General features: G+C 43.2%; 4 protein-coding genes, 1 non-coding gene and 1 pseudogene across 13 annotated transcripts; 2 read left to right on the top strand and 4 right to left on the bottom strand.

Annotated features, from left to right (window-relative positions):
- Window positions 1-20,559: 20,559 nt before the first annotated feature.
- On the bottom strand, window positions 20,560-30,773 carry Mmp14 (matrix metallopeptidase 14). The gene is made up of 10 exons (XM_047537827.1): window positions 30,389-30,773; window positions 26,501-26,649; window positions 26,078-26,200; window positions 25,377-25,684; window positions 24,498-24,659; window positions 24,030-24,190; window positions 23,698-23,836; window positions 23,267-23,417; window positions 22,688-22,803; window positions 20,560-22,355 (listed from the first exon to the last, which is right to left on the bottom strand). The coding sequence occupies exons 1-10, from the start codon at window positions 30,494-30,496 to the stop codon at window positions 22,021-22,023; spliced, it is 1,752 nt and encodes a 583-aa protein (XP_047393783.1). The 5' UTR covers window positions 30,497-30,773; the 3' UTR covers window positions 20,560-22,020.
- Window positions 30,774-32,420: 1,647 nt separating this feature from the next.
- On the bottom strand, window positions 32,421-36,366 carry Mrpl52 (mitochondrial ribosomal protein L52). Of its 5 annotated transcripts, none has more exons than XM_047537891.1 (5): window positions 36,195-36,276; window positions 36,033-36,093; window positions 35,889-35,956; window positions 33,510-33,574; window positions 32,421-32,962 (listed from the first exon to the last, which is right to left on the bottom strand). In XM_047537891.1, the coding sequence occupies exons 1-5, from the start codon at window positions 36,220-36,222 to the stop codon at window positions 32,813-32,815; spliced, it is 372 nt and encodes a 123-aa protein (XP_047393847.1). In that variant the 5' UTR covers window positions 36,223-36,276; the 3' UTR covers window positions 32,421-32,812. The 5 variants fall into 5 exon arrangements, with proteins under 5 accessions (XP_047393847.1, XP_047393856.1, XP_047393838.1 ...); XM_047537900.1 differs by having other exon boundaries at window positions 36,033-36,090; window positions 36,195-36,264; XM_047537882.1 differs by having other exon boundaries at window positions 35,889-35,952; window positions 36,195-36,223.
- Window positions 36,367-41,695: 5,329 nt separating this feature from the next.
- Slc7a7 (solute carrier family 7 member 7) lies at window positions 41,696-92,135 on the top strand. Of its 5 annotated transcripts, none has more exons than XM_047537857.1 (10): window positions 41,696-41,715; window positions 48,824-49,366; window positions 83,525-83,650; window positions 84,470-84,614; window positions 88,855-88,978; window positions 89,220-89,323; window positions 89,604-89,700; window positions 90,444-90,593; window positions 91,262-91,445; window positions 91,664-92,135. In XM_047537857.1, exons 2-10 carry the CDS (start codon window positions 48,868-48,870, stop codon window positions 91,765-91,767), a joined length of 1,533 nt encoding a protein of 510 aa, XP_047393813.1. In that variant the 5' UTR covers window positions 41,696-41,715; window positions 48,824-48,867; the 3' UTR covers window positions 91,768-92,135. The 5 variants fall into 5 exon arrangements, with proteins under 5 accessions (XP_047393813.1, XP_047393811.1, XP_047393797.1 ...); XM_047537855.1 differs by lacking the exon at window positions 41,696-41,715 and adding an exon at window positions 42,513-42,528; XM_047537841.1 differs by lacking the exon at window positions 41,696-41,715 and adding an exon at window positions 44,646-44,871.
- On the top strand, window positions 86,522-86,598 carry Trnai-uau (transfer RNA isoleucine (anticodon UAU)). Its single transcript has one exon. It is a non-coding gene; the product is annotated as a tRNA-Ile (tRNA).
- On the bottom strand, window positions 87,443-88,234 carry LOC124974915 (40S ribosomal protein S2-like; annotated as a pseudogene).
- Window positions 92,136-92,374: 239 nt separating the features above from the next.
- On the bottom strand, window positions 92,375-97,903 carry Oxa1l (OXA1L mitochondrial inner membrane protein). Its single transcript, XM_047537861.1, has 10 exons — window positions 97,820-97,903; window positions 97,213-97,374; window positions 96,202-96,415; window positions 94,389-94,532; window positions 94,076-94,161; window positions 93,767-93,931; window positions 93,478-93,582; window positions 93,219-93,381; window positions 93,066-93,146; window positions 92,375-92,982 (listed from the first exon to the last, which is right to left on the bottom strand). The coding sequence occupies exons 1-10, from the start codon at window positions 97,880-97,882 to the stop codon at window positions 92,852-92,854; spliced, it is 1,314 nt and encodes a 437-aa protein (XP_047393817.1). The 5' UTR covers window positions 97,883-97,903; the 3' UTR covers window positions 92,375-92,851.
- Window positions 97,904-103,961: the final 6,058 nt, after the last annotated feature.

The raw sequence follows: 103,961 nt of genomic DNA, 5'->3' as shown, positions 1-103,961 counted from the left end.
GTTCTCAGTACTTTTTCTTGTCCCAGTGTCTGAGATCCAGTAGCACTTTTGGTAGTGAGCCTTTATTGTAGCAATTACCACACGGTATTGTTACCATTTGTTATGGTATTTGTTTATGCATCATTCCCGCCCCCACCCCGCCCCTTCTCTGGAAACTGACACTTCCCGTAGGCTGGGGCCTAGACTGTTTACCTTTGTACGCACAGAGAGTCTCCCTTGCACACGGTAAGAACTCAATAAATGATAGGTAAATACATGAATATGCTTTCACCACTTGCCTATGCGATCTTAAGAAAATTACTTAACCTCTCTGTGTGTCTCTATTATAAAATGAGGTTTATAACAGTATAACTCCCTCTTGAGGTTGTTGTGAACATTTAGGAAGAATGCAAGTTAAGTACTAAGCACACTGCCAGACTACAGATAGTGCTCCATATCTGATGGCAACTATTATTTAGCAGTCACGGGACATATTTCTTGTTTATGTGGGCTTGGGGTTACAGATTTCCTACGACAGGGATAGATAATATTAATAAACAATAACAACTAATTGCAAACACAAATGTGTGTGTACCATATTTTCTTTATCTATTCATCTGTTGATTCATAGGCTGATTCTATTCTTAGCTATGGTGAAAAGTGCCACTATAAAGCTTGGGTATGCATGTATCTCTTTTGTATGCTGACTTCACTTCCTTCAGATATTTACCCAGGAGGTGTACAGCCCGACCAAATGGTAGTTCTATTTTTAGTTTCTGGAGGAACTTCCGTGCTGTTTTTCATAGTTGCCGTACTAACTGACCTTCCCACCAGCTGTGTATAGGGTTTTTTATTTTTCCTCCATATCCTCACCAACATTTGTTGTTGTTTTGATTGGGGTTTTCCTTTTTTTTTTTAATTTTTAAAATTTGTTCTAATTATTTATACATGAGAGTAGAATGCATTTATACATTTTGAAAAATCACACATAAATGGAGTGTGATTTCTTATTTTTCTGATTGTACATATTGTAGGATCACATCAATCATGCAGTCATATATGTATATTAGGTAACAATGTCTGTTTTACTCCATTATCCTTCCTACTCCCATACCCCTTCCCCTCCCTTCACTCCCCTCTACCTAATATAAAGTAACTATTTTTCCCTAGCACTCCCTGCCCTTATTGTGAATTAGCATCCACATATCAGAGGAAACATTCAACTTTTGTTTTTTGGGTTTGGCTTATTTCACTTAGCATGATATTCTTCAACTCCATCCATTTACCAGCAAATGATATAATTTCATTCTTCTTTAAGGCTGAGTAATATTCCATCATATATATATATATATATATATATATATATATATATATATATACCATATTTTCTTTATCCATTCATCTGTTGAAGGGCACATAGGTTGGTTCCATAGTTTAGCTATTGTGAGTTGAACTTCTATAAGCAAACATGGATGTGACTACATCACCATAGTATGCTGATTTTAAGTCCTTTGGGTATAAACTGAGGAATGGGATAACTGGGTCAAATTATTTACATATTATTGGTTCCATTCCAAGTTTTCTGAGGAATCTCCACACTGCTTTCCATAATGGTTGCACCATTTTTCATTCCTACCAGCAATGTATGAATGTACCTTTTCCCCCACATCCTTGCCAACATTTATTTTTGCTTGTATTCTTGATAATTGTCATTCTGATTGGATTGAGATGAAATCTTAGCATAGTTTTGATTTTCAATTCTCTAATTGCTAGAGATGTTGAACATTTTTTCGTATATTTGTTGATCAGTTGTGTATCTTCTTCTGTGAAGTGTCTGTTCAGTTCCTTAGCCCATTTATTGATTGGGTTATTTGGTTTTTTGGTGTTAAGTTTTTTGAGTTCTTTAAATATCCTGGAAATTAATGCTTTATCTGAGGTGCATGTGGTAAGATTTTCTCCCAATCTGTAGGCTCTCTCTTCACATTATTGTTTCTTTTGCTGAGAAGAAGTTTTTTAGTTTGAATCCATCCCATTTATTGATTCTTGATTTAACTTTTTGCACGTTAGGGGTCTTGTTAAGGAAGTCAGATCCTAGGCTTACATGGTGAAGATTTAGGCCTACATTTTCTTCTAGTAGTTGCAGGGTCTCTGTTCTAGTGCCTAAGAATTTAATCTATTTTAAGTTGTGTTTTGTGCAGGGTGAGAAATAAAGGTTTAATTTCATTTTGTTATATGTGGCTTTGAATTTTTCCAAGCACCATTTGCTGAAGAGGTTATCTTTTCTCCAGTGAATGTTTTTGGCGCTTTTGTCTAGTATGAGATAACTGTATTTATGTGTGTTTGTCTCTGTGTCTTCTGTACCATTGGTCTACATGTCTGTTTTGGTGCCAATACCATGCTGTTTTTATTACTATAGATCTGTAGTATAGTTCGAGGTCTGGTATTGTGATGCCTCCTACTTCACTCTTCTTGCGTTGGCTATTGCAGGTCTCTTATTTTTCCAAATGAATTTCATGATTGCTTTTTCTATTTCTCTGAAGAATGTCATTGGGATTTTAATAGGAATTGCATTGAATCTGTACAACACTTTAGGTAATATGGCCATTTTGACAAAATTAATTCTGCTTATGCAGTAGCATGGGAGGTCTTTCCATCTCCTAAGGTTGTCTTCAATTTCTTTCTTTAGTGTTCTGTAGTTTTCATGGTAGAGGTCTTTTACCTCTTTTGTTAGATTGATTCTCAAGTATTTTATTTTATTTGAGGCTTCTGTGAATGAGGTAGTTTTATTTATTTCTCTTTCAGTGGATTCATTACTGATATATAGGAATGTGTTTGATTTATGGGTATTGATTTTATATCCTGCTACTTTGCTGAATTCATTTATTAGTTCTAGAAGTTTTTTGGTGGATTTTTTTGAATCTTCTAAATATAGAATCATGTCATCTGCAAATAGTGATAGTTTGAGTACTTCTTTATCTATTTTGTATACCTTTAATTTTTTTCTTCTATCTAATTGCTCTGGCTAGAATTTCAAGGACAATGTTGAATAAAAGGGTGAAAGAGGGCATCCTTGTCTTGTTCCAGTTTTTAGAGGGAATGCTTTCAATTTTTTTCTCCATTTAGTATTATGTTGACCTTGGGTATTGCATATTTGACTTTTATGTTGTTGAGGTATGCCCTACTATCCCTAGTTTTTCTAGTATTTTGAACATGAAGGTGCTGTATTTTGTCAAATGCTTTTTCTGCATCTATTGAGATGATCATATGATTCTTGTTTTTAAGTCTATTGATATGATGAATTACATTTATTGATTTCTGAATGTTGAACCAACCCTTCATCCCTGGGATGAACCCCACTTGATCATGGTGCACTATCTTTTTATGTTTTTGTGTGAGATTTGCCAGAATTTTATAGAGAGTTTTTGCATCTATATTCATCAGGGGTATTGGTCTGAAGTTTTCTTTCCTTGATGTGTCTTTGTCTGATTTTGGTATCAGGGTGATATTAGCCTCATAGAATGAGTTTGGAAGGGTTTCCTTCTTTTCTTTTTCATGGAATAATTTGAGAAGTATTGGTGTTAATTCTCCTTGAAGGTCTTAGTAGAACTCAGCTGAGGATCTGTTTGATCCTGGGCTTTTCTTCGTTGATAGACTTTTGATGGTGTTTTCTATTTCATTACTTGAAATTGTTATGTTTAAATCGTGTGTGACTTTCTGATTCAGTTTAGGTAGGTCATATGTCTCTAGAAACTTGTCAATGTCTTCAATATTTTCTATTTTATTGGAATATAAATTTTCAAAATAGTTTCTAATTATCTTCTGTATTTCAGTTGTGTCCATTGCGATATTTCCGTTTTGAATGATGAGAGTAAAGAAGAAATCAAGGATGAAATGAAAAAATACTTAGAGGTAAATGAGAATACCGATACAACATCTCCAAATCTCTGGGACACTATGAATGCAGTACTAAGAGGAAAGTTCATTGCATTGAGCTCATTTATTAAAAGAACAAAAAGTCAAAAAATAAATGACCTAACATTACATCTCAAAGCCCTAAAAAGAGAAGAACAAATCAACACTAAAAACAGTAGAAGATAGGAAATAATTAAAATCAGAGCTGAAATCAATGAAATTGAAATAAAAGAAACAATTGAAAAAATTGACAAAACAGAAAGTTGGTACTTTTTTTTCTGATAATAGCCATTCTAACTGGGGTTAATTGCTAACACTTTTTTGACCTTCTCTCCCATATTTCAGCCATAGATCTAAGTAAGCACTTAACTACATATATAGTAAATATATCACAAGTATTTGTTCATTTAATCCTGTCAACGACCCTGTGAAGTAGATACTATTGTGACTCCCATTTTACATATAAGGAAATGCAGTAAGTTAAGTATTTTGCCCAAGATCTAGTGCAGGTTGAGCATCCCTAATCTGAAAATCCAAAATCCAAAGTGTTTCCTAAATCCTAAATGTTTTGAGCATCAGAAGGACAATACAGTGGAAACTTTGGTTTATGCTCAAAATTATTAAAAATATTGTATAAACTGACTCTCAGTTTCTGGGTATAAATAGTTTATGAAACATGAATGAATTTCATGTTTAAATGTGGGTTCCATCCCCAGGATTTCCCTTTAGGTATATGCAAATATTAAAAAAAAAAAAAAAAAAGTCCCAAATCCTTTGGTCCCATGAGTTTCAAATAAGAGATACTCAGCCTGTTAAATGGCAAAGTTAAGGTTTGACCTGAGTGATCTGGCTCTGGATCGACACATTCTGACCCTTAGTACTCTTTCCCCTCTACAAATGGTATCAAACCCTTCCCTGTTAATGCCATTTGTTGCTTATGGACCTCAGCACGACCTGAAGCCACAGAGTTATCTGTATAAAGGCCCTTCCTCCCCTTTGGGCCTTGGTTCCATGCCTTAACTATCTTTGCTCCCTACTATATCCTTAAGGACTAATGATAGATGGATCTGAAAGGACCCTGAAGGTAGGAGGGTGCAAAGAGAAGCAGGGCTAAGAGGTTGCCAAATAGCAGACTTTTAAGTCCTAAAAGCGCTTGTGGAATTTTGGTGGGAGTATTGACTGTGCTCCCTGTGCTGGGTACCTGGCAGATGTCTAGAACTTCACTTTAGCTCCAAAGAGCTTATGATCTAGTTGGAAAGAGAAGTCAGAAACCTAGATTTAAAATGCCAAATAGTTGTGGGTGTACTCATGGGAGTGGACACGTTGGGGAGTAGGGAATTTGGAAAGGAATCAGGAGAGGTGGTGGTGAGATGGGAAGAGCTGTATGTTGGGGAATGGACAAAAAGAAGGGAAGTGAGCTCATAGTCTGGGATGCCACATAAATTGAAATTTGCAAAAAATAACATCAGAACCTAAGTTGTTGGGAGCAAGCATTATCATTTGGAAGAAATAGCACCAGAGAAAAACGAACTTATTCTCTAAATATGTGAATGCCTTCTAAGTGCAAGATATTGTGGGACACTGGGGATTAATTTTTTAAAATAAAAAATTGACCATATATTGGGCTGGGGTTGTGGCTCAGTGGTAGAGTGCTCGCCTAGCATGCGTGAGGCCCTGAGTTCCATCCTGAGAACCACATTAAAAAAAAAAAAAAAAAAAAAAAAAAAAAAGGTATTGTGTCCACCTACAACTAAAACAAAATATTTTTAAAAAATTGGCCATATAGCAAGGTGTAGTGGTGCACACCTGTAATCCCAGCAACATCTGGAGGCTGATGTAGGAGCATCTCAAGTTTGAGGCCTCCTCAGCAACTTAACAAGACTCTGTCTCAAAATAAAAAATAAAAGGACTGGGACTGGGGGCTGGGGTTGTGGTTCAGTGGTAGAGTGCTTGCCTAGCATGTGTGAGGCACTGAGTTCGATTCTCAACACCATATATAAATAAATGAATAAGATAAAGGCCCATCAACATCTAAAAAAAAAAAATACTTAAAAATATATGAAAAAAAAAAAAAAAAAAAAGGACTGGGGATGTAACTCAGTTATAAAGTGTCCCTGGGTTAAATCCCCAGTACCAAAAGTTGGCCATATCTCAAATTTGAGGGATTAATTTTTTTTTTCCAGTGTTGGAAATGTGTCCCAGCACCTCACATATGCTAGGCAAGTGCTCTACCACTGGGTTGCATCACTAGCCCTTGAGGGGTTAATATTTGAGAGTGAATTCAAGAACCAGAGAAAGAAGGAGAGTGGTAGGGAGAAGAAATAAAGAAAATATTAGGAGGAAATTGAAGAGTCTAGGTCCATATGAAGAGTCTAGGTTTGTGTTACTGGGGATTGAACTCAGGGACACTCTAACTGAGCTACATCTCCTGCCCTTATTATTTTATTTTGAGACAGGGTCTCTCGCTAAGTAGCCTGAGCTGGCCTTGAACTTGTGATCCCTGCTTCTGCCTTCCTAGTTGCTGAGCCTGCAGGTGTGGGCCACTGTGCCTGGCTTAGGTTCTTGTAAATCACATTTAGACCAACAAGTATCTCTGGGGAATGGGTCTGTAAAAACATTCTTGGAAATCTTTAAGGAATTATTTAAAATAGTGGAAGAAATGGAAATGGGCAGATAGGTTTTGTTTTGTTTTGTTTTTGTACTGACAATTGAACCAGGAGCCCTTTACCACTGAGCTGCATCCCCAGCTCCCCCAACCCGCCTTCTTAAAATAAAAAAAAAAAGAGAGAGAGAGAGAGAGAGAGACAGGGTTTTGCTTAAGTTGCTTAGGGCCTTGCTAAGTTGCTGAGTTTGGCCTCAAACTTGCAATCCACCTGCCTTAACCTCTGAAGTCACTGGGATTACAGAAATGTGTCATTGTGCCCAGCAGATATTTAGTTTTTAAAATGATGATATCTTTTTTTTGGTTGTACTTTTATATAGTACTCACCATATACTAGGGTATTGTTTAAAACACTTCACATACATTATCTCATTTAATTGCTCACCACACCTCAAGGAAGTAGGTGTTATTCTTGTCCTTGTTTTAAAGTTGAGGAAACTGAGTCATAGTTCAGATAACTTGCTCAGATCAAACTTCTAGCATGTGCATGAACCTAGACTTGAAGCTGGGCACGGTGGTGCACACGTAATCTCAGTGGCTCAGGAAGTTGAAGCAGGAGGATCACAAGTTCAACGCCAGCCTCAGTATAAGTGAGGCACTAAGCAACTCAGTGAGACCCTGTCTCTAAATAGAATACAAAAAAGATCTGGGGATGTGGCTCAGTGGCCAAGTGCCCCTGAGTTCAATCCTCAGTACCCCCTCACCCCGCCAAAAAAAATAACTAGATTCTAGAGTATTCACAGCGAGGATTTTCACACCTGGCTACTTTCTAAAATAGATTATAAAACAGATGGTTTGTGTATAAGCAAAGTGGGAAGAAGTAACCTGTCAATTATTCACCTGTCTACTTTCAGATTCATTCTTCTACCTCTTCCTGCAAACTACATTTCCCAATTTCCCACCCTTGCAGAGTGACTTTAGGTTCAGCTATCAGGAGGCATGGTGGAAGGCTGGAGGGAAGGGGAAAGAAGGATCCAGGATGTACCCTGTCCCACTGCTTCAGTTTTGTTTTCAGTAGGAGCTGTGCATTTTTTATGGTTCTAGCTCTCTCTGAGAAGCCTGGCCTCCTCTCTGTTCTTCCAGCTTCCTGCTGTTACTAACCTCTGGCCTATCTCACCATCTTCTTTTTGGGTTTTTAGCAATTTCACCATATTTATGACTATATTTATGTTAAATTTCTTCTACTGAACCGTCTGCCATGGGCTGTTTTCCTGACCAGATCCTAACCCATAAGGATAATCACCATAGTAATTGCCACAGTTTACCAAGAACTAGACACACTTTTCTAAAATAATTTTTTTGGGAGTATTACTTAGGCAGTACCATAAATGCAGACTATCTGAATTTAAACCAATAGGAAAATCTGGGCTGAACTAGCAGTCTCAGGCTGAAGTATGCTCATAGTAAATACATCAGAAGTGATGTCAATGGGCTGGGAGTATAGTTCAGTGGTAGAGCACTTGCTTAGCATGCACAAGCCCCTGGGTTCAATTCCCAGGACCCTAAACACACACAACCCCTAAAACTTGACATCATTCTGGAGAATCCTAGTCAACATATAAAAAATTAATTATCTGAATGAATGGAGATACAGAAAGTAAGTTAATCAGAGTTTTTCTTTTAAATTTTTTATTTGTTCTTTTTAGTTATACATGACAGTAGAATGTATACAAAGTTAATCAGATTTTAAGATGAACATGAATTGGAATTGAAAGGTTGAAAACAAACCAGGAGTGGTGGCACATGCTTGTAATCCTAGCTACTCAGGGCGGGGGCTGAAGCTGAAGGATTATAAGTTCAAGGTCAACTGGGCAAGTTTTAGTGAGACTTTCTCAAAATGAAAAACGGGTGGAGATGCAGCTCAGTGGGAGAGGACCTCTGGGTTCAATTCCCAGTGTCCCCTCCTGCTCCCCCACTCCCCTGCCACCACCACACATGTACACACAAAAGGGATTGGAATGTTGCCCTTATCAACCCTCGGTTCAATCCCTAGTATGCAAAAAAAAAAAAAAAATTAGAAGAAAACATAAGGACTAAAGATTTTGACCATCTAAAACAATGGATCTAAAGTATCTACAATGACAGAAGAGGTAAAACTCTAAAATTCTATGCTTAGGTTAAAACACCAACTTACAAAAAGGATAGCTGACTTAACTGTTGTTTGTATAAAGAGGAATGAAAGATTTCAGGTGGTCCTAAATGCATGTGAATAAACAGCATGGTGCAAATGCATGAAAACTAACATTAGAGAAGCAGTATGGAGTCAGTCTTGCTGGGTTCAAATCCCGTTTTTGCCATTTATTTAAGTTGAATGACATTAGCAAACATTTTAATTCTGTATGTCTACTTTGTCCATGCATAAAATGGGGATGATGATAATATTAATGTTTTAGCTACCTACTTCTGTATAAAATTACTCCAAATTCAGTGGCAGCTGGGTGATTTTGGCTTAGCTGCAGTCATCTAAAGGTTTGGGGATGGAAAATCCATCTCCAAAATGACTCACCTGCTTGGTAAGTAAGTTATTAGCTGTTGGCAGGAAGACCCAGTCCCTCTCCATGTGCCGATCTCTACAGTATTTGAGTGTCTTCATGACATGGCAGAAAGATCAATCTAAAAAAGAGAAAAATGGAAATCATGATGCTTTTAATACCACGTGTCAGAAATCATACTCCATCATTTCTGCAAAATCCCTTTAATTACACAGGTCAGTCTTCTTCAGGAGAACACATAAGAAAAGAGATATTAAGAGATAAGGATAAGGTTGGGGATATAGCTCATTTGGTAGAGTGCTTGCCTTGCAAGCACAATGCCCTGGGTTCAAATCCCTAGCACTGAAAAAAAAAAAAAAGAGAGAGAGAGATAAGGATCATTGGGATCCACCCTGAAGGAATCCTACCATAGTCTACTAGCCCCCAAAGATGTGTGTCTCTCACATATGCAAATTTACTTAATTCTTCTGAGGCGCCCAGAATTCTCATCCTTTTATTATATCAGTTCGAAGTCCAGAATCTTGTTATCTAAAATAGATCCAGGGCACTTGCCTAGTGTGTGTGAAGACCTGGATTCAATCCCAGTACCACAACAAAATAAAAAGAAACAACAGGTCCACATAGAGCTGAGGGTCCCCGGACTAGTTCCTTAAGTACAGCTTCTTGAGTACAGTTCCTGTTGATCTGAAGACCTAAAGTGAGAAGTTATATTCCCTACTCTTACCTATCACCAACATAATGGTGGGATGTGGGATAAGCATAGGATAACTTCTATAGGTGTTCTATTTGAAAAATGGGAAAATGGATATATAAAAGACTCACTTGTCTATAGAAATTCTAAAATCCAACAGAAGCTGGACACAACTGGTGCATGCCTGTAATCCCAGATGCTGGGGAGGCTGAGGCAGGAGGATCATGAGTTCAAAGCTAGCCTCAGCAACTTAACAAGGCCCTAAGCAACTTAGCAAGACCCTGTCTCAAAATGAAAAATAAAATGGGCTAGGAATGTGGCTCAGTGGTAAAGTGCCCCTGGGTTCTATCTCAGGTACAGTAAAACAAAACAACAACAAAAATCCAACAGAGTACAGATTAGTCTTTCCTTGATTAGAATTCACAGCCTGAGCATAATTTTCCATAACTCTTGGCTCCAAGTGTGGACTCTATTCTAGGCTTTCTAAGCTTTCCTTTTCCTTAAAAGATAGCCCATGCTTGCAACTATGTGGTTTTCTTAGCCTGCTTTTTGCTGTAGAAATTTGAAGGTCAAAAGCCCTCTTCAGGGCTGGGGAGATAGCTCAGCTGGTAGAGTGCTTACCTTGTAAGCACAAGGCCCTGAGTTCGATCCCCAGTACCAAAAAAAAAAAAAAAAAAAAAAAAGCCCTCTTCTCATTTTTTATTGTCTCTGTCTCTTTCAATCCAAGCTGGTAGTGCTTCTGCTAATACAATTCTCATAAAACTTTTGTGGATCTCCAGTGAATCATACTGGGAGTTTATTTCATTAGACAAAAATACCCACAAATCTCTTTGAGCTAAAATTTTCTGTACCTTGGGCTTCATGTGTGAGAGTGCTGAAGGAGAATGCTATTTATCTTTTCCTCCTTCTCCTTCTTCTTTTTTGTGGTGCTGGGGATCCAACTCAGGACCTTGTGTATGTAGAGAAAACAGGCTATCACTGAATCACATCCCCAGTCCTGTTCAGGTTTTTACAAGTCCTGTTGTTTAACCAAATTATTTTCTGAGTATCACTTTAGATCTGTCTTAGATCTTAATAAAGGATGTCATAGTCAGTCTTAACTTCATCTTTGTACTATCTATTTTCTGAAAGTACCCTGGATTTGATGTTTTCCTAGAAGCCATTTTTAAATTTCAGCAAAATTCACAATCTAGAAGAATTTAAAACTCCAGTCAGGCAGGGTGGCACACACCTGTAATCCCAGTGACTTGGGAGGTCTCAGCAACTCAGTGAGACTCTGTCTCTAAATAAAATACAAAAAAGGACTGGTTAAGTGCCTAAGTGCCCCTGAGTTCGTTCTTTCGTTCGTTCTTTCTTTCTTTCTTTCTTTCTTTCTTTCTTTCTTTCTTTCTTTCTTTCTTCTCCTTTTAAAGAGTATCTCCCCATCCCCAGCTTATCTGTCTGTTCTCTTACTTGAACCCAGAGCCTTGTGCATCCTAGGCAAGCACTCTACCAACTAAGCTATATCACCAGCCCTGTTCTTCTACTTTAAGCAGCAAAAAAGAAACCAGGTATCATCTTCAATGCTTCACCTGAAAATCTTATTTAGATTGCCCATTAAATAGCTACATTTTATACTTTCCACATTATGACAGGTTAATTAACCAAGCTTAACTTGCTACATAAAGATTGTCTTTTTTTTTTTTTTTTTTTTTTAGTTTCAAAAACACTTTCTCATTTGTCTTCAAACCTTCACTGGCTGCCTCTTAAAGGCCCTCATGGTTCTTTAAGGCATTTGAGACTTTCATTAACATTCTTCTTAAAGTCTTTCCTGCTTCTTTCCTTTGCTTGATTGCAAAGTCAATTTTACATTTTATGTTCATCATAGCAGCACTATACTTCTGGTGCCCAGATCTTTATGACAAATTGCCCTACAATATAAGCAGTTTTTAAATTCATTTTTACAGTCCTGGGGATAGAGCCCAGGAATGTGCTAGCCCTAAGCCACATCTCCACACTTTTTATTTTTTATTTTGAGACAGGGTTGCCCAGGCTGGCCTCAAACTTGCTATCCTTCTGCCTCAATCTCCCAAATCTCTGGGATTATAGGCATGCACCACTGTGCGTGATTGATTGTTCGTTACTCTTGTAAGTCACATAGTGTCACTTCTCCCAAATTCTATTAGAAACAGGTCATGGAGGCCAGACCACATTCTAGGAGATGAATTGGCTTCCTTCTTTTGAAGAGAGGAGTATCAAAGAATTAGTGACTTGGCACAGGGTGAGCATTATATAATAGTTAGTGGTGATTATTCCACTGATTAGACTATATTGAATGATTGTATTAATAATAATGAGTATTTACACTGTGCTAGAAGATCCTATCCTTCCTCTATTCCACTCCAAAGGCTTCCTATTTCAGTCAGAGTAAGAACCACTGTCTGCAATGACATACAAGGCACTACAGGATCTTGCCTTGGTATGTGTCCAATCTCCTGTCTTGCTATTTTCTTCCTCGGGCATTCTGTTCCAGCCATGCTACCTTATTCTGAGGTTTTAACCTGGCAGACATGCTCTCACTTCAGGGTCTTGGTATATGCTATTACTTTTGCTTGGAATATTCTTCTTCCTGAGAACCACCTGGTTTGTTTCCTTGTAACCCGTTAGTGGGACCTTCCCTGGCTACACTACCTGAAATTACATCTCCAATTCTTTATCTTCTTCAACTGTCTTTTCTCCTTAGCACTTACTACGCTCCAGTATTCTATATTTAACTCATTTGTCACATTTACTGCCTGCTCCTCTCACAAGAATGTAAGTTGTGGCTCAGTGGTAGAGTACTTGCCCAGCATGTGTGAGGCACTGGGTTCGATTCTCAGCACCACATTCAAATAAATAAAGTAAGGGTATTGTGTCCCTTTAAAAAACAAAAAAGAATGTAAGTTCCGTGAGGACAGGGATCTATTTGTTTATTGTTATGTCTGCAGTACCAAAAACAATGTCTGGCACCCATGGGTACTCAAGAAATGCTTGTGTGTGTGTGTGTGTGTGGGGGGGGTCATTGCTGGGGACCAAACCAGGGCCTAGCACATTAGGCAAACGCTCTGCCACTGGGCTACATCCCAAACTATTTAAAAAAAATTTTTTTTTCTTGAGACAGGGTCTCACTATGTTGCTAAGGATAGCTTTAAACTTGAATCCTTCTGCCTCAGCCTCCCGAGTAACTGGGATTACAGGTGTGTACCACCATGCCTAGCAAGAAATACTTGTTGAATGAATGGATGAATCAGTGACTCATCACAGATGTATTTTAATCCACTCAACTGTCCTTCATATTATTATTTGTGCTTTAAATGTGAGGAAACCGAAGCTCAGGGAGGATAATTTACAGAAGGTCACTGAGTAGGAAGTAATAAAGACTGGATTGAAATCCAGATTGTGTAATTCCAGAATCTTTACTCCTCATCAAATATGTGATACTGCTTCTCCATGCATTGGAAGAAGCCATTCTTTTTAGAAGATTAATAAAATGAAATACATAATCCAGAGGAAGGTGACAGGATGTTGAGGGGTCTCTAAACCTTGTCACATAAGAAGCTATTTATGGAACTAGAAAGGATTTTCAATAAAGAAAAGTTTAGTGAGCAATAGAATTCATGAAAACTATAGATTCAAATATTTGATGGGCTGTATGTGGTGTGAAATAAGAATTTGCATATTGTATATAATTTGAAGGACAGAAACTGGAATTAACAGAGCAAATGGATAAAGTCAGGGCTAGGGCTATATAGCCCAGTGGTAGGGTGTTCATACCCAAGGCCCTGGGTTCAATGAAAATGAAGAAAAAGAGGAAGAGGAGGAAGAAGGTCAGTTGACTCCCTGCTTGAGGTACAGAGGCTGAAGGCCTGGGTTGATATAATGGGACACCTGTCCGGCCCTTCAGTTTTCCTTGACAACTCTGTGATTAGGTTCACAAGAGTTGACAAGAGACAAGGGGAATGGGAGCTTCCTGAAGCAAATTGTGTTAGATGCTAAAATGAGACCAAAGAAAGTAAACAAAGTACAGGCTGAGAGAAGTCCAGGGGTGAGAAGAAAGGGGACATGAAGACCTCATAGGAAGCAGTTTCAGTAAATGCTTGTGGCTTGTTTTTGTTTTACTTCAGTGCTGGAGATTGAACCCCCAAGGGTGCTCTACTCCTGAGCTAAAAACCTAGTCTTTTTTTTTTTTTTTTTTTTTTTTTAATTTTGAGACAGGGTCTCATTATTGTCCACATTGGCTTTGAACTTGTGATCTTTCTACCTGGGATTACAAGGTGCACCACTATGCTCAGAAAATGCATGGGTTGCAGATGTAGAACTTGGGTTAGAAACAAATGACAAGTGAAGGAATGTAGACAGTGCTAAAAAATGTTGGCTTGAGAGAATAGGAAAAAAATGAGGGAAATTATGCAGTATCCAAGAAAGAGTTTTTCATGATGAGGAAACCTCTTTGTCTGAAAGGAGAGGTAGAGTTGAAGACACTACCATATGGTTATTGGAGCTAGTTTGTGGTCTGGAAGAGAATGAGAGAAACAGTTTAACTTTTTTATTTTTTTATTTTTTGGTGCCAGGGATTGAATTCAAGGGCACTTAACCACTGAGCCACATTTTATTTATTTATTTATTTATTTTCTTTATTTTTATTTAGAGACAGGGTCTCACCTTGTTGCTTAGGGTTAGGGCCTTGCTAAATTGCTGAGACCATCTTTGAACTTTCAATCCTCCTGTTTCAACCTCCCCAGCTGCTGGAATTATAGGCGTGTGCCACCTCCCCCACCAGTTTAATTTTTAATGGGCAGGGGCACACCTCCCTGGTTTGGGAGTGATGGCAATCAAATACATTTTTTGAGTTTCTGGCATATTACAAAAGTAAGAAATATTAAGATGGGTTTTAAAATATTTGGTATATATTTTAAATATTTATGAAAAAATTTAGCACAAACAATGCAATAATATAGTGCTGTTCATAAGCTATCTACAGGAATTTTTTAAACTACAAAATTAGAAATGTTAAGGACCTTTAATAAATGTGAGATTGGGACACCAGGGATTCTCCTGGCCCTAGGCTACGAGGAAGATAAGAGGATGCTGCAGGTTGGCAGCCTCCCATGGGGCATAGGTTTGATCTCCAAAGGACTCTGGTAGGCGAAAAAAAGAAGTCCCATTTTTAGATAAAGGGGACCCGAGACTTGCTTACCTTGCCCCACACCGCCACCGTCCCTCGCCCCCAGCCCCCACCGCCCCGGAGTTCCAGGATAGCACTCTGGTCTTGGAATCAGGTCTCAACCTGGATTCTGACCTGGGATTCAGCAGATAGACATCCTGGAATGATCTGTGTCTGAGGCAACCACAGGAGGGCAGTGTGGCAACTCGGAAGAGCTCTGAGAAGAGGTCGCAGAAGGGCCTCCTTTAGTCCCTCCGGTTGGCCCTCTGTCCGGTCGGTACCCGCTCCACTCACTCTCCCTTCCCAGAGTGTGTTAGGGCTACCCGCCTACCCCCGCACTGGGACACCAGACGGAAACTCTGACTTTGTACTGTGCAACTGGTAAAGCTAAGAACGACTTGTCGGCCACTCTCGCCCGGAGACCCACCCCTTTAAGTAACAGGTGTCCAGGGTGGAAACATAGAAAGTGGAAAGCGGGCAGAGATAGGTTGGTGGTTTCGGTAGTCCTGGGGGTGGTGGTGGGGTTGCCCAGCCTCTCTCAATTCTCCAGATCCAGCTTGCAGCTCCAACACTCAACACAAGGGTGCGCTACCACACTGCAAACCCTGCCTAGACGGCCTCTACTGTAGAGCCGGGTGGGCCCAGGCAGAATGGGATGGGTGTTCCTCTAGATCCCTTCCCTGGCTTTCCTCCACTGGGAACTTATGCAAGGGTAGAGATGTAGGGCAGTAGTAGAGGGCTTGTGTAGCAAGGCCCTGGGTTTGATCTCTGGACACAGGTGGACACACACACACACACACACACACACCTTATTACATACAGGGATGGTTTGGGGGCACCTCTGGAGCACAGGCCAGTGAGGTGGAGGAAAGAGTTTAGGGACATCTGGCCATGGGATGTTAGAAAATTGTAGGGAAGAGAGCCCTGCCTGCTGGGCACTCCAGGTAAGGATACAGGCTAGACTGGGCTCGGGGTGCAACCTGAAGTCTTGGTGTTTCCAGAAGAGTGTGTCAAGACAACTGGATACTGATCACTCCCAGGTTAAGGACAGGTTGGGAGTGGAAGGGGTAGGCTCTGTAGGGACAAAGAGGCTGACCTTGAACTCATGATCCTCTGATCTTCCTGCCTCAGCCTCCTGGCCGGCTGGGATTACCGGCATGCTCCACCAAGCCTGGCTACCCTTGAACTTTTGATCTGCTTGCCTCAGCCTCTGGAATAGCTGTGATTACAGGTGTGTGCCTCATGCCCAATCTTTTCTTTCTTTTTAAAAACATTTTAAAGATCAAGGTGTGATATACAGTGAAGTTCACAAAGTCCATGAAGCATAAATGCATATCTTTGTGATTTTTCAGCTTCCATATTCATTACTTGTGTAATCACAATACTTATGTAGGTATGTTATACAATACTTATGTAGTCACAACTACTGCTGGCAATTCAATTGAACAAACCTTTAACCAGTGCCTCCGGTGTGCCTAGCACTATCTTACCCTTTTGTAAGAAAAGTGAGGGCAGAACATGTTTGTCAGTGGCTGTGATGGGGTCAGTATTGTGAATAGTAGAAGTTCCTTGACAGAACTACACCATCAGTATCTGGTAAAGGAGAGCAACAGCTGGATGCTCTGATTCCAGTGGCCATGGTTTGGGGATCTAAAGCAGGAAGAATCGTCTGCCATGTCTGAGTATACGAACTCGCAGATGCTCAGATACATTATTGGATCCAGGCAATATTGTCAGGGCAACCATGCTCCTAGCCCAGCGTCAGGCACTGAACAGACAAGGAGGACATTCTGGGAATTGATCTTGTTCTCTCACCCAGTGCTCCATGTCTCTGGGAGCTGCCTGAAGGGTGACTCTGACCACAGAACAAACTGAAGTGAATGGAGCCTGTGGCAGATGTGAATCTGCTAGGTCTTCTAAGAGGCTGCCTTTCCCTTCCTCTGTGGATAACCTGGCCTTGCCTGACCCATATCCCATGCTGCCCCAAGTCAGGGAAGTGCCCCTAAAGTGGGAAATCAAGTGAGCAAGCAGGATGTGACCCACAGCAAGGTAGCTCCCAGGCCAGGCTGGCTCCTGAGTCAAGGAGCTACTTCAGGCATTCAAAGGAAGCCCTTCCGCCCATTCACTGCGGTGTCACCGCCTCTTCTGTCTGCTTTACTGTCCTTGCCTACACAGGTGTGGTCTTTGGGGGCAGGGAACTGGTCTCTTCCTCCTCTACAGCATGAGGGCTATATGGCTGAGGAATGAGGGACTTTGCGGGGAGCTGACTTCAGCATGGAGGCACAGGAATCTGTTTCCTGGGGATGTGATGACAGCCCTGACCTGGGGTGTCCAGTGATCCCATTGTGGAAACCTTGGGGCCAGGACTGGTGGCAGGGGAGGACACAGGGGGCTGGGCCTGGCTGGAGAAGTCTGGCCTGGAAGGAACTGAGCCAGCGGCGCTGGGCCAGGGTGGAAAGTATGTGTGTGAGCTCATTTGGAAGGTGGCTTTTGGCCAGTCAGGCCTTCCAGGCCCTGGCTGCCTAGTCCCCTCACAGGCTGCTTCTGGGTCTCCCCAGTCTCCCAAGCCTGTCTGAGGGGAAAAGGCAGAAACCCCTAGGGGTGGGCTAATGGTGCAGAATTGGTTTCCTAAAGGAGGGGAACTTGGATTTGGGGGTGGGTAGGAAAAGGGGTACAGGGGCTGCAGGACAACAGAGCAGCCTTAGCTGGGGCTTCCTTGGGGCCTTAGGGAATGAACCCAGCCCCTGATGGCCTCTGCCTTCCCCAGGCCCTTGGCACAGTCATCTACCTTCCCACCCTTCCCCTAGCTGCTGTCACGGTCTTCCTCTGAGTCTTGGTGGCCCCTTCTTTCCCTCAGAGTGCCTGCTCCTGCTCCTGAGAAAGGAGGCAGTGGAGTTCCTGGGGAAGAACCTTCTCCCCTGCATGCCTACCTGCTATAAGGAAGCTGCTACAAAACATAATAATCAGAACTGCACATGCTGTCAGAGCCCCAGAACGTACTGCCACGAAGACACCTATCTACCTAGGGTCCACATTGGAAGAGATACCAAAGAGACATTGTCAGAATTCGCTTGCACAGGGGAAAGAAGAAAAAAGTCAGATAAGGGTTTAAAATTTGGATGAGTAAGCTGTGACCTTGAGCAAGTGATTAATCTTTCTCAGTTTATTCATCTGTAAAATGAGCCTCAGTTTATTCATCTGTAAAATGGCATGTGAGTGCCTGCATCACTGCATGTTGTGAGGTTCTCAGCAGAGGCTGGCTTCCCCCTTGTTGGAATTAGGAGGCATATGCAGAGGGGATAGAGAGGACTGGCAGGCTTGTCAGATTGGAGGGGGGTTCTAGGGGAGGACAACAGAGGACCAGCTGGCTAGCCACATTGTATGTGGGTGGGGTCATCCCTTTGCCCAGTCCTCTCTTCTCCAGAGGGTGCGGCCCTCATAGATCTTTCCTTCCCAGCTCGCTGACCCAGCGCCTGGCTGGCAGCCTTGGAGGCATGGGCCCAGCTGGTGGGCAGGAGCCTTGGAGAAGGGGAGGCAATGGCAAGGGAGTTCATGGCCCCCTTTCAAATGTGTGGGGTACAGCGATGGGAAGAATACTGCCCTCTTTGACCCTCACCCGCTATCCAGGATCTCCTTTAGACCTGTTTCCCTGGGTTCTGCCCAAACCTCCTTGCAGATTTCCCTTGGCTCCCTCCTGGCTGCTCCAACTCACATGTGCTGCTTTCGAATAAAGGAACTTGGAACCACAGAAACTGGGTCAGGCCCAATGGACAGATCAGCCAGCAAAAGCAGAGTTTGCAGGTCCTTGGGAGCCACAGGGCCCTCTGCCTCCCCTCATTCCTGCCTGACCCAGTGGTTCACTCAAGTGGGAACTTGTGATCACTCAGACACCTCCCCGGGTCACTGGGCAGCCTCACAGGGGTGGGTCAGGCAGGCACAAGCACGTCAGAGGCACGGGACCCTGGAGCCTCCACCCGCTATCTGCTCCTGAAGTCTTCCTCTTTGTCTGTGGTCCTCCATTCCCGTCTTTCCCCCTTGGCTTCAGAGAGCATCTTGTGATTCCAGAATCACGGCCAAACAATTTCCTCGTGATGGGGAAACCGCACTCCAGCCACGGGAGCCCTAGGCTCCCCCTCTTCTTCCCTCTGGCAGTCTCCCCTCCCCCAGCTCCTTCACTGGCTCCAGCTGTTTTGCAGAACTCCCACTGGATAACATCTGTAATTACCTCCAGATGTGAACCACAAAAACACAAAGGGACCATGAGCTCATCTTTGAGTTCCTTGCCACATGCATGAACCCCACCACCCCGAGATGCCCCTGACTTGTCCATGCTGCCTTCCCATGGTCCCCATCCCCTCCAGTGAGGATGGCCGGGAGGAGGTGTCCCGTTCCACGCTCCACTGAGACAGAAGGCCCTGCCAAACAGCTGTTGGCAGGGAGGTGCAGGAGGCCAGGCACAGGGTCAGGGTTCCTGACAGGCAGGAAGATGGGGTACCCCTTCTGCCAAAGCAATCATACCAACCAGCCTTGAATAGCAGCTGGATGGAGAAGTAGGATAGGTGGGGCCAAGGTTCTTGGAGGCAGGGTGTGAGGGGGCCTGGGCTGGAGCCCGGTGGGCTGGGCTGAGGCAGGAAGGGAGGGCGGGTGAGGAAAGGGGGCTGCTCTCTTCCAGCTGAGCTGACTCAGCAACTGGGCTGATTCCTCCCTTCAGGCTGGATTTGGAGGAAGGGTGGATGGACAGCCTGGGAACCCTGTCTGGGGTAGAAGTTTCTAAGGAAAGAGGAAACAAAGCCTTGTTATTCTGCCCTTCCAACCTGACCATCCTGGCCCTCCTGGGCAATTGAGGGGAGGTCAGTTTTTCCAGAGACTGGCTGTTCCCTAATAGACTATGGGGCAACCTCTTTCCCTTTTTCCTTTTCCTTTCCTTCTGCTGTATCAGCGGAGGCCCAGGATCAGAAAAGCTTTGGGTCCTGAGGCCTTCACTGAGCCTGGAGCCGAATATGATCATGGGAATACCCCTGCTGCAGGCAGAGGCATGAGGAAACTGAGGGTCTGTGGCCAGATCACAGGACAGGGTAATGCAATTTAGGAAGATTTTCCAAGTGGCCTCAGTTGACCACTTCCTCTTATCTTTGGCAGCCTTTGGTCTCAAAGGTATCCTTTTAAGGCAGGTTGGGGGAAAGCAGCCCTGCCCACAGTGGGGTATGCCCTGCTCCCCAACTCTGGCCCTTGAATCCCATTAGTTTGCTAAGAACAAACACATTCTCATATGAAAAAATACCAAAACCCCATCTCATGGAAAACGCTGCTCAAGACGTCCGCTTTCCTCCTTTCCAGCCCGTCAACCACATCCCGTTCACCCCGATACAGAACTGCAGTCACACAAAGAATGTGAAACACAGTTTATTCTTTGTGGAAAGGTTGAACAAGGTCAAAAATGTCCTTAGAGGGCACTGACCCAGCCCCGCCCTGCAGGTTCCTGGGGTCAGATGCCTCTGCCCCCCGCCCCCACCCCACCCCATGCCCCTTGTTAACAAAAAGGAACAATTTGAATGAAGTTCATATATAATAATTATAATAAAAATATACATTAAACAAAACAAAAAAAAAAAACAAACAAGACAGAAATTTAGCCGAACTGCCAGCACCGTTCACCCCATTTCCCCTACCCCCATCCCCCACCTCCCTGACATCCCTCTCCTCTATCTCCACAGGGTGTTGCTCTCCCCAAGTCCCCAGTACCATGACTACCTTCAGTGACTGAAGGAGACTTAAAACGGGTGGGCTGGGTGGGAGAGGGAAGACAGGACACCGATAAGATGGGCTGAGGAGTGCAGGCGTCAGGGAGGTGAGGGGCTAACCCCACTGAGCAGCACACAGGCACCTGCCCCTCACTGGGGTGTGAGGCAGCCTGAGTGTTGCCAGGCCTCAGGGAAACTCCTCTGGTCCACAAGCAGGTGGCCTCTCTCCATAAGGCCTCTAAGTCCCCAGTGCCCTTTTTGCTCCTGTCCCTGGGCTTCCTGCCCATCCCCTCCATGCTGTCTGGCCAGTGAGGAAGGGGACAGAGAGGAGCCAGTGTGCCTTCCTCAGGACATTCCTGAGAGCTCCAATAAAATGTGCCTTCCCCTGGGTACCACTGCCCACCTTGTGGTGCCCCTATGGCCTGCCCAGCCCCCAACCATCTACTGCTTCTCTCTTCATTTCCTGTCCCCTCTGACTCTGGCCCTTGGGTCCCAGCCCCAGTTGCCTGCATTTGAACAAGGTTCTTCTGTGGCCTTCAGGCTCACCCAGCGCTCAGACCTGGGTGTCTCCCCTTGGCCCCACTCCAACCTGGGCTTTACCTCCTGGTTTCCGCTCTTCCAACCTTGAAATCCCCATCCAAGGCTAACATTCGAGAGGGGTTAGGGCTGCCAAGGGTTTTTTCAGCCCCAGTTTAGTCCTTAATGGCTCAGGCTCTTTCTTTGGAAATTCTCCAGGGTAGGTGGGGCAGAGGCAGATCTTTGTGGGGAGGAACTCAACTAACCAAGCCACTAAGACCCTCTCTGAGTTCTCCTCCTGAGGTCTTAGGTGGCAGAGCAATCCCCACCCTCTCACACTTTCTCAGGGTCTCTGCCCTACAATACACTTAGATTCCTTTTAGCCAAAGAGTGGTGGGAGGCTGCCAACTGGGTACACCTGGGGCTTCTGGGGCTGGAGTGCCCAGAGCCTCCTGAGGTCAGAGTTCAGAGGTTTAAGGTATGTCAGGGGATGGAAAAGGAGCAGATGACCTCATCTGACCTTTGCCAGTGAGGACTGAGGGTCCTGCCTTCAAGTGCAGAGCCCCCATGACATTCAGAAGGGGCCAAACATACACCAAGCTACAGGGTTCCCCTGAGGACCAGAGGCTGGAAGGGACCACCCTCCCGCTCAGGCTTCAGGGGACCCATCTGGGGAAGAAGCAATGCTGGGGTGAGGGTGGGAGAGGCCAGTCAGGGACAGAGAGAAGGGAGGCTGGAGGAAGGGGGCTCAGGACGGTGGGAGCAGCCCACCCACCACCACCTGCTGCCACTGGCCTTCAGAGGCAAAGTTCTTGTGGTAGGAGTGGGTGGGCTGGCGGTGGGGGTCAGACCTTGTCCAGCAGGGAACGCTGGCAGTAAAGCAGTCGCTTGGGGGTCCCATGGCGTCTGAAGAAGAAGACGGCGAGGCCCACTGCCAGTACCAGGAGCAGCAGCAGCACGGGCAGCACTACGGCGGCCGCGCTCACAGCCCCGCTGCCCTCCTCATCCACCTCGATGATGATCACCTCTGTCTCTTCCTCAGTCCCCTCATCCGGTCGGCCCCCTGATGATGGGCAGCCCATCCAGTCCCTTAGTGCCGACTTGGGATAGCCTGGCTCTACCTTCAGCTTCTGGTTGTTGAATTTCCAGTATTTGTTCCCTTTGTAGAAGTAAGTGAAGACTGGAGGGGTCAACGAGAAGGACAAGAGACAGGGCAGGGTGAAAGGTCCCAAAGGAGAAGAACAGAAGGAAGTTGTTAGTGTGACATCAGCTGAGCTCACCTCCACCTTTCCGAGCATCAGTTTCCTCAGCTATAAAATGGAGGCAGTGATAGTATCAGGTTGGGAGAGGGGCAGGGCCCATGGGATATGACCATGAATTCATCTGGCCAGTCCCTGGCACATGGTGAAGGACTGCACATACCGTCCTCATTGTTTTCCCTATGATACTGTGTCTTCCTTAACGCTCTATTCCCACCCTCCCCTCATGGACACCTTCCTTTGTCCCACTCACCTTCATCGCTGCCCATGAATGACCCTCTTGGAGACTCAGGGATTCCTTCCCAGACTTTGATGTTTTTGGGGTACTCGCTGTCCACTGCCCTGAACTCTTCATTGAAACGGTAGTACCTGGGGGAGGAGAGGGAAAGTGTTTGGATACGGCATGTCCTTGGAGTGTAGCAGGAACCAGGACAGAATGCAACAGTGGACAAAGGGTAGCTGTGGACAGGGTGGGGGACAGGGGTTTTGAGTAATGAGGGCCTGCAGCTGGAAGTGGCGGAAGGAGGAGGTGGATGGGAGGGCCCAGGCTGCAAGAAGCCACCAGCAGCCCTTAATGACAGTGCCTGGCTGCTGGGGCAGAGGCACAGTGCCGGGGGCAGGAGGCGTCAAATGACCAGGTTTGAAATGGTGACCCGGTCACATCCCACTCACAAGGTACCGAACAGAGGCTGCCCATTGCTAGGCAACAGTGGAGGCTCACTCAGCAACTTCATTAGGGAAACATCTTTGTGGAGATGGGCCCTTCCAGAATTTGGGGATGGGATTTGGGGGTGGCAGTTTGACCCCTGGGGTTAAGGGGTAGAGGTCTTACTTGTTTCCCCTGAAGAAGTAGGTTTTTCCATTGGGCATCCAGAATAGAGCAGCATCAATTCTGTCAGTAGGCAGTCCTCGGCCCAACTCCTTAATGTGTTTGGGGTAGCCAGGTTCCAGGGAAGCCTCATCAAAAACCCAATGCTTGTCTCCTGGGGAAGACCAAAAAAGGGCAAATCTGGGTTTAACTTGGGCTCTGGGGTATTTGGAGGAGTCAAGTGGAATCAGCGCCTCCAAAGATACTAAGGTAGAATCCTGGGGGTTTTTTGGTACTAGAGATTGAACCAGGATCACTCTACTACCAAACTTCTATTTTTGTGACAAGATCTTATTAAATTGCATAGGCTTCCCTTGAACTTGTAGTGCTCCTGCCTCAGCCTCCTGAGTAGCTGGGATTACAAGTGTGTTCCACTGCACCCAGCACCTGGTTACCTTTGAAGAAGACAAATTTGCCATCTTTCCTCTCATAGGCAGTATTAATCGATGCAGGCAGGCCTCTCCAAAATTGGCCAATGGGCATTGGGTATCCATCCATCACTTGGTTATTTCTCACCCGCCAGAACCAGCGTTCCTGGAAGCCAGACAAGGCACAAAGAGCACGTCATATTTTGTAGTTTAATCCTCTTCCTCAGTCCCCAAATTTCCAAGCTCCCCCTCTGCTCTTTGTCCCTTGATTTCAATTTCCATTCCTCCTGTTGCTGTTTCAACCCGGTCTCCTTGCCATACAGTTCTTTTGTCCCCCAAACCAGCCCATTTCTTCTCACCTTGAAGACAAACATCTCCCCTCGGAGCATGGCCACGGTGTCAAAGTTCCCATCACAGATGTTGGGCCCATAGGTGGGGTTTTTGGGTTTATCAGGGACAGAGGGCCGGGAGGTAGATCTAGGTTGAGGGGGCATCTTGGTGGGTGACCCTGACTCACTCCCTGGGGGAGAGAACAAGAGGGACACTTCAGACTTGGGGGTGGATGGGATGGAAGCACAGATAAACGGGTAGATGGACCCTTAGAAAGATGTGGAGGGGCTCACACCCTCTAGTGGAGGCTGAAGCAATCAGCTGGGAGGTGACAAGGAGGGTGTTCTCAAAAGTGGGAGCTGATGCAGGCAAGGTCAGGCAGGGTGTGTGTGTGTGTGTAGAGACCATTGGGCATAGGGAGGGAAATGCACAGATCAAAGACCAGGAGGGGACAAGAAGTTGAGAAGAAGGAGCAGTTATGGGTGTGGATTACTTGCCATAAAGTTGCTGGATGCCCCGGCGGTCATCATCAGGTAGCACAAAGTTCTCTGTGTCCATCCATTGGTAAAAGGGTGCCATGATGGCTGAGGGGTCATTGGAATGCTCGAGGCCCAGGGCATGGCCCAGTTCGTGCACAGCCACCAAGAAGACATCATTCCCTGGAGGGGCGGGCATGGTAAGACGACAGCCTAGGTTGCTTTCCTTAGGCTCTGTGCTTGCCCACCAGAGATTTCTCCTACAAGCCTGTCAATGATGTTTTCCACCCAAAGTGACCAAATCCTGAGGTCCAATTTCCTGTTTGGTATTTAAGGCACAAAGTCAGTCAGTAACCTCCTCTGGAGTGAGAGTGCTCTGGGGCAAGATTCCAGTTCTGGGAAGACCTGGGAAGCAAAGGCCTTCTGCAGGCCTCAGTTTCTCCTAAGAGCTAGACATGATGTTTGCCTGGAAAAGTGGGTGAGAAGGATGCTTTGAAGCCTTGGGAAAATCAGGAAGTGAGGAAGGACCAAAAATAAATAAATTAAATAAAACAGTATTTTTGCTTTTACTTTTTTGTGGTACTGGGGATTGAACCCAGAGATGCTTAACCACTGAGCCACATCCCCAGCCCTTTTTATTTTGACACACAGTCTTGCTAAGTTGCCTAGGTCTTAGTTAAATTGCTGAGGCTGGCCTCATACTTGTGATCCTCCTGCCTCAATCTTGCAGATTGCTGGGATTACCAGCGTGTGCCACCACAACTGGCAGATTCCTGCTTTAGTTAGAAGTCAGACCAAATCTTTGTGGTCCCTTTTAGCCATGAGATTTTGGTAGGAGGAAAACTGCCCCTTAAGTGACTGGTGACTCCACAGAGTAGGACCCAGGGCTCCCTCACTCACCATTTAGATCCTCATTCCGGACAGTCCAGGGCTCAGCAGAATCAAAGTGGGTGTCTCCTCCAATGTTGGGGCCTGGGAAGTAGGCATGGGCCAGGAAGCCGCCCTCACCATCAAAGGGTGTGCTGTCACCATGGAAGCCCTCGGCAAACAAGATCATGATGTCAGCCTGCTTCTCGTGGCCTTCCCGGATGTAAGCATAGGGTACTTCTCGAAAGCGCAGTGGTGTGGCACTCTCCCAAACACGGAATGCCTTGCGAATGGCTTCGAATGTGGCGTACTCACCCACCTTGGGGGTGTAATTCTGGATGCTGAAGTCCGGCCATGAAGGGAGAGAATGGGGATGTGTTAGGACAACGAGGGGCAAAATTCTCCTTTCCTGTACTCTGCCAGGTCTGACTGAACTGCCCAGACAGTTTTTTTTTGCCCAACCTCCTCTTCTTGCTGCTTCAGCATGATGCTTCAACCTGAAGAACTGAAGGCTTAGGGAATCCTCAGGCTTTGGCTGTCTGCTACTGGGGTGCATCCCTTGATGGCTGCACCTCTCTCCAAGATCATAACCATTTTCTTCCCTGCTCCCCAGGAACTTCCCAGGAACAAAAGGGAGAAGTCTGGGGTGGGCGAGGGACTCTGAGTCTCTGTAGAACACAACTGACAGGGAAGGGTGTCAGATGTGATAGAGGTTGCTGGCCTGCTGGACTCACCAGAAAGTGATCTCATTATGCTGCCATTTGAGGCCCTGGATGGCGTAGCGCTTCCTTCGAACATTGGCCTTGATCTCAGCACCAAACTTGTCTGGAACACCACAGCGGGGGCGCCTCATGGCCCTGGAGTGGGAGGATTGGGGTCAGTGCAGTGTATGAAAGAGAAAGGTCTCAGAGGGCAGGGTGGAGCTCTACAGCAGGTCCTGGATCCTCGCCTCTGGCCCCAGCACCAATGTTGGGTGAGGCTATGTGTCAGTGTGGGGAGAGGCCGATGTTATGAGGTCAGGGTAAATATAAGAAGGTCAGGATCCTAATGTGGGGATGAAGTATCGGGGACAGGAGCCAGCATTCAGGTAGCAACATCTCTGGCGCTCAGTGTGTCAGTAGGTGCGGGGCAGAACCCCTGCCAGGGTGAGCACTCACTTCATGGTATCTGCATCAGCTTTGCCTGTCACTCGCAACCCGTAGAACTTCTGCATGGCCGCGATGGCAGCTGAGAGTGACTGGGGTGAGCGCTGTGTGTGGGTACGTAGATCCCCAGGAGGCAGGTAGCCATACTGCTGCAGCCAGGCCTGTAGGGAGAGAGATGTGGCTTGGAGCATTCCTATCTGGCTCAGGGGACACATTTGCCTCTGCATCTGCCTCCCCACAGTATCTGGCATAGGTACTTGGCTTGGTGAGAAGAGGAGGATAGGCTCCTAGCTCTGGCAACACATCTGCAGGAACTCATAGGCTGATCTAAAATCTGGTCTATACCCCAGTATAGCTTGTCCTCTTGGGGCTATGAGTACAGAAATGGTTAGGGAGCCATAGCTCTAGATTGGCTGTAGCTCTCTTGAGAAGGAGAGCTCTAAGGTTTAACAGAGAGTTCTAGGGCGTCTTCTCAGAGCTGTGATTCCTTATGATACTATTCTCTTCTTTTTCAGTCATACCTGGGAGTGGCTTGTATCCATGATGGGTAGAGGGGTGGTGTATGGCTGAGGGGGCTTTACTGTTGTGCCCCACATAATGCTCTCTTGGGACAGTACCATGCCTCTAGGACCCTCACAGCTGAGATCTTTTTAGAAAGGAGGGCAGAAATGGAGCTAGAGCTCAGGATGGCTGCTGATAGGGGGAGCTGGGGACTTTGGAAGTGGTGATCCCTATCTAAAGATCACCTGGCTTGGAACTAAGTGCCCATTTAAGGTTCTCAGTGGAGGAAGTGGGAGATGGGGGGAGGGTAGCATGTAGTATTTTACAGTGGTGACTATTTTATTTTAGGTATGTTGTGAATTGTTCATAATATAAAGGCTGGCAAATTGCCTTAAATTAAAGTTAAGTTTTTGGTATTTGATTGAAAGGTATACACACTGCAAAGCCCTGCTGAGAAAAAAGTCAGCCTTTATTGTAAGAACAATGGAGCATTTTCCTAATGCCTGAAAAACAAAACAAGCCAAGTTACATATAGAATATGAAGATGCGTGGATTCTTTTATGGGAGACATGACCCAGACAGCTCTGGTCCCTGCTCTAGTTTTGCTTTTTTAATTAGTCAGAGGGGGCTGCAGGATGCCTAGGATAGGGACTTGGAGGGGTGAGGGTTGCTGTTGGGTGCTGCATCCCCTATCTATAGTCTTTAGGATGGATCTCCACAAGGCCCTTCAACTCTAGGCCCAGGTCCTAGTGGTAGATGAATGCTCTGGCAAAGGGGCTGGGGGTGATTCAGGAGCAGCTGACTGGGGACCTGAGCCCATAGGGGCAAGAATTGCAACATAGTTCCAGGAAGTGATCCCCAAGGCTGACAGGAGCTAGGGCCTGAGACAGAAAGAACCCAGCTTTTCCCTAGCCAACAGGCCTGGCCAGAACAACCCTAGTACCACGTGGCTCTGAGAGCCCCTCCTCAGGGGTGCAGGGAGGAATGAAGTTTAACCTCTGGTATACCAGAGAGGAGCCAGGCAGGGTGCTACAGTCTGGAGCAGTTCTCTGGGAGCTGTAGGCTTGCCCTGACCTGTGTGGGCTGATGCCACAGCTAGTGCCCTCCGGAGGCCTGCTGTGGCCTGTGCCCAAGTATGCAGGAAACTCCCTTTGCCCCTAATCTCACCTGTAGGATAGATACATCCAGGATTCTGACCCTTGCTGGGGAGCAGCTGCTTTCAGACTTGGGGAAGGATGGGATGTTCTACCCCTGGAGTTGGAAGTCAGGAGAAATGAGACCAGGTCCCCTCAAAGCTCACAGAGCCAAGCTGAGGGGGATGTTCCTATGAGAGGGAGGCAGAGAGGTGGGGAGAATCCACACCCAGTACTCTGGGATAGATCCCTCTCCTCCATCTTTAAAGAGGTGGGTAGATCTCACTATTCACACCCATAGCCTCTGCCTTATGTCCTATAGAGGAAAATGGAGGCTTACTCAAGAAAGGAACTTCCCTTGACTCAAGAGTCACAGGGCCCGGTCCCTTTCCTCCTTCCAGGCCTGAGCAATTTTTCTTCCTTCCATCCCACAGGGGCAGGCTCTGAGCAAAGCAAGAACCACAGAGACTATGAGGTCGGGAACCACAGAAGAGAGGACTCTTGTGTCTGCGGCTGGATAGGGGGAAGGGCGGAGCGCCAGACAGGCCAAGGGGAGGAGAGGGCTGTCCTGGAGCTGGTGCAGGGCTTTGGAGGCCTGGTGGGAGGAACCCAGTTGCCTGAGGCCTGGGCCACCCCAGCTCTTCCTCCTGACTGGCCTGAAGGAACAACCATGTTGGGTCACAGACCTCAACTTTGTCCTGATGAATGAGAGGAGCTAGATATTCCCCTAGGGGAAAGTCAAGGGAATACCTCCCACATAGGAGTTCTAGAGAGGGTGGGGGACCTCTGTCTCTACAGCAGGCCTGGGATCCCTGTGTCTGGGACTGCCCCTCCTTCCCTCAGCCTCCCATCCTTCCATGGCCCAGAAGCAAATGGTGGTTCTGGCACTGGGAGCCCCATGACCCACTTAAAACAGAGCCAGGGCCGCTGCCCCTCCCCTAGGGGGCCTAGCAGGGCAGGGGAGGGGAAAAAAGGCAGGGCGGTGAAGTTGGCAGTGGGCAGCCCCCAGATGCCCAAGCTCCTTTTGTTAGAAGCTACCCGTTTCAGGCTGAGATGAAGGCTCCATGACCGTAAGGCTTGGCCTCCAATCCAGTGCAGATTTTTACTTTCCGAGGTCTCCATTCCTAGCGCCATACTTTCCCCGTTCAGCCCCAGATCCCATCAGGGACAGAGGTAGTGTGTTCTTTCTGGAGAGGTTTTCTCTGGGGGTGGAACCAGGTCTGGGACCAGGGCACAGGAAACCAAATCCAGATCCCATCCCCCTTCTTGGGCCCTTCCCGGCCCCTCCCGACCGCACCCAGGCCCTCGCCAGGCCGAGTGGGTTGGGATGACCCAAAATAAGAAGCTGATTAAATCCGTCTCCCACCTTCACCCCAAAATAAAAGAGAGAGGAAAAACTTCCTCAGACAACTCCCACGCGGCTTCCTCCAGGGCCCGGTGGGCCACGGTCAGGGAAGGGGGTAAGGATGGGGGTGGGGGGCGCTGGAGTCAGTCGAGACGCCTGAGGGCGCCCTGGGCCAGGCCCTCTCCCCACTCCCTGTGCGACGCCCCCAGTCTCCCTACAATTAACGCAGAAACACAATTAACAACAAAAAGGATCTGAGGGCGCCGACGGGGGTGGGGACCGTGGCCGGGCTGAGCCCCCGGCTCACAAGCGAGCTTTGTGTGTACGAAAAGCGGTCAGCGCGCTAGTGCTGCGACCCTCGACGCCGGGGCTCCGGGCACGGACACAGAGGGGTCCACTTGGGGAGGATGATGGATGGGGGGGCAACTAGGACGTTCACCCGCGACCACATCTGGCCGCAGATGTATTGGTGGAGAGCGCGCTGGCCCCGGCTCCCGGCGAGCGCGGGCGCGACAGCGCTGGAAAGTTGAACAACAAACTCGCACATGACAAGGAACCGGGACAGCGCGGGGTTTGAGCGGAGTCCAAGTGTTTATCAGGCTCCCAACTGGTTCCAGAGCTGAGCGCAGAGCCCAGGGGAATTGGGGGAGGGGGTCTGCCCGCGCTGTAAAGTTCTTCCAAGGAAAGGAAGGAATGGGAAAGAGAGTCGGTGGCGGCTAAGGGGGGTTGGTTGGAGGCAGGCAAAAGTTGGATCGACTTGGAAGTTTGGAGATGGGGAAGGAAAAGAAATGGGGGGTGGGAATCCTGCAGCCCGGAGCAGTCGAGATCCCTCCTCTCCGAGTCCGGGCCGTCCCCTTGGAGACCCCCGACTCGACTCCCCGGCGGGCGCGACTCCGGGAAGAGCCGGAGGAGCTCACTTACTTCGGGGCTGAAGTTGCTGCTTTGGGCCAAGCCGAGGGAGGCAAGCGCGGTGCCGAGCGTGAGCAAGGGGAGCAGAAGGCTGCAGGAGGGTCGAGGGGCGGGAGACATGGTCCGAGACGTCGGGGCAGCCGGGCCGTGCGGGCTCCGCGGCGGGGCCCACGCCCTGGGGTAGCGCCGCCGCTCCCTCCGGGCGCCTTTGTCTTCGGTAAGCACTGAATTTGGATTCCCAGAGCTCTCTCAGCTTGGAGAAGAGGGGATTGTTCTTGAAAGTGACTGTTTGCTCTTCTCCCCTTTCCCGTTTTTTGATCTTTCTTCTGCTTAGTAGGCGAACTGGGTTGGGAGCCCTCTCCGCTCTCTCCTTTGGTCCCTCCCTTCTCTCGCAGCCTCTCCTCCGCCCCCGCCCCAATGCCCTCCTTTCCTGGTGGGGACGTGGTTGTTTCAGCTTGAGTCCAATTACAGCTAAGAACTGGAGGGGGGGTGGGGGGGAGAAAAAAAACCAACCCAAAGTTGCCTTTCTGTGGTGCAGACTGCCATCTGCAGGGGTTGAGGCCACAGACGACATCGTGTAAGGGTACCCAGGGGAAGGGATGTGGGAGACTTTCCCCCCTAAGCATATTTTGGGTGGCTTGATTTCTGTGGTATTCAGCATTTGTCTCACCTCCAAGTGGGATGTACTGGGAGGCTGGGTTGCTGGGGCCAACTAAGAGGTTAGGGTCTTTGATGGTTGGAGAGGTTTTCTTCCATGTCAGTGAAAAAGGTTGGGAGAAGGAGCGTTTAGTAAAAGGGGGACTTGTTTCTGGGAACTGATAACAGCTTCCCCTGCACCCCCAACTCAAACAAACCCACAAATACACAGGCTGGGAGAGGGGGTCCATCCTGCAGAAAACTGAATGGGTTCCCTGTTTAATTGTCCTTCTGACTGCTTCTTAAACTAGAGCTGAGTAGGAAACCAGTACAAGGCCAGGGAATAAGGGGAAAAGCAAACCAAGTTTGGGGAAAATTGTTGGAAAAAATTTGTTTGGACTTCGGGTTTAGTTCACCCCCTGCCCTGGAAAGGAAGGGAATTCCTTAAAGAATAAAATCTCCATCAGGAGTGGGGCACCAGTGGTGCACACCCATAATCCCAGCAAATCTAGAGTCTGAGGCAGGAGGATTCCAAGTTCAATTCCAGTCTCAAATATAAAACAAAAGGCACTGGGGATATAGTTCAGTGGTAGAGCACCCCAGTGTTCAATTCCCTAATATCTTCCCCCCCCAAAAATCTCCTTTAGGTACTGACTGGACTCAGAACAAAAGGTGAGGTGTGCAAGGAAGAGGGAGGGCAGGCTAAAGTCAAAGTTGAGAAAGGGAGACAAAAAGAGGCTGAGAACTAGAGCTGGAAAAGCAGCAGAGAGCAGCACAACAGAAGCAGGAAAAGTGTGGGAGACAGAAAACTGGACCATCAGCGAAATCTAAGATCTGAGAATTGCATCTGGTCAGCTAGAGGAAGGAGGTAATGGGGGGAGGGAGGGAGGAAATGAAAGCAAGGGAAGGAATAAAGGAGTGAGGACAGAAATTAGGTCAGGTAGGAAGCTTAGAAACCTAAGGGATGCAGCAACTATCATATTTATGGCAAAGATGGGAAGCCCAGTGCTCTGTACTAGGAGAACAAAGTTCCTTTGCCCCCAGATCCACGTGTGGGTCATGATCGCTAAAATGAAAGGATTCCCAGGTCCTAGGCAGCTTGCAGTTTGTGGGAGGTGTGTGAGAGATACTGGATACCTATCCCATCCATATAGGTACATAGGACTGGAGGTGAGTCATTGTATAGGGGTGGAGATGTGCAAGCCCCTCTTGGTCAGTCTCTGGAATTCATTCAGAACCATGGAGACCTCAGAACCCAACTTCTTTTGCAGAACACGAAAAGACCAACTTTGGTTCTTCCTTATGTTTGCCTTCCCCAGGGGGTGGGGATGGGGGATCCTCCTGGACCATGTATCTGAACCTTAGGAAAACTGACACCAGTTGCTTGCAAAGAAAGGGATCTCAGGTGGAAAGTCTTTCATCAAAACATTTATTAAATGCCAATTGCACATGGCCAAGCTATTCAAGACTTACATGCCTGGCTAAAAACAGAAAAACTGTTGTCCCCTGTTCACATTGACAGAACAGCTACTGCTAAAGAGTTGGAACAGTCTTATGGCCTGCAAAGGAAGGGATAAAAATTCCAGAACAAGATTCAGTTGAACTGGAATGCAAACAGGGATGAGGGCACTGAGCCAAGTCTCCCAGGCAGTGACCTTATAGACTATTCTTCTGGGTATCCAAGCTCTTTTGCTCTGAAGACAAATAGGACACAAAGGCTCTCTTCTGTCTGGGATGAGACATCCAGGTGATGGAAAAGAAAGCCAGAGAGAGGTTGAGGTAAGGAACAGGAATTGTTTTTTATTGACGTGGAAGTAGGCTCTGTAGTGAAGTCCCTTTGGGTTTAAGAGCATTTTTCTGCTTCCTTTTTTCTTCCTGCAACTTCTGCTGTCTGAGCTGCCATGCCTGTATTCCAGCATCCATTTCCTGTGACAGCAGTACAACTCGTCTCTGAAACAGACCGGAAAACAGTGTGGATAACATCTGGGGCTTGGGCACTGCACCTTATATCCTTTTTCTCACAAAGTTAGAGGTTTCAGCTGGAAATTGATACTGCTAACTAGGGAACAAGTGGCACTAAATCCTGGGTTGGGTAGCAGAAGGGAGGTAGCAACATGGGAGTCAGAATGCTCACTACTGGTTCCTGGCCTAGGAACTCGATTCCTCCCTTCTCACAGTGCTATTAAAATAGTTGGCTCAGTCGACCTGGTGGCACACACCTGTAAATCTTAGCTATGTGGGATGCTGAGGCCAGCCTCAGCAATTTAGTGAGGCCTTCAGCAACTAAATAAAATCCTGTTTCAAAAAAAAAAAAAGGGGCTGGGATGAGCTTAGTAGTAGATCATCCCTGGGTTTGATGCCCAGTATCTCCAAAAACAAAAACAAAAACAAAACACAAAACTGTTAAGACCTTTGTATACAGTGTACACGATAGCTCAGGTGCAAAACAATCACAAACAATGTAGCTTCAGCCCTAGCTGAAGCTCTAGTCACTCACTGCAAACTTTTCCCTTTGGGTTTTTCTTCGAAGTTGGCCTTTCATTGGGGGAGCAGGGCGGCCATCTACAAATAGGTGAGAGAAAAGGCAAGTGTTAGAGGTGGTCTACAGCACCTTAGTCAAAGACTATGACAGGAATGAGGAAGAGTTAATCCCTACCTCTTCTCTTCCATTTTACACCCAATGTAGTTTAATTTTCATAAAATAAGTCCCTCATCTTCAAGAGTGAGGTACCACAGACGTATCAAAAATAAGTTCCTAAACCATGTTCCTACTCCTATTTCACCTACCACTAATTATCCTGGAATTCAAGATAATTTGCAATGCTTCATCTACTGTTTTATCTTTAGAAACCTTTCAATCAATGTCTTTCCTAATTCTGTCCCACTCTATAATGAAATGCCCTATTTCCCTTTCCTTCTAGCTAAGTCCTTATCCTTAAGCCCCCTCAAGCCCTACCTCTCCCCACCCCAACCCCTCTGTAACCTCCATCAACTTCATCAGCTCTTTTTGTGATGCTAGGGATGGAACAGGGTCCCATGACCCTTCTTTCAGGGTCTCTTCTGAAAGAAGTACATGTCATTTAACATTCATCTATTTGCCTTGGGACATTTACTATATTATTGTTTTTAGCATTATTTAGTCATTTCAGATCCTTTTAGAATAGGACAGAATACTAAAATATTATTTAATTTTTAAAATGCCCATGCTTATTTTCCCAGCTTGACTTTAAGTTCCTTGAAATCAGGGACTGTATCACTAGTTTTTGCCATTCATAGCATAGTATAGGTACATAAGCACTCATAAAGATTCCATATATATATTCAGTCTGATCTCAAGTAGTTTATAATGGAGATGAGAGGAAAGGACACTTATTTTCTACAAAGAAAAAGTGAAAATTCTGCCCAGTAGTTTGAAGGTAACTAGATAAGAGGTATTATTAAGAAAGGGAATGAGGGGCTGGGAATGTAACTCAGCAGTAGAGTGCTTGACTAGCATGTGCAAGGCCCTGGGTTCAATTCACAGTACCCCACGTCCTCCCACAAAAATGCATGAATATTGTGCAGTATGTATGCCAAGTGCTTTACACTGGGTTTTATTTTTATCCTTACAAGAACCATGAATGTCTGTGTCTGTGTATATACATATACTTTTTTTTTTTTTTTTTTAGCAAGCAGGGAAGCTCAGGTTGATCAGTTACGGGGGTTTAGGGGTGTAGTACAGTGGCAAAGTGTGTGCTTAGCATGCCAGAGGCCCTGGGATCAATCCCCTGCAAGTGCAAACACATGCACGCACACATGCACACATACCAGGTACATATAATTCCACTCTCTTTAATATTCCATATTACAAAGAGCCTAGGCTTCCTATAGGAAATAACAAGTGGAAATAAATTTCATCTTCCTTCTCTGAATAAGTATGTGAATACTTATTCACATAATAGAGAATCCAAAGGGGAAGTGGAGATGAGCCCAATGAGAGTGCTTGTCTTGCATGCATGAAGCCTGGATTCAATTCCCAGCACTACAAAAACAAACAAAACTCCAGTAGGGTATTAATACTCAGGTCTTCAAGTTGGGAAGGAGGCCTGGTATTGATACTATACAGGCATTTCATTTCTGAAGGCCTCAATTTTCCTTCCTGTAAATTTAAGTCCCATAAAGGGAGTAGGGAGTGGCTTCAACTTCTCCTTTCTTCTGGTAATGGTGAGTGAACCCAGGGGTTCTACCACACAGCTACATCTCTAATCCTTTTCATTTTGAGACAGAGTCCTGCTAAATTGCTGAGTCTGGCCTGGAATTTGCAATCCTTCTGACTCAGCCTCCCAAGTCACTGGGATTGCAGGTTGCGCACTGGTCCTGGCTAAGGTCCCTCTCTTTTAGAGTTAATATCTTCTTTTTAAGTAAAGTGAAAAGATTTTTCTGAAAGGAGCCTGCCATCCTCAATCATCACCCTTCTACCCCTCTGGGATACTCCTTTCTACAATCTTTTAAGAGTTCTTTCTGCATTTGGTGCCAAATTCTCAATATGCACTCACCACACAGAAGGGTGGTTCTTCCTAACTACTTAAAATCATATTCGCTTTGAGAAAAGGGAAGGACTTATCACCGGCTTCAAACCCAGGGTGGTCCAAGTTAGAATTAACTTGTTTATCTTCACAAGCCAAGATCCTGTCCAGCTTTATCTTCTGTAGTAGTTTAATTGACAAAATAAACAAGAGAGCTTTTTCACTCCAATTCCATTTTCCAAATAAAAAGTTCGATTTTTTTTTTTTTCCACTCAGTCACGCCCCCGCCTGGACATCACTCTCCCACCCCTTCCAGGGGCGGTCCCTCTAAGTGAAAATTCTCTGAAGTAAACTGTTGGATTGACGCTCACCCGCATAAGACCAGTCTGGGAGCTCCGTGAGGGGCCCATAGCCGGAAGGGTTGGCAGCCAGGCCCTGTCTGGGTAAAAAGAAACAGTCCGGTGAGGTCTTGGACCTGCTTCTAGCCCCCTGGATCCCCCGACCACAGCACTCACTGGAGTCTCCACTGGCTGCCAGCCCGAGCCGACACGCTGCAGTGCAGCCTCCGCACACCTACTGGGAAAACAAGACAGAGTCAGAGGCGACGCTGAGTTAGTCCTAGGGGTCCAGCCCGCACTTCACCGGCTTCTGAGTCTACCTAGCATAGGCCGACTCACCGGAGAGCAGACTCCCTAAAGCAGCCATGGCGGTGACGGAGGAGCCGGAAGTGGGCGTGGCTTCGGAGCCTACGCGCGTTGCTGCGGGGGAAGCCGGAAGCCGCCATCTTGAATCTGGTTTTCAATCACGGGCTCCGCCATCTTGGGTCATCGTACGGAAGTGAACAGCAATTAGGGCCCGGGTCTTATGGGCGAAAAGGAGCTGTCATCTTGAGCATGTATATTAAGTGGAAGTGGTGATGTCCTCGACTGAACAGTTCTGAATCATTAACATGACCTTCCCCCAGCGGTCTCTAATCTTTTGAAATTTACAGTAACTTTTATCTCAGAGTAACATTCATGTTACCTCATTTTACAATCTTCCGCTTCACTGACGTTTTCCCCAGACTAAATGACTAAGTCTAGAATGAATGAGAAAAATTTGATTTCAGATCTCACGCATTTATCCAACAAAACAGGAAGTTCTATGTGACAAGCGCTGTAGTAGGTGCAGGAAATTCTATGGAGAGCAAAAGCAGATATTATCACTATCATACAGCTTTTGGTCTAGAGAGGAGAGAAGACAATCATATATGTGACTAATATTACAGCTGAGTCCTAGGAAGGGAGGTATGTGTTTTTTGCCAGCATATATAATGGGAATATGATCTAGAGTGCACCAACAAAGATTTATGGAAACTGTTGTGGCTAAGAACTGATGTCATTTTTATTTTTACTTATTTATTTTGCGGTGCAGGGAATTGAACCCAGGGCCTTGTGCTTGCGAGGCAAACACTCTACTAACTGAGCTCTATCCCCAGCCCTGATGACATTTTTATAAGAGCATTCCCTAATGTAACTCTTGCAAGAACCTCATGAGGTAAGTACAGGTTGAACATTCCTAACTGAAAACCTTAAATACAAAATGATCCAAAATCAGAAACTTTTTGATCACTGACATAGTGCTATAAGTGGACAAGTCAATACCTGTACTTATGTGAGGAGTTGCGCTCAAAATGCAGGCCAACTAAAAATATTGTAGGAAATTACCTTCAGGGAGGCTGGAGATGTAGCTCAGTAGTAGAGCACGTGCTTAGCCTGCTCAGGTCTTAGGTTCATCCACAGCAGCAGGAAAAAAAATTAATTTCAGGCTATGTGTTAAGGTGTATATGCAGTATAAAAGATTTTCATGTTTAGATTTGGGTTGCATTCTCAAGATATTATGTATGTGCAAGTGTTCCAGAATATGAAAAAATAAAAAATTTAGCTGGGCACGGTGGTGCGTGCCTGTAATCAAAGAACTCAGAAGGCTGAAGCAGGAGGATCACAAGTTTGATGCCAGCCCCAGCAATTTAGCAAGGCTCTAAGCAACTTAGCATGAAAAAAAAAAAAAAAGCACTGGGGATGTGACTCAGTGGGAAAGGACTCCTAGGTTCAATCCCTGGTATAATAATAACAATAATATAATAATTAAAAATTAAAAAAAAATTGAGACACTTCTTATATCACAAATTTCCAGTAAAGGAAAGTAAATGTAATATAGTAAAGCCAGATCTTTATTACTTGCTATTTAAAACAGTTGTGGAAAAAGTTATTTACCCTCAATTTTTTTTTTAATTCTTCCCTTTTGCAGTACTGGGGATTGAACTCAGGGGCACTTTGTCTCTTCCACTGAGCTACACTCCCAGTCCTTTTTTAAATTTTGAGACAGGGTCTTACCAAATTGCCAAAGCTGACCTCAAATGTGGGATCCTCTTACTTTAGCCTCCCCATTAGTTGGGATTACAGTAATGCATCACAACACCCAACTATTCTTAATTTTTCTTTTTTTCTGTTCGGAACTGGGGATTGAACCCAAGAATGTTTACTGAGTCACATCCCCAGCCCTTTTTTATTTTGAGACGAGGTCTTGTTAAGTTGTTCCGAGTATTACTAAGTTGCTGAGGCTGGCCTTGAACTTTTTTTTTTGTGGTAGCAGGGATTGAACTCAGGGGCACTTGGCCACTGAGCCACAACCCTGGCCCTAATTTTGTATTTTATTTAGAGACAAGATCTTACTGAGTTGCTTAGCACCTTGCTTTTGCTGAGGCTGGTTTTGAACTTGCAATCCTCTTGTACTCAGTCTCCAGTGCTGCTGGGATTATATGCATGTGCCACACACCTGGTTATCCTTCATTTCTTAATTAAAAGCATAACACATTTGTGAAAACATTTTAAGGGTGATAACGTAAGTGAAAGTGCTTTATGGTGAAGCTCCTACAAAAGTGCCCATTATTGTGTGCTGGGCTAGACACTTAAACACATGCTGACTAGAGGAATCTGAGGGAGTGGTATAATGGCCTATCTGGAAGTTTATCATTTCCTTCTGCAAGACTGGGAAGTTTTTCCACAGGAGGTGGCTCTGAGTTCTGTTTTGAAAAAGGGAAAGGGTGGATCCTGGTTTAAGAAGTAAAGCAACTATTTTCATAACAATAAGAATGGTATAGACTAGAGCTGAACAAAAAGAGGGGATGGGAACAAAAGAAACTTGGCTAGAAGCCAACAGATGGATTCCCCCCCCCCCCCAAATAAGTAAGGGGAGATAAACATAAGAGTACCATAACCATCTTACATTCATATATTTCTTTAACCTTTTTTTTTTCTTTTGCAATTCTGGGAATTAAACCTAGGACCTTGAACATGCTAGCTAAAAGCTCTACCACTGAGCTATGCTCTATACATTTCGGCCCCATATACTTCATTTGCACTTATCAAAACATTTCTATATAAGTGATTTCATAATAAAACTGTAAAGTAGTTAAGATAGTTCAGGAAGCAGTCATTGTACAGATTTTTTTTTACAGTGTTCAGGAATCAGTAAACTGAACCAAAATGTGACTGTTTTGCACTGGGGATGTAGCTCAATGGTAGAGTGAAAGCCAGTCCTACCAAAAGGAAAAAAAAAAAAAAAAAAAAAGGACTGGATGCATTATTTTACAATTAGTGACAGAATAAAGACCGGGTGGCACTGTTCCCATACTTGGCTCTCTGAGCCTTTGGCTGGTCCCGAGATAGCACTGGAATGCCACAGTTGGGGGCTTGAAGAATAACCTAAGAGTCAGTGTTTAGGATTGATAAGAAAGATGATGGACTCATACTGCCACCTATACTATATAAAGGAATTGAACCAACAGTATTATTTTTTAGTAGTGCACATATGAGGAGGACACCATTAATTTGCAAAATCATTGGAAAGGGCACAAATATGTTCAAGTGAACAATAATGTGGATGATATGAATTTCACATGGAAAAGCATACCTGTGCAGTCATTCAATAGCCGAGGAAGTCAAAAAGCAAGAGCTAGAGGGTAGGAATGGGGATAAGAATGGGAAGTTTGATCAGAACTGAAAAATCTGGGAAGGAGGATATTTGGAAGGAAGACATGATCAGCCTTTGATATGGTTAGTGTGATATGGCAGGGGGACAATCCACTGGTTGTAAATGGCAAGAAATATGGGTTAGGATTTTGGGAGGGAGAGAGAGAACATGGAGCGCTGACAGCTAACATCATCAGCATTCTCAGGACCTCATGGAATGCCGTTGAGGGAGGAGGTCTGGCACCTGGACAACACTCCTCTATGACTTCATCAGCCTCATAAACCACAGGAAAGCAGCTTTGTCATCCCAAACTGGATATCCTTTAACCTCTGTACTTCATCTGGCAAAGACTGAAGTTATGGGTGTTGTGAAGCACCAGGAGTCTGAGCTTTATGTCTTTCCTCTCTTACATTCCTTTGCTTTTCAAAGACATATTTGGTTTTAGGATTTTGTAACGACTCTTATTTTTGTCTAATATATTTATTCAAATATCCCTGTTCTGTAGAGTTGTATACAGTTACTTTCATGTTTTTTTTTTTTCATCACTAGCCCTTTTTATTTTTGAAATGGCTTCACTAGGTTGTTTAGGGCCTCACTAAGTTGCTAAGGCTGGCCTCAAACTTGCAATCCTGCTTCAGTCTCCTGAGTCGCTCGGATTACAGGTGTATGCCACTGCACCTGGCAAATTAGGTGCTTTTTAACAGTTGTGATGAATAATGATGATACTGAGAAGGAACATAAGTGAGGCTGACTTTGGTGGCCAATTCCACCTTGTTGTGCAACTTTTCCATTTTGCATTGTGTATGACAAAATTTTAAAGATTGAAGAAGTTGTGGAGAGAAGGGTAAACTGGGGATTCTCTCAGTATCTTCCTTTTTAGGACAGCTCAAAGATCAAATTACTCATCTCATGCAAAAAAAAGTGGGAACTGAAGGCTTTAAACAACTCACCCGTACAATACACTGCTTTGCATAATATTTCCTTATTACTTACATAATTTTTTGTAACATATTTCTCTTCTTTTCTGGAGCTGTCAAATCAGTACTGGCTAGCTAGATGTGGTTGTGCATGCCTGTAATCCCCCCTGCTCGGGAGGCTGAAACAGGAGGATTGTGAGTTCAAAGCCAGCCTCAGCAATTTAGTGAGGAGCTAAGCAATTTAGGGCCTCCAAAAAAAAAAAAAGGGGGGGGGGGTTGGGGATGTGGTTCAGTCCTCAGTACCATGAAAAAAAATCTCTTTATTAAAAGACCCAACTTCAAGAGGGGTAATTTGTGACCTTTAGCTACATTCTCCTCTTGCCTGAGGACTGGGAAGTCCCTCTTAAAAACGCCAAGGCAGGAGCAGGCCCCTGTTGCATGCCTGTAATCAGCTATTCGGGAAGCTGAGGCAGGAGGATAGCAAATTCCAGGCAAGCCGCAGCAACTTAGTGAGACCCTGTCTTACAATAAAAATAAATAATTAAAAAGGGATAGGGATGGTGGGCATGTTGGTGTACATCTGTAGTTCCAGCAACTGAGGAGGCTGAGGCAGGAGGATCCTGCATGTTCAAGATCAACCTCAGCAATATACAAGGCCCTAAGAATTTAGAGAGACCCTGTCTCAAAATAAAAATTAAAAAGGGCTGGGGAAGGTGGTTAAGTACCCCTGTGTTCAGTCCCCCAGTACTGCAAACAACAACAAAGAAGAAACGAAAAAATGCCAAAGCTGGATTGTATGAAAGCACTATTTTCAAATCACCTTTTAGCCTTAAACAGTGTGAAGCATTTTCAGATTCCCCCCACTTTTTAAAAAAAGTACTGGGGATTGAACCCAAGGGCACTTAACCACTGAACCACACCCCCATTCCTTTTTATTTTGACAGTGTCTCACTAAATTGCTTAGGGACTCACTAAATTGCTAAGGCTCGCTTTGAACTTGTGATGCTCCCAACTCAGCCTCCGGAGTCGCTGGGATTACTGGCGTGAGCCACCGCGCTTGGCTTCCCGTTTCTTGAACTAGCCCAGCAACCCCCGCTTTCCTTAGGTCCACGCTGCAGCTGAGGTTCTTCACATGGAAGGTGCTCTGGGAACTCCAGCCTCCCCGGCACTCTGGCCCTGGGGCATTTTTGGTTACGTGCTGCCTCCTGGCGGCAGCTCCACTGCCCCGCACTTTTCCGGCCCGGTGGAGACCACTTTCTTCAATTTGGTATCTGCAAGCTGATGCAACAGCTTCCCCCGAAGGGGCGGGGAGTTGGGAACCTCAGGTGGAAGAGACCACTTTCCGGGAGACCCCTCCCCCGGTTCCAAGCAGGCGCCGCCTCCTCTTCTCTACCCCCGCAATGGGGCTTTCCAGTCCGGGTCCCTTCCGAGATACATCCCAGTGTCTCCGGGCTGGAGGCGGGGGTTGCCAGGGTTTAGGGCTTTCGCCCAGATCCCCGTCGGGCCGCCGGCTCGAGCTGGATTGGGAGGGAGGGAAGAGGAAGCTGAGTGTGCCTGGGGCTGAGGACGCGTCTCTGAGGGTATCCGCGGTCATTTTCATTTCCCCTGGGCAGTGCAGTTCTGCCGGCGCGAGCAGAGGGCAGGGGAGCGGGTTGCGGGGCCTCTGGGTTTTCGGACCTTTGGTCCCTTCGCCTACATTTACCAGTCTCCTGCTTTAGCTCTTCCTAGAGCCGGAGGAAGGGCAGGGGTGCAGGAAACGGAAGGGACGCTTGATGGGGTCCTGGTTCCCCAAGAAATATCCTGGGTCGGCGCCCGCGGCCATTCCCGTTTGTTAGGGGCGACCCAGCTCTTCCGAGGGGCTTTGAGGGAGGGTGATGGCTGGGTCTGGTTTTGAGAAAGAGCTCTAGGACCGCAGCCTGGGAACCAGGGATCAAGAGAAAGGCAGCTAACGGGAAACGGGGGTTGGGGCGCGGGAAAGCTACGGTAGGGAGGGAATGTGAAGAAAAGGGCAAAGGTGAGCGCGGTGAGCCGGCCGAGCGGGGGCGGAGACGGAGGAGAGCTGGGAAGTGGCGAGGGACAGGTCGGCGAGGGTTGCCGGGGGAGGCAGAGCTGCTGGGGGTGCGGGGTTGAAGAGCTCACGCTTGGGATTAGCGGTTCCTCTCTTCTTGAACCCCTTCGAATTTTGCGTGAACCCGAGAGCTCACCTTCCTTTATCTTCTCTGCCCTTTCACCCTGTCGTGGCACCTCGCTTTCGCCACCTCCTAGCTGCAGACAGGTCACCTGAGCCTGGGTGTGGGATAGAGGAACCAAGAATTTCCTGAATCTGGGGAAAGAATATTAGATGAGGGCCTTTTTTTTTTTTTTTTTCCCCATTAGTGAAACAAAATGTCAATTTTAAAATATTCTAGGCCTTCCAGTAAAACTGAAACTCACACTTTTTCCTTCTACCCATTTCTACCAAACATAATAAGTACCTCTGAAGACTCCTTGCTCTAAGGAGCCAGAGGGGCAGCAACACAGTCTGCCCTGTCTGGAGGGCAGATTCAAGGGCCTGCCCAGGAGCCCAGCCAGATGCGAGATTAGAGGAACAAGAGTGTACATTCATTTCTTCACCCAGCGAATGACTGACTTGGAGCCCTGCATTCGAGGGTATAGTGGTGAACAAAGCTCTTGAGATGCTTACTTTCTAGTAGTGGAGGTGATGACAAACACCAGGAATAGAAAATGTCACAGGGAAGAATGTTCCAGGCAGGGAGGATAGGCAGAAGAAAAAGCATTGTTAAAACTCTGAAGTGGCAGAGTGACTGGAGTGCAATGAAGGAGAGAACAGGGGCTGTGCCAACAGGGACGGCTTTGTGTCTCTCTCCTCCTAGGACTTCCCTCAGAGCTTGGACCTCACGCCCTCGGGGGATGGTGGTTAAGTACCCCTGTGTTCAGGGTAAGATTAAGGGGCAGGCCATTTGGGAAGCAGCTCAGGTCTCAAAAGGCAGTAAATTTTCCTTGGAATAATTCAGATATTTGGTGCCAGTGAACTCTGATTTCTATGTCTCTTTGTGAAATGTAAGTTGGCTTCCATCCAATGGCCCAGACAGACTCCTGGAGGATCCTTACCTAGACCACCTGTCTGTGGAGAATTTTCAACAAGCAGGTGCATGTTGCAGGGTGTAGCCTGGAGATCTGGGAGCTATCTGTTGCTTAAGGCAACAGTCACAACTGGAATTCTGAAAATGCTTAGTGCGCTGTGCAGTGCCCATCCCCAGGACAGGAATTAATGCTATTGTCTACCTTTAAAGTGGTTTAATATGCCTACCAAGAAGTGGTCTGCCTCAGAAAATTGCATGTGATGAATTCATGTAATAACCTCTAATTTTGAATGTAAAGAAAGATGCTTACACAGTTTTTATTCTGAGCAAACTGGTATATCTTCTACCTCTGCTCAGTAAGCATTCAACAGATATTTATTTTTATTTTTGTTTTCGGTACTGGGGATTGAATTCAGTGGTGCTCTACCACTGGATTACATACCCAGTCCTTTTTCTTTCTTTTTTTCATTTTTTAAAATTTTGAGACAGAGTTTTGCTAATTGCTGAGAGTCTAGCTAAGGTGCTTTAGCTGGCCTTGAACTTGTGATACTCTTGTCTCAGTCTCTGGGATTACAGGTATGGGCCATCATGCCCAGCTTCCACATATTTAAATAACAGTAGTTTGCAGTAACTCAGGAATCTGCCCAGGGTGCCATAGCACTATTGGCTCTTACCTGGCAACTCAGATTCAAGCTTCTCCTGAACCAATTGGGGAACTGAGCAGTGAGTGGGCTTGTTTGATGTCTTGGTGTCTTCTTGGCTGCATCCACAGGGCCTTCTTTGGTGTGTATTATCTTCCTTGGCTTGCTTCCGGTGCTGAAATGGCATGGAAATTCTTGAGATGGGATGGCAGAGTCCCATTGCCCTAACCATAGGATCCTGTGTGTGGGAGAGGGAGTAAGAAAAGGAATGAGAGGAGAGGGGAGTTGGGGAATTGTAAGGACCCGCCGGAGGGCACTGTAAATTGCAAGGAAAACTAAAGTGCTTAATAAACTTAAGACAACAAGGAAGTTCAGGGGTTGGTGTGGAGAGGAGGAGGAGCTGAGACAGTGGAGAAGGTGCCTGGAGGCCAAGCGGCAAGATCCTCTGGGTCTGTCCGGGCAGTCCCAGATCCAGCCCGTCCCCTAGCCCCTCCCCACTGCCGGCCAGAGTCGCACATGTGTTTTCCTGTTTTCCATTTCAGTCCCCGTCACCCTCTGCCTTTTCTGCTCCTCAGAGTCAACAGCTGCTGCAGCACGAGCCATACCCCTGGTACCCCTAACTAGCACCTTCCCAGGCCCCCTTCCTGGGGCTTGCTGGTAGCCCCTCTTCCCTGCACTTTCCCAAAGGTCACGGGACAGGTAAGAGGCGGGAGAGGGACAATGGGCGAAAGGGGAAGAAAGGATGGAGTGCGCCCTGAAAATCAACGGAAGGGAGACTCAAGAGTCTCTTAGTTTCTGGACCTAGCCCTAGCCCTCACTAGGCAGAATCTCTGATCCAGAGACTTCAGCCCTTGTTAATGGGAACTATGGCCATAGAACTAAACAATTTCTTTCTTGTTTCACTCTCTCTTTTTTTGCCCCCAAAGGGACGATCTTAGCTTCAGTGGAATAAAGAAAAACAAATGGAGAACTGGAGGAGGGGCTGAGCTGGTAGCTTGGAGTGATGGGGAATCCGGCCGTACCAGCGTGTGTCTGTTTTGTTTCTGTTGTTAGGGGAGGCAACACAGACTAGTTGGAGCCAGAAAGGAGGCTGTGGGGTCTCTGGAGGAGAAAGCGTATTCTTACAGTAGGAGCCAAGACCCAGAACTATGTGCTGGTTCTCGGAGAACTGTGTTTTGGTCTTGGTTTTGGAGGGTGGGGTCAGGGCACAGGGCTCCACTGGCTGCTCTGCCAGGCACTGCATGCTGGGGGCCCAGCTTCCTGCTTCCCTGAACCCCTGAGTCTGAAACTTCTTCCATAGCTGTAATAAGTGTGTGGTTCTGTAATCTTCACAGGGTCCTCTGAGATAACGCACCTGAAACAGAGGAAGGTGATGAGGGGTGCTGTTAAAAGGCTTCGGCAAAGCCAGGGGTGGCAAAGCCAGGGGTGGCCGAGCCTCTTCAGGAGAGCCTGGAGGTGCCTGGCCCAGGCTGCCTGAATGTTGGGATCATTACTCTGAGACTGAGAACCTCAGGGAGGAGTGTGAGATGCAAAGAGGTGGTGCATTCTTGCCTATGGTGCTAGGCTGTAGATGAGCAAAGAAGGGGACATCTCCATGAATGACAGACAGCCTCCTTTGACCAACTGGTGAGGCTGAGATTCCACTCAGCACTTCCTGGTGAGACCACTAGGGCATGCTGTTTGCTAGAGTGTAGTTGGATTTGTCTCAGGTTCCTTGAGAGGACTTCACTTTTCTGATACCACCAGTCAGGAACTCAATCTTGTACATGTCTCTCCTCATGCTCCCTTACTGTTTTCCTTTCCTTTGTCTCTCCTTCATTTTTATTTTTGGCATCACATTGGGACATATGCCCACCCCTTGGTGCCAGTGAATGTGGTCTTAAAAGGGCAGGAGTGATTTATGTTTCTGTTTGCACTAGAAATGGGCAGTTTAGTAATTTCAGTGCTGCCAACAGGACTTATAATTATTTCTTATCCTCTCCCAGGATGAGAAAGGGAGTAGCAGCCAGGAAGGAGGTAGATAGGAGGCCAGAGGCTTTCTTTTTAATCTAATCATATCCTCCCCCAGGTAATTCATTAGGGAGCCACCTGAAGTGCTTTGCTGTCTGAAAGGAAGCCCTAGAGACTAGAGCAGGTCCGAGGGGTGGGAAGTTGTGGAGATAGTGTAGTTCTGTGATTAAAAGTGTGTGTGCTCTGGGTTTTAGCTGCCTGCCTCACTCTTTACTGGCACCCTGCTAGTGACAGCCCTTATGGGGCTGTAGGGAGGGTTCAGTGAGATAACATTCTTAAGGGCTTAGCAGTGTGTCTGGCCCAAGTAAATCTCAGTAAGTTCTGTAATTATTACAGGAGCATTTTGGGGGGTGCAAGCTTAAGGAACTAGAATGGGAGCATGAAGAGTAGAGATAAGTCTCCCAGGGATTTTTAGATCCTATTCTCTTGTTGTAGAATAAGAAAAAGGGGGTTAGGAAGAGTGTAAGAAGAGACAAACGATTGGATTTCAGAAAGGATAGGGTATATTTCTGTTGACAAAAGCCCAGAATGTCAGACTTAAAGTTGATGTAGAGATAGAATAAACTATGTGATTTCCAAAAACTGGCCAACTTCTGCTTGTTCTGGGCCTGTATGGCCAGGATAGCTCACAGAAATCTTATTTCCACTTTTTTTTTTTTTTTTTTTTTTTTGTGCTAGGCAAGCACTCTACCACTGAACTACACCTCTAGCTCTCTCCATATTTTTAAGAAATTGGAGCCAAGTTGTATTTGGAGAAGGTATTTGTAAACATTTATGGATACTCTAGAGATCTTGGTATATTTTCCTAAGGATGAAGGATACATGGTGGGATGGACTTGTAGCCAGAGATTTGATTTCATTTTTTGACTTTGTTTCCTTTGAAGTAGCTTGAGACTCAGACTTTGGATAACAACCCAAGCAGCCACCCATCTCTGCATGGGGAAGTGTGCAGAGTCCTCCTCTTAGGACACCCAATCATGGGGTGTAAGAATGGCTCTTACACTTCCTCTAATCTCAGCATATGAACTAGCCTTTGTGTCATACTCTGCAATCTTCCTGCCTTTCTTAATTGTTTAGGGTGAGAGAGAAGTGAGGCTAGGGTGGGGCATGGAGGGCACGAGGACACAGAGGGGTCTGTGCCACTGCCCTGTCTTCAGTTAACTTGTTGGGGCACAACTTCCCCATTGGTGCAGAAAAGGCACCCAACTGGCTGTCCTTTCTTCTGGCCCCTGAGTCCTGTAGCAGAGCTGACAAAGGAGATTCCTGAGAGAGCGCTTTCTTATCATGGAAAGTGCTGAGCCCAGAGCTCTTGGCTGCCCCTTTTGCAGATGCGAAGGGCCCATGAACTTTGGACCCAGACGATTGCTTAACTCTCCTCTCCCTTTCCCTCTCCTCTTCCTTTGCCTACTCCCTTGCCCCACCCCCCTTCTTGACTTCATTTAAATCCATAGGCATTTGCCTGGCCTTCCCTTTAACTGCTGGTTGAGCGGAGGAACAGTTGGATCACCCTTCTGGGAGTGCGCCCCTCCCAGTGACTGCTGCTGGCTACTGCTGTGGGGACCTGTTTATATCTGGGGCCAGGGAGTGAGTGTGTGTCTCACCTTGTCCTCTTGTCCCCACTCTCCTTGCTAACCCCTTTCTGCTGCTCGGGCTGCTGTGCAGTATCCCATCCCTGCCTTCCCTAGTGCCTCTTGCCTTAGTATCTCTTATTGCCCTGACTAGCCATTTCTAGTTTCCTCTCAGCTGTCTCCTGCTCTTTGTTTCCCTGCATCTGCTTGCTGCTTATAGGCTTTAGCTGTTTCCTTGCTTCGGTTTTGGGTGATCTTTCTCTTTCTCCAACAACAACTTCAGGGGTGGTGGGAAGAGGGGGCGCTTCCTTTTGTCATTTCTAGGTTCTGTTGTACATTTGGGTCACCATTCTCTAATTCATACATTTTTGGGCGATGCAACTATGCCAGTATAAGGGATTTGATGATGGGAGGCTTGGAATAATAGAGACTGGGAAAGGATCTAGGAAAGGAAAAGCAACAGAAAGAAGCATGACTTGGGGCTGCTTGGGCTTGGGCAGGGTGAAGACACCAGCTGAGGGTTGTTAATGAATGCTCCTGGAGCAGGGAGGTGGTTGTGAGTTTCTAGCAGGAAACCTCTGAAACCTTAGATTTGCCAGAGCGAGAATCCTTGGGGAAAAGAATAGCATTGTGAGGAGATCCCACAGAGTAACTGCTTGCAGGGTTGGTTGCCTCTCAGCACAGGTGACAGGTGAGATTGAAATTGGAGAGAAGGTAGACTTTTTGGATAAGTCTGAAAACTCAGGTGCAATCCTCTATAATTATACCTGGAAGCTGCCAAACTGCCTCCATACCAGTCTTGTTTTACAGCTGGCTCAGGCAGAACCAGGATTTAGTTTTCTATTTGGAAAATGAGGTGGACTGCATCATCCTAATGGCAGATGCTTTCTTTCTTAAAAATTCAAATTGGGGTCATTTTGATGAATCAGCCAGAAGAGGCTTTTCCTAAGGTGGGAAGCAAGAGAGAGCTCTCTGAGTGGTGGGTGGGCTGCCCATACTGGCCCCTGTGGTGTAAGGGGAGGGAGAACTACATATTTACCATCTACCCCATTTGTCTCATGTTTCTTCCTTAGAGGGCAATGCCAGGAAGCTGGTGAAGGCTCGCCTCTCCTCCGCCATGGTCGACAGCATCAAATATGAAGTGGCCTCTCAGCAGGAGGCTGATGCTTCCCCTCTGGGCCATGGGACCAGCTCAGGAGCCCAGCAGGTAAAGCTGAAGAAGGAGATCTCACTGCTTAATGGAGTGTGCCTGATTGTGGGGAACATGATTGGCTCGGGAATCTTTGTCTCCCCCAAGGGTGTGCTCATGTACAGTGCCTCCTTTGGCCTCTCCCTGGTCATCTGGGCTGTTGGGGGCCTCTTCTCCGTCTTTGGGGCCCTTTGTTATGCGGAACTGGGCACCACCATTAAGAAATCTGGGGCCAGCTACGCCTACATCCTGGAGGCCTTCGGGGGACTACTTGCCTTCATCCGCCTCTGGACCTCCCTGCTTATCATCGAGCCCACCAGCCAGGCCATCATTGCCATCACCTTTGCCAACTACATGGTGCAACCCTTCTTCCCGAGCTGCAGCGCTCCCTATGCTGCTGGCCGCCTGCTGGCAGCTGCCTGCATCTGTAAGTGGAGCTGGGGCTGGAGTGTGGTGTGGAGGACAGGCTAAGGTGGGGGTGTGGATCCTGGCAGGGAGCAAGGAGTTGGAAAGGAATGCCTTTGATAAGACCTATTTTGTTGTTCTTGTTTATTTATTTTACACCTTTATTTACTTATTTTTGTGTGGTGCTGAGGATTGGACCCAGTGTCTCACACGTGCTAGGTAAGCGCTCTACCACTGAGCTACAACCCCATCCCCTATCTTTTTGTTCTTAAATTAATGTATGCTGTGAGCTGGGGTTGTAGCCCAGTGATAAGGTGCGTGCTCAGCATGCTGGAGGCCCTAAGTTCATACCCAGCAAACCAACAGGATAAAAGAAAGTCTGCTTTGTGTTTCAAACAGTACCACAGCGTAAAAGAAAGAAAGCAACTCACCTTTCCCTATTTCCCATGCTAAGCGTATTAGCATTTAGTGTGCTTTTCCTGACTTTTTTTCCTTGCTCTTTCAAGAGAGGTAGTTTTGACTGGGGGTGGAGATTGGAGCCTGTATCCCAGCTGTTAGAGAGGCTGAGGCAGGAGGATTGCAAATATGAATTCAGCCTGGGCAGCTTAGCAATATTCTGTCTCAAAATATGAAGGGCTAGATGGGCATGGTGGCCCAACCCTGTATTCCCAGGAACTCAGGAGGCTAAGGTAGGAGGATCGTGAGTTCAAGGTCAGCCTCATCAACTTAGAGACTCTAAGCAACTGAGCAAGACCCTTTCTCAAAATATAACATGAAAAGGACTGGGGATGTGTCTCAGTGGTTAAGTGCCCCTGGGTTCAACCCCAAGTACCGCCCTCAAAAAAAAAAAAAAAAAAAAAATGAAAAAAGAAAAAAAGGGCTAGGATATAGCTCAGTGGTAGAGTGAGTGTTTAAGCCCTAGAAATCCCCCCCCCCCCCCCCCGCCAACAAGCAAAAACAAAACAAAATAAAAACTAGTTTTGTGCTGGGTGTGGTGGTGGGGAGGCTGAGTCAGGCCAACAACTTAACAAGACCCTGTCTTAAAATAAAACAGAGCTGGATATGTGGCTCAATGGTCAAGTGCTCCTGGGTTCAATCATTGGTCCAAAAAAAAGTTAGTTTTGTTATGTCTTTTACAAGAACAGTTTTTTTTGGGGGGAGCAGGTATTGGACCTCTCTCAGGGTAGGTTAGTGCTCTATCACTGACTTAAGCTCCCATCCCTTTTTATTTTATTTTGAAACAGAGTCTCTCTAACTTTCCCAGCCTGGTCTTGAACTTGCAATCCTCCTGCCTTAGTCTCTTGAGTAACTTGGATCATAGATGTGTACCACCATGTCCATATAATTCTGCAGTGTGTACTCCCCTAGGTGTCCACTGATGGACACCTAGCTTGTTCCATATCTTGGCTGTTGTGAATAGTGCTGCAATAAACATGGGAGTGCAGATAGATGTGTTCAACATACTGATTTCATTTTTTGGGGTATATACCCAGTAGTGGGATTGCTGGATCATATGATAATTTCTAGTTTCTTGAGGAACCTGCATGCTGTTTTCTATAATAGCTGTACTAATTTACATTCCCACCAATAGCATATGAGAGTTTCCCTCCTTTCTCTGTATGCTTGTTAGCATTTTTTTTTTCCCCCTTCTTAGAATGTACACACCTAAACCTGGGGATGATCTATAGTTATGATGTAACCTTTACGTACTTTATTTTGAGATAGCGTCTCTCTAAATTGCCAAGGCTATCCTCAAACTAGCAATCCTCCTGCCTCAGCCTCCTGAATAGCTGTGATTACATGTGCGTATTACCACACGGAACTTGTATTATTTCCTTTGTTGGAGGAAGGTCTATTCAGTCATTCACCCATTTAAAAAAATAATTTTTCTTCAGTTTTGGGTATTGAACCTTGGGTGCTATTGAACCCACAGTACTCAATCACTGAGCTACATCCCTTATTCTCTTTAGTTTTATTTTGAGACAGGGTCTTTCTACATTTAAATTAAAGGGTGGCCTTGAGCTTCTGATTCTTTTGCCTCAGTGTCCCTGAGTAGCTGGGATTACAAGTGTTTGGGCCTCCATGCCTGGCTTCAACCATTTTAAAATCATATTATGGGACTAGGGATATAGCTCAATTGGTAGAGTGCTTGCCTTACACAGACCCTGGGTTCAATCCCCAGCACCACAAAAAGAAAAAAAAAATCATTATTATTATTGTTTACTGTTGTGTTGTTTGAGTTCCTTATATTTTCTGGAAATAATCTCCTGGTGGATGAATAGTTGCAAATATTTTTTTCCATTGTGTAGGTTGTCTCTTCATGCTGTTGATTCTTTTGGTGTAAGAAGCTTTTTAGTTTGATATAGTTCTATTTGTCAATTTTTGCTTTTGTTGCTTGTGCTTTTTTGGTAAATAGTTTTGTTCAGTTAAATGTTCTGGAGTGTTTCTCCTATACTTTCTTTCTAGTAATTTGAATGAATCTTACATTTGTCTTTGGATTATTATTATTTTTTTTTTGGTTAATTTTTGTATATAGTGAAAGAAAAGGGTCAAGTATTTTTTTGTTTTTCTCCATTGTGTATTCTTACTGCCTTTCTCAAAAATCTGTTGACTGTAAGTAGGTAGATTTATTTCTGGGTTCTTCATTCTATTCCTTTGATCTATCTGTTTTTAAGCTAGTACCAAGCTGTTTTTATTATAGTTTTGTAATATTTTTCGAAGTCAGATATTGTAATGACTCCAACTTTGTTCTTTTTTGATCAGGATTGCTTTGGCTATTCAGAACTTTTCATGGTTCCATATTAATTTTATGATTTTTTTTTTTTCTAGTTCTTTCAGGACATTTTTATTCTGATAGGAAGTACATTGACTTTATAGATAGCTTTGGGTAGTAAGGACATTTTAACAACAGTCTTCAATCCATGAATATGGGATATCTTTCCTTTTTTTAATTTATTTTTATTGTAAACAAATGGAAAAAAAAAAAGAAAAAAAAAACAAATGGGATACATGTTGTTTCTGTTTGTACATGGAGTAACAGCATACCATTTGCATAATCATACATTTACATAGGGTAATGATGTTTGATTCATTCTGTTATTTTTTCCTTCCCCCCACCCCTCCCACCCCTCTTTTCCCTCTATACAGTCCCTCCTTCCTCCATTCTTGCCCCCCTCTCACCCCCCATTATGTGTCATCATTCGCTTATCAATGAGATCATTCGTCTTTTGGATTTTTGAGATTGGCTTATCTCACTTAGCATGATATTCTCCAATTTCATCCATTTGCCTGCAAATGCCATAATTTTATCATTCTTTATGGCTGAGTAATATTCCATTGTATATATATACCACAGTTTCTTTATCCATTCATCAATTGAAGGACATCTAGGTTGGTTCCACAGTCTGGCTATTGTGATTTGAGCAGCTATGAACATTGATGTGACTGTGTCTCTGTAGTATGCTGATTTTAAGTCCTTTGGGTATAGGCTGAGGAGTGGGATAGCTGGGTCAAATGGTGGGTCCATTCCAAGTTTTCTAAGGAATCTCCACACTGCTTTCCAGAGTGGCTGCACTAATTTGCAGCCCCACCAGCAATGTATGAGTGTACCTTTTCCCCCACATCCTCTCCAACACCTATTGTTGCTTGTATTCTTGATAATCACCATTCTAATTGGGGTGAGATGGAATCTTAGTGTAGTTTTGATTTGCATTTCTCTTATTACTAAAGATGGTGAACGTTTTTTCATATGTTTGTTGATTGCTTGTAGATCTTCTGTGAAACGTCTGTTCATATCCTTAGCCCATTTGTTGATTGGGTTATTTGTATTCTTGGTGTAGAGTTTTTTGAGTTCTTTATATATTCTGGAAATTAGCGCTCTATCTGAAGTATGAGTGGCAAAGATATTCTTCCACTCTGTAGGCTCTCTCTTCGCATTGCTCATAGTTTCCTTTGCTGAGAGAAAGCTATTTAGTTTGAATCTAAGGGATGTCTTTCCTTTTTAAAAAATATTTTTAGTTGTAGGTGTACACAATACCTTCATTTTATTTATTTTTATGTGGTGCTGAGGATTGAACCCAGTGCCTCACACATGTGAGGCTTGTGCTCCACTGCTGAGCCCCAGCCCCAGCCCTCTTTCCATTTTTTGAGTTCTTCAGTTTCTCTCATCATTGTTTTGTGATTTTCACTGTAGAAATCATTCACTTCTTTGTATTAATTTATTCTAGATATTTTATTATTTTTTGTAGTTATTGAAATGAGATTGCATTCTTGATTTATCTCAGCTATTTTTTTTTTGGTGTATAAAAAAGTTACTGATTTTTGCACATTGATTTTTATATCCTGCAACCTTACTGAATTTGTTTTGGTTCTAACAGTTTTTTGATGAAGTCTTGAGTTAATCTTCATATCCTTCTCTGTATATCCTTATACGTAAAATCATGTCATCTGCAAACAAGAATAATTTGACATCCTCCTTCCCTATTTTGATGCCTTTAATCTCTTTCTCTTGCCTTATTGCAGTGGTTAAGACTTCTAATACTGTATTAGGAGCAGTGAAAGTAGACATCCTTATCTTTTTCCTGATTTTAGAGGAAATGATTTTAGCTTTTCCTTATTTAACGTGACATAGGCTGTGGATTGTCAATTATGGCCTTATTGTGTTGAGATACATTACTTCTATACTTAATTTTTTGAAGATTTTTATCATGAAGGAATGTTGAATTTTATTGAATGCTGCATTGCTTGAGATGATCATATGTGTTTTATCCTTTATTCTGTTAATGTGATGTATCATGTGTGCTGATGTGTCTATATTATATCATCGTTGCATCCCTGGGATAAAACTCACTTGATTGTGGTACATAATCTTTTTTTATGTGCGGTTGGATTTGCTTTGCTATAATTTTTTTGAGAATTTTGCATCTATGTTAATTAGGGATATTGGTCTATCTATAGTTTTCTTTTTTGTTGTGTTTTTATCTGGTTTTGGTGTCAGGGTAATGTTGACCTCATAGAATGAATTTGGAAGAATTTCCTCTCTTTTAATACTTTGGAATAGTTTGAAAAGAACCAACGTTAGTTCTTTAAAAGTTTGGCAAAAGACTGGGGAAGTAGCTCAGTTGTGGGATGCCTGCCTGGCATGTGTGAGCCCTGAGTTTGATTCCCAGCACTGGAGAAAAAGTTTTATAAATTATAGTAGCAATGCAATCCAGTCCTGAGCTTTTCTTTGGGAGACTTTTATTGTTGATTCAGTCTTGCTATTTTTTATTGTTTTGTTCAGGTTTTCTGTGTCCTCAGAGTTCAATTTTGGTAGGTTCTATTTGTCTAAAAGTTTATCTATTTCTTGTAGGTTGGCATATAGTTGTTCATAATAATCCATAATGATCCTCTGTATTTCTGTGGTATCACTTGTAATATCTCCTCTTTTTTTGAACCAGGGATTGAACCTAGGGACACTTAACCACTGAACAACATCCCTAGCCCTTTTTTATTTTGAGACAGGGTCTTGCTGAATTGTTTAGGGCCTCACTAAATTCCTTCGGCTGGCTTTGAACTTGAGATCTTCCTGCCTCAGCCTTCAGAGCTGCTGGGATTACAGGTGTGCATCACTGCACCTGGCTCCTTTTTTGTCTCTGATTTTATGTATCTGGGTCTTCCCTCCACCCCGCCTCTTGTTGGATAGTCTAACTAGAGGTTTGCAAATTTTATTTTTTCAGAAATTCAACTCTTGTCTTTGGATGTAGCTCAGTGGTAGACACTTACATAGCATGTGCAAGGCCTTGGGTTCAATCTGGTGTGAAAAATAAAAAAACAACACTCTTGTTTCATTATCTCTTCTATTGTTTGTAGTCTCTGTTTACTTATGCTCTGATCTTTGTTATTGTTTTCATTCTACTAGCTTTAGATTTGATTTGTCTTTGTTCCTCTAGTTCCTTGAGTTGAAATCATTCTGTGTTTTTGTTTTGTTTTGTTTTGTTTTTTTTGGTTGTTGTTTGTTGTTATCGGTATTGTGGATTTAATCCAGGGGTGCATTAAACCTCTGAGTTTCATCCCAGCCCTTTTTTATTTTATTTAGAGACAGAGTCTTGCTAAATTGCTGAGTCTGGCCTTGACTTGAAATCCCCCTGCCTCAGCCTCCTGAGTTACTGGAATTATGGCATGTGCCTCCGCACCCAGTTGAAATCATTCTGTTTTATGACATAGACACTCATAGTTGTGAACATCCCTCTTAGTTCTTTTGCTGTGTTCCATAGGTTTTAGTATATTATTTTTATTTTCATTTAGTTAATAAATAAAAAAATTGTCCTTTTACTTTCTTCATTGACCCATTGGTCATGCACGATAATATTATAATTTTCCATGAATTTGTGTAATTCCTAAAGTTATTATTTTTTTGATATTTTATAACAGCTTTATTGAGATCTAAATCACATGCTGTGAAATTCACTGTTACAAACTATATAGTTCAGTGGTTTTTAGTATATTCACAATATTTCGCACCATTAATTCCAGAATACTTTCATCCTCTTCCCCAACTTTTCCCCATCCTCCAGCCCCCAATACCAATGTACTTTCTGTCTCTATGGGTTTGCCTAATCAGGACATTTCATATAAATGGAATCATGCAATATGTGGCTTTTTTGAGTGTGACTTCTTTTACTTAGCTTAATGACTTCAAAGTTCATCCATGTTATAATATGTGTTCTATTTATTTTTATGGAAAATAGTACTTTATTCCTTCTCATGGTAAAAATATTCCATTGTGTGGATATGCAGCATTTTTATCCATTCATTAGTTGATGGACTTTTGGGTTGTTCCTGCTTTGGGTCTACTGTGAATAAAGTATTTCATGATTTTTAAAAATTGAGATTAGGGCTGGGGAGATGGCTCAGCTGGTAGAGTGCTTACCTCGTAAGCACAAGGCCCTGAGTTCGATCCCCAGTACTGCAAAAAAAAAAAAAAAAAAAAAAAAAAAAAAGAAAAAAAAATTGAGACTAAATTCATATAACACAAATAATCATTTTAAGGTGTGCAATTAAGTGGCATTTAGTGTATTTACAATGTTGTTCAACCACTACCTCTCTACTTTCAAAATTTTTTAAGCAAACACTCTGTAATAATACCACATATCCATTAAATAATTGCTTCCCATTTTCCCTACCCTCTGACAACTATTAATCTGCTTTCTGTCTCTGGATTTGCCTGTTTAGGACATATAATATGATTTTTTTTTTTTTTTTTTTGCAGTGCTGGGGATTGAACCCAGGGCCTTGTGCTTTCCAGGGAAGCACTCTACCAACTGAGCTATATCCCCAGTTCTGGACATATAATATGAAAAGAATCATATAAGATGTGATCTTTTTTTATCTGGCTTTTAAAATTTAGCAATGTGTTTTTTTTTTTTTTTTTTTTCTGAAGTTCCTTTATTCTTCCCTACCCACCTTCCACTATGGATCAGCATCCCCTTATCAGAGAAGACATTCGGCATTTGGTTTTTTTGGGATTGGCTTATTTCACTTAGCATGATATTCTCCAGTTCCATCAGTTTACCTGCAAATGCCATAATTTCATTCTTGTTTAAGGCTCCATTGTGTATATATACCACATTTTCTTTATCCATTCATCTGTTGAAGGACATCTAGGTTGGTTCCATAATTTAAGCTATTGTGAATTGAGCTGCTATAAACATTGATGTGGCTATGTCAATGTAGTATGCTGATTTTAAGTCCTTTGAGTGTAAACCAAGGAGTGGGAAATCTGGAATGGTAGTTTCATTCCAAGTTTTCTTAGGAATCTCCATACTGCTTTCCAAAGTGGTTGTGCCAATCTGCAGTCCCACCCACAATGTATGAGTGTACCTTTTCCCCACATCCTCGCCAACACTTATTTCTTGGTTTTTTTTTTTTTTTTTTTTTTTTTTTTTTGTGGTGCTGGGGATTGAACCCAGGGCCTTGTGCTTGTGAGTCAAGCACTCTACCAACTGACCTATCTCCCCAGGCCCCTCTTGTATTCTTGATAATTGCCATTCTGACTAGAGTGAGATGAAATCTTAGAGTAGTTTTGATTTGCATTTCTCTAATTGCTAGAGATGATGAACATTTTTTCATATGTTGAGCGATGGTATTTCTTCTTCTGTGAAGTGTCTGTTCAGTTCTTTAGTCCATTATTGATTGGGTTATTTATTTTTCTACTGGAGATTAGTGCTCTACTGAGGTGTGTATGGTAAAGAGTATTTCTCATTCTATAGGCTCTTCATGTTATTGATTGTTTCCTTTGCTGAGAAGAAGCTTTTTAGTTTGAATCCATCCCATTTATTGATTTTTTTTTTTTTTTTTTAAATAAAGCATGAACATTGTCAGTGTTTATTCTTAGCCATACAATCTTTCTTCTCAGATGTAGGCTACAATATAACAATTTTCCCTCTAGGGCATGACAGAAACTTTAAATGTGTCTACCATGGGGCTGGGGGTGTAGTTCAGTGAGTGGTGTGGTGGAGCTTACCTAGCTTGTGCAAAGGCCTGGGTTCCATTTTCCCCATCATCACCACCACCAAAAAAAATTCTGCCCTGATATAGTCACTATGGAAAACGGTAGTGATTTCTTAAAATATTTAAAAATCATATGACCCATCAATTCCACTTCTGGATATATACCCAAAAGAATTGACAATGGAATCATGAAGAGATATTTGTACACTTGTGTTCACAGCATCATTTACAGTAGACAAAAAGTGGAAGTAACCCAAGTGTCTATTGATGGATGAATGGATAAAGAAAATGTGGTATATACATACAATGAATTTTTTCATCTTTAAAAAGGAGAGAGAGTCTGATACGTGGCACAATGTCATTGACTCTTGAGGACATTATGCTAAGTGAAATAAGCTAGTCACAAAAGGACAAATGCTGTATGATTCCATCACATGAGGTAAGTAGAGTAGTCAAATTCATGGAGACAAAAAGTAGAATGGTGGTTACCTGGGGTGGAGGGAGGGGGCAGTTGGGAGATAAAATAGAGTGTTCTGGAGATTGGTTGTACAACAATGTGAAGGTACTTAATAGTACTGAACTATATACTTCAAAATGGTTAAAGTATGGACTGCAAGTGTGGTTCAGTGATACAGCACTTGCCTAGCATGTGCCAGGCCCTGAGTGTGATCCCTAGTACCACACAAAAGAAAGTAAATTTAATGTACGTGTATTTTACCATTTAAAAAATTCTTTTTAGATGTCAGGTTTCAGCAGAGCACAGTGCCACACACCTGTAGTCCCAGCTACTAGGAGCCCTCAGCAAGAGGATCACTTGAGCCCAAGAATTCGAGGTCAACCTGGGCAACTCAGTAAGACCCTGTCTTTAAAAAAAAAAAAAAAAAAATGAGTACCATAGGCCAGAAACTGAACTGGAGGAAGGAAGCATGAATAAGTTGCATAGGAGAAGAAAAGGCAATGAGGTGGGCTGATCATGGGAAGAAAAGTGGGCTTATGAGCCTTCTGATTGCCAAGATCTAGCACTTTGCCTTTTTTTTTTTTTTTTTATGCTTTTTTTTTTTTTTATTATTGTAACAAATGGGATACATGTTGTTTCTCTGTTTGTACTTTTATTTAAAAGTTTCACTGCTGCAAGTTTTAAAAGAAACAGATGATTACAAGTTTCAGAACATCAGCTTGGGTAGAGCCCTGTTCAGGATACAAAATTATAAAATTGCTCCTGCTTTTGCAAAGAATGTTAGACACAAGGCAGAACCCTTCTGTGAAAAGGGTGGTGAGAAAGGAGAAATTAGGAATAGTTTCTATGCACACTGTATTCTCCCTGGAGATTTTTTTTTTTTTTTTATTGTAAACAAATGGGATACATGTTGTTTCTCTGTCTGTACATGGCGTAAAGGCATACCATTTGTGTAATCATAAATTTACATAGGGTAATGTTGTTTGATTCATTCTGCCATTTTTTCCCTTCCCCCCCTCCCCTCCCACCCTTCCCCTCCATCTATACAGTCCTTCCTTCCTCCATTCCTGCCCCCCTCCCTAAACCCAACTCCTGGAGATTGATGGAGAAAAATAATTCTGGAAAGAGTAACCTTAATAGATGAAAATATTTTGGAGTAGGAGGTATAGGTTAACATTGGGAAGGTGAGATAATGCCCATCATTCTCAAAAGTATGCCACGTGTTGAATCAAATATGATATCTAATTTCTTCCTCAAGGTAATACTCTAAGGAAAACAACCCAAGATATTTAGGAGTCCTAGATTACACAACCAGCTACATGCGTCTAAGTGTAAAATTTTGGTTCCAGAGTTATGATTTGAATTCTCTCATAAATAAATCTCTAAAAGGACAAGAAGCAACAAGGAGGATTGAATTCAGAAAAAGGGGAGGGACCATTTGTTGATTTTTAGTTTTACTTCTTGTACTTTAAGAGTCTTGTTAAGGAAGTCAGGTTCTAAGCCAACAAGATGAAGATTTGGGCCTACTTTTTCTTCTATTAGGCACAGAGTCTCTGTTCTAGTGCCTAAGTCTTTGATCTACTTGGAGATGATTTTTGTGCAGGGTGAGAGATAGAGGTTTAATTTCATTTTGTTACATATGGATTCCAGTTTTCCCAGCACTATTTGTTGAATAGACTCTTTTCTCCAATGTATATTTTTGGCACCTTTGTCTAGTATGAGATAACTGTATTTATGTGGTTTGTCTCTGTGTCTTCTATTTTGTACCATTGGTCTACATGTCTGTTTTGGTGCCAATACCATGCCATTTTTGTTACTATTTCTCTGTAGTATAGTTTAAGTCTGGTAGTGTGATGCCTCCTGCTTCACTCTTCTTGCTAAGGATTGCCTTATCTGTTCTGGGTCTCATTTTTCAAATGTATTTCATGATTGATTTTTCTATTTCTATGAAGAATTTCATTGGGATTTAATAGGCATTGCATTGAATCTGTATAACACTTTTGTAAACAAATGGGATACATGTTGTTTCTCTGTCTGTACATGGCGTAAAGGCATACCATTTGTGTAATCATAAATTTACATAGGGTAGTACTTTTGGTAGTATGGTCATTTTGACAATATTAATTCTGCCTATCCAAGAGCGTGGAAGATTTTTCCATCTTCTAAGGTCTTTAATTTTTTTTCTTTAGTATTCTGTAGTTTTCATTATAGAGGTCTTTCACCTCTTTTGTTAGATGATTCCCAAGTATTTTATTTTTGTTGAGGCTATTGTGAATGGGGTAGTTTTCCTAATTTCTCTTGCAATGGATCTTTTCACTTATGCATAGAAATGCATTTGATTTATGGGTATTGATTTTATATTCTGTTACTTTGCTGAATTAATTTTTGAGTTTTAGAAGTTTTCTGGTGGAGTTTTTTGGATATTCTAAATATAGAAACTGTCTAAAGTTCTTATTGTTGATTTCTAGTTTATTCTATTTGGTTAGAGAAGATACATGCCATGTTAGATTAGTGTTACTATAATAAAATACTTGAGATAATCAACTAGAAGGAGGAAAGTTTTATTTTGGTTTGCAGCTTTGTGGATTTTAGTCCATGGTTAGTTGGCCTGTACTTCTGGGCCTGTGGTGAAGAAGTGCATACTAGTGGGAGCACATGGTAGAGGAAGCCTGTTCACCTCACAGCCAGAATGAGAGGACAAGGAGGAGCCAGGCTCCCCAATATCCCCATCAGGGGCATGCCTCCATGTGACAGAAATTTTCCTAAGACTGCCTCTTAAAGGTTCCACCGTCTTCCAATAGTGCCAAGCCTTTAACATGTGGACTTTGGGGGGAATCTCATCCAAACCATAGCATCCTGTTTCCAGTTTTTTTAATTTGCTGAGACTTGATTTTTGGCTTACTATATGATATGTCTTGGAGTGTGTTTTATGTGCTGATGAAAAGACTATGTATTTGCAATTGTTGGATGAAATGTTCTGTAAATGTCTATTAGGTCCATTTGGTCTTCAGCATAGTGTACTGTTTCTTTGTTGATTTTTTTTTTAATTAAAATTTTTTTTATTTTTACAGACTGCATTTTGATTCATTGTACACAAATGGGTTACAACTTTTCATTTCTATGGTTGTACACAATGTAGATTCACACCATTCATGTAATCAAAATATAGATAGGGTAATACTGGATTTTTTTTTTTTTGGTCTGGATGATCAATTCTTTGATGCAAGAGTTGAAGTTGTGTGTCAAAGTCCAAACTATTATTAGAGTCTCTTTCTCCTTTTAGGTTAATAATGCTTCCTTTATTATAACTGATGCTTAATACTTACAGTAGTTATTTCCTCTTGTTGAATTGATTGCTTTAGCATTATATAGTGATCTTCCTTGTCTCTTTATGATTTTCTTTTTGGGGGCAGGATCTTGCTATGTCGCACAGAGTGACCTTGATCTGGGCTCAAGTGATCCTTCTGCCTCAGCTTCTTGAATAGCTTTGACTATAGACACATGCCACTCTTCCAAACTTTTTAATCGTTTTTGAATTAAAGTTTATCTGATATAAGGTATAGCTACTCCTGCTGCTTTGTTTTCCATTTGCATGATACATCTCTTTCTATCTCTACTTTCAGTCTCTCTAATGAGGTGAGTTTCTTTTTTCTTTTATATTTTGGTGGTAGTACTGGGGATTGAACTCAGGAGAGCTCTATCCCTCAGCTATTTCTCTAGCCCTCTTTTAATTTTGAGACAGGATCTCATTAAGTTGCCAAGGCTGGCCTTGAACTTGCGATTTTCCTGCCTTAACTTCCTGAGTCACTGGGCTTATAGGCATGTGCCACCTTGTGTGACTGAAGTGTTTCCTGTAGGCAGCTTGCATGAGTATTTCTTTGGGCTAGAGTTTTAAAACTGTCATTTCAATCCATCTCATATGTAAAATATTATTTTTGCAGTGCTTGGTAAAATATTTAGATCTGAACATTCAGCAAAGCCATATTGGAAGTGTTGAGAGGATGATCCTCTATAGCCCCATTCCTCAGGTGCCCCTGTTCTGGAAAATGTACTTCTAGCCTGGGAGACCCAAGGACCTTGGAGATGCTCCTATCTATGAAGAAGCTCAAATGTTCTGTCAGTTTAAGGTACAGTAGCAGCAGAAGTGGGGTATGCAAGAATTTGGCAACAGGTGCAGTTGCTCACTGGATCAGCTCTTTCCTGTCGTTCCTACATTCTCTTCTTTTTCAATTTTTTCATTGCCCCATTTACTCAGCTTCCTCACCAGTCCCCCTGTTTTTACTTTTGTGTAGATAATTGTCATTTTTTCTGTGGGTCTTCCTGTGTTTTGTTTGTCCATGTGTATAGCTCAGACTCATCTCTGTGTATGGAGGTTTGTCATATGTGGCAATAGTTGGGGTGGTGGAAGGCACTGCTTTGTGTAGCAAGAGAATTTTCCCCTAAGGTCTTAAATGTGATCTATAATTTCTCTCTGATCACTTGTGAATAATCTTGTTCACTGATGAAACTAATTTCAGGCTCTGTTGGTTTAGGGGCCTCCTCAAATGTGTGGATATATAGTTATGTATCTTGTGTAGAGAAGGATCATTCCATCTAAGTCATTTTTAAGATTGTTTCATTATCTTTGGCACCAGAATTCTGTTTTAACTGTTTTTACTGACATCTCTTTGAAACCAATATTCTATTTTCTTGTTTTCATACTTTGACATTTCTTTTGGTGACTAAGGATCATTGTTGTACATCTCAATTCCTGTATGACTATGAGGGCTTCCCAGACCACTGGGGAAAAAAAAATGTTTGCTTCCTCAGTGACCTCAGACTGCTCACCTTATTCTTTTCTGGTTTCTATCTGCGTCATCTCTGACATCTATTGTTCCTTGATTCTGGTATTGTTCCTACCTTCACCGGTCACCCCTTTTAACCAGCTTCTTTTAATTTAGGAAGAGATATACTCAAACCTTTGAATACCCACATATACATACATATACCCTTGCAAGAATACATACAAAGTAGCCACTGTCATGAGTCTGCAGAGCTCCCTAGTGAATAATAGACATGGGGTTTTGTGGGTGGACTTGTGGTATGTATTTAAGACAACTCTGGTATAGTGATGAATACACAAGACTTGTGTTTGAGCCTGAGTAGGTTGCTGTGAGAATGAAATAAAATTCAGTGAAGTTGGGCACAGTGACACATGCCTACTGTTCCAGCTACTCTGGAGCCTGAGGCAGGACGATCTCTTGCGCCCACACATTTGAGACCAGCCTGGGCAACATAGTGAGACCCTATCACCAAAAACAAACGAACAAATAAAAAAAAAGATTCAAAAAAACCCATAATTCATTACTCAAGTGTAAAGTATTAATTATTACTATGTTTAAAATTATTCTTGCTTGGCTACTTGTAAGCATTTTCCTTTTCTTACTGCTTGGCTTTCTTCTCAGTGATCATGGTTAGATAATGAGATATACTGCTATACTGCATATCTGGACTTTGTTCTATCTTTAATAAGTTCAGAGAAACATGGAGATCTGGAAGAAGGTTCAGAAGGGCAAACAGATTGTAAGAATTTAGTGACATGTATGATTCATGGGTTTATTCCTTCAGCCACTGTTTCGTAAGTCCCTAGCACAGTCAGACACTGAGACCTATGAGGATATTCTCATTAGCCTAAGTGAAGACTTAGGCTAAATCTTTAGATTTAGTAAGAGAAGGGCGTTATATAAAATTTCCATTCATTCCCTCCCTCAGGAAGCTTATCTGTAAGGTATACTATGTAGTAGTTATTTTACTTTGTGCTAGGAAATAAAAATAATATATGGCCCTTTCCGTTCAAGAACTCATAGTCCAAGAGGGAGACAGATATGTTATCGAATAATTGTCATAATATAATAAGTGCAGTCTTGGAGGCACTATAAGAGTGAATGGAACAACTTTATTTTTGTGGGGAGAAGAACTTTGGAAGACTTCACAAATAACATGATGTCTGAACTGAATTTAGTAAAGATACAAAACTGTCTCCTAAAATTTCTGAGGGAACTGCATGTGCAAAGATGTAGAGGTGCAAAAAGGCACAGAATATTTAGGGAATTCTAGGTAGTTGGTATGGTAGGAATGCAGGGGGGAGAGGACTGAGGAGGTGACCCAGGTGAAGAGGGTTTTACATGGTGCCTGAACAGGTTGGGCTTGATCTTGAAGGCAGGGGAAGCTGTTGACTTTACACAGTGGTGTGGGGGTGGAGGGGGTTGGAGGTATTGAAATGATCAGAACTGGTTAGAAGGAAAACTCTGAAGGGTGGGAGACCTGCATTGCAGAGTAGCCTTAAGGAACAGAGATGAGATGGATAAAAAATAGTTACAGTGTGAATTTCTAAGACGTGTGCTCCTCAGAGGTGAAGAGAAGGGTTTGAACTTATATAGGTGGGGGGTGATGAGGCCACCATCTGAAATAGGGGATGGGCTGAGTGAAGAGGCAGAGGGGTCATCTGGGACTTGTGCTGCCTGTCTATGTGAGCCTTCCATTAGCAGTGTTTTCCTTTGGTCATCATGACATAGGCAAGTCATTTTGTCAGCAACTTAGTCACACTTACTCAAAAAAGAAGTTTGAATGCTAATACCAGTTTATTTGTGCACAATGGTAAGCATGCGTGTCTAATTTATAATAACCAAAATGCATGTGTTCACTGTCAAGGCATCCTCTTCCTGGAGCCATCGTCACTGGGAAAGCAATCTTGTAATTGGGAGGTTGCTTGCAGGATGTGGAATTGGAACAAGAGAAGAACTTTTGACTATTAGAGAAATATTTACTGAATGTGCTGGACTCTGTAAAACATAAAGCTGAAAGATCATTTGCAGTGTGGCAGAGGAGTCAGGCAAACAAAGTGTCAAGCTCAGCACACAAGATGGGTGCCAGGAGGGGTGGAGAGTGGCTTATTCAGGGCGTGTAATGTCCGCATCAACAAAAAAATGAAAGGAGTTGAGCTGGGGAAAGGTCTCTCCCATGGTTTTAAGGCTCTGCTCCACCTGGCTTCTCTTTTCAGACTTCTGTTGTCCTTGCTTTATCTGTCCCATCTATACTGGCCATTTTGCTTTTCCTGAAATTTACTTGGCATGTTATAGCCTCAGGGGTTTGATACTTGTTTCTTTTGCCAGGAAGGCTCTATCTCCAGATGCTCGCAGAGTTTATTTCCTCATTCTGTTCACCTCTTTACACAAATATTACCCCATCAGAGTCCTATCTCAAGAGGTCACTCCTGGGATGTGGGTGTAGCTCCCATCTCTTTTCTTTTCTTTTCTTTTCCTTCCTTCCTTTTCCTTTCTTTCTTCTTTCTTTCTTTTTCTTTCTTTTTCTCTTTCTTCTTCTTTCTTTCTTTTTCTTCTCTTTCTTTTCTTTCTTTCTTCTTCCTCCTCCTCCTCCTCCCTCCTCCTTCTCCCTCTCCTCCTCCTCCTCCCCCTCCTCCTCCCTTTTGCAGTGCTGGGAATGAACCAGAGGCCTTGCACATGCTAGGCAAGTGCTCTCCCACTGGACTTTATCCCCCGGCTTCCTGTTTTGTTTTTCCTTATAGTATCCTTACCACATTACATTAATTAGCATTAATTGTTTACTTGTTTACAGTATGTCTTTGCCTATAGGATGTAAACATCATGAGAGGAAGAACTTTGTTCTTGGCCCGCCTGGTGGTGCACAGCTGTAATGCCAGCAACTGGAAGGCTCAGGCAGGAGGATTGCAAGTTTGAAGCCAATCTCAGCAACTTGGCAAGACCATGACTCAAAAATAAAAACGGTTGGGATAAGCTCAGTGGTTAAGCACCCTGGGTTCAATCTCCAGTAAACCTCCCCCACTCCCCCTCAAAAAGGACTTTTTTCCACCTGTTCTGCTAGGTATACAGTAAATAGCTGTTGAATGAAGAAGGAGGCAGAACATTGTGGGCACAGAGAAAGGCAATGTATGGGTACAATGTGAGAAAAAATATGGGGCATGGTGTATTCATGGGGGATTATGGGTATGAGGGGACAAAGGGCAAGGGCTAAAGCATGAGTCATACCATCCTTGGAGGGTTTAGATTTATCTTAAAGCATATAAGAACCAATGAAGACTTTAAGCAGGAGAGCAATATAACTAGATTGGAATGTAGGGGCTGGATTCCAGGCAGACACACCATTAGGGAGCTCCTTTAGCAATCCAGGCAGCAAATGATTAAATGTCTAAATTAGGGCCATGGCAGTTGGGGTAGACAGGGGAGAGATCTGAGAGAAATTTAGAATTTATAATTAGAACAACCAATGAGATATATTAGAATGTCAGGTATAAGGGAGGAAGTTGTTGAAGAAAGCTTCCACTAGTATGTCTTTTTGTTTGTTTTTTGGTGCTGAAGATTGAACCCTCATGCATACTAACCATGTGCTCAACTGCTGAGCTATATCTGCAGCCCCATGGTCTCTAAGTTCTGAACTGGTAAGAGCTGTACCTCTATTATGAGCCACTGTATCCTCAGCAAAGAAGTAAGAGGAGTTTGTTAAATATTTTTGTGGTTTTTTTTTTTTTTTTTTTTTTTTGTTGTTACTGGGATTGACCCCTGAGGAACTTTACCATTGAGTTATGTCCCCAGACCATTTATTTTTTATTTTGAGGCAGGGTCTCACTAAGTTGCTTAGGTCTTACTAAGTTGCTGAGGCTGGTCTTAATTTGTGATCCTCCCGCCTCAGCCTCTGAGCCACTGGGATTATAGGCCTACATTACCATGTCTAGGATAAATATTCTTTGAATAAACCTGGCATGGAAATATCCACCTGTAGTCCCAAACTACTTGGAAGGTTGAGGTAGGAGGATCCCTTGAGTTCGTAAGATTGACACCAGCCTCAGCAACATATTGAACCCTGTATGAAGGAAGAAGAAAGGGGAAAAAAAAAGAAGAGATGAAGCTTTTGTTTGGGCAACTGGTAGGTAGTGGTATAATTATTTACAGTGAAGGGGAGGATGACCTCATGTCAAATTTGAATTTGTCGAATGGTAGCTCATTTTAAGCTTAGAAAATACATAGGTCTGGAGATTGATATTCAACCCAAATGTTCATGAAGCACTTGCCTTGTTCTATGCACTAGTCATTGTCTTCCTGGAGCTGTGTGTGTGTGTGGTGTGTGGTGGTGTGTGGTGTGTGTGTGAAAGAGAGAGAGAGAGAGAGAGAGAGAGAGAAGAGAGAGGGGTGCCAAGTGGGAGGCGGCATGCACACCAGGGGTCAGGATGGGTACCTTAGTACAAGATTACAGTGAACTGTGGTGAGCATTGTGATTTGCAAGGCTCAGGAGCTTCAGAAGAACATTTCCTAGCCCAGGATTGAGCAACTCCCTTTAGAAGCTTAAACTGACACCTGTATGGGGAAGAATTGATCAGCTTGAATGGGAAGAGAAGTGTTTCAGGTACCAAGCACAGAATATCCGAATGCCTGAAGGCAAGAAGAAGGGCATCTTTGAGGCAATGAAGGGATTCAAGATGGGCTGATGGGATTGTGTTGGAAATGCTGAGTTGGCTTGCAGAGGTAAATGGGGGTTGAGGGATAGGTTGCTCAGGACTTTATAATCTGTTTTATTTCTTAATGCTGTGTAACAATTTGCCTAAAATTTAGTGGCTTAAAACAATAGTCATTTTATTCTTTCATAATTTCTATGGCTCAGAATTTGTGAAGGGCTTAGTGGGGCAGTTCTAGCTCAGGGTCTCTCATGTGATTGTAGTTAAATAGTGGCAGGAGCTAGAACAGGAGGCAGTGAGAAGATGGAAACTATCTGGTCTTTTCTTCTTAAGTTGCCCCAGGGCCTTTCCATCTGGTCTTTACACCTGGACTTGGTTGGCTTCCTCACAGCCTGGCAGCCTTAGAGCAATCAGACAGCTTACTTAGCAGCTGAAGTCTTCAAGAATGAGGATTCTGGGGCTGGATATAGCTCAGTGATGAAGTGCTTGCCAAGCCCCTGTGCAAGGTCCTGAGTTCAGTCCTCAGTATCAAACACACACACACACAAAGTATTTCAGCAACAAAAGTGGAAAGTTGCATCATTTTCTGTAACAGCCTCTGAAGTCACGTTGGTGTCAATCCTGCCATACTCTATGTAGGTAGAAACATTCACAGAAGATCCCCCAGTATCAAGAGGAAGGGTACAGACCCTATCACTTTAAAAAAATGGTACATTATACTTATAATTATATATAACTGTTTGTTTTATGCATTTGTACATGAACATCAGCCTTTTGGTGGTGCTGGGATCAAACCCAGGGTTTCATGCATGTTAGTCAAGCACTCCACCACTGAACTACATCCCCAGCCCTCAGACCCTACATCTTAACAGATGGAGTGTTAAATTCACATTGTAAGAAAGCATGTGGAATGGGAGACATTGTTGAAACATCTTTGGAAAATATACTCTATCATACAAACCATATTAAGAATTTGGTGGAAAAAAATCTTAGATTTTTCATTGTCTTAGGAGAGTGACATTTGCATTTGTGATTTAGATTTTAGAGTGATTTTTTAGAATGATTTTTTTTTTTTTTTTAAGTATGTAGGACTGAAAGCAGAGAGACCAGTTAGGAAGCTGATCTCAGTGAGAAATGATGGTGGCTTGAATTAGAATCATGTTTGGGATAAGGGGACTGGTTAAAATTTGCTTATAATGAGATATTAGCAGATATGTTGATTAGATGCTCAGATTTCTAACTTGGTAAATGGGTGAATGGTGATGTCAATTACTCATATGGGGAACACTGAAGAAGCAGTAAGTTTGAGAGAAATTGATGGGATCAGTTTTGGATATGTTAGTTTGATGTCTAATAGGTGGTTGGATATTTAGTAGCTGGTTGGGTGTTTCTGGAATCGTAATAGTTGACTGGTGATATTTTTGGGAATCATTGTCATATATTAATTGAAACCATAGGAGCAGATAAGATGACCTTGGGACAGGTTGTAGAAAGGGAGGACAAAGGGCTGAGGATAACGTTCTAAGGAATATCAACATTTGAAGGATAGGCATTCTACTGAATGATGGAGAAAGAACACCTATAGAGAGGAAGGCAACTAAGAGATAGTGGGTGGAAGAGAGTGATTTTGATTTGAGAAGGAATGAATAAGCAACAGTGTTCAATCTGCTCAGAGGTAAAGCTAGATAAGGATTGAGTGTAGCTGATTGTATTTACCAACAGGGAGGTCACTGGTGACTTCTCATACGGGCTTTCCTCTAAGGCAGTAAATTTCTAGATGGTAAAGGTGGAATCAGATTTCAGAAATATCATTTGTTCATCTAGCAAAATGTATTCAGTGTCTACTGTGTGACCAGTTCTGGGAGCTCAAGAATGTTGGTTACTCAGCTCTGCCCTTACATAATCATTGCAGATGGGAGAGACAGACACACAAACCATTCTGATGCAGTGTATTCGTGTGTGGGGGAGGAGCATAGAGCAGCATCTCCAGGGAGATGAGTTTATGCTCACAAGTAGCCTTTTTGGAAGACTGTTAAGTCAGATAAGGAAATGCCATTTGGAATTAACAGATTCCAACAAGGAGAACAACAGAAGAAAAGGGGAGAGGACATCAGACTGCATTGTAGAGATGAAGGAAAGGAAAGGAATATAGGTATGCTTTTTAGAAGATTGACTCTGGGAGGCTCGTGGGTGTACCTCAGTGGTAGCTAGCACCTGGGAGGTCCCTGACTCAATCTCAGGCACAACAAACAAACAAACAAACAAACAACACAAGGGGAGGGTTGCTATTAAGTTGGAGGGACCAAGGTTGAGGGATTTTATAGTGAAGACTTAAGCCTGGGGCTGGGGAGATAGCTCAGTTGGTAAAGTGCTTGCCTTACAAGCACAGGGCCCTGGGTGCAAAAAAAAAAAAAAAAAGGCTTAAGCCTACCTTAGGTTGATTGGGAAGTATGTTTCTGGAAAAGTCTGAAATAATACCTTCTGCATGGTTGGCATGACTGGGTGCCCTAAGTCAGCATTTCTCTTCCTTGAACAGTATAGGGGATACCATCATCCCTTTGTGAGGGAGCAGTGCTCAGTGGTTGAGAGCATGGATTTAGGCAGGACTGGGTTTAATCCTAGATCAATTGTATTAGCTTCAGTTTCCTTTTCTGTAGAATAGGTCCCTGTCTCCTAGAGATATCATCTATATTTTTCCCATATTTTCAGGTTTTTCTATTCAAACAGTGACGATTTCAAGAGAGCAAATGTAGTTTTTGCTCCTTACTATCCTTTGGCAGGTGTAGTCTCCCTTTACAACTGTTGAACCACAGCCCTAGATAATCTGGTATTGCTTGCTAATAGACCTTGAAATCATTTACTGATTATTGCTTAGATAAGTTTTTTGTTGCTATTTGTTGCTATTTGTGTTGTCAGGGTGATCACATGCTGCCCTCTCTTCCAGGACTACTGTCTCCCCTTCCCCTCCCCAGCACTCTAGCCTCTGTACACTCAGTCCAAATAGCAGTGGTCCATGTGCCCACCTGTACCCTCTTCACTCCCCCTGACTATGTGGGTTACCTCTTAGTTACTTTCACAGTGCCCAATTCTTATAATAGTCCTTGCTCACTTTTTTTCATGAAAACTGCAGTCTGGGTCTTAACTTGGAGCTTGCATAGGGCTTGAAACACAGTGGGTACTCAATATATGTTTGTTGATTGAATGAAAGAATGGGTGAGTGAATTGTGTCCTGAAGGAAACTCGCTGTCCTGTCTAGTCTAGGGTACTAGCAATGGTTGCTTTTCCCAACCAAGGAGATATGCAGAGAGGCCCTCTTGAAACTGGTTATTTTGGCTACTCAGAACTCTGTGGATTACTCCAGTTCTTTGCAGGTAGAAGTGCCTCCATTACCATAATTGGATTTAATCCTGCTCCTAGTCTTATATCCTCACATTAATTAAGGAGGTATGTGGTGTGGTGAAATCAATATAGGCTTTGGAACTGGCCACTGACTGAGTGGCCTCAGTTTTTTCAGTTTTAAAGATAATAAAACCTATTCTGCCGAGTAAGTTAGAGAATGTATATAAATATGTAAGGGACCTAGCACATAATTGTCTGTCAAAAATGGTATCTACCACTGCAAATTATATTCACAATCATATGCATCTTATTAATTTCTAAAAACTTTACTTTCCACATTCTGTCTTTGGATGAATTTAAAAATTAGTTTTAATTTTGAAAACCTTAGTGATCAGAATAAAATGCTGAGACTTCTTTCTTGTTTTTCAGGAGAGGTGAAACTTTTATTTTGGCAGAGTCAGGAATAGGTGTCTAGAATTCCCATCTCCATTTAAATGTCCTTTCCTCAGAGCAAAGGTGTTCTAGAAGGCTCAGTGTTAGCCTGGGTGGGTGTTTCTGTTCTTGTTTCGCCATTCTTGCCCATATTGCAACCTACTTATTTTGGTCAAGTTGTTTTGTCCTTTTTAACAGGGCATTTTATATCTGTGCCTTCAGTCTGCCTTTGTACCAGTTGGACAACAGTAATTATTCAGGGTTCCCTGAAAAGAGTACTGTTTTTCTTTTCTTTTCTTTTCTTTTCTTTTTTTTTTGATACCCAGGATTGAACCCAGGAACACTTAACCACTGAACCACATTTCCAGCCCTTTTGATTTTTCATTTTAAGACAGGGTCTTGCTAAATTATTTAGGGCCTTGCTAAGTTGCTGAGGTAAGCCTTGAACTTGTGATCCTCCTGCCTCAGCCTGACTTGCTGGGATTACAGGTGTGTGCCACCACTCCTGTACAAAGTACTGGTTTTTTTGGGAGCAGGCAAAGATTCTTTGTGTTCTTGCACTTGGCTCTAGTGAATTGCATGTACTAAAAGATCTTCAGTGAATATTGGTCAGATGCATACACAGGATATGATTCCAGATTCAACTTGGCTGAGAAGGGCAGTTCATGCTTTTGGTTCTCATGGTGATGGCTGAAGGGCTAAGGGTGTGCTGTGGAAACTGGGCAGATGGGAGGACAGATGCCTCATCCTTAGTCTCGCTAGGGCTGCTTGTATACTGTAAAGGACTTTGGATCCCCTTGCATGTGTGTCTGAGAGCTTTGACCACATGTCCTTGTGCAGCTTTTCCTGACCAGAAAGGCTGACCTCTTGTACCTGTGGCTACTGAGCTGGAACAACCAAAAGTGGGACCTCCAACTGATTTCTGTCCTTTGAACCTTCTACTTGGATGCTGTTTACTTCTGTCAGAGGAGTTTTCCCAAGAGCCATCTTAGGTTGGAGGCGAAGTCATGTCCCATGTTCACCTTAACAAATAGGCTGGCACTAGAACCTTGCTTGGGTCCTTTCTAGTGTGGGGTTAGTGTGAACCTAGGAACAAGCTCTTCACAGCAGTGAAGGAAGTAGTACTGGTTTGGTCCTCAAGGCTCTTGGGGCCTCACCCTGGGTGGTGTCCTTCACTTTTCTCTTTACCTCAGAAACAGCTGAGGGGTAGCCTAGAGGAGTTTGGGGAGGGAGCTAGGGACAGTGGGTCCTCACCCTGACTGTACATTGCATTTATCTATGGAGATTAAAAACAAAACACAACACTCATCACTCACTTCCTGACTACATGAATCTGAACCACTGGGAGAAGAATGGGAATTGACTTGGAGAATGAGAATCAAGGAAGAAGGAAAAATTAATGCTGAGGAGAATTGTTGGGGGTTCTTGTATCGCAGGAGGTGGGAAGAGCAGTACTTACTTGTCATTGTGCTTCAGAATCCTCTGGGGGGAACTTTAACAACATGCCGATGCCTGGGCTCCACCCAGAGTTTTCAACTTCATTGCTTGGGCTGGCACTCCAGCTCTGGACCAGCTTGCCCAGGGATGCCAGTGTGCAGTCAGGATAGAGGATCTTTGAGCTAAGTGATTAGGCTTGTTCTGATTACAGTTGCTGTGTAGTGATTATTTTGTTAGGTGGTCACCTCAGGTAACCTGTCCAAAGCAGGCAGATCATCAGACTGCCCTGAAAACCCTGTCTCAGATCTGCTTAATCATAACTTCTGGGGGAACCCTGACTCTGCAGGTTAACAAATTCCTCAGGTGATTCTGATACCCACTCAGGTTCAGTTCAAGTCCTCAGACCCTGAACCTATCTGAGCAAATAATATGGATCCAATTCACAGGGACTAGCTGGCTTTGAGAAGGGCACAGAGGGGGTTGTTAATATAAGAACTGCTTAGTACATGGCCTCCTTGCTCCTTCAGAGAGGTCAGAACGACTGCAACTAAGTGCTAACTGATTTCCAGGAAGGACAGCAGGAGGGGTCCAATCTAGTGACCCATAGGGCTTGTACTTGGTGTCTCTTCTTGCCGGAGGCTCTCATCCATGATGTCTGAGTATGCAAAACAGTTCTGTTACCTGAAAAGGAAAAAGAATTTGAGGGCCCTCTACTCTGAGAGAAAGAACAGTACCTCCGGGAGGGTGGTATATCTTGGGTATAGAGAGTATCCCAAATCAGCATTAGAAAAAACCACTGGGGAGAGAAAAGAAGGAAGAAGAAACCTAAAATCTCTGGGTTTGGGCAACAGATAAGAGGCTCTTCCAGAGAGCTTAAATTTGAACTTTCCGAGGAAACAGCAGTGGAAGAGTGTTCTAGAGGTCTCAGGCATTCACAGCCTGAGCGTACCAGATAAGGGGCTTGGCTGTTCTCCCTGAACAGCCAATTGAGTGTTCAGTGAGCCTCTGACTATACACAGACCAAGCCAAATATAAAGATTGCTGTTTTTCTGAGCAACATGTGATAAACAAGCTTGCTATCCTTCTGCTGATTACTGTAGGATGAATGATGTCACTACCCAGAAAATGTCTGAGATCTGTCGCTGATGACGTTGAAGTTCAAGATAGTAAACTGAATTTGACACGAAACCATTCATCTCTCTCTGTCAGTTGAAAGCTATGTATATGAAAGAATAAAGAATGAAGACCAGAATATCGATTGTCTAGAAAGATGGACTTGGGGCATGTTTCATAGTGATTAGGAGGGCTGTGTTTATTAAGGCTTAAAACAAATTTTAGAGGCAAGGAGAAAAATGCAGAGATAAAAGAAAAATCTTAATATTTTGGAGGCTGTTAGGTATTACATAGCAAGAATAATAAAGGTGAAGGAGTTAATCAGTAATGCGTTTGGAGAAAAAAGGATAGAAGATCAGGAATGAAGTTTTGGACTCATATCTACAACATTACAAATAAGGCTAATAAATATATTAGATTTTCAATGCATGGAGAAACAATTTCATAGCTAGTATGATATTTGATTAGAATATGATACTGAAAGAGGATACTTTGTTCAAAAGGGATAGATTTGCTAGAACTGGGATGTAATATATCAAAGAGAGATGGACTTGTATGAGAATCTGGTTGTTGCTTTCCTCCTGACAAGGTCACCCAGGGCCTTGTGCATGTTGGATAGCAGTTCTGCCATTGAGTGCTACATCCATAGCCTCTTTACAAAATTTTTTTTTTTTATTTTGAGTGTGGCGCATTGGCACACGCCTGTAATCCCAGTGGCTTGGGATGGCAAGTTCAAACCCAGCGTCAGCAACTTAGACCCTCTCTCTAATTAAAATATAAAAAAAGGGCTGGGTTGTGGCTCAGTGATTAAATGCCCCTGGTTCAATGCCTGGTACAAAAAATTTTTTTTTTCTGAGAGCAGATCTTGCTAATTTGCCTAGGCTATCCTCGAATTTGTGATCTTCTTACCTCAATTTTACAGGCATGTGTCACCATTACCTGACTCAATATCTTGGTATACTAAAATTTCCCTTTCTTTGCGGTCAAAAGAATCCAAATGTTTTAGATGTATGCCTGTAATCCCAGCTACTGGGGAGACTGAGGCAGGAGGATCACAAGTTTGTGGTCAGCCTGGGCAACTCCAGGAGACCCTGTCTCCAAAAAAAAAAAAAAAAAAAAAATGTGGGGATATAGCTCAGTGGTATAGCACTTATCTAGTATGTGTGAGGCCCTGGGTTTTATCCTTAGTACAAAACAAACAGACAGACAAAAAAACTAAGACCTTCCTTCTTTATTTTCCAACATCCGTAATGAATACTACACCTAATACTGCTTTCAGGTCCCTGCCTAAAGGGAGGGTTTCCTTTTACACCTGAACAGAAGTCTTTCCTCTGTCACTGAAGAGATGCAGCCCTTATCTTAGAAGGTACACAGATGCTAGCCTCTGTTAATTCTAATGTGCTCACCATGGAGAGAATAATTATTAACATGGTGCTGTTGGAGGGCTCTTATGTTCCATTTAGGACACTTTCCTTTCAGGAAATAGTACATGAAAATAAATTCACATCCTGAGGGATGAAGCATGATAAAGAGAACAGGATAAGATAAGAGTAGAAACTAGTAGAAGTCTTATAATTGTGGTCCTATGTTGTATACTGTGGGGGTTTCTGCCATGCCCCACATGGATGAGAAAAGGGTTAACTGCCAGAGGACAATGCTGACTATAAACCAATCAATTACCCATAAACTTATCTAATCAATAAATACTCAAGAGCCCATACTCTAAAAATGAGAGGGGGCATGATGGATTGGGCCATACCAGATCTGGCCTCTAACAACATGGAGTAGCCCACCACCCCTTTATGTATAGTCACACAGGTAAAGGGGCCTGGACCTGGAGGGGCTTCTGTGATAAACAGGATGGGGTGGAGTTTGGGGAGCCATTTTGCTCAGGGAAACTATCATATAACCAGACAGTGAATCACTCCCACACAGGTGATCTGGGACAATCCTTCATAGCTGCCATTTCCTGGGAGTCCGGCCTTAGTGTCTCATGGCTTAACCAAGTCTGATTCTGCTAGATAAGGATGGCTCCCCACAGCACACCATCAAATCAGAAGATATAAATATTTTGCTTTCCTGATTATAAAATTTGTACAAAAGGGAAAATAGTCATGATGGAAGGTCAGCTTTGAGCATCTTTTGCAAGAGTTGCTTTCATTCTGTTAGAAGTGGTACCTCTATATATTTAAAAAAAAAAAAAGAATTTATTATGGAAAACTAAAAACACATACAGAAGTAGAGTGAATCATGAGATGAACTTCTGGGGTTCAAAAACCAATATAAATAATTGACATCATTGTTTTATATATGCTCCCATTCATCCCTTACTTACCCCGTTGGATTATTTAAAACAAATCTAAGGTATTATTACCATTTGACTTTTAAAGGCTTCAGTGTGAATTTTTAAAGAATAAGACTTATTATTTGGTGCTGAGAATTGAACCTAGGGCCTCATGCATAGGAACTTATTATTATTTTTTTTTAACATAATCAGGTAAAATGTGGAATCCTTGTGAGGAAGTGACTATGCTTGCTGAATTTGTGTCTCCTAGAAAAAGAAATTCTGGGTTTCCTCAGAGTTGTATTCTAATTTTTGGGCAAAGAGATTACGAAAATCTCAGGGAAAAGAACTATAATCTCATAGCTAAAGATGTAAACAACAAAACAAAACAGAAGATTTTAAAAAAGAAATTCTGATAAAATAGTTGAAAATAATCTTATTTAGAAGAATAGGAGACATCCAAAGAAACCAGTGTGATTGAAGAAGGTGCTTTTTTGATGAACTTAGATTTTTAGAAACAAGATTCATGAGAGATGTTTAGAGATTTAGCCAAGGCTAAATGCAGGTATGTCCCAGAACTGCTAGAAGAATGTCTAGAGGTTGATGCCCAGCAGGGACTGAGTTCTAAAGAAGTGACTGAGGACAATAAAAGACTCTGAGGGGCATGCTCATATGAGAATGGTAAGCCAGGGATGTACATTCTGGGACAATTGGTTCTAAGATAATAGATGGGAGAAAGGAAGAGGCCATAGGTTTCATTTTCTCTTTACAGTTCTCTATCAAGCAGGAAGATTGCTCACCTAAAAAGGATTCGGTAAAGTGGTTAGGCCAATGAAAAGAGCAAAACAAAGAGAGTTGAGGACTAGTAGTAAAGCATGTCATTGCCTTAATATTTTTAACTACCTAGTTGCAGACAAGTGGACAGAATTTATAGGTAGATGAGATCACAGAATCACTCACTACTAGGTATCTTCAGGATTCTGGAGAGCAGGAAGGGTGTGTAAAGGAAGTGGCTGAAAGATGTATTAGTTTCCTCTTACTGCTGTAACAAGTTACCCCTGATTTATTATTATTTTTCTTTTTTTATTTGTTCATTTTAGAATGTATTTTGATATATCATACATACATGGAGTATAACTTCTTACTTTTGTGGTTGGACATGATGTGGAGTTAAGCTGGTCATGTATTCATATATGAACATAGGAAAGTTATATCCAATTTATTCTACTGTTACCGCTGATTTAATGACTTAAAATAACATGTATTTATTATCCTACAGTTTTGGAGCTCAGAAGTCTGAAATGGATCTTACTGGTTTAAAGACAAGGTGTCATTAGAGCTGTATTCTATTCTGGAGGCTCTAGGGTAGAATCAGTTTTCTTGCTGTTTCCAGCTTTTAGAGGTTCATGGCCCCCTTTCATCTTCAAAACCAGAAATAACTGGTAGAGTCTTTGTCATATTGCATCACTCAGTCTTTGACCCTTCTGCTTCCATTTTCCATCTTTCCATTGGGCCTGCCCTATTTTAAGGTCATGTGACTAGCAATCTTAATTCTGTTTACAAATTTAATTCTCCCTTGCTGTGTAATATAATATGGTTTACTGGTTCCAGGTTTTGAATGTTGACCTCTTGGTGTATACATGTGCAGGGATTATTCTGGCTACCACAGTGATAACCCAGCCTTGAAAAATGTAATTTCTGAACACTTTGGACTGATAACTCAAAGTTGATTCTTGCCCAGATTCTAGGCTTGTTGGTTAAACACCATTAGTAAAGTGTAAGAAATGGAAAGGAAGATCTTTAGTAACCTGTATGAATTCGCTGAGAACAAGCCATGCGAAGCTACTCTCTTTTGGGGGTTTAATTTTAATTTTTTTCTGTATAAGTAGTGTAATATACAGAAGGCCCAGTGTAGGGGGGTTCGGCCATGTCCAGTGTGGATGAAGGAAGGGATTTCTGTCGGAGGACAGTGCTGGCTATAAATTAATTACTAATAAACTTATCTAATCAGTAAACACAAGAGCCAATAATCTTTTTAAATAGAAGGGGATGTGATGGATTGGGCCATACCAGATCTGGCCTCCAACAAGCTGGAGGAACCCACCTTAAACTTTATTTGTAGTCACATAGATAAAGCGGCCCAGACTGGGAGAGGGGCTTCTTCTGTGAGGAACAGGATAGGGTGGAGTTAGGGAAGCCATTTGCTGAGAGAATTAGCATTTCCTCAGGGTTGAGCCACCTCTGTACAGGACCGCCTACTCCCCGGCTGCCTGAAACAGTCTCTTATGACTGCCGTTTCTGGAAGTCAGACCTCTCCATCCCATGGCTCAGCCAAGCCTGTCTCTGCTAAACATGGATGGCTCTCCACAGCCCAGTGCATAAATCTTATACTTCTCCCAGTCTCTGTCTCCACAGCCCACACAAAGGGGAATCACTGTTCTGATTTCTAGTAGCATGGATTTGTCTGTATTTATATAAATGAGCATAAACAGCATTCACTCTTTTGTATCACACTTGTTCATTTAATACTTTTGAGATTCATCTGTATTTTTGTCTGTAGTTGTAGATTGTTTATTTTCACTGCTATTTAGTATTCTACCACTGTATAATTTAATATATTCTACTGTTGATGGGCATTTGGGTTGTTTCCATTTTTGACTATTACAGGGTGTTGCTATGAGCATTTCTAGCATAATATTGTATTAATTGCATTGAACAATTTGATAGCATCATAAGGTTGTTAGAGCAGAGACATGTATATACAGAATTCAGAGAGCTTCTTGGAAAACTCATGATAACTTGATGACGAGAATAGATAAAATTCTAGGTTCAAGGATATGGAATAATGACAACATAGAGGAAGTTCTATAGTGATAGACTTTAGGGCTCTGCTGATCCCAACCAATATTTTTGCAATGACTTTTGTGAATACTCAGAAGTTAAGATAATTGAACTTATAGATTTCACAGAATTGAAGAGATCTGAAGCTGGGTGCAATGGTGTACTCCTATAATTGTAGCTACTCAGGAGGCTGAGGCTGGAGGATTGTGAATTTGAGGCCAACCTGGGCTACTTAGTGAGACCCTGTCTCAAAATAAATTTTAAAAAAGGGCTAAAGGGCCAGGAGTGCAGTTCAGTGCTAGAGTACCCCTGGGTTTAATGCCCAGTACCTCCTTGCACCCAAAACAATGGAAACTGGGGATGTGGCTGCTGGTGGACTTCTGGATAAGCATGCACAAGACCTGGGGTTCATTTCCCAGTACTGCACAAAAAAGGGGGGCACAGTTTGAACTAATAATAATATAAAGGGGGAAAACTTATTTGCAATAGATGGGAATGATGCATAAAGACTCACAGAGGAATTACTTAGTACTAAGTTACTAAGGATAAATATAAAGTTCTATATCTGAAATTAAAAAAAAATTGCTTTTAAAGTTTCAGACAGTGGGTAGGAGAGGAGGAACTCAGTGTGAAGTGGGGGAAACAAGTTGTAGTTAATGAATTCAGACTGTGACTCCCCTGTCTGCAACAATATCTGGAGTTCTCTGCATGGGGTCTTGAGTTTCCAGGGAGACCCTGACAGTGAAGTAAATGCAGAGGATAGTCCTGGGATTGTGAGTGGCCTTGAAGCCATAATTGCCCCACAAAGTGTTAAAGAAACTGGGTTTTTAGCCAAAAGAAGGGAAGAGTCAAGTGCACAGGATATTAATCTTCAATGCTAGGAAGGGCCATTATGTGGAAGAGGGTTTAACTTGATCCTGTGTAGCCCCAGAGGAGAGGTCTAGGACAACTGGGTAGAGTTGGCTTAGTGGAAGGGAAAAGTTTGGCTTAGTGGGAGGAAGTGTTATAGATTGTCTTAAAAATGGAATGAGTGTCTACTAAAGTATTGAGGTTTTATACTTCAATATAAAGTATAAAACTTCAATATAAAGTATAAAGTATGAAGCAGAAAATGGGATAAAATAGCAGCTTAAGTTGTGTTTCATTGTTATGTATTTAAAGCTAATGATGCTGGGAGTATTGTGGGTTTAATGTCTTTTTCAGGGACTATTTAGTTTGAGTATCTAAACTAAATCTAGGCATTGATCCAGGGTGGGCCTTCAGGCATTGTTCTTTTCTGGATCAACCTATCTGGATTTAAGTGTAGAGTTCACACTGGGCCCTAGTGGCAGAACTAGACTCCACATTGGGTTTGATGATCCATTCAGAAGCATCTCTTCAGATGTTATAGGAATGACTCTTCACATCTTCTTCTTTCTTCTCCTGGGGTTAAAGCAGGAGTAGAGCTGTACTTGGGTCAAGGGTTTTAGATCATTTAAGGCCATTCTCCTGTGGACTTGGCCCAGTGTTGGGTGAGGATTGAATTGCTCCTAGAGGTAGAAGGGTAAGGCATCTGCATTCTAGAGGTTAGCATGCAGTTGCCTCTATATTATTCTAACCCCATGGTCCCCTTCTGTCTCTGATAGAAGCAGGAGGTTGGGCTCCACTTTAAGACTTATATATTTGACTGGGCTCTGGGGCTTCTGGTCATTTGTATCCTGAGGCAGGGAACAAAGAGCCTGGTCAGCAGTGCTGTCTGCCATATACATTTCCTGCTCCCAGGGCCAGGAGGAAGCTGGGCTCTGGGGAGGTGAGAGCTAGCTCTCTTCAGGCAGTTCCCTCTGCTTCCTGGCTTCTTTTTCATTTGTTTTTGTGGTGTTGGAGATCCAACCCAGGCCCTTGAGCTTGCTAGGCAAGCGTTCTACTATTGAGTCTATAGCCTCAGCACCCATGGTTTCTTTCTATAGAATTTTCTCCCCCAGTCAAATGGATCCCTCGCGCTCAATGCAGAGAACAGCTCAGGACAAGATGGTGGGTCCGTGGCTGAGAAATAAAGCTCAGGAGTAGGGGAGGGGCACTACTAGAGTTAAGAGGAGGGACATAAATGGGTAGGTTGGAAGTAAAGAAGCAGTAGGGACCAAAATGTAAACAATCCCTGTATTCTCATTGCAGAAATTTCTGTAGTAAGGACTGGTGATTGGTTGAATAGCCCTACTCTTTCCTCCTTGCATCCCTGGACAAAGCTGAGAAGAGAACCTTTGTGGCACTCAGCTGCAGACTCAGACTGTGATCTATAACTAGTCTCTTACATTTATTTCAGTTGGGTGTCGTGACCCTGGGTTACTCTGCAGGCTAACCAGGAATTTGTGTTAGGGGATCCTATTCCCCTGAGCTTATGGCAGCATCACTTGTGCTTGGTGTTTCTAGTGGGAACCTGGTTTGTGTTGTGTTTGTAAGCTAGCACAGAGCCTGAAGGAAGTGGTCGAGAGGTTACAGGACGAGGAGAAGAGCATGAGGGCTGCTGAATGGGTGGAGGTGGAAGTCTAGAGGGTAGTAAGGGGTGGATGGCTGACTGAGGAGGGTCAACAGATTTGGCAGATTTGTGGAGGGCAAGATACAGGCACTTTGGTCATTTTGTGGGATGCCTGTGGAGACTGTACACTTGTGTCTTTAATTATTAACTTAGCACTGGGGTGGCCTGGAGTGATGGATGCATTTTGCCCAGCCCTGTGATAAGATTTGGTTGTTTATCATCTTGTTTATTAGGCAGAAAGGCAAGTGTTAGAATTGTACAGCAATGCCCCTTCTCAAGAAGAGCAGAAAACAGGGCAGTAAGTAAAATGAGGGTGAAAGGGAGGGTGAGAGAAAGAAAGATGGACAGTTTTTCTGAAAGGCCAGTCTTTTCTGCTTCTCAGAATGAAGGAGCTGCTGGGCCAGAATGTATGAGGCCAGGACATAACAGAACAGGACTGGCGACACTGAGGGCCATGTACTGCCAGGAGAACTCAGACAGGAAGTGGCTTCTAACTGTGTTGGTGACCTGAAGTAGACAAGTTCCATCACTGGGCCTCCCTTTCTCCACTGTAAGGCAGGGCAAGGCCGAGCTTAACCCTGGAACTCTTGAGAAAAGCGCTGTAAGGTTAAGTACTCCTGTAGTGTTGTAGTTGCTGAGCTGTGAAGGGATTCACTGTGTCACCAAGGTGCTGTCTGCCTAAGAGGCTGGCAGGGGATCTAAGGAACATTCTGATGAGCCTCAGAGTTGTTCTTACTTTCTTCCCCACCACATCCTGGGGCAAGTGACCAACCTCATAGCATATGTGGGCTTCCCTTCTTAACTTTTTTTTTTTGATGGGAAGCGGGAAGGTTCTCTAGGATTATTATTATTGTCTTTTTTTTTTTTTTTTGGTGCTGTGGATTGAACCCACGGCCTTGTGCATGTTCTACCACCAAGCCACACCCCCTATGTCTTCTCTGAGATTCTGATGAAAGCTATGGACTCTTATAAAATGAATATACTTATACAAACATGACACTTTGAAAAATAATTTTAGGTTTTTTTGGAGACCCTAGTTAAGAACCCTGGCTCTTTAAGGATGAGTCATAAACTTTACTGAAGTTCATCTAGGTAAAGCAATTACCTCTACCTCGGGGTAGAAGGATTTGAGGAATGTTATGGCTCTTATTTCTGCATTGTCCATTCAGGAAAAATGCCCTGTCCCCACTCTACAGGAACCGCTCTTTGCTGCAAGAATATTTTTAAGCACACAAAAAGCAGCTGATCTGGCAGGCAGTGGGCAGGAAGTCTGGCCTTCCTCCTAATCCTTGGCAACACATTCTGACCTGCTGGCCCAGATTGAAGTCACAACAGGACTGGGCAAGGTTAACAGTAATGCCACTGAAGCAAAGTGCTGGGTCCTAAAGCCAGACTGTGTGTTTGGCAAGGTGGGTAGGAGGGAGAGAGAGTGACTGCTCCAAGCTAACAGCCAGAACACAGCACTAATCCTGTATAGCTACCAATTGTCTTCCCCTGCTCCTAGTTTGGGTGCACTTTTGTATATAAGCAAATCTGAGATCACTTTGTTTCTGTCTTCTGTATAAGGTGCTGTGGGTGGGGGTCATGGTGGTGCAGTATACACAGGTGCTTAGCAGATGTCTTTGAATGATAATGATGAGGACATTCTTTGGTCAGAGTTTCCCATGCAGAGCAGATCAGAGCCTAAACACATATACTTTCTTTGGTGAAAGGACTCATCTTGGTGACTATTATGGAAAAATTGTTTAGGATTCTAAAGCCCTCTGGGTAGGAAGGGCCAGTCACCAAACAGTTTTATTTTTCTTTCAGGTCTCTTAACCTTCATTAACTGTGCCTATGTCAAGTGGGGAACCTTCGTACAAGATATTTTCACCTATGCTAAAGTATTGGCACTGATCGCGGTCATCATTGCAGGCATTGTTAGACTTGGCCAGGGTAAGAAATAATAGCAGCTAATATTAAGTATTTTCTATAAGACATATTACTCTTAGTATACACTTTTTACATTATCTCATTTAAATCTCCAATAACCATGTTTGGTACACACTGTTATTATTCCCTTTTTATAGATGAGGAAACATGTAAGTATTTGCCTAAGTTTGTAGTGGTAAGTAGGGGACCTAAAATTTGTACCCAAGCAGAATGACCCCAAAGCCTGTTCTTTAAGTTCTGTGCTTGCTGCCTCCCAGATGAGGCTGATCTTGGCAAAAGGACTGACAGCCATACCCTGAGAGTTGGCTTTTATGGTTTTTGAACCTAGTGCTGTTGATTTGATGGTTCTGCCCTTGGAAGTGGGCAAGGTCAGAAATGAGCTTCTTGTACCCACTTTTCTCTGGTTTCCAGGTATAAACCCACCCTACAACTACTCTGTTGAGCCGGGCATATTGAGCCTTGTCCTTCTAGCCCATGTCAGCTGTGTCTGGTGTTAGAAAGGGGATAGGAATCAGGCAGACTAGAGCAGAACAGAACAGAACACCATTCCTCTTCTCTACCCCTTCTGTTCCATGGTGGTTTTTTTATCCTAGAAAGCTGGGCTTTTCTGTCAAGATCCCCATCCATGCCATTGTCTGCATTCCATTCATCTCTGTAGATGTCTGTCTTCTGTTCCGTGTCCTTCACTGTTACCCTTGCTGCCAAAGGTGTTCTGAGTCACTTATTTGCTCTTACTGCCATATTTTTCCACTACTTTATTGGATCATCTTGACATTGAGTAGGCCACTAATACTTCTACTTCCCATTGTTCTCGGATTCTAGGAGCCACAACTAACTTTGAGAATTCCTTTGAGGGTTCATCATTTGCAATGGGTGACATTGCCCTGGCACTATACTCAGCTCTGTTCTCCTACTCGGGCTGGGATACCCTCAACTATGTCACAGAAGAGATCAAGAATCCTGAGAGGTAGGTGCCTTACCACCAACTTGCCACACCAATGATAGTCGTCATTCATTGAGCTCTTATCATGTGTAAGACTGCATGCCACAACTGCCTGTGGGTGAATTTCATCAGCCCTATTTTCATAGATGGGAGGCCTGAGGCCCTAACATAACTTGTCAACGATCTCACTAACAGAGCTAAGATATGAACTTAAGTATGCTTTCTAAATTCTTTTTACTTTTTATTACTCAAAGAAGCTTCATTTTTAAATTTAGCTTTTTGACTCTGTGCTTGTGCCTTCAACACTGTAATGATTTTCTGTTCCTCAGTAAGGAAAGCATGCTTGATCTTGTCACAGACACATTTAGCACTTATGGAACCACCAGAGGCTCTGCTGACATGGTTTTTTTAATTTTAGACAATCTCATAAGAACTTCAGGTCTTGCTGGGTGCAGAGGTGCACATCTGTAATCCCAGAGGCTCAGGAGGCTGAGACAGGAGAATTGCTAGTTCAAAGCCAACCTCGGCAACTTAGCAAGTCCCTAAGCAACTTAGTGAGATCCATCTTTAAATAAAATATAAAAAGGGCTGGGAATGTGGCTAAGTGGTTAAGCACTGCCCCTGAGTTCAATTCCCAGTACCAAAAACAGAAACAACAAAAAAAGAACAAACCCCTTGAAGTCTACCTGGGAACACAGCACATGCAGATTTTGGTACTTTCCCAACCATCTTTGTATAAATGATTCTATTATCAGGGGTTTGAGATAGCCTAGTTTTGTTAGAAGCTGTATTGTAAGAAAACCTCTAATGAAGTGTCAAACTGGAACATTTTGAGTTCTTCTGGATGCTGTCCTCCAAAGAACTCTAAATTCTTTTTTAAAGGGCTTTTTTACATTTGTTCATACATCCCTGCACTAATTAAAGCAGATTGTACTTTGTGCTTGTGCTCTTATTTTATTAATTTTTAGTACCAGGGATTGAACTCAGGGGTGCTTAATCACTGAGCCACATTCCCAATAATGCCCCCCACCTTTTTTTATTATTAATTTTGAAACAGGGTCTCCCTAAATTGTTCAGGGCCTCACTAAGTTGCTGAGTTCTGACTTGGAACTTGCGATTCTCCTGCCTCAGCTTCCTGAGTCACTGGGATTACTTGTGTGCACTTTTAAAATAGATTTTTCTTACCAGGTGTGGTGGTGCATGCCTATAGTCCTAGCTACTTAAGAGGCTGAGGCTGAAGGTTTGCTTGAGCTTAGGAGTTTGTGAACAGCCTGGGAAGCATAGCAGGACCATCTCAAAAAACAAAAGATTTTTTTCCTTGATAAATCTTTTACCCATTTTTATCCCTACATTGATAACTTTAGGTCATAGATGTCAAGAAACCTTCCTTTGCTTCCCTTTTGGTTCATTCCTTATTTCCCTAATTCAAGCTGACAGTGAGGTATTGTTTTAGTCATTTAACTATATCACTTGCCAACACTGACAGGGAGTCATTGGGTTTGGAATTTGTCTTATCACTGATTGATCGATGACCTTGAGAGTGTTGCTGTGCCTTTTCTTTGACTGTTTCTTTCTTTCTTTTTTAAATCTGTAATCAAGAGCGTTGAATTATAAGATCTATCGGGCCTTTCCTGGCTCTAAAATATGATTCTGGGAACTAAGTTTTGACAGGGAGTGAAGTTTCTGTAAATTTTCAAAAGAATAAAAGTTCTCATACCAATAAACTCCTTTTAGCTTTGTGAAACAAAGAACACTCTTGATATACATCTAGAGTTGCAACTTTGGAAATAGTTATTAGAAGCAGGATTGAGGCCTGGATGGTGCTTCTGCCTAGTGGACAGAAGCTGAGTGACTTAAGAGTTTTTGCCCCTGTCTCTTTTTGGTAGTCTAGCTGTCAAGGATATTTCTAAAGATCATGGCTTTTGGGGGCTGGGGAGATAGCTCAGTTGGTAGAGTGCTTGCCTTATAAGCACAAGGCCCTGGGTTCGATCCCCAGCACCCCCCCCCAAAAAAAAAAAAGATCATGGCTTTTTTGGGCTAGAGGGGTCCTGAGAGGTCTTTGTGCCCTTCTCTTGACCACAAGTTAGGATGGTACCCAACATTCTCAAACTGATGAAGGGTTTTTGTGTCAGCTTTTTGTTGCTGTGATCAAAATGCCTAACAGAAAGAATTTAGAGGAGGAAAACTTTATTTGGGGCTCACAGTTTCAGAGATTCAGTCCATGGTTGGCCAATTCCTTTGCCTGAGATGAGGCAGAACATCATGGTGGAAGAAAGCTGCTACACTGGGGAACAGAGAGTGTGCACGTGTATGTGTGTATGCAAGAGGAGTCAGCGACAAGACATAACCCCCAGAGACCTACTTCCTTCAGCCAAGCCTCATTTGTCTATAATTACCACTTAGTAGTCCATTCATATTATTAATGCATCAAATGGATTAATCCATGTTGAGGTCCCAGCTCTCATAGTCCAGTCTTTTCACCTCTAAACACTAACACATGAGTCCTTGTTAGTTGTTGTTTTTAGATCCAAATTATAACAAATTGTGGATGGATTTATTTCCCAGGTTGCTTGTTCACATATACACTGCTTTTTCTACTGAAGGCCTATCTTAATCTTTGGAGATGTTAGATTTCACAATTTGCCTCCATAATTTCTTCTTATATTTATTTTTTAAAAATATTTTTTGTTGTAAAGGGACATGGTACCTATTTTCGTGTGGTGCTGAGGATTGAACCCAGTGCCTCACACATGTTAGGCAAGCACTCTACCACTGAGCTATAGTCCCAGCCCTCTTTTTCTTTTTTTAAACAGGTTTCATCCACTTTATTTATTTATTTTTGTATAAAAACCCTATGTTGTAGCCATAGCTGGAGCCTGGATCCTCTGTACAGAGACTCTGGTGTGGGTTTTCACAAGATGGTCAGTGAATTCCTGCTAGGGAGACAAGGGTGAACACAGTCTCTTTCCAGAGATCAGGAGTCAAATAGCTGTATGTCTGAGAGATGGCATCAAAGGTGGCCTTAGTGAAACTGCCCAAGATGGCAGTACAGCCCCTGGCAGAAGTGTAGCAGTCATTAATACCAGCCATCATCAGCAGCCTCTTGGGCACAGGAGCTGAGACAATGCCAGTACCTCTGGGGACAGGGATGAGCCGCACCAGCATAGAACCACAATATCCTGTCACTTTGCAAGGGAGAGTGTGGGGCTTGCCAATCTTGTTCCCCCAGTAGCCTCTCCGCACAGGAACAATGGAGAGCTTGGCCAGGAGATAGCCCCTCAGATTCCAGTGGCTACCTCCCTGGAGCACTTTACTCCTAGTCCACATGACCATTGTAGTCCCCGATAGCTACAAATGCCTTGAACCTGGTCCGTTGGCCAGCAGGAGTCTGCTTCTGTACAGGCATGATCTTCAAAACCTCATCCTTGAGTGACGCCCCCAGGAAGAAGTCGATGATCTCAGACTCCTTGATGGGCAAAGAGAAGAGGTAGATCTTTTCCAAGGACTTGATATTCATGTCCTTGACCAGGCCAGCTTGGTGACTGGGATCCACTCCTTGTCTTTGGCCTTGCCTGCACGAGCCCCAGGGCCCCTGGGACCTCAGGGACCTCCAAACCTCCCACTGCACTAGTGTCTTCTGCCATTTGGTGTTTTCCCTCTTCTTATATTTCTTAAACTTTACTGTGTTATCTTAGAGAAGCAATACTAACACCAAAAGTAAAATCACTACCATCTTCCTGTGCTGCTGTCATGCTGTAACAGTTCTTTGTCAGTTCCTTTCCCCACTTTTTTTTTTTTTTTTTGCATAGCTCTTTCTCCTGATATGATGTTCCTTTCCCCCAACTCCTTTCCTTTCTTCCTCTCTCCCTCCCTCCCTTCTAGTACTGTGGATTGAACCCAGGGCCTCATATATGCTAGGCAAGTCCTCTACCATGGAGCTACATCCTCACCCCTTTTAAAACATTTTCTTTTGAGATAGGGTCTCATTAAGTTGTCTAGGCTGACCTCAAACTTTTGATCCTCCTGCCTTAGCCTCCTGAGTAGCTAAGATTACAGATGTGTACTACTGCACACAACTTATTCTTTGTTCTTACAATTTCAGAGCTTTAACCAGTACTCTAGGCAACCTCAAATACCAAGGCAGTGGGGAAATGTAGCAGGAGTCTCCATCTCTGGCAAGATGGGTATGGTAGGGAGAGTCTAGGATTAAGAGATAAGGATGCAACTGTAGGACTGATGTATACTTTATTTTGTTTAACTGTAGGAATCTGCCCCTCTCCATTGGCATTTCCATGCCTCTTGTCACCATCATCTACATCTTGACCAATGTGGCCTATTACACCGTGCTAGACATGAAGGACATCTTGGCCAGTGATGCTGTTGCTGTGGTAAAGGATTTTTACTAGTAGGTTTAGGGTGTATTGTGGACTTTTGGGTATATCCCAGCTCTTCCCAGTCTAGAAAGGAGGTAGAGAGCTTTGAAATGAGTACATTTGGAATACTGGGCTTGCAAGAAGGAACTGTTACTGTTATTGTGGAAGAAGGGTTGGATTCCTGGGAGCATGCCTATTGATGCCTTTCATTCCTTTTAGGTCCTACTAATAACTATTTTCTGTTCCTTTCCCTTAGACTTTTGCAGACCAGATTTTTGGAATATTTAACTGGACAATCCCATTTGCAGTTGCCTTATCCTGTTTTGGTGGCCTCAATGCCTCCATTGTGGCTGCTTCTAGGTAAGAGTGGCATCTTTTGCTAGCAGGGATGGTATTATGAAGAGTGATGTCAAGGAATTGTACGACTTACAGGACCTGGACTTTTACCTTCTGTGTTCCCTAACCTTTCTTCTTATTTCCATCAGCAGCCTTTAACTTCTCATTAATCTCAACCCTGAACTCCATTCTGGATTATTTGAACCATTTGAAGGGGTAGCAGAAAGGGAGGGCAGTGACAGGTGCAACCAGGCTGTTCCCCTCTGCCCCACAATTTTTTTACACTTTTGTCTTACCTAAATAGACTTTTCTTTGTGGGCTCAAGAGAAGGCCATCTCCCTGATGCCATCTGCATGATTCATGTTGAGCGGTTCACGCCAGTGTCTTCTCTGCTTTTCAATGTAAGTGCTCTAAGAAGATGGAAAGCCAGATTGTGCAAGAAGTTTTGGTAGCAGTAGATATGACTATTGTAGCTCCCTGAAAGTCCTAAAGAGAATTCTGACAGAAAAAATATTGATGGAATGATGGACTCCCATCATGGGCAAGTCTGTGCCAACTGCTGCAGTGATTCCTGAGAATCTAACTTCTCTTAGCAATGGTAACCACCTCCAGTCTTAGATAAGGCATAAAGTTCAAGGGGTACATTTTAATGATTAACTGCCATGACAGATAGGTAGTGTTTAAGAGAGGAAATGGTCCCTTATATTTGGGAGGAGGGTAACTGAAAAGACTACATGGAGGAAGTGTATTTGAAATAGATTTTGAAGGTCAGCATTGCAAAAGGTAGAGATGGGCTTTCTAAGAGAAATAGCATCAGAAAGTCCTGCAGTTAAGCAGTATGGAGTTGAATAGTAGGAGAGCTGGAAATGAAGGTTGGAGTCATTATGGAGAGGGCCTTGTGGAAGACGTGAGGGATTGTTTTGTGTTTTAAAGAGGCTTAATATGGCAGAGGCTTGAAGAAAGAACTGAAAATCCAATTGAGGCTATTAACTTCTGATAGAAAAGGAGTGAAAGACAAAATTAGAGTCTTAAACGGGTGAGAAGACAGCCAACAGATGGAGGTGGGTTTGTGGATGATCAAGGGGAATAAGAAGCACCTTGAATGACAAGGGCCCCTAGAGCTGTCTTGGGCTTGTGCCTACAGGGTATCATGGCATTGATCTACTTGTGTGTGGAGGACATCTTCAAGCTTATTAACTACTACAGCTTCAGTTACTGGTTCTTTGTGGGACTTTCTATTGTGGGTCAGCTCTATTTACGCTGGAAGGAGCCTGATCGACCTCGTCCCCTCAAGGTAACTTGCCTCCATCCTACCTCTGCTCTATTGGGAGCATTTTTTTCTTTTCTTTTTTGGTACTGGGGATTGAACTCAGGGGCTCTTTACCACTGAGATATAACTCTAGTCCTTTTTTTATTTTGAGACAGGGTCTTGCTAAATTCCTGAGGATCTTGTTGTATTTCCCAGGCTGGCCTCCAACTTGTGATCCACCTGCCTCAGACTTCCAAGTTGTGTGCACCACCATACCCAGATTTTTTTTAAACTGGGACTAAACCCATGGACACTTAACCATTGAGCCACATCCCCAGCCTTTTTTTTTTTTTTTTTTTTGATTTAGGGTCTAAGTTGCTGAGGCTGGCCTCAAACTTGCTATCATTCTGCTGCAGCCTCTCAAGTTGCTGGGATTATAGGCATGTGCCACCATACCCAGCAAAGGGGATTCTTGCTGGACTGTTCACTCAGAAACCTTTGCCTTGATGTAATTTTGTATTGAGATGATGGAAAGACTTAGTGCTCTGTGCAGTGCTGCAGACTGAACTCAGTGTCTTGGGCATGCTGGGCAAGTGCTCCACTACTGAGCTATATCCCTAACCCTTTAGGGCTTTGGTCTTTATGGGAAGTGGGGTTATAATGGTTGTCAAGTATCCTGAGCTAACTCCTAGTTGTTTCCTCTGTGTCCTTAGCTCAGCCTTTTCTTCCCCATTGTCTTCTGCCTGTGCACCATCTTCCTGGTGGCTGTTCCACTTTACAGTGATACTGTCAACTCCCTCATCGGCATTGGCATTGCCCTTTCAGGCTTGCCTTTTTACTTTCTCATCATCAGAGTGCCAAAAGACAAACGACCTCTTTGCCTCCGAAGGACTTTAGGTAAGCTTTGGGTCCTCAGGTCAGCTCAGCTACTTTACAGCCAGGTTTTTGCCTCCTTTCCAAATCTAGATTCCCAAGTCACCTTCACCATAGTCCCTTCCTGTTATTAACCATATAGCTTAACTGAATCACCCTCTTCAGGCCCAGTCCCATTCAGTGCCACATGAACTTAGCCAAGTTGACCTCTTCCCACTTTCAACTCAAATTTCTCTTTGTAGCATCTGCCACGTGGTACCTTCAGGTCCTGTGTATGTCAGTTGTTGCAGAAATGGATTTGGAAGATGGAGAAATACCCAAGCAACAAGATCCCAAATCTAACTAATACCATCTGGAATCCTGAGATGTGGAAAGCAGGGGCTGGAGCCAAGGTAGCTGAAAAGTAGAGCTCACTTTGGAGGTGTCATCCAGGAGCCTGGTTTAGGCAGCTTCAACCTTTGAACTTGCTTTTTAGAGATGAAAAGTAACTTATTTGTTTTGCTACATATTGTTTCAGATTTTGTAAAAGGATGGTAAGGCAGACTGTGGTGGGGTGTGGCACTTGTGGGCTTTGTTGTTCTAGGAGCACCTCTGGGTGTGACTACCTATTCCTCTTTTCCTTTAAAGGGGCCAACAATGCTTCAACTGTATCTCCTTTAGAAAGGCATGAAACTGTCACAGGTGCTGAACAATAATAAAAGGGTTATGTTCCTACGAGTTTGAGTGGCTTCATTTTATATAGTATCTTTGGGACAGTTCCCTTTAACCTAAAAATAGACCAAAGTTTCTTGTCTCTCAAGCCAGCTATTGAAAGCTGATAAAAACAACCTCTATACAAAGACAGACAAGGGAACTGCTGTAGCAAGATGTTAAGTAATTGCATAAAAGTATCACCTTTCATTCTTAATTTTCAGTAAAAATCTTGAGTAACCTATTTCTTGATGGAAATTGTATAGGTTCTTAGGGTCAAGAAATGTGGTTACTGTTTTCAGATACAATCTTATCAGTCATTTCTCTATGACCACAATGCAAATGTGGATGAAACACACATATGGGGTAGAGGTGTAAGCTCTTAATGCCAGGTTAAAACAGTCAGACACTTCCCAAGAGTATGGGCTATCAAAAGCAATCTTGACCCAACCTATTCATTTCTCTGAAGTACACAAACCATTTCTTTGTTTAATAAGTATCAGGAAGCAGCATGTAGTACAGAGGTTTCCTAATCCTGTGGATAGGAAGATTGCTTGGCTCCCCTGTGCTCTTTTATATGCAGGAATAAGAGTCTGCAGTGGATTCAGTTTTTAAAATGAATGAACATCTCCATGTCCCACAGTTCCTAGGTCTGGGGCAAGGGCATGGCATCAAGTCTGTCTTCAGTATTGAGCCTTTGAGGAGATAGAGTTCCCGCCAGAATGAGCAGGGAACACAAGTCAGCCAAGTGTGTCACGCCAGGGTTGCTTTGACTTTGGTTCACTGGTGTTGCCACTGACGGGGGTTTTGGGAGGGCAATTCTTTTCATGCTGTAGCAGAGGGTTGTGGGTAAAGGTCTGCCGTAAGGGCCCTGGAGGAAGAGAAAAAAAATCTCAGTGAGCAAAGGAAAAGAAGAAATGAAAGACAGAATTTAGCCTGAAATGATTATTTTACCTCTGGCTGCTAGATCTAAGTGGTTCTGCATGCGTCGTTCACGCTCGCGGAGCTGATGTGCAATTTCAGCATTTTTCCAGCCTGGGTAAGGAGAAGCTCAACTGTCAGTCCCATCCCCATTTTTCAGACCACTTTCCCCTGTCATGCCTTTACCTTGTTTGAAGCTCTTTATGAAGCCTTCTCGTGGAGGTAATTTGTCAGGGTCATGCACAACACGCTGGGGTATTTTAAGTATAGTACGTACAGCTGGAATCCGGAGGCAGGCCACTTGGCACAGGGAAAACATATTGGAGGAGAGCCAGTACATGAACACTGCCTAAGTGAAGAGAACAAGAGAAGGTCCTCACAGCTGCATCCCTGGTGGCTGGGCTAGATAGGAGGACTTGGAGCCATTTCCAAAGCTATTACATACCGAGGGGAAGTGGATGGTTATGGGCAAGACTGCCAGGGGCATCACTCTGATAACATTTCTCATCCACTGAAGGTCAGAACTTTGTACACCTGTGTCAGCACCTAGCTGCCAAAAACAAAACAAAACAAAACAAAACAAAACGAAACAGGGGAGCAGAGGAAAGGAGTATTGAACATACGTTAATAATCTGGTCTTACCCACTGACTATTTCTCCAGGGAAATACATAGCCACTCTACCCCCTACTCCCATTTATGTTGCAGGCCTGGTAGTTGGCTAACCGGGGCTTACCTCCAGGACACCCCACATTGTAGCAGTGACTACCAGTGGTAACACATAGATGGGATCAGATACAGTGAGATCTTGGAACCACCAGAGGCCACCTGTCTGCATACTGGGCACAGGAAGGTTGGCCATCTCTCTCAAGGCAATGAAGAAGGAGATGAAGACTGGTGCCTATTACACAGAATAGAGGGGACATTTTCAATAACCCATCACTGAAAGCCATGTATATCACCACCACCTGCTTTTGTGGTCTCGGGCATGGAAAACATAGAGGAGGCCATTTGATGAAATAAGAAGGGAAACATTTTTGCTCACCTGAGTCAGAGGTAGAATGAGAGGTTTAAAGAATTTAATATCGTGCCTTTTCTGGTAAAGTGTCATTTCTGAGGAAGCCCTGTAAACTGGGAGGTGAAGCAAAATTAATGGTCGAGTTATTTCAGCGAGGGTGGACAACTGTCCCATGAAATTTCTAACTGATCTTGGACAGTCCCTGATAGTGTTAGGGCCAAGAAATAGCTAAATCTTTAGAATTTGCCCAACTGTTGAAATTTCTGGTTTAGGTTGTCTCTTTCCTCCAGGATAATGTCTGCAAATGTCCTCTTTCACACTCATACTGCAACTGACTCACACTCAACATGGTCTCCTGCCAACTTGGCTTCTCTGATTCGAGTGGAAAACTTCTGGATCTCTGGCAAGTGGTTGTGAATCTTGGCTGCCTCTCGCTGGCCCTTCACGATGAGAGGAAAAACCAGGCAGCGGGCAAGGACTGTACCTGGAAAACACAAACTAGAATTAGAGTGAAGTTAAAGCAGTTCTGTAGTTAGAAGGTTGAAGATTTTTTAAGTCATCACTGAAAAAAGTCTCTCTTATTCCAGCCTTTTCCATACTGTGATTCATGCCCAAGAGGCCCAGAACTAAGGATAGGGATATGGCTTATTTCCTTCAAGGACAAGTCTTCAGCTCTCATTTAATTTTTTGGGTACCAGGGATTAAACCCAGGGGCATTTAACCACTGAGACACACCCCCAACCCTTTTTTTATTTTGAGACAGGATCTCACTAAGTCCTTAGGACCTCACTAAGTTTTTGAGGTTGATCTTAAACTTGCAATCCTCCTGCCTCAGCCTCTTAAGTCACTAGGATTACAGGTGTGTGCCAATGTGCCTGACTCTTCATCCTCTGCTCTCTACCACAAAAGTTTAGTATTAATTTCTGCCAAGCAGATGACTGGAAATCCTGTTTGTTGCCTCAAACAAAAAGGTGACAAGAACTCCTTTTCTACATCAATTGCCTCTGAACTTTTCTATATTCAACAGAACCTTTTTTCCCCCTTTCAACTATAAATTCTGACAAAACATACAAATCTAGCTGCCCTGGGTGAAGAAAAAACGGTTAGCTATAGGAGTGGTTATGCTAGTTTTCACTTTGCACCTTATAGAAATCTGGAGCCTCCAGGAATGAAGTCTGAAAGCCACTGTTCTAGAAATCCCTGGAGTAGGAAGTAATGTAATTGGTCACTTCTTATTTTTTTTCTTTACACTTCATATTCAGTGGTCATTCCAACAAATATTTAGTTTATGGTATCTACAGACATATAAGCTGTCTGGGCTGAGAAAAGCTGGGGAGCTAAGGATGGAATCCAGAGTACCATCCCTGAAGTGGCAGGTAGGGTATCAGGTAATGGAGATGGAAAGGTGTGGTCAGAAAGACAAAATCATGAAAGATTTTCACAAAATCCAAGGGACAGAGTTCAAGTTCTAAAATGTTTAATGTAGAAAGGTCAAGGATGAGCAAAGTATTTTAGCAATGGTGTTATCAGATTGCTGAAAGTCGAAGAAATGGAAAAAAGTAGTTCAAATGAATTTAGAATCCTCTTTTAAATAAAAGCATGAAAGGACGAGGAAAGAAAGGGGAACCAAGTATGAAGGGAAGAAACTTTATCCCAGGTAACAAATGGGTACATTTGAGCATGTCTGTTTGTTTTTGGGAGGGCAGTAAGTTGAAGACACAGAAGAGAGGAGGTAATTGATGGAGCAAGGTGTAGAAAGAAATGGAATTCAAAGCAGTTTAAACCTTAACAAGAGCAATGTGATTACCTTCCTAATTTGAAGTCTCCTCTCAGTGCCTGATCAGACTATTCTCTTAAACCAAGGTAGCTTCATCACTGTTAATCAGGCCCTCTTACTCCAACTCCCTGCTCACATTCAAATATCTATACTATTTGAATCTTAGATGATTAAGCCACTTCATAATGCTTTTTAGGAAATAAAAGAAGAGGGCAGCTAAGCATCATGAGCCTGTACCCTTCACTTGAATTATCTGTTTTTTGACTACTACATTCCTGCACCTATTTCCTTGATCCTCTCACAGAAACGCCATTTTTAAGGTTCTATCCCTAGGTCCCTATTTCCTCTATCCTTGTCCAGGATATATTTCCCTTACATGCAGCAATGGCCCCCCACCAAGGTAGGCCCAGGTTAACATGCATAAATTCCAGGAGGTTCTGGATCAATCCCACTGGGGTATATGACCCTAGCCCCAGTTCAGTGAAGCTCTGTTCGGCAACAGCTTGGATTACATCCGTAGTTCCTCCAGAAGCCACTTCAGGTACTGCTGTGGGTGAGGGAGTTGCAGGAACAATAGGAGGGGCCTGGACCTGTGTGAAAGAAAGCCATGTGTGATATTTAGTAAATGGGACACACAGCAAGTGAGGTCCCTTCATATAATCAATATTGGGTTCTGTTTTCTTGACTACTCTTCTTGTTCTTCCAGGTTAGCTTACAGTGTCCACAGAATTCATGCTTAAAAAGGACATATTTTTTTTGCTACTAGGCAGGAAGATAAATTATTTAAAATAAGATTTCATGACTTCCTTTGATGCTGGGAAGTTACCTCTCAAATCACTGTTTCCTGAACTTCAGCCATCTATCACAATTACAATTTCCCCCATAAGTTGAAAGAAACTATTATACTTACAATGTATCTTTAAATCAAATCAGTTTTTTTTTTTTTTTTTTTTTTTTAACTAAACTTTTTTTTCAGGGCTGGGGATTGAATCCAGGGCCTGCGGCTTGCAGCAAAGTGCCACACCCCCCTAGCCCTCAACTCATTCTTTATGATCCAATACCCCACTTGGCCTCCTCTCAGGAAATAGTATCCATGAAATCATGTATTTATAAGCAAATTATGATTTTCCTAATACAAACCTGGAATTATGTTTCACATTGCCATCATTGGCTTAGCACTACTCTGGCAAACAGTGCCTCGAATCAACATAAATCTCTCCTTGTACTTTCACTAATTTCTCCATTGATTTGAAAATCCATTCCAAGCAGACATGCTAATATTTTGGGAAGCTGTGTGAAGCATGGGAAAGAACTGCTACATATTCCTCTTGCCCCTCGAATAAAACAAAACTAACCAAGAAGTAGGAACCAAAGGCCTCTTTCTTACCTGGGCTTCTGCAAATGAAATGGCAGAGGTACTGAGGCAGCGGGAGCTGTAGGTTGTGACGAGGACATAACGAAGCTGCTTGCAGTCTGGGTGGCCTGGGACCTGGAGCCCCTCGGTCAGCGGTTTCCGCGGCCACTGTGAGGACCCTAGGACACTGTGGAACTGATCAGATGAAAGGATAATGGAATCTCTATGCTGGAAGCAGAAGGCCCAGCGTAGGGCCACAGGGCATTCACTAGGGAACCCTCAGGAAGCTGACAGTTTGCCATACAGGTGAGCACACTGCTGCTCTGTTCGCGTAGATTGCCGGCCTGAAGGCATGCCACTTGGTGCGTACAGGGTGGAGCTCAGGCCGGGGTTTCCTGTACCTCGGGTACCACAGACCCACTCCGGGGTCCAGGGCCGAGGCTGGGGAGAACTTGACCCGGGCTAAGGCAGTTCCCGGAAACCGACAACAGGACGGGGCCACCGAGCCCGCAGAGACCGAGATGTAACCCGAGGTCATGACACTCAGATCCTAGTAACCAGGTCAGCTGCTGCTCATGCCCTCGGCTCAGGTTGCAGGGACAGGGCAGCATCCTGGCGCGCAGTTTCTGGGCAACCTTACCTGACGCTGAAGCCGTAGCAGGCACACAAGCTCCCGGCGCCCACACATCAAGCCCAGCGCCATTTTGCCCGGAAGAGGACTTGCTTTCGCGCGTGCGCACTCAGAACCGTAAGCCCTCAGGCGGAGGCCCTTTTGGAAATGGGCATGAGGCCAGAGTCGTCGCCATCGATCAGATGGTAAAGGAGAGTGGAGCTTGGTAGCCATATTTAATGTGGGCAAGAAGCCTCAAAGGGTCACCTTTAACAAGATCGCGCAGAGGGTGTCCTCCAGAGGTTTGAAGGAGGTTGAAGTTAAGAACCATTTTTAGTGGCCGTTGTTAATGCTCTGTAAATCTGGGGACTTTTTCTACGTTTTATAAAGCCGCGATTATCCTTTGATTTACTGGGTTAAAAATAGCCTTTGGGGGCTGGAGTTGTAGCTCAGTGGTCTAGTGCTTGCGTAGCATACGTGAGGCACTGGGTTTGATCCTCAGCACCACATAAAAATAAATAAATAAAATAAAGGTATTGTGTCCACCTACATCTAAAAATGTTATTAAAAAAAAAAAAAAAAGCAAAAGCTTTTGGTCCGGTGCGGTGGCCCTAGCCTGTAATTCCACTGACTGAGGCTGAGGTAGGAGAATCACAAGTTCAAAGCCAAATTCAGCAATTTAGCAAGATCCTAAGTAACTTCTCCCGAGTAAATTTTACTTCTCGAAATAAAAAATAAAAATGACTGGAGATATAGCTCAATGATAAAGCACCCCTGGGTTCAATCTCCAGTACCAAATAAATATATAACAAACAAATATCTTTCGGATATCTTATCTGTGCTTAGCATGGATTTTTCCCGCCTAATGATGTTTGATGCTTATGTACTAGATAATATTGTAATCTCAGATCCAGTGAAATTTGAGGGTAGTATGGAGTTTGATAGAAATGGAGGGAAGGCAGCTTCTAGGAAATATTTTCTTTCTACTTAAAAAAGACAAGGCTCCACCATTTCCTTATGCCTTAAATGGGATTATGTGAGGACTGTGACCATGATGGTACAGATCTAAAAATGAAAAGCTGACATGCTGAAGATAGTTGAATGGAAAAGAGAAAAAAACCCCGCATACTTGATGTTCTTGAGCTGTTAAACCAAGCTTGTAAACACCCTTTTCCCTATTTCTAGACTTTGTTCTGTAAGATAAAAATCTTTATTTTGTGTGTTAGTGTGTGTGTGTGTATGTTTTACTGGGAATTTAACCCAGGGTCACTTACTACTACATTCCCTCACCATCCCCCCCCCCTTTTTTTTTTTTTAATTTTGAGGCAGGGTCATACTAAATCGCCTAGGCTGGCCTTGAATTTGTGACTGACTCATCTTCTGGGGTCTCTGAGATTATAGACTCTTTGCCCCTTGCCCAGCTGATAATCTGTTTCTTGAAGCTGAAAACATTCCTAAAGATATGTACAGTGAAGTTATCTTCCTTGGAGAAAAAAGATTACTGCCCAGAAAGATGGGAGTTGATTGTAGTTGAACCCTTACAAAGTACAGGATGCTTTCTGAACAACAAAGTATAGTTTGGGAAAAATTCAAACACCTAGAATGATTTCAATCACTGCTAGTTTGGGATGGTTATGGATATATCTGATAGAAATAGTAAAAATAGGAGACAAAGAAATACAATATGATTTAGTAACAATTAGGTTTAACACATTGTTTGTTTTGTTTTGTTTTTTTACAGTGCTGGGGATTGAACCCAGGGCCTTGTGCTTGCAAGGCAAGCACTTTACTGACTGAGCTATCTCCCCAGCTCAGCTTAATATGTTGAATGTGTTTAAACAAGGTTTTCAGAGAGTACTTTAAAACTCAGTATGATTTGAAGGGATCATGAATGTTCAATTTTGTGTTGGAGAAAACTATCCTATTGTAGACTTAATTTGGTGACCCCAAACTAACCTTTCTGCCATTATTTCGCTATTGGTAGTTCACTCATTTTGAAATCTTGGTTGGTGATGTGACTAGGATGCATTGGCAAAGATGATGTGCTAATTTAGCGCATGCCTTAAAAAGATCTGGTAGCTTCTGATTTTGCTTTCAGGGGGAAGCCAGCTATTATGTTATTAGTTTTATTTCCCAGTCTAACATGTGAAAAGCTCAATCTAATCATGTGGGGGAGTACAGAAGTCTGGGTTAACAGCCTCAATTGAACACCCAGACTATAGCATCAATGCCGGATATGTGAAGATGGCTAATTTGAAATTGGATTCTCCAGTCCATTGGAGCCACCCTAGGTGATCATGTAGAGCAAGGAAAGGCTGCCTCCTTCCAGTTTCACCCATTTAAAATTTACAAACAAAACAATCGTAGTTTTTAAAGTCACTAAATTTTGAAGTGCTTTGCTCTGCAAGAATAGGTAATGGAAATATGTTCTAATATTAAGTGAATGGGTATTTGTTCTTGCAAAAAGAACATGAGCTAATTGAAGTATATCTTACATTACTTTGCACTTATTTCTGTGTGTTTTTATTGATTTTTCATGGAATGAGTCCTGCTTCCTCCTTTAGATTTTAGAGGTAGGGAGCATGTCTCCTATTTTTTGTAAATCTTTTATATTTGCATTAGGAATATTAGTTTTTAAAAGTGACTGACTTTCATTGGCAAAGGGCAGAGAATTACAAATTAAGAAAGCCATGAATTTGGTGGTCACTCTAATTTAAAAAGATCAGTTGGGCTGGGTGTGGTCGTGCATGCTTGTAATCCTAGTGACTCAGGAGGCCAAGACCTAAGGATTGAAAATTCCAAGCCAGCCTCAGTAATTCAGTCCTAAGTAATTTAGCAAAACCCTACCTCAAAATAAAAAACAAAAAGGACTAGTGATGTGGTTCAGTGGTTAAGGGCCCTGGGGTTCAATCCCTGGTTACCCTCCATCCCTAGTTGGTATGACTTCTGTGTTTGCAGGGAATCTGTGTGTGTGTGTGTGTGTGTGTGTGTGTGTGTGTGTGTGTTGAATTTGTAGGTGGGATTAGGGAGTAGAGAGGTTTACTAAAACTGATATTCCTGAATAACTTTGCCCACCTCATATATCATATAGTGATTTATATATCATAAAGTGACATCACTTTATGATACCATAAATTCTTATTTTTATTGAAGCTCTTTTGTATGTGATGAGTTGCTTTTGTCTTGCTGCTTTTCAAAAATTCCTTTCAGCAGTGTGATTATAAGGTGTTTCAGAGTGAGTTTCTTTGGATTTATTCTACTCGGAGTTCATTGAGTTTCTTCAAGTAGTATCTCTTCCCCTTTCTTGATCTCTTATTTGAGATTCCCATAATGTATATGTTAGTTCACTTGATGGTGTACCATATGTCCCTTAGGGTCTGCCCACTCTTCTTCATTCTTTTTTCTTTCTGCTTTTCAGATTTGACTACTGAGAGTGGTCGTATCTTCAGATTCTTTGATTCTTTCTTATGAATAAATCAATTTTTGCTTGGTTCCTTTATATAATTTTATCTTTGTTGATATTCACATTTTACTAATAAACTATTTTCCTGATTTTCTTTAGTTCTTTTCTATTTTTTTTTTTAAATACTGGGAATCCAATCCAGGCCTTGCACATAATAGGCAAGTACTCTATCACTAAGCAGTTAGCATCCCTGGTCCCCCTTTAATTCTTGGTCCATATTTTTCTTTATTTCTTTGAACATATTTAAGACAGCTATTTTAAAATCTGTGATATCTGGGCTCCTCAGGAATGGCACTATCAATTAATTTTGCTCCTTATTTTTGTTTTTTTGTGTGTCTTGTTTTTTGTTTGTTTTATTGTTGTTGGGAATTGGGCATTTGAAAAAAAAAAATAGATACTTTCCCTTGTGTTTTCAGATTGATTCTGAACTAATGCAGTCTTTCAACACTGAGCAAGTATTGCTTTGAGCCTAGGGATCAGCCTGAGGTGAAAGCTTAAGGTCTTGCCTTCTCAAGATTTTTATGAGTGTCTTACCTTGTCCTGTGTGTGGCTCTCAATTTCTCACTATACATGACTGCTTAAATCTTAATTTCCCAAAGACTTTCCCTCTGACTTCTCCTTGAACCTTAGGCAGTCTACTGTATATCTCACCGATAATCAATCTCTCTCTCTCCTATACAACCCTGCCCCCCACCCCCACCTCTCTTTGGTACAGGTAATCTAACCCAAGGGCACTTTACCACTGAGCTACATCCTTTGCCCTTTTTATTTTTTATTTTGAGACAGGGTCTTCATAAGTTGTTTAGGACCTTGCTAAGCTGTTGAGGCTAGCCTTGAACTTGTGATCCTCCTATCTTGGCCTTCTGAGTCACTGGAATTACAGATGTTTGCCACTGTGCCCAACTTTACCCATAATCTCTTGCTCCACCTGTTTGAGTCTAGTCTCCTCGCAGCTTTCATGAGTAGTGCCTCCTACTTTTCATGATTGAGGTCTGAGACCTCAGATGTATACACTATTTTCAAATAAAGTTTGTTTTGCTTCTTGTAGTTGAGGAAGAGAACTTGGAATTAGTCAACTGTCTCTTCCAGACTAAGAGCACTGCCACATCAAATAGTAGGTGAAACAAGGGCAAATAAAAATACCACAAATCTTTCAAATCTTTCTTATTATTTGGAGGTGGAGTTTTTTTTTTTTTTTTTTTTTTTTTTTTCTTTTTTTAAATTGGGCACTCACTTTGTTGCTAGAAATCTTTGTTTTCTGGGGGCTCCTATAGGTTGCTTTAGCCAGTTTTTTTTGTTTTTTTTTTTTTTAAAGTATGTGTGGGTAGGTGGGAAATGAGAGCTTGGTGCTTCCTAATTTATCATTTGTTGATACCACATAAGCTTCCATCTTAAAAAGATAAAAGATCAAATTAAACCCCAAGTAAGTATAAGAAACAGGAAAAAAAAAAAAAACTCATGAAATATGAAAAAGAAAAACAGAGGAGAATGGAGCTGGGAATATAGCTCAGAGGTAGAGCACTTGCTTAGCACATGTGAGGCTTTGGGTTTGGTCCCCAGCAGTGAGAGAGGGAGAGGGAGCGAATATAAATATCAATGAAACAAAAAACAAAAAGCTGGTTCTTTGTAAAGATCAAAACCCTGGATAGCCCATGTAATCCTGAGTGCACCTGTAATCCCAGCAATCTGGGGGAGGCTGAGGCAGGAAGATCTCAAGTTCAAGGCCAGTCTTGGCAATTTAGAGAGGCCCTAAGCAATTCAGCGAGGCCCTAAGCAATTCAGCAAGAACTTGTCTCAGAATAAAAAATAAAAAGGGCTGGGGATGTGGCTCAGTGGTAAAGCACCTCTGGATTCAATTCCCAGTACCAAAACACTAAATCAAGCTAAACCAAACCAAACCAACCAAACAAACAAATCAAAAAAACAAACCCCTAAATAAACCGGTTGTTGAACTGGTCAAGGAACTGTGTGTGTGAAAGGGGTGGGTGGGGGTGAAACACAAAATACTAATGTCAGGAATTAAAAATGGAACCTCACCATATCCCACAGACATTAAAAGGGTAATAAGGGAATATTATGAACAACTCTATACTAATAAATCAATAAACTCCATGAAATATACAAATTATCAAAATATACATAAAAACAGAAAATCTAAATATTCACATCCATTAAATAAGTTTAATTTGTAACTAAAAGCCTTTTTGCCAAAAACAAAATAAAACTAAAACCCCTTGAACCCAACTGACTTTATTGTTGACTTTTGCCAAACATTTAATGAAGAAATAATGCCAATCTGCATAAATACATTGTGAAAATAGAGAAGACCACTTCCCAACTCATTTTATGGGGCAGCATATTCACAATACTCAGAACAAAGAAAACTGTAGAAAGCAAAGAAAACTACAGACTCATATATCTATCATGAGCACAGAAACAAAAATCTTTAACAAAATATTAACAGACTGAATCTAGTAATATGTAAAATGATAGTGCATTATATTCCAAGAATACAAGCCTACTTTAAATTTGAAAAATCAGTCAATGTAATCCATTACAGAATAATTTCAAAACTCAAGTATTCAACAAACTAGGAATAGAAGGGGATTTTCATCCCGAAAAGGGACATATACAAAAGACCTACAGCAAGCAATGTTCTTCATTGTGGAAGACTGAACTGTTTACCCTTAAGATCAAGAACAAGGAAAG

The sequence above is a fragment of the Sciurus carolinensis genome, chromosome 2 (genome assembly GCF_902686445.1).
Source record: "Sciurus carolinensis chromosome 2, mSciCar1.2, whole genome shotgun sequence".
NCBI lineage: Eukaryota > Metazoa > Chordata > Mammalia > Rodentia > Sciuridae > Sciurus > Sciurus carolinensis.
Note: the sequence above shows the minus strand (reverse complement) of the source record. Positions and strands in the feature narration are given on the sequence as shown.

Coding starts and splice junctions, on each gene's coding strand:
- Oxa1l (XM_047537861.1), bottom strand. CDS start 97,882: ATGGCGCTGGGCTTGATGTGTGGGCGCCGGGAGCTTGTGTGCCTGCTA. Junction 94,533..96,201: donor GTGGGGGGCCATTGCTGCAT/GTAAGGGAAATA, acceptor TGTGTTTTCCAG/GTACAGTCCTTGCCCGCTGC. Junction 93,382..93,477: donor TAACCATCCACTTCCCCTCG/GTATGTAATAGC, acceptor CTCTTCACTTAG/GCAGTGTTCATGTACTGGCT.
- Mmp14 (XM_047537827.1), bottom strand. CDS start 30,496: ATGTCTCCCGCCCCTCGACCCTCCTGCAGCCTTCTGCTCCCCTTGCTC. Junction 26,201..26,500: donor GCTGATGCAGATACCATGAA/GTGAGTGCTCAC, acceptor CTCCCACTCCAG/GGCCATGAGGCGCCCCCGCT. Junction 23,418..23,697: donor CAAATTTGTCTTCTTCAAAG/GTAACCAGGTGC, acceptor GGTCTTCCCCAG/GAGACAAGCATTGGGTTTTT.
- Mrpl52 (XM_047537891.1), bottom strand. CDS start 36,222: ATGGCTGCTTTAGGGAGTCTGCTCTCCG. Junction 35,957..36,032: donor GGCAGCCAGTGGAGACTCCA/GTGAGTGCTGTG, acceptor CTTTTTACCCAG/ACAGGGCCTGGCTGCCAACC. Junction 33,575..35,888: donor CCCAGACTGGTCTTATGCGG/GTGAGCGTCAAT, acceptor ACCTATTTGTAG/ATGGCCGCCCTGCTCCCCCA.
- Slc7a7 (XM_047537857.1), top strand. CDS start 48,868: ATGGTCGACAGCATCAAATATGAAGTGGCCTCTCAGCAGGAGGCTGAT. Junction 88,979..89,219: donor CCAGTGATGCTGTTGCTGTG/GTAAAGGATTTT, acceptor CCTTTCCCTTAG/ACTTTTGCAGACCAGATTTT. Junction 89,701..90,443: donor TGTCTTCTCTGCTTTTCAAT/GTAAGTGCTCTA, acceptor TTGTGCCTACAG/GGTATCATGGCATTGATCTA.